The sequence below is a fragment of the Ctenopharyngodon idella genome, chromosome 2, assembly GCF_019924925.1.
Source record: "Ctenopharyngodon idella isolate HZGC_01 chromosome 2, HZGC01, whole genome shotgun sequence".
NCBI lineage: Eukaryota > Metazoa > Chordata > Actinopteri > Cypriniformes > Xenocyprididae > Ctenopharyngodon > Ctenopharyngodon idella.
Window position 1 is genome coordinate 30,923,308 of NC_067221.1, and position 144,179 is coordinate 31,067,486.

A 144,179-nucleotide genomic window follows, 5' to 3' on the forward strand; every position below is an offset into this window, starting at 1 on the left:
TTCATAAAATTCCACAGAAATTTTACAGAAAAACACAACATAAGACACACCTGTATATTTGCGTGTGTGTGTTTGTGTGTGTGCGTGCATTAGGTCTCACCCCTTCATATGTGTTCTGCATTTGTGGCTGGTTTTTTTTTTTGCCAAATTCTATACATTTGCTCTCTGTAGCATTCACACTTGTGTGTGTTTGTGTGCGCATGTGTGTGTGTGTGTGTGTGTGAGTGAGCATGTCTGTTTTTGTGCTCTTGCATTTGTACTCTAGTACCCGGCCTTTATTTCTGTGTGTACATTTTCAGATTTATGCCAGATTTATTGATTTTATATAACAAATTAAAAAAAAAACTTGTATTTTATTGCCAATCCCATTCATTTTCAATGTGGGGTAATTTTGACCTTTTTTTTTTTTACACACCTTTAGAACAATCGAATCAAGCCCAGTTTTTTGTGTGTATAGATAGATAATAATAATCTGAGATGAGGGAAACCATGTTTTTAACAAAGGAAAAGTCGATTGGGGTCACCCTGACCCCAAACACTGCATAAGGGGAAGAAATTTGTAATAAATATTAACATTCACTGTTGAAGTATGTAAAATGAGTGGTTTATTTAAAAGAAAGACTTCCACACAGGCTGCGTCCTCAGGATGAGTCCTCTGTCCTCCGTCCTGGTGCAATTAGAGAATGGAATGGTCCCTTTTCACATTTAAGTGTATAAGAGGGTAAACTTGCATGGGAGACTATAGTGTAATATATCATTTATTTTTCTGTGTATGTAAAATTTTTATTGCATTACTAAAAGAATCACTTCAATTGTGTAAAATTAAATGTAGCCTAAGTATTTGTTTGTGTAATTTAACCTTTTTTTTTTATTCATCCACTGTGTTGCCCCGGGGTCCACTAATGAACAAATGTCCAAGCATAAGTATTCATGAATAACTCACTAAAGCATAAGTATTATAAAAATATTAGTAGTATTATATAAGTAAAAAAAAAAAAAAAACATGAAAAGATTCAGTAGAGCAGCAGAGTGACGCGAGGATAGAACGTTTGAGAAACAGGCTCCGTGACGTCACACTGACTAGCTGCATTCCAGTCCGTTGAAGAGCTCGCGCTGCTCATCTGTATAATCAGAATGACTTGGCTAGCGAAGGGAAGTCAAATGCTGAACGCCTTAAGGTTTTAAGGAGAGTTTTTACCCATTTACTTAACTTTGACTACACAAGTCTTACAAATACAGTTACTGAACATCTCCACCATTATTACATACCGTAGTAGTTCAGTCACACGGATTATGATCACAAAGGTATGGAACTGCTGCTTATTTACTCTGATTTGAGATAAATGCTTGAAATGTGAAATACTATCAAAATATGCACTGCATATATGTATTTAAAATCTCGATACTATCATTAATATTATGTGACTGCATTACATATGTCAAATGAACTTTTGTCCATGCTTGGTTTTTGCTTTGTATGTATTAGCTAACAATACTAGTGAAAAGTATAACAAACAGAAATATGTAAGTTCACGTTTTGGTATAAATTAAACTGTATGGCAATTATAAAAGGCAAAACAACTCAAAACAACAAAGAAATAATATGTAAAACATGCGAAAACTTGTGAAACAAATATTTGTTCTTTTATTTAGTTGACTCTTGCCTGTCATTGTCAAATACATTTACAAAAAATACAATTTTGAACTAGATAACCACTGACAGAGAAAACAAAAGTTGTGTAATTGAACTTTTTGACTTCTTGAATCTGAACAAGATTATTTTGCTTGTTTTAAGGAATTAATTTTGACTTATTTTGACGAATTTTGACTTAGTCTAGAAAATGCTTCTTGATTTAAAATTTTTTAGATATTTGGACTGGAAACAAGTCAAAAAATCTAGGTAAGAAAATAATTTTTTGCTGTGTAATTCTGAGTTATGTTTATCTCTTTAGAAAATGGTGAGTGACGTTCATCAGGCAGATGAGAAAATGGATAAAAAGACCAAAAAAGCGAAGAAGAAAAACAAGAGGGTGAAGTTTGCGCTGTCTTCTCCAGTTGATTTGATGGATTCGTCCACTACAGCTCCTGCTGACAGCGACAAATTGCCCAACTCTTTGAGCAAAAGCAGATTTAGATTTCTGCACCGCATTTTTGGCAAAATACGGTCATTCTGTCTGCCAAGCAAGTATTTGTCTTCTGAGCAGAAGAACAGCGATACCAAGACTGAGGCTTCTTCCTCAGCTGCAGTTGACAGATCATCTGAGGAGCATCGAGAAGCTGATCTGCTGGCTGCAACTCAGGAGACTGAACCCATCACATGTAAGATATAAAGCAGTTCTCCATATTTTCTACTGTATCTTTTCTTAATTCACAATGCTTCATTTGACTTGTTAAAGGCTGTAAAATTAAGATATATTTCTTTACTATGAACATTTTTTTTAAAGCAGGCAAAGAGTGTAAACAATAGATCATTCCTTGTATTATTATTTCTTCCCAGCAGTTGTTGAAAGGATAAAACTGTCTCCCAGCTTCGATGGTTCTTTCACATCCATAGACGCATTTTCTGATGAAGAGACTCAGGAGACAGAACCTTTCGCAGGTGAGAGAATGATAAAATCAGAGCTTATTCAGAGCTCACAATTAGTAAATTCTAATTTATCTTTTCTGCTGTGTTAAATGTTTTAATACCAGATTATATTTAATGAAGCATTTAAAATCCAGACTGGAACTCTAGTCTAAACATTTAAAAACAGCTTACATGCTGTATTGATTTATAATATCACCTATTTTAGAAAGTCTTTCCCGAGGCTTGCAGTTGTGCATGATAAAATGTTTGACTAAAACTGCATTAATTTTCTCTTCACAGATGTAGCTGTCGCTCCGACATTTGCTGCTATTGATCTTGATTGGTGAGTAAAAGGACTGAGTTTTGTGATGCTTCAGTTTATTGAATCCCTAACCTGCACAATATTAGGTAACATATGCATGATGTTTCCTTAGCCTTCAAGAAATTATGGACAGTTTAGGAAGTGAGCCGCTTGGAAATACCCCGACTTCAGCACCGCTGTGGGTCAGTGATTTGTTCGGACAGCAAGCAGCGACTGAACAGGACAGAGAGACGCAGGGTGATGATGCTGACCAAGCTCCTTTGGGGTAAAGACGTTTTTGAATGTTAAAAGTCTGGACATACCTGCCTATGCTTTATGACGGCTATTTTCCAAATTTTATAACAATAGTGAAGTTATCAAATCTGTGCAATAACACAGTCAGACAGAAGTAAACTATTTCCTGTGAATGTGTGAGACTTCCAGTTCATTAGATAAATAACTAGAGGAATAACCAAGTTCTGTGAATGGTAAAAACTTTTTGTGCAACAGTCCAGTGTGTTTATGATTATTATAATAAATTAAAATATGATTACAACTATTAGTTTGCAACATCAAGCAGCATATTGAACTCTTTTTTTTTTTTTACTGCTAAATAACTGGAAGCGAATGACACTGGAAGCCACACACATTCAAGTTAAAATGGTCCCACATGCTCTTACATTAAAAATATGGTGGATAGGAATTATTTAGGAACCACAAAATACACAAATGAAAACTCTTTTTTGTCTAGATACTGATACTGCTCTGCTCATTCTGAGGTGCATGCTGGGATGCTTTTGTCAACACTTGTTGGCTGCTTAATCTGGTCTAAATCATAGACTTAAAATGATTACATTTTGGTTTTGTATAGAAATTCATACTTAATGCTGGGTACACACAAACCGTCAAGTACGTAAGTAGAAGCCTTTAGATCAACATTTCTTAAGGACAGGAGAAGCTTAAATTCAGTCATTAGTAGTATGTCTGATGTTTCTTCTGAAATTTGTGTTTTAAAGCTGTCTACTTACCAAAACTGTCTGATTCTCTCACAGTCTTCCAAATTTAGGGAACACTTGCTATATGAACTCCGTCTTGCAGTGCCTCCTCAGTGTTTCCCCCTTCCGGGAAGATGTGCTTTCCCTGCAGGAAGACTGGAAAAATGAAGCCGTATTGCTTGGGTACCAACACTGATTCAACATTATATCTTAAATCTTCCTATTTAAACTGTTTGCCATAATGTAATTCTCATGAAATTCTAGAGTACAGCAGAGTAATCTTTATATATAAGCTTGGGAATTAACTACACCAATTCTGTACATATAATATTCATGCATTTCTTTCCAGAGCATTATCTGACTTGCATATGAGCAGGCTGGACAGCAGTGACTCAGAACTGAAGAAAAAGCTCTTGGCTAAAGTTAAAGGCTACATTGAAAATGATTATCCAAATTTCGAGGGAAACCAGCAGCAGGTGAGGACGTCTTAAACCAGGCATTTTAAATAGCAAGACTTCTTTGTTTATGCGGTTTCAAGTTTTGGTGAACTGCAGGTTTCTGGTCCACTTGCGTTCATTCAAAATTCATGCAAATTTTTTTTAGCATTGAACAACGGTCTTGTAAACAAAATGTGTTGATTTGTTCACAAGTTGCATTCAACCTTGCAGCTCTTTATCTGTCCTTCTCTTTCTTCTCTCAGGATGCCCATGAGTTCCTCATGGCTTGTCTGTTCTGTCTGAAAGAGGAGAGTGAGATTCTGAAGATATTTTGTCCCACTTACACTTGCCCTGTGGCCAATATGGAGTTCAGGCTCAACCATGAGTGCACATGCGACAGGTAATGACATTGCACATACCTACCTGCACTCAACAGTGATGAAGCAGTAATATTATACTATATACTTCTATTCATATATAAAATTATACATGCTCATTCAAAAAAATTGTGTAAAGAAGTGTTTTTCATTCTGTCGTTTTTAGCTGTGGCTTCCAGAAGAGCTTTCCAGAAGATTTCAACTACCTCTCGCTGGTAATCGGCCCTCAAGCATGTCTAACAGACAGTCTGCAGCAGTGCTTGAACGTGAGTGTCAGTGCTAAAGTGATTTTATTACATGAACAGGAGCATGTTGTTTTTGTCAAGTCATTTCTGATAGACTGATGTCTTTGTGTTCTTCAGGCATCTTCAATTGATTGTGCGTGCAGCCAATGTTCTGGCACCAAGGCCTCTGAGACTCTGAAGTTTCTCAGCCTTCCACAGTAAGACACACAGTTAATCAGTTACTACCTTAGAGAATAACTAAACATGAGTTGGTCCATCACTTCTGATCATTTGAATGTCTCTACAGGGTCCTGGTCTTTATGGTGATGCGCTTTGACATCACCATGTGCAAGCTGAAGGACCAACTGGAGATTCCTGAGGAGCTGACGCTGTCCTGTGTTGAAGGTGCGGCCACTGTTTGTTTTATCCAACTTCTGCAAATAATATTTCAGTGCTCTGTGGTTGTATTCTTTGAAGATTGTAGATAGACATGCTGTAACATCTCAATTACTCTAAAAGACAGGTTCAGAAAGATATTTGCATTTCTTTTTCATGTTTCAATAAGTGTTTTCTTATTTCATCTATGATCTTCAACAGAGAGCAGAAAGCAGCCAGTGTCAGATAAAAGCTCAGCAGGCCGCAGAACATTTTTCCAGAAAATATTGAGGAAAAGGAATAAAGTTACACCGCTAACACCACAGGAAAGGCATAGACAGCAATTTATGATAGACAGACAGACAGACAGATAGATAGATAGATAGATAGATAAATAAATAGATAGATAGATAGATAGATAGATAGACTGACTGATTGATTGATTGATTGATTGCAGTTCAGGAACATTTGAAACAGCTGCATTATCTTATAATCTTCATGTTTCCTAAACAGGAGGAAGTACCAGCTGTCATCAATGCACAGTACAGACTCAGTGGTGTTGTGTCGCATTTGGGAAGCAATTTGTCTTCTGGTAAGAATTTGTTGTACATTTCCAGTTGTCTCATTTGTTTATTCATTGGCCATGTGTAATTCTAGCCAGTCCCAAAGTTATACTAAAGTTTCTCTGTCTTAAAGGACACTACATCAGTCATATTCGTAACCCCAGTGAAGATGGATGGCTGCGGTGCAGTGACAATATTGTCAGAGAAACCAGCTGGTCGGAGGTGTCCATGGACATTGAGACAAATGGCTACTTGTTGTTTTATGTCAAAAGGTATTGAATCCAATAATATTCTGTTTTTAACATTCAGTGCTCACTTGTATTCAGTCACCTGCTTTGGGATAAAATGCTGAACTCTTCCTTACTGTTGTTTTTGTAGCTGAGCAGCGGCTGGTGCATGAAAGTTTTAAAGAAGTTGGAAAGCAACAGATGAGGAAGATCCCACCGCTTAATATGAAACTGCTCAATCCTCCTAGTCAGCGAGAATGGATCTTTAGAAACCCACATGCTCTGGTTTCTCTCACATCACTTGGTCGATTTGTGAGTCAAGAAGTCGAGTTTTGTGTAAAGAAGTGTTTTTCATTCTGTTGTTTCAGCTGTGGCTTCCAGAAGAGCTTTCCAGAGGATTTCAACTACCTCTCTCTGGTCAATGGCCCTCAAGCATGTCTAACAGACAGTCTGCAGCAGTACTTGAACGTGAGTGTAAGTGCTAAAGAGATTTTATTACATGAACAGGAGCATGTTGTTTCCATCAAGTCATTTCTGATAGACTGATGTCTTTGTGTTCTTCAGGCATCTTCAATTAATTGTGCGTGCAGCCATTGAACATTCCACATGGCACCAAGGCCTCTGAGACTCTGAAGTTTCTCAGCGTTCCACAGTAAGACACAGTTAATCAGTTTCTACCTAAGAGAATAACTAAACATGAGTTGGTCCATCACTTATGATCATTTGAATGTCACTACAGGGTCCCGGTCTTTCTGGTGATGTGCTTTGACATCACATCGTCTTCCATGTGCAAGCTGAAGGACCAACTGGAGATTCCTGAGGAGTTTACGCTGTCCTGTGTTGAAGGTACGGCCACTGTTTGTTTTATCCAATGGCTGCAAGTAATATTTCAGTGCTCTGTGGTTGTATTCTTCGAAGATTGTAGATAGAAATGCTGTAACATCTCAATTACTCTAAAAGACAGCTTCAGAAAGATATTTGCCTTTCTTTTTCATGTTTCAAGAAGTGTTTTCTTATTTCATCTATGATCTTCAACAGAGAGCAGAAAACAGCCAGTGTCAGATATTAAAAGCTCAGCAGGCCGCAGAACATTTCTCCAGAAAATATTGAGGAAATGGAATTTAAACCGAAAGTTACACTGCTAACACCACAGGAAAGGCATAGACAGCAATTCATGATAGACAGACAGACTGACTGACTGACTGATTGACTGATTGATTGATTGATTGCAATTCAGAAACATTTGAAACACAGCAGCATTATCTTATAATCTTCATGTTTCCTAAACAGGAGGAAGTACCAGCTTTCACCAACGGACAGTACAGACTCAGTGGTGTTGTGTCACATTTGGGAAGCAATTTGTTTTGTGGTAAGAATTTGTTGTACATTTCCAGTTGTCTCATTTGTTTATTCATTGACCATGTGTAGTTCTAGCCAGTCCCAAAGTTATACTAAAGTTTCTTTGTCTTAAAGGACACTACATCAGTCATTTTCGTAACCCCAGTGAAGATGGATGGCTGCGGTGCAGTGACGATATTGTCAGAAGAACCAGCTGGTCGGAGGTGTCCATGGACATTGAGACAAATGGCTACTTGTTGTTTTATGTCAAAAGGTATTGAATCCAATAATATTCAGTCACCTGTTTGGGATAAAATGCTGAACTCCTCCTCACTGTTGTTTTTGTAGCTGAGCAGTGGCTGGTGCACGAGAGTTTTAAAGAAGTGGAAAGCAACAGATGAGAAAGATCCCACCACTTAATGGGAAACTGCTCAATCCTCCTAGTCAGTGAGAGTGGATCTTGAGAAACCCACATGCTGTGGTTTCTCTCACATCACTTGGTTGATTTCTGAGTCAAACTTGCTCCTGGCGGTTTGATTAAAGGAGCACCCCATTTGCGTTCCCTCTGGCCCGGGACGTCTCATGGCAGCATCTGGGGACTAGGATTTGTTTTTGGACAGTTGGTGGCTGTGTTTTCCCTCACTCGTCCTTTTGGGATTTACATCATCCATTTGAGAGCATCAGAGGTTCATCGAGAGCAGTGAACTTTGCCAGTGCCAGCAGCCATATGACTGTTGCCCAAGACTGGTTGCCCACTGAAGCTTAGCAATGTTGAGCCTGGTTAATACCTGAATGGGAGACCTCCTGGGAAAACTAGGTTGATGTTGGAAGAGGTGTAAGTGAGGCCAGCAGGGGGTGCTCACCCTGTGGTCCGTGGGTCCTAACGCCCCAGTATAGTGACAGGGACACTACACTGTGACAAGCACCGTCTTTCGGATGAGACGTTAAACCGAGGTCCTGACTCTCTGTGGTCATTAAAAATCCCATGGCACTTCTCGTAAGGAGTAGGGGTGTAACCCCCGGTGTCCTGGCCAAACTTTGCCAGTGTCAGCAGCCATATTACCCTCTAGCCCACTGAAGCTAAACAGGGTTGAGCCTGGTTAGTACCTGGATGGGAGACCTCCTGGGAAAACTAGGTTGCTGTAGGAGGAGGTGTTAGTGAGACCAGCAGGGGGTGTTCACCCTGTGGTCTGTGTGGGTCCTAACACCCCAGTATAGTGTCGGGGACACTATACTGTAAGAAGCACTGTCTTTCGGATGAGACGTTAAACCGAGGTCCTGTCCCATGGCACTTCTCGTAAAGAGTAGGGGTGTAACCCCGGTGTCCTGGCCAAATTCCCTCCATCGGCCCTTACCAATAATGGCCTCCTAATAATCCCTATCCATTGAATTGGCTCTGTCACTCTCTCTCCTCTCCACCTATAGCTGGTGTGTGGTGAGTGCACTGGTGCCATTGCACTGTGGCTGCTGTCGCATCCTCCAAGTGGAATTTGCACACTGGTGGTGGGTGAGGAGAGAGCCCTGATATGATTGTAAAGCACTTTGGGTGTACAGTAGTACATATGAAAGCACTATATAAATGCCTCATTCATTCATTCAGTGCTAACATCTCTTAAGGATGAAGAAATTTTTGTGATCCCAACCAACTCAGCTGTTGTATTTTACTAAGATACAGCTGAGATAAGATACACAATCACAACTCTGATGATCAGGAAGGAGAGCGTTCTTGACAGAGAACGCTCTCCTTCCTGATCATCAGACTTATGATTGTACAATCAACAACTATCTTGTTGAGGCAGAGGAGGCAAACATATATTTATACATTTGCCACACTCTCAAAAAAAAAAAAAAAACGCCAGACTGCACCTTTTAAGGTACAAGCGGCCGTCACTGGGTACCGTCACTCGGTACCCCTAATGTACCTAACCTCTATTTAGACCAGATTTGTACAAGGTGCTTAAAAGTGCTTGAAGTACTTAAATTTGACTTTTTGAAATTTAAGTCCTAGAAAACCTTTGAAAACGTTTCTCAATAACAAGTATGCCAACATTATAATATAAAATATTATTTATTGAACAATAATAGCCATTATAAACTTTCTGTTATTAAATATGTTGTAAATTGTATTTTGGATACTTTATATCTGTAATTTGAGTAAAAAAAAAAAAAAAAAATATATATATATATATATATATATATATATATTTTTTTTTTTTTGTGCAAACAAGTCATTAGATTGCAATTTAATTACTATGTAATTATAGTCCTTTGTTTTCTTCTGTTATTACATCTTTTAATAAAAATATTTTATTAAAAGTTTATGCCCTCTTTCTATTTGCTCTTCTATGCACTGACAATTCTAGGGCTTTGGTAATGTTCCTATACTTAAAGTTTGCATGTGCTCAGGATAGGGCTGGATGATTCATCAAAAAGTAATCAAAACCGAAATTCAGAACCTCTAATTGACGTAATTTTCCCATGTCGGTTATTTTGGTTTTTTAATCCTGTTAATACTTCCCACTTAAAAACATACTACCGCGTGTGTAGCCCCGTGACTCCGCCCCGTCCAGTCAACACACAGGTGGATGCAGAGTCAACACACAGAGACGGCGCGCGAGCAGTTAACCTTGTGTCTTCACTAAACTTTGTCAGTTGTATGTGTTTTAACTGGTTTGCCAGTTTAGACATTCAAGCGATTTAGACGATCGGATGTGTATTATTATATCGAGCTACCGTGCTCGTGCAGCTGCATTGTGGCACGAACACTCATACAAACAGTAACGTTAGCTGCACAAAACGTGAAGATCGCGCGCACTGAGGAGCAGAAACTACTTGTCAGCGCTGTCCTGTGATTTATCACTAAAGTAGCTAGAAACTCAAAAGTTATTATAGCATATATTTTTCTACTTTTGAAGTAACTATTTACAACCCACAGCTTCACAATGAATTAATATGACTAATTCACACATGCAATCGCTCTCATTACGTACTGGTCCTGTGCTAATTTATCTTTATCTGATTTACAGCAAGCAGAAATCTGTAAGAAATGTTACGAACCATAGATAAAATAACTGCTGAAAGTGAGCTGTTATGTCAGACCACTCTTTCAATAGGAAAAAATATCCCACCTTTAATAGTCAGCATATTTACAGTACAAACCTTGTCAGTGAACTATGAGGGCAAAAAAAAACAAAAACAAAACAAAATAATCGTTCATTAATTGTAATCGAGGTAAAATATTCAATTAATCAAGGTTTTGATTTTAGGTCATAATCGTCCAGCCCTAGCTCAGGGGCACATTAATGCACGGGCTTACACGGGCTGAAGCCCAAGGGCCTGCAGTGGGTAGGGGGCCTACTGACTGCATAAAAAAAATATATAATAAATAATTTTTTTTAAATATTTTTTTAAAATAAATTTTAAGGTTTGCAGATAGTTGCAATACATTCAGATTTACATAAAATCTACATTTCTTTAATTATTGAGATGTGTAATTTGCCGCCCTTGGCGTTGATTGGTTACTAGACGCATCCCTTCTTTAACCAGTCCAGTGTGGCTGTATGCGATATAGTGTAAACGATGGCGGATTTTAAGAAGCATGAGAGTGGGGCACAAAAAAAAAGAAAAATACACAAACTTAAAACGCAGAACACAACCAACAGCTTTTAAAAAATATCCCAGGATATTTTAAGCCTGCAGCTCCAGATAGTACCTGCTCTGCAACAACTGATGTTAACCAGCCTTTAGAGGATGCTAGCCATTTGCGACGGACTGCATGGATCTAAAACGTGCACTGTAGACGATCAAGACAGCGGCAATAGGGATGGGTACCGAGAACCGGTATTTTTTGGACCGGTACGTAATTGGGTCGATACCGGACTACCGATAAGCTTCGGGACACACGATACTGTTATCGATACTAGCGTTGTTTTATCTCCGTATACTTTGGTGTTAATGGCGATTTAGAAGCTGCTGCATGTCATTTGTCCACAAAGGAGGCAAGAAAAGTAATACTTAAGTATTTACAAACTCAAGCAATGCACTGTATTTACTCAGTCTCCGTCTGTCGTCTCCCAGCTCCAACTGCAACTCCCCTGCTGCCTCAGGCGAAGGTAACATTCATTATAAAATAAGCCTTTAGTTACTAGTTAGTCGAAAATCAGTAGTTACCTCTTATCAATTCCTTTGTGTGCATTTCAATATTACTTTAAACCATTCGGAGGACTCGGGTCGCTGTTTACTGTGCTGCACACACATCTAAACCATGTGTACAGAAAAAAAAAATATTTTAATGCAATTTTAAACCATTCATGAGCACGACATCTCGCGCGCTGTTTTTTTTTTTTTGTGTGTGTGTTGCACTGCACACACATCCGAAACGTGCACACAGAAAAAATAATTTTAATGTGATTTTAAACTAATCAAGCCAAGATGACTAGTGCGCCGTTTTCTTTCAACTTTTGTGATACTGGTGTTTCCATCATGAACTGGGCCTTGAATAATTAATGAGATTGATTTCTTCCAGCTGTATTTACACTGTTTTATCATTGCTTTTGTGGTTATGTTTAGTAACTTGCCATTTTGTGACATTTGGAGTTCATTTTCTACTCAAAATGGCACATACTCTCAAAAACAATCCATTGAATGTTAACATCATTGTGTATTGCGTACCAAGTATTGAGGTCTCTGTGTTCAGGTGCTGCGTTACTTCTCATTTGTAGATATGGTGTTTACACAATATCTATTGTATTATTTACTTAGATGTTTCTAAGTAAAGCATACACTTTAAAAGCATGGGTTTAATTCAGTGTTATGTTATAATAATAATATTATTATTATTAAAATGTATTGCAAAAGAAACTTCAACTAAGTAGAAATTACTCAACCTTTTACTGGCCAAGTTAAAATTACTTATTTTCTTTGTTAATTTTACTTAACTTAGTTAAGTAGAGTTACTTAATTCCATATTTGAAATTTACTTAAAAAAACGTGTGCAAAAACTTGCGAAAGAAAAATTAAGTAAATTTTACTTATTGTTTTTTTTAGGCAAAATTTCTTTGTGTAAGTGTTCTTTAGCCTGTTGATTTTTGTTTATGATATTCAGCTACAATGACATGTTTTGTAATATGACTTTAAATAAATGTGAATGATAAGGTTTTTTTCTTTTATCTTATTGGAATCGAAATTAGGAATCAATATCGATAACCAGAATAAGATTCTTTAAAATTCTGGTAGTGGGATTAGAAAGACACTTTACCTTTTCTCTCACAGCTCTCTACCATCTACCTGTGTGTTCAGGCTTCCTCAACTCTGTGCAAAAGAGTGTTCTCGACAGCTGGGGACACTCTCTGTAAGGAGAGATCGCACCTGCTCCCTGAGAAAGTCAATATGTTGATTTTCTTAAATAAAAATCACTAGAGACTTCTCTATTGCGTTCTGTTGTGCTCCTATGCACATGCTGTTCAAATATGTTGTGCTGTGGTATACTGAGGAAATCTTTAATGACTGTAGTGCACCTGCTAATATGCACATGGACGATGCGTCTACCTCAACTAGCCTGGTTTGTATTCGCCTTTCAAAGGAAAAATGTTGTGCTTTGCATGGAAAATTTTTGAACATAAAACCAACATATTCACAAGTGGTTTCGATGATTGGAAGCATGCAAAAGAGCGCATAGTGGAACATGAATGCTTCGACATGCGCCGTAAAGCCATGCTGACTTGCTTTGCTTTGAAACTGCAGAGAAAGGACAGGTGGACTCAGAGCTGAAGAAACAGTTTGAAACTGAGTGGGTACTGGACTGAAGTGTTAAGAAGGGTGATAGCAGTTAAATTTCTGTCCGAGCGTGGCCTTTCATTTAGGGGTCATAGTGTCATTTTTGGCAATTATAACAACGGGAATTATTTGGGAATCTTAGAATTAATTCACCAGTTTGATCCCTTCTTAAAAGAGCACATTACTGCAGGGAAAGGATACCCTTCTTAACTTTTCTCACATGATCTGTGAAGAATTCATTGAGCTGATGAGGCAGAAGGTTTTTTGTCATATTCTGAATGAGATAGCAAAATATTTTTCCATCAGTGTTGATTCTACCCCTGATGTGGCACACATGGATCAACTCACATTCATTTTGCGATACGTTTCACAAGAGGATTGCATTGAGGAATGTTTCCTTAAGCTTTTGCCCATCACAAGCCATACAGGGGATTCTCTTTGCACATCTGTGCTGACTGCTTTACAGGAGATGGAAATAAACTTTGATAATTGCAGAGGACAATGTTACGATAACGGCAGCAACATGTCCGGCTGTTATAAAGGTTTGCAGTCGTGTATGAAAGAGATTAACCCTTCAGCTGAATGGGTGCCATGTGCAACCCATACACTTAATTTGGTTGGGGTAAACAGTGTGAACTGCTCCCTAAAAACAGAAGACTTTTAATTTTTGCTCGAGATCTCCAGCACAATGGCAGACTATCACCGCCGGCAACCAAATGACAACAGCAGGATAGAGACCCTGAAAACACTATCAGATACAAGATGATCTTTGCACGCACAAGCCACCAAAGCGCTCTGTTTAAATTACACGAACATCCAGGAATCCTTGAGAAAGATCACTGATGACACTAACCAGTAGTTAACCACTCATGATGAAGCCAGCTGACTACACACAAAAAATGGATAAGCTGGAAATTGCTTTCCTGTGTAACATGTGGAACACAACTCTGCAGCGATTTTCCAAGACAAGCACAACCCTCCAGAGTGTTGATTTTGATTTATGTGTTGTGCTGTAGATTTGTTAAGATCGTTGAGGGATTTTGTATCAGAGCTCCGACAAAGTCTGCGGTGTATAAATCTACTGTATCTACTGTAAAGCTATATCCCAGGGGATTACTAATTTGTTCCCTTGATTTACTAAATCATGCGCACATTTTAGTAAATCGTGCGCACGATCAAAGACTATAGAATAACACAAGACACGTCACTCGTATTATTATGAATGGGAGAAAGTGCAATGCGCAATATGGCGGAATAAGTCCCGCCTTCTAAATAAGAGCCAATCGCCGATTGGTAAAGTCATCGTGTCACTGCAGCGGCCGTTAGAAGCTTGTTTTTTTGTCATGATTCGAGCGTTTAGAAACAACATTTATGAGACAGTTGTTGTCAGATTTCATTGGTGATTTCAAATATGAAATTTAATCAAAAGCTTGGCAAAACAGCTTTAGAGAATTTGATGTTTCCCCATTCAAAGAGATAGGAGCTGCACTTGGATGCCCGAGAGCCGTTTCAAAGATGGCCGCCGAGTGAAATGACTTGTCTTAAAGGGACTTTGGCACGATTTAGCCTACTATTTTTTTCCTGCATGTCATGTTCGGGGCTCCGTACTTAACATGTGCCAAAAATTGAAGTTTTTTTGTTGTTATTAAAAAACAAACAAGCAAGCCCAGCCCAGGTGAGAAAAAGTAACACAAAAGTAATGTAACACAATTAGTTACTTTTTTAGGGAGTAACGCAATATTGTAATGCATTACTTTTATAAGTAACTTTCCCCAACACTGCACATGACGATGTTTGTTTTTATTACACTTCACCACTAAATTAGACAACCTCTTAAATATGTTCTATTTTCATTAAACATTTTCATTTAATTTCATGAACATTTTTATTAAACATGGACCTTTATTTTCATTAAAAGGACTTATTTTTGCTATTGTAGGCTCATTTATAAAAGTTATAAAAAAATGCTGTGCACACCATCATGTGAAATGGGATATCACGCAATGGGATACACACAAAAAGTATTCTTGTCGCTTTATAATATTAAGGTTGAACCACTGTACACACATGAACTGTTTAAAATGTTTTTATTACCTTTCTGGGCATTGAAAAAGGAAACGATCAATGCAGGCCTCGCTGAGCCATCGGATTTTATCAAAAATATCTTACATTTCTGTTCTGAAGATGAACGAAGGTCTTACTGGTGTGGAACGACATGAGGGTGAGTAATAAATGACATTTGTACTCAGTCTTGTCTCGGTCTCAGACTAAGAGGACTCTGGATTTTGTTTCAAGACCGGTCAAGACCACAACTATGGGGATATCACCATATTGCAGATGCATTGTTTGATTTATTTATTAACACCATTAATATAATGTAAATTACAGTAATTTACAGTAAATTAGGATCTTCCAGATGAATTTGAGGAGTGCTAGTCTGGTCTTGGTCTTGACTTGGTCTCAACCTCTTAAAGTCTTGGTCTTGACTATACAACACTAGTGAACTACCACATTCAACTGAGCACTATTACTTACTAATTCATTAGTAAGAGTTTCTTGTTAATAGTAGTTACTAGAATGTTAATAGTGTGTTACTCGTTTGTTCCTGTGTAGTTATTCATTAATGACAGAACAGTGTTCTAAAGTGTTACCGATTATTGCCAATGAAAAACTAGCAGTTTAATTCAAAACAGAGATCATGGATCACATCAAAAATTGGTAACGTGAAAGCTGTCATGCAGATCCAGGAGCCCAAACCTGAGACTACCTGTATAGGAGGTGATCTGAGTTTGGTTGCACTCGAACTGTTCATGTGAATGTGAAAGCAACTCGGTCTTGGGTGTACCCTAGTTCAGGAAATAAAGTAACCTGTGCAGTTTTAGCCAATGACGATGTCATTAATTCAACAAAACACATATATGGTATGACAGTGGTGATGATTTACCTTGGATATGAGTGAGAGTAAGCCTGCAGTGTAATCGTGCAGAGTGAGTGCAATCAGAATCACTCGGATTCGGCAGTGTGAAAACCCCCTAAGTGGTGTCCACAGAGTAGGATAGGATTCATAGATAATTGGCTGAGTTTTTGGGTTAGACCTGACAAGCTTAAGTGAGACATCTCCATCCCTCCTGGGAAGATGCTGATCTTCTCTCTAGAAATCTGGCTGATAGTCTTCGTAGTGTTAGTACATACCGGGACCCAGGTCAGGATGCAGACAGACTGGCTTAACTGAACATCTGCTAGCTCCCTTGAGTTGTTACATAGTTCATATAAATTACCACACATAACGACTATCACCTAATTAACATAGAGACTGTGTCTGTTCCACAAACTACCAAATGCAAAACGCTTATTAAACCACCAAGAGCAATCTGATTGTTGTGAACTTGGTTAATGAATACAAAATCAAAGATAAACAATTACTAAAGTCTAAACAATAGATCATTTCTATCAAAATCACTAACTGAAAATGAAATGATTACTGTGCAATCTGCACTCTTTCACTTTGTCCTTTTATATATATTTTTTCTTTGGTTTACTCATCTACTCAAATTTTTACTTAATTGTTTTTCTTTTGTTTGTTCTTAAATGATTGAAAAACTTTAAATGTTCATTTTCTTTCTCACGTCTTCGTAAAGCACTTCATGCACAATTACCATTGAGATGTGCTACATAATTTGCCTTGCTTAATTAATTTCCTACTAATGCTAGTCTCCAAACATGAACAAAAAGCATCCCTTTAAACATTGTGGTATTGCACAGCCAGACAAGTTTATTGGACTAATATTTTGACCTCTTATAAGCTTCCTATATAGAACTTGGATCAAATTACCCTCTTTTGGGAGAAATTACACCTTTTGATCTTAATTCGCACCATTTAACTGAAAATGAGCTTTGTTCTTTATGACTACTTCTGACAGTGCTTCTTTTTATGAGCCAAAAGATAAATTGATGTGCTGAAATTCATCCCACATGAAGAGCAGTTGTATAACTTCTCTCCAGTATGCACCCCTTCTTGTGTTTCTGTTAAAGTTTCTGAAGCAGTGAAAAGCTTTCCACTATGTGAAACCTTTTCCATTTTTTCTCCCGTAAGGATTTGTTGGTGCCGTTTCAAGTAGCTTGCTCTGGTACAGGCATTCACACCACTATGCATTTTCTGGTGCGATTTTAAATTGCCGAGCCATTTAAAACCCTTTCCACACAACGAACAAAAATAGGGTCTCTCAACAGCATGACTTTTTAGATGTATTTCTAAGTGAGATGGCAAAAGGAATTTTTTACTACAGTAATCACAATTAAGCAGCCTTTCTCCAGAGTGAATGCGCAGATGATTTATGAAGTTGATCCTCTCTGCGAATGTCTTTCCACACTCGGAACACTGGAGTTTCTCACCGGAATGAATCTGCAAATGACTTTTTAGGTCTCTTTGATAAGTAAAACTCTTTCCACACTGAAGACACGTGTAAGGTCTCTCTCCGGTATGAAGTCTTATGTGACTCTTAAGATTTCCTTTATGTGTGAAACACTTTCCACACTGAGGGCAAATAAAAGGCCGCTCTCCAGTGTGAAGCCTTACGTGAACCTTAAGATTTCCTTTGTGTGCGTAAGTCTTTCCACAGTGATGGCACATGTAAGGCTTCTCTCCAGTGTGAATTTTCATGTGACTCTTCAGGTTTTTATTTAATCGGAACTTCCTTCCACACTGAGGGCATTTGAAAGGCTTTTCTCCGGTGTGAGTTATCACATGCCTGTTAAGGTGTTTCATGTCTGTGAAACTCATTCCACACTGATGACATATGAAACAGTTCTCCCTTGTGTGAATTCTCATGTGGCCATTAAGGGTTACTTTTTGTGTGAAACTCTTTCCACACTGATGACATGTGAAAGGCTTCTCTCCAGTGTGAATTCTCATATGGTGCCTAACGTTTCCTTTTTGTGCAAAGCTCTTCCCACACAGTTTGCAGGTGAAAGGGCTCTCGCCAGTGTGAATTCTCATGTGGCTTTTAAGGTTTCCTTTTTGAGTGAAACGTTTTCCACACTGTTGGCAGGTGAAAGGGCTCTCGCCAGTGTGAATTCTCATGTGGCTTTTAAGGTTTCCTTTCTGATTGAAACTCTTCCCACACTGTTTGCAGGTGAAAGGGCTCTCTCCAGTATGAATTCTCAAGTGGCTATGAAGGTGTCCTTTACGCGTGAAACTCTTTCCACATTGACGGCAAGTGAAACAACTTTTAGATACTGTTTTCGGAGTTCTTTTTTGTGAGGATCTCTTTTCAGTCTCTGCGCAACTAAAAGATTTGTCTCCACTTGTGAAATCATGGTGTTTCTCCTCCACTTCATTCAATTCTTGACTTTCCTCTTTCAGCAGCATCAGGTCTAAAATTAACATAAGAAATGGTCAAAAATCAATTCAAGAAACAAAGGCGAAACAAGAAATAGAGGTGATCACCTGTTTAATGGCACAAAGTAGCAGACATCAAATAAATCAAGACTACGGGCCAGATTTACTAAGAGCTTACACCAGTGCAAACCCTCTTTTGGTGTTCAAATCTACAGCAAGGATTTACTAAAGACACGCAGTCATAAATTAGCAATGAAAAGACAGACATTTATTTTTGTGGCTGACCAATACATAAACATTGATCAATACACAGAGCACATGGTAAATGGAACCTCAAACATGCACACCGAATTTGCCTTTAACGTGACCACAATCCAGAAAATGTGCTTGAAAGTTGCCTTTTTTTAACCAGGGAACAGAAAGAGCAGAAAAGAGTGGTTAACGAACACACTAGACGCCTGGATGCCCTCGAGCAACAAGTGATGGATCTACAAGACCGCAGCAGACATAGTAATCTCCGGCTGGGGTTACCTGAAGGGGCCGAGAAAGATGACCCAATTGGCTTTCTGAAACGGTCAGTACTGTAATGGTGATAATGCTGGCAGAATAACTTACATAAAAACTGTGGTTGAAAATAGGAAGACAGCTTTTCTCTCAGTTTACACACCATGTAGTTGAGATCTTTTTTCTCTAAATTATCTACCTATCTCACTGATCTAACGGAGATAGTAATGGGAAAAGATATGAACCATGTAATGTCTCATGACCTTGATAGGTGGCAATGGTGGCAATTTTTCTTATTCCCAGACTGTCACTGAGCAACTCAAACAATGCATAGTCTCTTTTTCATTAATAGAAACATGGCAGTTGGACACAAATCAAATTCACGGATTGACTACATTTTCACCTCCTCCACCTTGATCTCAATAATAGTTGAAGTCAACATTTCTCCTCTATCTCTTTCAGACCATAGTAGTAATTTTTTTAAGTTTTCAATTACCCAGCAACCTCCACGATCCCCCAGGTAGCGTTTTAATACTAATTTATTAAAAGATGATTTTTTTTTTGTGATCAATTCAGAACTAAACTATGTGAATTTACTGACATCAATAAAGGCTCGGTAGATGACCCTCAAATACTGTGGGAGGCGGCAAAGGGCTTTATAAGGAATTTTTCGATTTCATATGCTTCTTTTCACCAGAAAATTCATCGTAAGAAAACCGCTGACTTAGAATCCAAACTTTGGTTACTAGAACAGGCAAACCAAAATTTTTTTTTTTTCTGAGTGTACTGCAGCAAAAATTTTAACTGTCAGAGAAGAAGTTAATTTATTATATAGATACAGAGCTGAATTTCTTATTTAAAGATCCAGACAAAACTATTATTTTCATGGTAGCAGACCTACCCATTTATTGGCTTTAAGACTACATAATAGCGAAAAATTTGCTAATATTACAGCAGTGAAATCTCAAGTCTGTGAGGTTCTGACTGACCAGGAGTGTATAAACAACACATTTCGTTCATTCTACTGTGAACTATACAGCTCCAACTCTAAATGTGAACCTAGCTCCTACTTCCTTTTTATTTACTCTTATTCTTCTGCATCTGTCAGAATCAGAATCTGAGTCCTGCCTATTAGAAGGCTTTATGACCAAACTTCTTCATCATGATCAAACAGGGTTTATCAAATCTCGCTCTGCCTGCGAAGACTACTTCACATAATTTACTCAGCAGAACAATTGACTTCTCCCTCTGCAATACTCTCTTTAGATGCAATGAAAGCAATCAACTATTCGGAGTGGAACTATTTGTGGGCAGTGCTAGATCACCTAGGTTTTAGCTCTAACTTCATAAATATGATTAAAATCTTATATGCTAATTCCTCAGCTACCATTCTTAGTGGCCAGGTATTTTCACAATCTTTTCCGACTGGAAGAGGCACTCGTCATGGTTGTCCTCTTTCATCTTTACTGTTTGCCTTATCTTTAGAACCTCTTGCTCAAGCTGTACGTCAATCAGAACTTATACTTCCTATAATGGTTAGGAGCACCTCACATCACATATCTTTATTTGCAGATGATATATTGCTTTTTTTTAGACAATCCAATTCAATCAGTTCGCCTCATTTTAAATTTATTTAATCAATTTACTAATCTATCTGGGTATAAAATTAATTGGACAAAGTCATATCTGCTTACTCTCAATTTCTGTTTTAGATCTGTGACATTTTCTGATTTTATTCCAGTGGTGCATTCCTTCAAATACTTTCCTTCAGATATCTATCCCTCTCTGCAGTCGAGTTGTCAAAAGTACCATCTTCGGTACCTAGTCGGTACTGAAATTTTAGTCATTGTAGCCAATCACAGACATATTCGATGAGCGCGGTCCAGTGCCTCGATGGAGCTTTCAGAGTGGAGGTTTCACCATAACGACCCTATAAAGTGAGAGGAAACCTAACTACGCAACACTAAAAGACCACCTCATCAAGGAGGCTCACAGAGAGCCACACAACATGTACAAATCTCGGTAGAAATCTCGTTCCAGGACCGTGGCCCCTAGGAAAGACCCTTATAGGCCTTCTGGGCCCACTCACTGTACACAGTCCTCCTTCTCAAACTAGATATTTTCTTGCAGAGTTTCACACAGCTCATTTTATGATAGAACAGGGGTGTCCCACCCTGTTCCTGCAGAGTTGCAAGAAAAAAAATAAAAAAATTCTCTGTAAGAAAATATCTAATTAAAAATGCAAAAATGTGGTCAACAAAACGTAATAATATCAGTTTTACATGTGAATATTAATATTTGCACTTTTTTTTAAATTCAAAATACATAAATTGTGAAGGGGGACTGTGTATAGTGGGCCCAGAAGCCTGGAGGGCCTATAAGGGTCATCCCTAAGGGCCCCGATTCGAATCTTTTGTTTCGTATCAGCGGTTCTGAGTGCCAAAGTCACATGATTTCGGCAGTTTGGCAGTTTGACACGCGATCCGAACCGCTGATTCCAAACAAAAGATTTGAAGCTTTTGTTTTGAAATTGGCCATCACTAGATATTGTTGAAAAGTCATTATTTTGTTTTTTTTGGCACACAAAAAGTATTTTTCAAATCACTTTATAACATTAAGGTAGAACCACTGTACTCACATGAACTGTTTTAAATATGTTTTTAGTACCTTTCTGGGCACTGAAAGTGTAAATTAACATGCACTGAGCCATCGGATTTCATCAAAAATATCTTAATTTGTGTTCCGAAGATGAACGAAGGTCTTATGGGTGTAGAACGACATGAGGGTGAGTAATAAATTACAATATTTTTATTTTTGGATGAACTAACCCTTTAATACCAGGTGTAAACAGGACCTTATAATACTGAATTCCTCGTCTAATGTCAGTTTATATGACTGTAAGCAAGGAAAAACTTAGAAATTAAAGTGAAAACCAACCTACTTGGTCCTCAGTATCTTCATTTTTCACTCTGCATGATTCTGAAATTCTTATGTCTTCATTCTCTTCTTTAATACAATCCATGTTTATAACAGTGTGTCACGCAGATCTCAGTTTCAGCTTAAGTGCTTCCTGTTTGCACGCTTTGTCATGTTTAAGATGACGAGAATAATTAACTGAAAAAATAAGTAAATAAATAAATAAACGTAAGTCTTTCTGCAGCTCGTATAGATGCGCTTTAAACATTATGTATGCACTCAGTTTTGCACCATTCACATAAAACATCACAACAGTTCAACATTCTACCTTCATTTTTCGTTACTCTTGCTAAATGGCGTTATTACGCTGTTGCAATACTTCGTAGGAAAAAAACAGCTCTGAATCGTTTTAAACACCTCAAATACGAATGAGCTCAAAGCCATAAACCTCTCCTCAGCTGAATCCCAGCAAACACACTGAGTCTGGTGCAGCATTATGACGCCACGACACAGATCAAAATAAAAGTGTCGTTCGTACGTTGTTTTGTACATTAAAAATTAAATTACATCATACGTCAAGATAATTTTATTTGGTGAACTTAATATTTAAATACATATGTCGTCCAATGAGGTGAAAATACACTCCGCCCCATCCCTACCAAGCGAGGCTCCACACAGAATGCCATTACACTATATTTAAGTAACGTTACAATTAAAAATGCGTTTTAGGGCATTGAACTTAATAATTTGTAAATTAACATTATTATTATTATTGTGCAAATGTGTCACATCTTTTGACGACATATGTCTTTAAATATGCATTTCACCAAATAAAAATATCCTGACGTATTTAAACATGACTTTTATTTTTATCTGTGTTGTGGCGTCATAATGCTGCACCAAGCTATGTGTCTGCTAGGATTCAGCTGAGGAGAGGTTTGTGGCTTTGAACCTTTAAGTGTTTAAGTTCTTTAAAGCGATTCAGAACGGTCAAATGGATTTGAAGTTTTTTTATTTACAGTAATATGAAATGAAGGTACAACATTTGTACCGTTTAACGCTTATGTGAATGTGTAAATGATACGCACGAGTGACAGAAAGACTTACTTTGCATCTGTTCATTCTTTTCAGTTAATTACTCTCATCGTCTTAAACATGACAAAGTGTGCAAACAAGTAGGAAAGGTGAAACAGCAGAGATCTGCGTGACATAGGATTATAGACATGGAGTTTAAGAGTGAAGACATAAGAATTCCAGAACCATGCAAACTGAAAAATGAAGACACTAAGGATCAAATAGGTTGGTTTCCATTTCTTATTACAATGTGTTTCTTCTAAAGGAATGAACAGTAGCTTTGGAAAATGTTTACAGTCATATAAACTGTTGTTTAATAAGGAGTTACTGATTGAAAGTCAGGACTGGAATCTCAGCCTCAGACGTCACGCATACACTCTGTTCACTGAACGTCTGATGCAGGTGTGTCTAAATTCGGTCCTTGAGGGCCACTGTCCTGCAGAGTTTAACACCAAATTGCCTCAACACACCTGTCTGGAAGCCTGCATCTCAATGTGCATACTATCCATCCTAAATAGTATGTGACATTAGTAATATTCAATACTATTTAGGGTGGATAGTATGCACATTGGGATGCAGGGGAAATTTCTAGTACACCTAGTCAGACCTTGATTAGCTGGTTCAGGTGTGTTTAATTGGGGTTGGAGCTAAACTCTGCAGGACAGTGGCCCTCCAGGTTATGGTATGGGTATGGTTTGTATATCTGCAGTCATAGTTTTGCTTTCCATTTTTGAATGCCAAATATAGATGTATCTGCTTAAAAAGACATATCTCATTTACATGTAGGTGCAGAACATGCATGCTAGTTTACAGTCACCTGTAGTTCTTTCGGTGTGTTCAAGCTCAGCTTTTTTGCCCTGACGCAGGCAACAGCATTAGCACTAGTTCTTTGGTGTCGGTTTGGTGTGTCCCTACCCTTATGCTTTAGCCACATTGGAACAGCGGTCTGGAGGATGGATGATTCAGCTGCAGGGGCCATCTTCTGGTGAGATGCGGGAATTCATTCAGCACGACCCTCTCATGTTTTTGTCAAAGAATACAGCTGTGTCCCAATTCAAGAGCTGCATCCTTCGAAGGCCGCATTTGAAGGCCGATTGTGTCACGAAGGCTGTCCTAATTCGAAGGGTCCTTTGAAAGCAGCCTACTGTCCTTCTTTCCCCGGGCCGTGAAGGGTAGAATGAGTGGATCCTTTGCAGCCTTGTCTATCCCGCACCAGTGACGACAGGAATTTTTTTCCGAAGAAAAATGGCGGGTGACAGAGGTATATACTTATAAAAAAGTATTGTTTTACTCAAATAACTAGCGAAACAAATGTTAAAAATGTGAATATAACTCCTGCATTACCACTGCACGGCTTAATTTGTTAGGTGGTCTGAGGCAAAACTTGTTCTAATATTTCGTTTTGATTTAGGGAGCAAGGAGCAGAGAGCTGAGTTTATTAAAATGAAGGCCGAAAATGAGTATTTATTTACTGGGGCCAAAAACTCGGCCAGTGTGGCTTGGAGGTAAGGCACTGACCCATTTGTAATATTTCCACTAGGCCCGCTTGTGTATTATAACAATTAGGCCTCACCCTATACGAAGCCCACAACGATAAGGCAATAGTCTTTTACTTTGTTGTTTTTTGTAGTGCTGTCATGCAAACCATGTCTACAAATATTTTAACCAAATTTGAGTATCCAGAAATGATTTCTGAGGTATTTTGTACTCCTGGCCTCATTTTCTTATCTTTTTAAGATCGCATCCGTCTTAATATTTTTCATAAGTGTTTCCTTTCCGTCTTGTTTTAGGGCAATTCTGGAGAAAATGGGCCTCCTGCAGGTCACTCCCTGGCAGGTAAAAAAAAAAAAAAAAAAAAGTATGCAAATGAATAGACACGTCTTTGCTGAAATGTATTGTTGTTAACAGGCATGGTTTATTTGCTCTGCCTTAGGATTGCAAGCGTCCTGGGACAGGTGAGGGAGCGAGTGAGAAACCCACTGCTGCAACTTTGTCCTCATGGATGAGGTGTTGGGACAGATGCATTCCAACAACGCCGTATCCTAGTTGCCTCCATCCCTGAGGACACACCAGGGCCAAGTTCAGCAGTGGATGACCAAGATGAGGAGGAGCCAGCACCAGCCAAGAGAAAAAGAGACCAAAAGGATGAGCTGGATGAAGTTTCACAGAGAGACAGAGGAGAGGAGATCAAGAGCAGGGAGAGAATGGACAGATTGTTTTCTCTTCTTAAGAGAATGGTAGAGAAATAAAATTTTGGTTATGTAAATTAAAATTTGTAAATGAAAGCAAGAAATTGTTTTATATATTATTTGTTTTGCAAGTTATAATTTGTAAATGAAAAAAATATTCTGTAAATTTTTGTCATGTCAATTAATTTGTAAATGAAACCAAATAAATTGTTCTATACATTTTAACTTGCAGTACTTTTACAACTATTTACAAGATAAGTTACATTCAAGATCAGAAAAACAAAACAAAAGTTTAAATTAACAGTACAAAAACCAGGTTTGAAGAAAACATTTTTATGTGGACATTTATTGAGCTGAGCAGGGAGACCCTGTTGGTGCTGCTGGACCTGGATGGGCTGCCACAATAGAGACCCTAGTAAGGCCTCTGCCAGTGGGACATCATCTGGGATGAATGCATATTTCCACTGTCCATTGTCTACCAACAGGTTTGCAGGGCTGACTCAGTCGACGGCTGCCATGCGGCTAAGATGTTTTCAGAAAGAGGGAAGAATAAATGAAATTAACTCGCATCCTCAAAAATCAAAGCATAAAATACTTCAACATGCAAAATCTTTCTGTGACTGCAGAGCTAAACTCTGCAGGACCGTGGCCATCCAGGACCGACGTTGCCAATCACTTATTTATAAGACCATATTTTTAGTGTTTGTTTTTTATTTATTATATACTGTTCATATTTTTTAAACCATATCTAATATCAAAATCTAATATCCATGTGTAAAAAGTCAGTTTTTCATAAAAAGTACAATATTTGTCTCTGAGATGAAGTGCAGTTGAATAAAAATCTAAAGTACTTCAAATTTATACTTAAATACAGAGTAAATGTATTTCGTTACATTCCACCACTGGTTATTTGGAAAATGAAACTAACAATTGTTGTCACAATATTAACAAATTAAACTGCCTAAAACCAAAACAGGGTTGAAAAATATCAATCTTGAAAACTTCACCTTGGTCCATTCATGTACATAATAAAGAGAAGAACTATATAAAATCGCATGTTGGTAACATATAAGTCAACATTCGAAACTTCATTGTATTTTTTCACTTGTATCATTAGATTATTTGAGTAAATTCAAACCCAATACTTGCATTTAAAAGTTTAATCTGGCAATTTCTCCACCCCCTCCCAAAAAAATTCAGCCTTTATCAGCGCACAATGACTTGTGGGGTTGGCAAGGCCACGAAGGATCCATCTGTTGTATCCTTCATTTCACGGGAAACACCTTCGAGCCTTTGAATTGGGACAGCCTTCGCCACGCCGTGGTGACGCAATCGGCTATACTATCCACTTTAACAAGTCTCAGTGGGTCCTTCAAAGGATGCAGCCCCTGAATTGGGACACAGCTTCCATCCGGATCGGATTTAGAACAATGATCAAAACAAATCAAGTAGATCGAGTCTATCAACACCCTCAAAGCTTGCACAGTCCTGTACCTCTTCGTGAGTTCGACAAAACGGAAAAGTTTTTCCTTTGCATTTTTCGCATACAGACAACAACATTGTCAAAACGATCTCACACGATTATGCGAAAATTTGTAGAAATGCTCTATTATGCATGCCAGGCCAGTTATTTGCCATGTCACTTTGTAAATAAACACTATGTGCTTATAGACTGAACACGTATTATGCATGTGTATAGCGTCACAGTTTTCACAAATTTGTGTTTTTGTAGTGTAGCCTACACGAGGACTATAACAGTATTGTTTTCAAAAACGTGCACTTTGAAACCTGTTTTCGGGGGTCCAGATGATTTGACAGGTGCCAGATCTTCTTATCGTGATAGCTGATCTCTGGCTTATTTGGTTCTTCAAACAAATTTGCGGATTTGATTAAAATATCTGGATTAAGTTGTCTGTTTATGTTGTGTTCATTGGAAAGGGCAGATATATCAATACTTGAAACCATGATTAACAATGCGGTGATTGGCTGGCAGCAACATAATGACATCATATTAAAAAAGAACATCACACACCTGACAAAAAACTTGACAAACTTCTGGACCTTTATAAGGAAACAGCCAAGTGACCAAAATTACAAAAGTTATAACAGACAAATGAAATGTACATTGTTTTATTTCCATTATTTCCCAATTTCTAGTAACCTATTTGTACAAGCTTTACATTTTTATTTCAATGTTGTAATTAGCAATTCAATTTTACCAGTAAATCAGATTTGTTACATGACAGCATTAAATAAAGTTTCATAAACTTTTTCTTAAATTTTTTAATTATTATTAAATTATTATTGTCCCTGGTTCAATAGGGTACACTTGTAAAAAAGCAGCAGTGGCTGGGACAGACTTTAAGTATCACCTCTGCTTAAAAAGATGAAATCTAATCCTGTTTACATTAAATAAGCCTGTTCCTGACAGGTTTGATCTTACAGACCTGTTCCTATGACAGCAACTCCTGAATGATCTTTGACGAACCTAACAATCCTGGATTAGTAAAATCCAGATAACTGAGTAATCCATGTATGAAGAACAGGCCCCAGGCCCCCAAAACGCCAATGTCATGTAAATGAATGGCCAAAACAAATGAAAAATTATTTGATTATTTGAAAAGTAGATGCACCAATACTAAATTTTTCCACCAAATTGCTAAATTGCTCCACCGATAGCAGTAATTCAGAATAATATCTGCCGATACAGATAGTTTGGTTTTGGTGAGTGCTTCGTAATTGGTCTTCACATTAGACAAGCTATTTTATGAGAAGGAATTCATTTGCAAATGAGACAAACCACATATCCAGATCACTCCACAAATGCAAATTCATACACACAGACCACAAAGAATGATACTCGTCTTTTTTTCTTTTAGCCATTTTCATCTTTGAAATGACTAAACTCTGCAAACTTTAATTAATCGAGAGAAGCAGAAATAGTTATCGTGATTAAAATAGAATTAATTGTGCAGCCCTAATAAAATGGACAGAATTTGAAAACTGAGACTTTCTGAGAGTTTCTAATCAGAACAAAGCACAAAGTTTTTGTGATTACTAGATGGGAGGCACTCTACAAATAATGTTTGGTGTAGGGAAAAAACACAAACCTGGCAACCCTGGCTTGAACTATAGGTGATCCATATAGGGTCAAATAGAGCCTGCTTTAACGTCGCTATTTTATTAACTGTTAATGCATTGTTGCACTAACTCGAAAAGCCCTAAGTTCAATACAAGAGACATTTTCTTCACACACAGTATGAGTTGCATTCTGACACGTTTTTCCGCCCCCCTTTGATTGACAGGATATAATCAGCCCCGATCATCGGCATGCCATGTAAACCTTTGATCAACCCCACCTACCTGTAACTTTCTTTTCAATGAATGATATTGAAACAAAGATCAATTCTTCAACCAGATCAATTCTTGTTGATCAATTTGTCATCAAGAAAAAATTGCTCTGCTGACAACTAAAACTGCACTGTGTATGAAATGTTGTATAATTGTTTTTGTTCCTTTTGAATAATTTTTGACAACTACATGTTTATTTCAGAGCTGATGGATGTAAAAATGGAAAGTCAAGAACTTAATGAAGTTGAGAAGAAACATCAGTATTACAGACCTCATAGTTTCAAAACTGGACAAGAATCTTTTAATGGCTCACAGACAGCAAAGAATTTGTCACCAAAAAGAAGATTCAAAAATTCTTTTACCTGCCCTCAATGTGGAAAGAGTTTCACACAAAAAGGTCACCTTAAGGCTCACATAAGAATTCACACTGGAGAGAAGCCGTTTACCTGCCAGCATTGTGGAAAGTGTTTCACACAAAAAGGAAACCTTAAGGATCACATACGAATTCACACTGGAGAGAAGCCATTCACATGCCATCAGTGTGGAATGAACTTCACATATAAAAGAAGCCTTAATGATCACATAGGAATTCACACTGGAGAGAGTCCTTTCACATGCTCTCAGTGTGGAAATAGTTTCACACATAAAGGTGACCTTAAGAGACACAGAAGAATTCACACTGGAGAGAGGCCTTTCAGTTGTCACCTGTGTCAAAAGAGTTTCACTCGTAAAGAACATCTTAAAACTCACACAAGGATTCACACCGAAGAGAACCCTTACATATGCCCACAGTGTGGAAAGAGTTTCAAACATCTAAGTAACATAAGAAGACATATGACAATTCATTCAGAAATTAAATTACACTAATCACAGTCAGAGGTGGGTAGTAACGAAGTACATTTACTTTGTTGCATTTACTTGAGTAAATTTTTTGAAAAATTGTACTTTTAAGAGTAGATATAAATGTTGGTACTTTTACTTTAACTCGACTACATTTCTAAAGAAAAAAAAAGTACTTCGTTACGCCGGGCGACATTCCTCTCGTTACTTTATTTCAGTGCCATACTTATAAATATGTAGTTTATTCCAAGCGCTGTCTCTTTTTTTTCTGAGGCATGAGCGATGCCCCATTCACAAATTAATCATTCTTTTTAGTCGATTCTGTTCAAAAACTTCAGCAGACAAGTTACCACGATACTACTACTACAAAGTATGAAATAACCAGTTTTTTTAATACCTTAATTTATACATTAAATAAGCTACCATTGTTAACAGAGTATGAAATGAACACCCACCAACCCACAATTTGTGGGTATTGCGGTGGACTGGTGTGGTGGAGACCTGTTTGTCTTGAAAAGGAATGCCTTTGCTTAGAAACATTTAACGAGTTTGCACGCGCCTGCAGAAATATACATTTGATTACATTTTGGAGAATAAAGAAGATCCGTCAATGTATATTTGATCGTTGTTTGTGTTCAGATGCTCAGTAGTGGTCATCAGCGCGAGCACATGTGAAGAGTTTTCACTCTTCTCCGTATTCGTGGTTCTCTTTACATGCCTTTGAGCACAAACTCTGCACTCACTTTATTTTGACGTTGTCTAATAATCCAGATGTATCTGTATATGTTATTATAACAAAGCAAAGGATATGCAGGCCTAATGATATTGGGGCTACAAATGAAATGCCAGAAATAATGCTTGTCTCTTCTGTGTTTGTTGCTAAGATATCTAATTATGATAATAATATAATCATTAACATGTAGCTACTTGAGTAGTTTTTTTCATTGGATACTTTTTTACTCTTACTCAAGTAACTATTAAGGTTATGAGTTTTACTTGAATAAATATTTCTATAAGTTTTTGGATACTCAACCCAGCTCTGATCACAGTGTAGTAAAACAACAGACTGTAAAACGTTCCTCACTGCAAAAAGAGCATTATTGTTCTGTTTTTTTTTTTTTTTTGTAAATCCTTTATATTTAAGCACAGAGAACTCATTTGTCACCAGGTATTATTATATGTGGCTAAACTGACGCCATTACAACTTGGGCTACCTTTTCTAGGCTCTATTTTAAAACAATCCAATTTAAACTGTTTGATGCAGTTTGTATATTGTATATTCTTTTATGGTAAATACTAAATAGTGTGTATATTATTTTTAATTTTTATATTGTGCCCAGTATTCTGTGTATTGTGTACACCGATCAGGTGATCTGTTAGTGGGTGGGATATATTAGGCAGCAAGTGAACCTTTTGTCCTCAAAGTTGATGTGTTAGAACAGGAAAAATGGGCAAGTGTAAGGATTTGAGCAAGTTTGTGATGGCTAGACGACTGGGTCAGAGCATCTCCAAAACTGCAGCTCTTGTGGGGTGTTCCCGGTCTGCAGTGGTCACTATCTATCAAAAGTGGTCCAAGGAAGGAACAGTGGTGAACCAACAACAGGGTCATGGGCGGCCAATGCTCATTGATGCACATCTGGAGCGAAGGCTGGCCCGTGTGGTCCGATCCAACAGATGAGCTACTGTAGCTCAAATTGCTCAAGAAGTTTATGCTGGTTCTGATAGTATGGGCCTGCATAGCTGCAGACCAGTCAGGGTGCCCATGCTGACCCCTGTCTACCGCCAAAAGCACCAACAGTGGGCATGTGAGCATCAGAACTGGACCACGGAGCAATGGAAGAAGGTGGCCTGGTCTGATGAATCACGTTTTCTTTTACATCACGTGGATGTCCGGGTGCTTGTGCGTCGCTTACCTAGGGAACACATGGCACCAGGATGCACTATGGGAAGAAGGCAAGCCGGCAGAGGCAGTGTTATGTTTTGGGCAATGTTCTGCTGGGAAACCTTGGGTCCTGCCATCCATGTGGATGTTACTTTGACACATTACCACCTACCTAAGCATTGTTGCAGGCCATGTATACCCTTTCATGGAAACAATATTCCCTGGTGGCTGTGGCCTCTTTCAGCAGGATAATGCACCCTGCCACAAAGCAAAAATGGTTCAGGAATGATTTGAGGAGCACAACGAGTTTGAGGTGTTGACTTGGCCTCCAAATTCCCCAGATCTCCATCCAATCGAGCATCTGTGGGATGTGCTGAAAAAACACGTCCGATCCATGGAGGCCCCAGCTTGCAACTAACAGGACTGCTATCATCTTGGTGCCAGATACCACAGCACACCTTCAGGGGTCTAGTGGAGTCCAAGCCTCGACGGGTCAGGGCTGTTTTTGCAGCAAAAGGGGGACCAACACAGTATTAGGAAGGTGGTCATAATGTTATGCCTAATCGGTGTATATTGTATTCAACATTGCACTGCATGTCACACTCATGATTTTCATTCACCATTGCATTAGTGTATATATATACAATAACTTGATCAGTTTTGACTATAGATCTTTCTGCTGTCTGCTGGTGTAAGAAACATATTTTAAACATACATATTTTGTAATATCCACACTTGCCCCGGTCATACCCTCACTTGCCACATGAAGGAGCATCACCAAATACTGAACTTGTACCTGAACCACATTAGCCCTCATCAGCCACCATATATAAAGACCTGAACCGTCTCTATCCTTGCGAAGTCTTGTATCTTTCAAGTGCATTTCAGAGTGTTACTCTTACCTGTGGATTTACCCATGTACTATCCTGCTGCATTTGTGTTTCCCCTTTATTGCCTTGTGATTTGAATTTATTTGCCTGCTCAGATTGTTCTCTCTGATTTTGAAAGGTTTGTCCCTTCTAATAAACTCTGCACATGGATCCTTGGTCTTCTCTGTCACTATTTTTTATTTTTTTTTTCAATCCATTTTGTTATTTTGACTAGGTAAAAGAATTAAGGGCATCTGTTATGCTTTTGGATAACTGGATTTTTGGATAACAGATTAAGCAGTGAAAAAGAACTCAATTTTGTACTGAGAGGAGGCTTTATGTGCGTGCACTCAATACATGCAATCCTGTGCCGAAATTCAAGTCCTGTAACAACAACAATATTCATCCTGAGCAAATGAAATGAGTGAGTGAGGGGAGGCGGGTTTGTGTGTCAACTCGCTGTCGGAGAGATGAGAGAGTGAGAAAGCACAGCTGGTATCGTTTATCTAGTCTGTGGAAAATTGGTATTGGAAGCGTTTCAGATATTTCAGTATCGATATGTATTGATGTGTTTTTACTACCACAGCTGTCAAGATTAACTAATTTTGAAAAGTGTTGATTATAGCACGGTCTACTCCCGTCACATGAAAGCTTTCATGGATGAGCATTGTAGCCGACGACAGACAGCCTGTCGATCGTGTGACGGCAGTGATCACGTCATTATAGGGCCTAAGCCCTGAAAGGACGAAGGCCCTATTGTTTTCCTTAGGTAATTTTTTTTTCTGAACTTTCGGACACTTTTGGGTCCCTTAACATGCTCAAAAACTCTTGAAACTTTGCACACACGCTGGAATCATCGGCCATCAGGGCCGGGCACAAGTTGTCATGGGGGGGTCGCGGGGGGCTCTGTCACACCCTTTTATATAGTTGTATTTGAGAGGCTCTGTTGCACAAGTGCTTCCATCATTACTAACAGTGCAAACACGGTGTAATACAGATAGAGATTCATAACAGGAGTTTTGGCGAGAGTCCAGAACACAGTTGCTGATCTCGTGCTGTTTGATTGACAGCTTTAACAATTGTAAAGGGAGCGTTCTTTTTGTATAATTTCATCACAATTAAAATAACAGATTATTGTTATGCTACTAAAAGAAACAATGCTAAAAAGAAGATTGTTTAGTCACTGGCTTGAATTACTGATGCATAAACAGCTTTAAACAATTTTGAGACAAAGAAAATCTGACTGAATTTGAATCATTACACATCAGAAATCACTGATCACAGATCAGGTATTAGAATGAGCACTGTTATTGTTGTGGCTGTCAGATACATATCTTGCATTAAAAGACTGTTTGCAAAGCCATGCTTGATTGTGACTGATTTACCAAAAATCCAAGTAATGCTCTGCTGAGACTTTAGTTGAAAATAACCAATTCTTAGCATTTGGATCCTGTGGAAGGTAACGTTATTTTAGTCCAGTCAGTATCCTCACCTCACCCTAATGTGACAGTGGGCGGCACCAAACACGCAACGATGTAGAAGTGCTGATTTTCCTCACAGAGGCGGTCTTTCGCTGCACTATGGCATAAAAAATCAGCACATTCCACAATTAGTCATTCACTGACCTTGGTTTCAATAAAAGCTGTTATTGGACTAACAAGGAAGTTTTCAGTTCTGAAACTTACAGGATATTCTTATAGTATGATGACCTCTTATATGTCAAAAGCTCAAAGAAAATTTAATTTCACAATTCATGACCCCTTTAAAAGACTACAATTGAAAATGTATATTATGTATAAAATTAAACCCTGCTAAAATGGCTAGTAGGAGTGACTGCATTACACGGCACTTCTGAAATCCACCTGCATTTGGCGGCATGAAAAAATACTATAGTAATTTATAGTACATACTATAGTGTTTTTGAACCATACTATAGTAAATTGTAGTATACTGTATATTATAGCATTTACAACACTTTGTTAATGAATGCTACAGCATACTGTAGTATTAACTATAGTGAACTGATAAACTGTAATAAATACTGTAGTATAGGCTACTTTAGTTTTAGTCTGTAGTGTATTTATAATATAGCCTACCCTATAGTTGTAAAAAACTTAGTACAGTATTGGGTAAGTAATTTGTTATTAGCCTACTATAGTTGTTATATTACCACAGCAACTATAGAATTACCACAACAAATTAATTAAAGTATTTTACTATAGTATGGTTCAAAAACACTATAGTATTTACTATAAATTATAGTATTTTTTCAGTATTCCAAGTATTCCAACTCTAGTATTCCAACTCTAAGTGAACACTAAAACGTGCTTTTTCCACCACTGCCATATAATGCAACAAAGATTTAATGCAATAAACATTTTTACAATTTAACTATGGACCAGAGGCTTATTTCAGAAAGCAATTTTTCCCCCTCAAAAACAAGATAATTATTGATTCCCCCTCTACAACAGCCCAGAAGGCGGCGGCATGCACTCGGTAATACGAACCGCCAATAAACCGACGAAGAAGAAGAAGAAGAAGAAGAAGAAGAGCAACAACAGCACGCGCTTCAAAGTTGTTTGTACATCCACCAAAGATGACGAACGTATTTTAAAGTTTAGCTAGCTCAGTATAGGCACTTGAATTAGTGTGCGAGTTTCATTGCGTAGAATCTCCTCATCCTAATGTGGCGAAGATGCGTTTGAAAACAAGCAGGAGTAACTCCATTAAACAACGGAGATCTATGTAGTACATACGTTTGCAATTCAGACATACTGTTATAACGATGGAGTTTATTAAAGAGGAAAGTGAAGACATGAGTTATTCTGAGCCATGCAGAGTGAAAGATGAAGATACTGAGGAACAAAGAGGTTGGTGTCATTCTTGATTGATTGATTGATTCATTCATTAATAACTGCTGAGGAACAATAAGGTAACAAAGTTGGCTGTAGTTATACATACGATAGTACACATTTAAGTTATCATATGGTATCCGGTCCCACTTTATACTACTTGTCTGTAACTACTATGTTCTAACATTTAAATTGATAATTTGATACAGTGCACTTATTCTGTACACATGTTCATTTAAAAAATACCTGCATGTATTTACAGCTGTGATTAATTTCTGTAATTAAATCTATAATTACACTGTTGACTCTTCCCTTACTTAATGCTGTCTTCACGTGCTAGCTGAAGTTTCCTACTTCCCACTTCTTAATTCGTGATTACGACAACAAAGCATTCAAGTGCTTTGTTGTCGGAAAGAACGGGAATCATGGAGGACACAAGGGGCCTGTACCATGAAGCCGGATTAGCAGGCTAGCCAGTTAAGATTCAGATTAGTTTGTGCCAATCCTGGGTTTTAGGTACCATGAAAGTGACTTGGCTTTTAGTGGTGTTCATCACCATAGTAACTTACGCTCCACAGCTAACCTGCTCTAGGGCAGGTTATGTTATGTTATGTTCTGGGTAAGAGATCTCAAACTGAAATTGCACCAATCAGATGTGAGCAAAGTGACACTGACACATCCAACGCAATAAAGTCCCTCCCCCAGTTTCTCTTCCTCCAAATTAAAGGTCACTATATAGTAAAAACAAATATTTAACGATGAAATTGTCTTGCTTTAATGATTTATATAATTATTTTATGATTTATATATGATTTATATAATTATTATATGATCTATATTATTATTAATCCATTTCACACAAGCAATTTTAGTTTAAGTTATTATTAAGCATTTATTTTAAATAAATATTAATATATACAGATCATATGTAAGCTGTAGAATCAACAGATAACTCTTTAAAAATGACTACATAACCTGTTTGAGTCTCTATTGCTATGTATAATCAACTATATAAACACTTGACAATTTTCACTTGCTTTGATAGAGCAAGATAATTTCTTTTATTTGTCCTTTTTCATGGACAAGTTTCTCCTTTAGTGTAAATGCGTTTAAATTCTTCATTGTCTTAAGCAAAAGAGTTTTGAATCGCGTTGACTCTCTCGCGAGAAGTAAATCACAGTTGCTTTCTGTTGCAAGGCATGTGATTGGCTGTTTGCCACTGATGTCACGCATTCATGTGCGCACGCTCCACAAACTCAGGATCAAAGCCTGAGCTGACAGAGAAAGTTGATGATCAGCATCATGGTACCAACAAAGCCGGATTGGAGTGGTTTGGTTTTGTCAACTTGAAACTAATCCTATAACCCTGAGTTTGTTCAACTACCATCATGGTACAGGCCCCAGGTATATTCTTGCCTATTTAACATTATTGGGAAAATCTTTTTAAAACCATAATGTTAAGCGCACATTCATTGACAACCATAAACATTCACACACAGCGCTATCAAGGTAGTCAGCTTGCTGACAATTCTGGAATTTATGTCAAATATACAGGGATATTTTTGCTGTGTATAAATCATACAATACGCTTCAAATGATTATTTATGTAAATATGCACTACTCTAACGACAAGACAGTGCGATGTAGCTCTTGTGGAAAAAACTAATAAAGTCGTCATGACAAGTTGCCAAGTATAGTAAGCCATACTCGGAATTTGTGCTCTGCATTTAACCCATCCAAGTGCACACACACAGCAGTGGGTAGTGAACACACACACGCCGTGAACACACCCAGAGCAGTGGGAAGCCATTTTGCTTCAGCGCCCGGGGAGCAATTGGGGGTTTGGTGCCTTGCTCGAGCACCTCAGTTGTGGAATTGAAGGTGGATGAGAGTGCTGTTCATTTACTCTCCCCTCGAGAATCGAACCGGCGACATTTAGGTTACAAGCCTGACTTTCTAACCATTAGGCCATGACTGCCCCAGATTTCCAGTCACAGCAGCAATCATTCTCCCCTCCACCATGTTTAAAATTTATGGCATGGCCAACTCAAAAACTGTATCAAAATTATTCCTGAGTTTCCCAATAGTAAATACGACTTGATAGGGCATTCATGTCCAGTGTTTACGTAACTAGGAAACTCGTATTTAGATAATACTGATAGCATGTGAAGGCAGCATAAGTCGTCCTGGGCTGCGTTTCCCAAAAGCATCATAAGCCTAAGCATCACTGCCACCAGTTCGTATTTATTCATACACCATGTGAATTACAAACAGACCCCTAACACACACACTCACCCCTTTAGGTCACTAACTACAACAATCTTTCTAACACTGCTGGAGTTGCTTTACACACATAGAATCAACATGACACAAAACCTTATTCAAGCATTCAGAATAATGGTTGCCAATTCAGTTATAATATACAGTTCAGAAAATTGCTTACTTTTAAAACATTTTTATCTGCTTTTGTGGAAAGAGAAGTTTTTGATAATGTCACTGAAAACCAGGGATTGGAGAATGTCACTTTCCAGGTACTATAGTAAAATAAGTAAGATGATTTTGTCTCTCATGCAACATGGTTGAATGAACTGTTCAAAGACTGTTTTTTACGAAAGACAGTTTTGAAGAAGGATGTTCTAGGCATTCGTCACGGGCAAAGTGCAGTTTTTTTCTCTTGAAGCAGGAGCTTTTTTTTTTGTTTGTAAAATCCTTGAATTGGATTTCATCAGGGAAGTCATCTTGCAAATCTGTCTAGTATTTCTCCTGAAGACATATGGCATAAGACTGTAGTTCAATTAAGGTTGAACTGTTTTAAATACGTCTTTAGTAGCTTTCTGGGCATTGAAAGTGTTAATTATCTTGCTGGCAATGCAGGCCTCACTGAGCCATTGGATTTTATCAAAAATATCTTAATTTGTGTTCCGAAGATGAACAAAGGTCTTACGGGTGTGGAACGACATGAGGGAGTGTAATAAATGACAGAATTTTAATTTTTGGGTGAACTAATCCTTTTAGTATTGATTGAGTTATTTTGTTTGCACATGTTGAGGTCGGTGGTAACTTTACCCACTTTTTCACCGTCGGGCCAAACTGTTCTCATTGCTTAACTGTTCCATTAAGTGCTGATCTGGCCCAGCCGATACAGATATGGTTTCATTTTCCATGTGGCTGATAACAGAGCTCTTCGGAATTTAGTACAGATGTGTCAGTCATTGCCTTGTTAATGCAGTAGTTATACCATTCTACCAGCACATTTCAGCACAGCAGAATCATAGCACATCTCACAGAAACACTTACCAGTGCTTCCCACAGGTTTGAAATATACTTGTGGTGGTAACCGGGTGGAAAATCCTCCTATTACCCATGGCACAAAAATGATCTACTACATGTGACAAACAACAAATAATGTGTGACTTTTAAAAATATTTTTATTTATTGAAATTCATTTTGATACAGATTATGCAGTTTTTTTGGGGGATATGCTGTTTTTTTTTTTTTTTTATCCATTTACTGCAAAATTCCTCAACTACACCATTTGCATGCATATGAAATATTACATTTTTTTAAAAAAAAAAAAAAAAAAACACTTTAATGGTAATCAAAATTAAATATGAGTTGTTTCTGGATATTGATCTAGGTTTTAGAAGCAGAATTCTGTCATCTGCTGGTTAGAGAAATCTGTAAGAAATACATTTTTAGTGTAATTACCATATACATCCAGCAGAGGACCCATAGAGATCCATTAAGTTTTCTGGATGTGGCCAACTGCTCTTATTAATGTAATGTGAAATGAACATGATCACGCACACACAAACACACACACGCACGCGCACGTACCAGGTCTTTGTCTGTGAAATATCCACCGCATCTCTGAGGGTCTTTGCAGCACATGTGGGATTGTCAGTGGGAGTAAACAGTTCTCGCGCACACTGAACAAGCAGGTACGAAAAGCGTAGAGCAAGGGGAGACTTTCCAATAGTTAGGGGCCGTTCACATGTCATGCTCAAGTTCGTTATTTTAAATGTAGACACGGGACGAATGCGCTCAAATAGAAATCGAAAGCTCTGCCAAGAAGGATGAACAGCTGATCATACCTGTACAGTGCGGGTTTTTTATTTCTCATCTCCATAAGTAGTAGTATAATCTAGTAGTAGAGCTAATGCAAGGTCTGTAAATCCGTTTATCCTTTGCTGAACCTTCTTCATCTTCATGGAGAACGCGGCTCATGATTGCTTAGCAATGAGCTTATTTGAAAAGAGGAGAAAGTGGCGCGGCTGGCGTTTTCCACGCGTTTTTTTTAGATGCGACGTGAACGGCCTCTAAACCGAACATGGATGGTTTCATTATCTTGGGCGAATAAAAAAGTATAAGAGGATAAAACAATACAAGCAAAAATGTGTCACCAAATATACTTGGGCGGCAGTCCTCGCCCAGGTAAAGTCTATGTGTGGGAAGCACTGATTACTGAATGATTCAGCGTTTTAAACGAATCTGTATAGTCAGAGATTCAGTGACCCTGCATCATAAACAACTGCATCATTCTTGAATGAATCAGCAGTTTGAACAAGGTTCATTATCTAGTTTAGGTGTGTTTGATTAGGGTAGGAGCTAAACTCTATAGGGCAGTGGGCCCCCAGACGCGGGGTTGAAGACCTCTGGTATAAAGTGCTACATAAACATGACCTGACTTGACTGGAGGTCTGAATTGCAGAGCTGGCACATATTTACATTTACATATTCATCTAAACACCACTCTGAGCAGCATTGGTGGCGGCAGGATGTTCGCTAACATTATATCGCTACAAGGTATTTCCAACTTAGTGAAAAATGGAAAAGAACTTTGTTTTGAGAATATCATGGCCTTAAAAGATAACTTGTCCCTATCTTGGAATGAATTTTGACTTTTTGTTTGTTCTCACTTTAGGCTTAATGAAAGTGAAAGAAGAAAGTGAAGAACTGAGTGACCTTGATGACAAGCACCATTACTATCAGAATACTTCTCATTTCAATACTGAAGAAAAACATTTAAATTCCTTACAGACTGACAGGCATTTGAACCAAGAAAAGGCAGAACGAAAAGAAGCCAAAAGGTCATTCACCTGTTCGGAGTGTGGAAGGATTTTCACTCAAAAAAGATTCCTGACGAGGCACTTAAGAGTTCACACTGGAGAGAAGCCTTTCACATGCGTTCAGTGTAGGAAAAGTTTCACACGCAAAGAAAGGCTTCATATGCATATGAGAATTCACAATGGAGAGAAGCCGTTCACATGTCCTCAGTGTGGAAAGTGCTTTAGAGAGAAAAGGATCCTTAAGAATCACATAAGAGTTCACACTGGAGAAAAGCCGTTCACGTGTCTTCAGTGTGGAAAGAGCTTCACACAGAAAGTAAACCTGAACACTCACATGAGAATTCACACTGGAGAGAAGCCGTTTGCATGCCATCATTGTGGAAAGAGTTTCGCTTGCAAAGGAAACCTTACTATGCATGTGCGAATTCACACCGGAGAGAAGCCTTTCAAATGTCAGCAGTGTGGAGTGAGTTTTACAGAGAAGAAAATCCTTAAGAATCACATTAGAATTCACACTGGAGAGAAGCCCTTCACGTGCCTTCAGTGTGGAAAGGCTTGCACGCAGAAAGGTAACCTGAGGATTCATATGAGAGTTCACACTCGAGAGAAGCCTTTCACCTGCCATCAATGTGGAAACAACTTTAAATGTAAAGCAAGTTTTAATTTGCACATGCGAATTCACACTCAGGAGAAACCTTTCACATGCCTTCAGTGTGGAAAAAGGTTTTCGCAGAAATCGCACCTGAAGATTCACATGGTAGTTCACACTGGAGAGAAGCCTTTCACGTGCCAGCAGTGCGGGAAAGGTTTTAAACGTAAAGAAAGTTTTAACGTGCACATGCGGATTCACACTGGAGAGCGGCCTTACGCGTGTGATCAGTGTGGAAAGAGTTTCATACAGGTAGTAAGTCTCAAAACTCATCTGTGCTTTAAATCACCATCAGCCCTGAAAAAAAAACTGAAGGTGAATGCGAATGAGAATCATCAGGAAACGCATAAGAGTGTAAACGCTCATGAGTGCTCAGAGTGTGGTGAAGCCTTCACTAAAGCTCGTGAATTGAGAATGCACCAAAGAAATCACAAAGAACAACCCTACAAGTGCTCAGAATCCCTGAAAACAAATGAGCGAGTGCACACTGCAGAGAAGCCGTACCACTGCCTTTCATGTGGGAAGAGGTTCAGCTCATCCAGAAATCTACAGACTCATAGAAAAATACTCTGCTCACTAGGCAAAGAAGTGGAAACTGGGTAAATGGTATGACATTTGAAATAACCCCCCAAACACTCAAAAATGAGGGGCAGTATGTAGATTATTGGTTCATAAACCTAGGTATGATATTGCAAAATGCTACTGTTTTCTACACTCAAATATTTAGGCACAATTTTAAGATTTATGTATTTGAATTGCATATAGGATTTCCAGCCAATTTGATGGGGGATTTTGATCTAATTGACTTGAGGAATTTTAAAGCTCACATAGGTCAGGGAGACCTGTCTGTAGTCTCTAATAGTAGTCTCTTTGATTCATATTTTACTAAGAATAATAAGAAGAATATTGTTCAAACTTCTAATTGTGCAAAAATCTTTCATTTTTTTTCTACTATTTTGGGAAAAAGACCGTTAGCTTTTACTTGAGGAAGAGTTGTGTGTGTGTGTGTGTGTGTGTTCTGTCTCTTTCTCTGTTCTTTATAGGATTTGGACTGGCGGCAGCAAGGTGAGAGACGAAACAACTGTGTAGGGGTAGAAAAGCTCATATGAGAGGATAGAACTATGAATATGCTATTGCGTGACATTCTGAACTGAAAGACTCTTTTACAAATTGACAATTGATGTACAGACATGAAGGCCATGTTGGAGATTTTCCAAGTTTATCTTTGTGTTAACCAATCAGAATCCTGTGCGCACTTTCCTAAATCACTGATACCTGGCTACTACAAGTATAGAGCAGGGGTGCCCAACCCTGTTCCTGGAGATCTACCTTCCTGCAGAGTTCAGCTAAACACACCTGTCTGTAATTATCAAGTGCTCCTGAAGATCTTAATTAGCTGATTCATGTGTGTTTTATCAGGGTTGGAGCTAAACTATGCAGGTAGATAGATCTCCAGGAACAGGGTTGGGCACCTCTGGTATGGGTATGCACGTAACATCACCGTTGGTTTTGCCCATTGAGTGGCAGCGTTGGTTTTCAGCGTGAATGCCGGCGAAAAACAAACTAAACACATTCAAAAAGGGAAAGAGCTTTGCGTTAGACTGTACAAATAGATTTGACAAGAAATCAGAGGTATATTTTTACAGACTGCCAAAAACTAAAGAAAAGAAAAGAAAAGTAAATTGATCTCTGCAATTCACAGAAACAACTGGACTCTAGGCAGCAAAACATTGATTTGTAGTTATCAGTTTGTTAATATGTTGAATTTTGGGGTAAAATCATACCCTATATATGGTATTGTTATATATTGTAGTGACAACTCATCAATTAAATATTTACCATGTTCTGCACAATTGGGTGTTTTTAAATAAACACTGAAAAAAACTAGGACTGGATGACATATAAAGATGATATAAGTGATCACCCAGATTTAGACCTACCCATATTGTATTTTTTAGAAAGTGTTCACAGGCAAATTTGCTTTTATGTATTTCCCCGGCATCAAAATCAGGCACATAAATGTCTGGAAACACGATTCCTGGCTGCATGTCAATATCCATGGATCTTTTGTAAGTTGTAACAAGAACACTATCAAGTCCAACCTTAATTTTAATCGTTTGTTTTACTCATGTTTTACTCAGGTTTTCGCAGTTTCCCCTATTAAATCCTGTCATGCGGCAGGCTCTTTAGCCACTCAGTCCAACTGAGGGGGCTTGTTCTGGCGAGAAAGTGAAGTCAATGCATACCCTCTATTGCTGTATTCAATTGTAAAGCAGAAGTGGCCTACAAACTCCTTGATGAATGCGAAAACTGACTCCTGCTCTTGAAATAGCAAACAACTTTCTTTTAAGTAAAACATTATTTGATTGATGGAAACCTCGATTTGTGGTCTTCATTTATCTACTGGTCTGCGGGTCTTAACTGTACTAATCCCTACAATATATTATCAACTAATTAATTTCCAAGACAACTGACTGAGCAAAAGGGACTAATAACATTAAGTGGTATGGCATCTTATACACAGAAGCCATTGGCACGTGCTGCTGTGCTTAGTGGCACATCAGGTTTTTATTGGCATGTGCCACTTCAGCTTCATACTCGTTGTAAAGCTTGGATGTGTAAGGGTATTTATTAGTATAACTCCGATTGTGTTCATCAGAAAGAAGAAAATCATATACACACCTAGGATGGCTTGAGGGTTTTTTACATTTTCACATAGGATGGCTTAAATAGGTTTTATTACATCCCAGAGTTGTTTATATACATTGTATAAATTTATATATATATATATATATATATATGTATAAATTATATATATAATTTTTACAATGTATTTAAATACTTATTATAATATAGTTGTTTGATAACCAGCATGTGCCATCTCAAATTGACACATATCAGATATTTCATATAATTGTAAACTAGCACGAGAGAAAATGACACAAACCATTATAAAGTGACTGTCACCAACCATTCAGAAGTGTGCTGGACCTTGGCTCTTCACAATGCACATAGATGCAAACTCCTCACCTTTCAGTGAAAATTTACCTTTTTGAGATCAAAATAAATCAAAGTACTAAGAGAGCAATTTGAAAGCATATGGGCCGTCTGCTCTCTAATCACTCTCAAAAAGCTCACTACAAAAAGGAGCAGGTGTAATAAGCCATTGCTTGTTCCACTTCTCACAATTTCAAAATTCTTTCATTAAATATTTTACAGACATATTAAACATCTCAAGCAACAGAAAATTAAAAAATATATATATATTTCAACTAAATTTAAAGAAAATTGCCTTCCATTAGGCCTAAGCAGACCTAATATAATTTTTGTATATATATATATATATGTATACACACACTTTATATATAGGCTACTTTCGGAGATTCGATGTAAAAAATATATATGTAGCCTATAGCCTATTACAGTGTAGTCTAACGCGTCCAAGTGCATTTATAACCTAATTTAATAAATAAAAATGTCATTTAAAAGTAGCTAGCTAAACGTAGTGATAAATGTCTGTTGCGATGTTTAATATGAAAATAAGCGTAATTTGGTTTAAATACATAGCTAGTAGCCTATAATATAAACAAATTAGGCCTACGTTTATTTTCATGAACTGTGATAAATGCGATAAATGAAGTGTAGGCTACAGGCAAAAATAATAATAATCTCTTTCTGTATTTTCCTCTCTAATAAAAGTCACGCAGACCTTTTTGTGCAAATATTACCTGTAGGCCAGTTTTCCCAATCTTTTTTACGCCAAGGCCCCCCTCCTCTCCGAATCAATACTGCAAGGCCCACCTGCTCACCTGCGAATATATTGAACTGTGTTCATGCAGAATTACGACGTTATAGCGATCAGTGAGTGGAGAGCGCACATGTGCGGTTTGTTTGCGCATAATAACGGGCTCGCGCATGCCTTATGTATGTCACTGTAATCGTCTTTACCTTAATTACAGTCGTCATCCATCAGAACCTTTTTAGCGACACTGGTTTTCTTTTTCCAACTGAGAGAGTTAGTTTGCGTTTTGAGCCACCGTTCAGTCTGTATTTCACAGCAGCCGATGAGAAACGGCCTGGGCTGATTCGAAACAATCGCAGAATACGTACGCCTTATTTTAAATGTATTTTTAATCCATTGAATTTATCTTTTTTTAATGTATCGCATTAATAATTAAATTAATGAATTATATTAATATATTTAAATTAATTTTAAGTTATCTCGCGGCCTCCCTGGAGGATCACTGAGGACCCCTAGTGGGCCGCGGCCCACAGGTTTAAAACCACTGCTGTAGGCTATTTGGAAAACAGTGTGAACGACAATAAGAGAGTTAAAAGCATGGATTATGAAACATGCAATAAACTGATAGGTTTATAAGATAAACGACTTACAATAAAGTAATATTTAATCTATATCGGAGCAATATATGTTTGTATTTTCAGAATGTTTTATATTTTTACAGTAAATGATTGTGTGCACCTTAAAGAGTAAAATCATTATTGCATGACTTTCAAGCAAGTTGTCATGACTATGACGAAACACGTACTATATAAAGCATCATTAACCAAGATTAATAAATGCTGAATGAATGAAATTTGGTAATAATGAAGAAGAAATCACCAAGCTGTTCTAGCATGTGTGAAACCCAAAATAACGCGAGAGATGATTTGAATCACGTGAGTTGGACGATTGATCACATGATCCAGTGACAACAAACGCGCACACTGGGAGGAGTTTACGCCAAAATCACATTAATCTAACGAAAGGCCATAAAAGAGTTTTATTTTACGAGGTTTTCTTTGTGGATCCTTAGTTTGTTTTTTTTTATGCAATGAACATTGTTTTCAATGGCATTGGAATAAATTATCACGTAAAAACTGATGGCCCAGTAACAACTATCGTAAGTAGCTTACGGACCTGCGCTGATGTTACAGCTGATGTTACTGCTACTGACACTATTGAAACAATACTTTCCATATAACCAGCAGAGCTCTGACATTATTCTGAGTAAATCAACGTATGATATCGCTGCTGGAAATGCCAGCAGTAAGTAAATGGGTAATTCAGTAACAATATGTCCGTATCGGCCGAGCTCCAAGGGTCCTAGACTTAATTTTGATATCAATAAACTCACAATATTCAATATACAGTGTTCACAAACTGACCAAGTGCACAGTAACTCTCAAACAAACCAATAACTTAAATTGTATAAAAAGAGCAAGTCACTGAAGAAGATACACGTACGAGTTAAACCAGTAAGTTGTTAACAATATAAAATAAGACTCGGCTCACACAAAATGTCAAAATGACATTGTGATGATTTCAGATGAGATGTTTGAACGTAGAATTTTAAATATGAAACTTGATTTAAGAAATGTTGCTTGAGAAAATGTCTTAATATACCGATTTTGTTTTATTACCAACATTATACTTAATGTTTTTGTTTTGTGTAAATATTTTGTCATTTCATTTTGTGAAGTATGCTATTAACTGTGAGGGAAAAAAAAAAAAAATGTGGAAAATATAAATGTAAATGCATAAAGACTGATAGTCTCTATCGAAATAAAAACAGGTTATGTGAATAACGGTATGCTTGCCTTGTGTAAATTCATTTACTTTTTTGTGTTTTCCTTAGGCCTGGCACCTTTAGTGCAATTCACCGGTAAATTCTGAGTAGATTTATCATCCTACAAGTGAAGAAGTGTGTCCAATCAACCAGGAAAAACTAGGTGTAACAACTGAGATCTTCATAGCATAAGACTGTTAAGTTGCTGTTTATTAAAGAGGAGACTGAAGACATGAGCGACCCAGAACCATCGCAAATAAAAAATGAAGATAACAATGAGGAAGAAAAAGGTTTGTGTCCAATCTTGATTCATTTGTTGGCTGCTGAAGAATGCAGTCACCAGATAAATTATGTAGTGACACGAAAGAAAATCATGCACGTAAAATGAAAATTGCATTAAAACTGATAAACGTTATCATAAGCGAGTTGATCGAATTGCGTTTTGACAATATAATTTATTCATTTTAGCAGAAGAAACAGAGCAAAGTCAAGAACTGAATGAAGTGGCGTGTAACCGTGAATCGGACCATCAGTATCAGAAATCTCAGCATTTCACAGCTGGAGAAAAATCATTCAGTTCATCACAGAACATTGACAAAGAAAGAACTAAGAGAACAGAAGCCAGGCCATTCACATGCCTTCAGTGCGGGAAGACTTTTAAACGGGCCACGGATGTCAAAGGTCACCTGCGGTATCACTCTGGCGAAAGGCCATTTACATGTGATCAGTGCGGTAAGAAATTTATTTTGGCGTCACACTTAAAAACGCACCTGTCAATTCATTCAAACGAGAAGCCTTTCTTGTGTTCTATCTGTGGTAAGAGTTTTTCGCGCCTCTGCACTTTCAAAGATCATGAGAATATACACACCGGTGTGAGAGATCACGTGTGCTCTGAGTGCGGCAGCGCCTTCATTACAGCCAATGCCTTGAAAATGCACCAGCGAGTTCATACCGGAGAAAAACCATACAAATGTTCACATTGCGGAAGGAGTTTCAGTCATTCGGGAGCCCTGAAGAGACATGAGCGAGTACACACTGGAGAGAGGCCGTATCACTGCCCTCTCTGTGGGAGGAAATTCACCCAATCCAGCAATCTGCTGACTCACGTGAAAAGGCATTGTCCAAAGTCACGGTGATCAAGGTGCAAATGAGGACGAACTGTAAATAGAGTGAAATTCAGAAAGAAATACAAGAATCACAGACAGAAAAACTCCAGATATGCCATTAGACATCGAGAATGAACCTACAGTAGCCAATGTGGTCACATTGTTTTTATATTTCTGATTACATGTTCTTGATTATTTCTGATTAAACTCGTGAAGGAATTAATATGAGTATGCCTGATTAATTAAACCTAAAATTTTGATAGATGTTATTGATAGTCAACAGAAACATCGATGGGTCTCTGCATGATCAATGACACTTTTACTAGCATAACATAAAACACATTTTTTTTAATCATTTACAACAGCATGTCACACCACAGGACAGTCAAGTCACCTTAATGTATAGTGCTTTATACAATACGTATTGTTTCAAAGAGGCTGAGAGGCAGTGATAAACAAGAAAATAATGATTCAATAGTTATGTTTCCATCCACCTATTTTTATGCGCATATCACAGAAAAAAAACTGGATACGCATAAATTTTACAAATGTGCATAAGAAACGTATGCGCTCAATTGAGGATGATTTTTTTTTTATCGATATGAATAAACTACGATGGAATTTACTGAATAAATCTCTCGATGCGCAACAAAAATCTCACTTGATTTTGCCTCAACAGAGGATGTGATTGGAAAACTGGACTAACCAGTGGATCATTGCACAGCATCTCAAATGTTAAATTCTGAAATGCCTGAGCCAAAGTCTGTCATCAGAATCATTTGGTATAATGACTTCCCAGAAGTGTCTCACATGATTGCGTTCACAAACACCAGCGTCCAGAGCAAGATAACATGAAAGTGTTTATAGCTTTTCATCTGTGCACTCTGAGACGCAAGCAGAGGTGCATTTACTTGAGTACTGTACTCAAGTACACTTTTTGAGTATCTGTACTTTACTTGAGTTTTATTTTTTCTGGAAACTTGTGACTTTATCTTAACTACATTTGAAAGACAAATATTGTACTTTTCACTCCACTACATTTCTATCAAGATCCTCGAGTCGAATGTCGTTTGTAGCTTTGAGAATCAGTGGATAATCTTTTTTCTTTAAAATGTGACAGCCTATAAATAATCATTCTTGTAGGGTCACATGTTGTGAAGTTCAATAGGCTTGTTTGACTTGAAGCAGCGCTGCACAGTTCAATCGGTGTATGATATCAAAGTACCGCAAGAGTGATCAGAGAGCAGACTGCTCTGTATGCCTTTAAAATCACTCTCGCGATACTTTGACGTCATACACCGTCATTGCAGCGCTGCTTCAAGTCGAACAAGCCTAATGATTTCCCAGCATTTTTTTAAAAAACACTGATGATAAGTTGATGGCAAAATGGAAGAAGATGATTAAATGGAGTTAAATAAGTTAATATCTTGTAACTTTTATAGTTTTTTTTTTTTTTTGTTACCCTGCGTAATTACTAGTTATGTGTAGAGCTGCACAATTAATCATAAAAGATGGCTATCTTGATTCAAACACCCACACAATCTCTTTCCTAAATTATAACAATTCGCCTGTCTATTAAACCTTTGACCAAAATCATACCAGAACATTCATATCTACGTGGGTGCTGCCGCTGAGCCAGAGAGCAGAGATTTGAACATGTAAACTCACATGTAGTCATTTTATAGCTTTATATATTGATTCTAAAACATTTATATTACATATTATCTTTATATATTTATATACATTTAAACTAAATGCATAATAAAACTGTCATTAATTACTTACCCTCATGTCGTTTCACACCCATAAGACCTTCGTTCATCTTCGGAACACAAATTAAAATATTTTTCATAAAATCCGATGGCTCAGTGAGGCCTGCATTGCCAGGAAGACAATTAAAACTTTCAATGCCCAGAAAGCTACTAAAGATGTATTTAAAACCGTTCATGTGCCAAAATCACGCCCCCCAGTGGTGAACCATTGAAATTTCGAAACACTTATGATGTAACAAAGCCTTGTTTACTGAAATCACGTGACTTTGATACACACTCCAAACCACTGATTCAAAACAAAAAATTCGTAAAGCTTTATGAAGCAGTGTTTTGAAATCGCCCATCACTAGATATTGTTGAATAAAGTCGTTATAAAGTATTCTCGTCGCTTCATAACATTAAGGTTGACCCACTGTAGTCACATGAACTGTTTTAAATACGTCTTTAGTAGCTTTCTGGGCATTGAAAATGTTAATTATCTTGCTGGCAATTCAGGCCTCACTGAGCCATTGGATTTTATGAAAAATATCTTAATTTGTGTTTCGAAGATGAATGAAGGTCTTACTGGTGTGGAACGACATGAGGGTAAGTAATTAATAACAGAATTTTCATTTTTGGGTGAACTAACCCTTTAAGGGTATAATAATTACATAAATAATATATAAATAATATAACATAAGTATAATAAATAATCATTGCTGAAAGCCAGACCATTTTGTATTTAAAAATCTTTTACTATGTAGTGACCTTTAACTTGGAGCAAGAGAAACTGGGTTCTACCAAAAAGACTCAAGTATGAATGAATTTTATTTTGTAAAATTGCAGACAAAATAAATAAATAAATAAACCCTCGACAAGCTCTGTCTCAAAATTCTTTGGCGTAGGCCCCGTCCTTCGTCCAGGTCTTGAAGTTAACTGGTAGGTCCTGCCTGATGATGAAGGCAGGGGCGGAGCCTACCCTGGACAAGTGGACAGGAACCAACCTGGTGGTGGTAGATAGGATGCAGGGGAACTTCGCTACGACACCTATGGCAGCAAAATAGGATGGTAAATTCAGTCTTTTTATATTCGATGTTGAGCTGTGATTGGCTACACAAGATTATGAATTAACGACGCGGCATTAGAGTCTTTCTAGTAGAACTTACACATACGCTTTCATGGAGTGACTTTATTGTGTCAGAGATGTGTAACTTTGCTCACAGCTGATTGGTCCAGTTTCGGTTTGAGATCTCTTAACCAGAACAAAACCTTGATGGTATAGGTCCCGGGTCCCCCGACTGAGCCTGGTTTCTCCCAAGGTTTTTATATCCATTTGTCACCTGATAGAGTTTGGGTTTTTTGCCACTGTCACCTCTGCTTAGTTGGGGACACTTAATTTTCAACAATTTTATTGTTCTGACTGCACTGACACTATTCGATGAGAAATGAACTGAGCTGGACGACGTCATCTTTTCTGCAAAGCTGCTTTATAGATGTAATTGAAATCATTCCAACACGCCAGCATTTGGTGGGAGACCAGTTTTACACACACACACACACACACACACACACACACACACACACACACACACACACACACACACACACACACACACACACACACACACACACACACACACACACACACACAAATACACACACAAAAAAGCCTTTGTGCCTGACTGACAGTTCTTCCGGGGAAAAATCTTGAGTGTCCAGTGTCAACGCAAAGCTGCTTCCCTCTTTCTCCTTTGTGCAGGTGACTTGGGCAGAACTCCTTCTGCTGGATCTCCTCAAAGATCTCATGCTGGAGTATCTTCAGCTGCTCCAGACTGCTCCTCACCTCCTGCAGTACATCTGTGTGTCTGTAAAAAGGTGTGATGTCCCGCTGAGAGAAGGCTGGAATCCATGCAGGCTCAACATTTTCAGTGGGTTTTGTATTTCTTCTTAAATAATCTATCTGGTGGTGTTGTTGTAAGGCTTTTAGGTTTGACTGGAGTGCTTAGAGTCACTCAGCTTTATACTTCATGTTCACCAGCACCAGCCAGTTCATGAACTGTCCAGGTAGTTCCAGATTTGTCCACTGGTGGGCAGTGTAGAGACAGGTGATGACTTTCTCATCACATTCTCATTCTGGAACATGCACTGCCTCAACAGGCATTTTAAATTTAAATTATAATTTATTTATATTTATTGATATGTATTTATTTTTATTTAATAATTAGTGTAAGAGCCACAAGTTATTTATTTCTTTATATAGACGGAGATTTAATCACTTTGAATGGAAACAGTATAATATTGAATTATTACTTTGTAATTTAGGCTGAAGTGATATCATTTCCTTCAATGGCCTTTAGTTTTTTTAAATATAAGATTGGAACAATACAGTTTTTTGATGTTTTCTGATGTTTTTTGGTTCATAACAATTTTCCAACCTCAGTATGGCAACCAATTGAATGTTTTGCAAAATTGAATGTTTTGTTCCAAACTAGTTTTGGACTAGTAAAACTCCACTGTTGTGACTGTGAACTCAATTTCCTGTGATTTCAATTCAAATTCCATATTAACATTCCATATGGTAAAATCAATTCAAATTTACAATTATGGATTAGTAAAAGCATATATTCACATACAGTACAATCGTGGTCAGAATTATTGGCACCCTAGGTAAATATGATCAAAGAAGGCTGTGAAAATAAATCTGCATTGTTTATCCTTCTGATATTTCATTAAAAAACACACAAAAATCTAACCTTTCATCGAAGTAAAATTGAATGTGGGGGTGGGGTGGGTGATCACATTATGAAATAAATGTTTTTCTCTAATACACATTGGCCACAATTATTGGCACCCCTACAAATTCTTAGGAATAAAATATCTCTAAGGTATATTCCACTTCATATTTACTTTTTTAGCACACCAGGGTAACTAGGAACATGAAACTATCCAGCCATGACTTCCTGTTTCACAGGAATATAAATTTGAGGAAACACAAAGGCCAAATTCCCTAATTCATCCATCACAATAAGTAAAACCTCAGAATATAGTTCTGATGTGCAGCAAAAGATTGTTGAGCTTGACAAAATAGAAAGTCGCTGTAAGAAAATAGCTAAAGCTTTGAAATTTCCCATTTCCACCATCAGGGCAATAATTAAGAAGTTCCAGTCAACAGGAAATGTTATGAATCTGCCTGGAAGAGGACGTGTGTCTATATTGTCTTAATGCAAGGCAAGGAGGATAGTTGACCCAAAACATCATCAGATGTTCACAAAAGTCCTAAGAGTAGACAACGAGAACCCAATCAAACAAATGAGACAAAAATATACACTTTGTTGTTATTTACTGAGAAAAAATATCCAGTATTACAAATCTGTAAGCGGCAAAAGTATGTGAACTCTTGCTTTCAGAATCTGGTACATTTCTGGTAACTGCTGATCTGTCCTGGACTAGGACTTTTAGGAATTTTAGTCCATTCCTCAGTACAGAACAGCTTTAACTCTGGGATGTTGGTGGGTTTCCTTACATGAACTGCTTGCTTCAAGTCCTTCCACAACATTTCAGTTGGATTGAGGTCTGGACTTTGACTTGGCCATTCCAAAACATTAACTTTGTTCTCTTTAACCATTCTTTGGTAGAATGACTTGTGTGCTTGGGCTTGTTGTCTTGCTGCGTGACCACTTTCTCTTGAGCTTCAGTTCACGGACAGATGTCCTGACATTTTTCTTTAGAATTCACTGGTATAATTCAGAATTCATTGTTCCATCAATGATGGCAATTCATCCTGGCCCAGATGCAGCAAAACAGGCCCAAACCATACCACCACCATGTTTCACAGAGGGGATAAGGTTCTTATGCTGGAATGCAGTGTTTTTCTTTCTCCAAACATAATGCTTCTCACTTAATTTGAAGGTGAACATGTTCTTAAATGTTTTCAATCAATGGGTTGACAATCAGGTGTCAGTTTGTGCTGTTTTATTTAAAGAACAGGGATCTAGAAAAGTCTGAAGTGTCATGGCACAGACAAAGGAGATTTCAGAGTTGTTGTTGCTCATCAGACTGGAAAAGGTTATAAACCATCTCTAGAGTTTGGAATCCACAAATCCACAGTCAGACAGATTGTGTACAAATGGAGGAAATTCATTTGTCGACCAACAAAGATCACTCCAAAAGCAAAACATGAGACAGTCTGTGAGGTCACAAAGGATCCCAGGGTAACGTCTAAGTAACTAAAGGTCTCTTTCACGTTGGCTGATAATGTTCATGAGTCCACCATCAGGAGAACGCTGAACAACCATGGTGTGCATGGCAAAGTTGCATGGAGAAAGCCACTGCTTTCCAAAAAGAACATTGCTGCCTGTCTGCATTTTGCTAAAGATCACGCGGACAAGCAGATGGCTATAGGAAAATGGAAATGTTTTGTTTTATTGGAAATGTTTTGTGGACGGATGAGACAAAAATAGAAATCTTTGGTTTAACTGCTAATCCTAGAGCTTCACATACTTTTGCCACTCACAGATATGTAATAATGGATATTGTTTCTCAATAAATAACTGACAAAGTATATATGTTTGTCTCATTTGTTTTATTGGGTTCTCTGATGATGTTTTGGGTCATATTTTTGCAGAAATATAGAAAATTCTAAAGGGTTCACAACCAGAGCTGTTGAATTGAATACACTAAAACCGTGCTCATTCAGGGACATGAAAGTTGCGTTCATTAATATAATAGTGTTTGTGTGTGTATGTGCACAGCCCCCTCCCCCCAGGACATTGTGTAATTGTCTATATATCAAACAGCACCTACATCACCACATGTTGTTTGGGAGGGTTTGGTGCACACAGGGCTAAAAAGTACCCCATATGTACGATTTAACATATTGCTGGATCTTTGAAATTGTGGCCCTATTTTTATGCTGGAGGTCGTGGACATCTTATTCAGATACATGGCATCACGCATTCTATCAAATACCATTAGATAAAAAATCAAAACCCGACCGCCTCGGCTACAAATCTAGCAATTGGTCATGGTTGGATCTTCCATCAGGACAATGATCCAAAACAAATATAAAAATGAACACAAAAAATGGGTCACTGAGCACAAAATGAAGCTTCTGCCAAGGCCGTCCCAGTCCCCTGACCTGAACCTTATAGAAAACTGAAGAGGAGAGTGTATCAACATGGAGCTGGAGAGATTCTGTATGGAGGAAAGGTCTCTGATCTCCAAACCCATGAGGCATTATAGAGAGAGAAGACTCAGAGCTGTTATCTTGGCAAAAGGAGGTTGCAAAAAGTATTGAATAAAAGGGTGCTATTAATTGTGGCCAACATGCATTATAAAAATATATATATATATCACTGAGTTAGGGTGCTTAGTCTTATACACTGTATATATATATACCCAATTCTGAACTCTAGCTATATTCATATACTGAAGAAGGGCACTTTTCCTATATATAGCAGAACTATAAAGACAATAAACAGAAAATGATTTTGTAATAGAAATAGTTATCTTTTTAATGAAACAGTTTGGAATGATATTTTTTCAAAAACATTTAGATATACAGATGGGTGACAAAAAACAAAACAAAAAAAAATCCAGTGGATCCGGTGGCTGTTATCCTGCGGAGGGCATTTTGCTGGCATGGTTTGTGTGATGACAGACCAATACAAAGCTGATCAGCTTTATCCTATGATGAAGCATTTCTATCCACATGGGAGTGTTATCTTCCAGTAATCGGGGCCCAGTTGCTCAAAAGAAATCTGATTAGATTTCAGCTATCGGATTTGAATCAAATCTTGAAAATGTGTTGTTCACAAGAAAGAAAAAAATTCTGGTAACACTTTACAATAAAGTTCATTTGTTAACATTAATTAATGTATTAACTAACATGAACTAACCATGAGCAATACATTTGTTACTGTATTTGTTAATCTTTGTTAACGTTAGTTAATAAAAATACAGCTGTTCATTGTTTGTTAGTTTACAGTGCATGAACTAATGTTAACTAATACAACTCTTGATTTTACTAACGTATTAGTAAATGTTGAAATTAACATGCTGTAGAAGTTCAGTTCATTATTAGTTCATGTTAACTAATGTTAACTAATGAACCTTACTGTAAAGTGTTACCAAGATTCTGATATCAGATTAGATCACAAAATCCAATCTTGGTTATGATCTGGATCAAATAGTCAGTTTGGGTTGTTCAAAACATTTTAGTAAGATTGGGATACCTCTGATCCAAAAAAATCAGGATTATCCTGATCTCAGCAGAAGGGTGGATTTCAGGAACAAAAATGTCTAAAACTGGTCCAAAAAATACAACATTTGACACATTTTGCTCTTGATTAGTTTACCCTTTAACCATTAAAGGGATAGTTCACCCCCCAAAAAACGTTATTAACTATAATAACTAGGTAAATAACTAGTAAATCTGCTAATCCAGATTTGGTAAACTGAAAGCGTGTATCTGAATCAGGGTGATCCAATCCTATTTTGCTTTGAAAAGCTGCAACAAAAGTAAGATTACCTGATCCTGGATAGCAAAACCTGGGATTTCCAAATCTAGATAATTCTGAAAATCATTTTGGTTACTTCATTACTTCGCATATCGATGCCCATTTTGTGCGTACACAACGTTTATACATCAGATCCCAGATCTCAGGCCGAAGGGAGATTTTGGACTCCCGCAGACAGTGCTCCCCACTACCACCATCAAAAGACCAAGTGACTGAATATCTTTTTGAAGAAAGATGTTTCTTCTGGCAACATGTGGTGACCCAACTCTATACTTCTTGTATGTTGGTTTTTCATTTCATTTGTCACCCATCTTTATACCAGCATTTCATTTTTAACAAATCCCTAAACAGAAAAACCAAAATACAGCATCCTACAATCATAACATGTAATCCTTGAAAAAAAAAAAAAAGGTTGATTCAACTGATCAAGTTCAGAAGAATGTCAGTTACATGGCAGAAAGACATGCTACCATGTGTTTACAGCATTATAAAGAATTGTAATCATTATTCTGTAGCATCCTACATGTGTCCAGTCCAGTAAAAATGAATAGCCTACGCTGTGTAACAGCGATGGATGTTATTCTGTCAAAAATACTGCACAGCCTTGTAATGGTTCATCTTTTGATGAAGTTCGGGAGAGTTCCCCGTTTCACCCCATCCGATCCAACCCTCCAGTAAAGAAAATAATTATGACACAACCCTACAGTGGCGTTTCAGGGGACTGCAGCACAGTCTTGAGACTTATACAGCAGCTGTAGGAGGACGCTGGATTTGATGCAGCCCTCCAGCGCACGGCACAGTTTACCTACGGTGATGCCCAGCAGACCCTCCTTCATCTTCCAGCGCTCCAGCGTCTGGTGCACTTTCTCTGCCAAGCCATCACGGTCATAGTCATGCTCGATGGTATCCACGTCTATGTCGGTCAGCCCCAGTTTACGAGCCACTTGCTTCCAGTTGCCACCGACGTTCTGACGCACAAGCTCCAGGTGACCTTCAGTGACGGTGTGGTCCTCTGTTCATGACAACACAGTCAAATGGAGACATTCATCAGATGTGGCAAAGTTTGAAATCTCTTTTGTTTCCCAAAATCTGTGTTTTCTGTTTTAATTTTTCTGGATTGTTTTTGATGGTTTAATTCAATTTTAATAATCAAAAATAATGTCTAATCATTAAGTCATTTATTAAAACTGTAACAAAAGTCATATAAAGCAGTAGGATTCATGTATGTAATCAGCTAAAGAAAAAAAGTAAATATGACATATTTTTGTTATTAAATTAATAAAGAAATACCTTACTTTTGCAATAATACACTTAAGTACTGCAAATTTGAAAATATTTAATAGTCACAATAACAATAATTTATTATATTATAATACATATATGTTATAGTAAAATATCAATAGAATTAATAGAATTCTAATTCGTTATTAATTATTAATAAAGTCAGTAATATTACTGACTTTATTAATAATAATAAAATATTAATAATATTTACAACAACATCAATAATAATTAGTATTATATTATTGTTTTATTTTTATTTCATTTTATGTTACAGAACAACAGTAAAATTACAATACTAACATGGTTGTCCCATTTTCTTTGCTTTCAGACATTAAACCATTAAGATTTTATTTTGGCGGAAAACTGAAGGGAGACCAGGTGATGATACATGGGGCAACTTTTTGAGCAATGTTGCCAGGCAATGTTGCTGAGTGATGTTGCTTGGGCACTTTCCCATTGACAATGGGCAACAAATTTCTATCTGGATACTTTAGATCGATATTTGTTGGCCATTCTCAATGGGAAAGTGCCCAAGCAACATTGCTCGGCAACATTGCTCAAAAATTTGCCATGAAAACTTGTCCATACACCCCTGCATCCATGTCTGAATGGAGTTGGTGGACCTGACGCAACCTAATTAATTATACAGGACTCCCTCAACACTGACTATGACAATTGGCTGTTTTGAAAACCCTAATAGTACGACATTTGACCAAAAACCATAAAACAAGATAAAGTTACTTGAGAAGCAACACTAGACAATTTTCTTCATTTGTTTATACTTATTAAACAAAAAAATCTACCAGTTTTGGAAAAGTATTTTAAAGTATTTATGTTACTCAATTAATCTAATGAAATATGTTACAGATTACATTTTACAGCATGTATTCTGTAATCTGTAGTGGAATATGTTTTAAAAGTAACCCTTCCAACCCTGAACTTAGCAGCAACTACCTAGGCATGAAAGTGAGAAAGTCTTACCATACTTCAACAGAAGCTCATTATATCTGGTTCTGTTGGCGGATCCAATGGATAATGAGCTGAAGGGGCTGTTATCAGATATTCGCAAATTCATTGTGTTGCAACTCCCGATTTGAATTGCACTAGCATTTGAGATGTTCACAGGCCACCCTAAGGGAAAAGCAAACAAAGCAGGAGAAAAGTTAGAGTATGGTCCCAGTAAGGCGCGTCATTCCAAACAGAAACCAACTCAGCAGTTTCTCATACCTGCAAACTCCGAACCAGCAGAAAAGGTGACGATTTAAACAACTTTACAGTTCAAATAACACAAGTTTTGACAAAAATAAAATGATAAACCTCAGATTTCAGCCTAATAAATAATTATGTAACTGGTCTAAACAAAAATGGCAGACGTGCTGAATGAAAATGCGAATTCACTCTCTGACGGTAGATGGTGCTTATGGAAAAGCAGAAATACAGCGGTTACTCCTGTTAAAAAAAAACAAAAAAAAAACAGCACTGTGCTTATAAACACTACTTTATTAGGCATCATATGGATGTAAGATAAAAAGAAAATGTCACTGAAACTTTTGTGAAGATTTCCTTTTATTAAAATTACTAAAACATTAACTAAAATTAAAGTGAAAACAGAAAATATAAAAATAAAACCCAATCCTAAATATTAACAAAAACTGTAATATTATATCAAAGATACTAAAATAACACTGCCTTTGATTTGCACAAATCTCATGAATTTCAATGTCAGAATGGCGAATTTCATGCAAGCTGATGAGTTTGCAGGTATGAGCTGTTAATTGTTAACTGTACCTGAGTCAGACGGAGGACATATAAGAGGTGAGCTAAAACGCAGGCCAGGGTTTGATTCCGGCATGAGAGACTCTGCTGCAGATGCACTTTCTGGGCAGGACTTGAAACGATCGTATAGTGGATGATGAGGATGATGAAGTCTGTCATACTCAGAATACGGCACTGAGAGCTGACTTGCAAATTCTTGCCTGTGAAAATCATCAATCGAACTTGCAGCGGCAGGTCTCAGATAGAGATTGTCCTGTGGGTTTGGATAAGTGGTGGGTTTAGTCCAAGACTTCACAGAAGACATCTGAGAAGAAACATCTCCGGCCAACCTGCTACTGGCCGGTTGCTGTGGGAGTGGATTATAGATGCTGTGTGACGCCATGTCTGGCTGATCGACTATACGACTACCATATTTGTGATAGTTGTACTCTTGTGCCAGTTTCAGCTCTAGATGGGGAGAGCTGGGAGGCGCTGCGTCAATCTCCAGGAGAGACTCTTCAGACGGTCTGAAGCTGAGGTCTTCAATGCTGGCCTCCACTGGCCCGATCTCTGAGCTCCTCAAGGACGCTGGAGAGTCTCTAGAAGATGGCGGAGGGTCTGCGGACACAAGTATCATTACATTTATGAGCATCTGAATAGAACGAACATTGTTACAAAAAAACAAAAACAATAGAGACTATGAAACAACTTAATCAGATTCAGTCAGTGTTGTTGCTCTTATGGACCATTTACACTGCAGGTCTTGATGCCCAATTCTGATTTGTTGACTATATCTGTTTTTCTTTTCTTTTTTTTACTACCACTTTTAAAAGTGACCCATATCTAATATCTGCATTTACACTGTACACTTGGCAAAACAACCCAAGCTAGATGTACTGAACTGGAAAAGTTGAAAAAAGATGAAAAGGAAGTAAAAATGGCACGATTTGCAATGGACGCAGACTTTGTCCTGGTGTCCACCAGAACTGATGTCATTCGACACCATCACATTGACAGGGAAATATCTGGAATTGTGTCAATTGAACCATGTAATGTAAATGTGGCCTTAGAAATGTGTGGTGTATAAAGACAGTACTAGTTTAGATTAATCAGTCCCGGGCTGGGTGGGCAGGACCGCAAAAATACAGAGCGACACAAGATTAATTAGAAAAAGTTGTTGGGGCTACTGTACCTTTAACATTTTTATTTATTGGTTTAAAGAGTAGAAAATTAGGCATTATTCATTAAATTATTTATATCATTGTAGTATTTGATGAGTGACCGCCAGACTCTCTCTCACACACACACAATTATATACCTAAAATGGTGCCTTTGGAGGGCACTCAAGTGCTTAATCATTATATACTTTATAAAACATATATATTAATAAAAATAACTCTATAAATGAGTTCCAAATGACACTTATTTTTGAGCCCCACACTTTTCAGCACTCCAGAGCTCTAACATTAGATAGTCTGGACAAAACAAATAGAGTTATTTCTGAATTAAATGCAACTCTTGAGTTCTTAAGTTCGTATATCGAACAATTAAGTTAGTGGTACAGTCTTTGTTAGATGTCTTGAATGGATGGTTCATGCAGTTTTAAACAGCGGAGTATGAACAGAGCCCATAGTTTTTTATTAAATAAAATAAACACATGTACATGCAGCTAACATGGCCTATATGCATGTGTGCATTATCACCTCGGTGATGACATTCACTGTCAATAATTCACCTTGACAACGATCTCTTACAGCATCAATGCACTTTAGCTATGTTCGTTATTCGTTCTAATGTGTCAGGGGAATGTTCTTACAACACTAATCAAAGTAATATCATACCTTATGTTCTCTTCTTTTTAAAGAACGTCAAAATATGCGCTTGAACCGTTCTCCTGATCCTTCTGAACAAGCGCGAAAAATGATGAAAGCCTGCTTGAATCAGAGCTCTGGCATGACTGTGCGTGTTACAGTACTGAGTTCTGGTCAATTGCTGTTATTTATAGTTTGTTGATTATCATACAGAGAATTTAAAAATTTCGTTTCGTTGATAAGTTTTACAGGAAGAGGCAGAGAGCCGTGGGAACAGAGCAAGGCTGGTGGCACGAGTGCTAATGAGCTTCACCTACGCGCCACACCGGTCTGAAGTCTCATGGAGGAGCTCCGGAACAATAAAAGGAGGAGTGATGACAGTGAGAGAGGACCAGACGAGAGAGGACCAGGCCTGGATTTTATGTTGCGTTTTGTTACATTTCTGTTATGTTTATGAGATTCACATGAGAAAAGTGAGAAGGTCACATGACAATGACAACATGGTGGATGTAGTACATTGGAATTTCATTCATACTACACTTATTCATACTATATAGATCATACTTTTTTAATGGTTGCGAAGTAAGTTTCAAAACTATGGCCCAGTTTCACAGACAGGGCTTAGACTAAGCCAGGATTAGGCCTTAGTTTAATTAGAGCATTTAAGTAGCTTTAATAAACTTGCCCTAGAAAAAAAAAAAACATTACTGGTGTGCATCTTGAGACAAAACAATGGCACTGACATATTTTAAGATATGTCAGTGCAAGTTGCTTTCAGTTAAAACGGCTACAATATGCATTTTAGTCTAGGACTAGCTTAAGGCTTAAGCCTTGTTTGTGAAACCGGGGGCAAATGTAGTATCTACTACACAGTATGCGATTTCAGACGCAGTGTTAAACTACTGCCTTGTAGGAAATGTGCTATACAAATAAACTCGGGCTCACAAATGTCTCTCATTCAGTGTACCTTATATATATATATATATATATATATATATATATATATGGATGTCTCAATGATAAACAAGAAAAATGGCACTTGATGTCAAATGGTTGCTGATCCCTGGTGTAAGTAAAACAGCAAATTCATTAATGTCATTTTATGAATACATTTGCTTACCTTCAGGAGTGAGTGAGTCTGTTGTGAGGGATTTCAGCTTTTCTACAAGCTCCTCAGGGCCCTCATACAATCTCTGTGAAAAAAACAAAGTAATGAAATAATACTAGCACAACTGTCCTATATTTCACTTGCTTTTATGTTAAAATTAACAGTGGTTTGTGAACATAGACTCTTTATTAACAAATAATGTATCTAGAGCGTTAATGTTGGGATGTATAGGTTGTTGCAAGCGACATGTAACTTGGAACTATTTCATGGAAATCTTGACTGTGTGTTGAATGTGTTACTATAAAGCAGAATGAAGCAAAAACATCAGAAAACAATATCATATGACAGTTTTGTCAGTGCACATGAAAAGGAGTTTTAAATAAATAGACTTTAAATGAACATGTCTTACATCAGAGTATTGTAGGCCTATTTGTGATAAAAATGAGATGGGAGGAAAAATTATATGTTAATGCTTTTGCGTTGAGCAAATGCAAAGTTTCTCGGGGAAACGTAAAAGTTTTTCGAGAAAATGCAAAAGCACTGAAATATGTTTTTTTCTTCCAGCATCTATTTTTCCACCACCATGTCCCTTCAGGGGCCCCGTAGATTTCCTTTAAGGATCATAAAACAAATATTGCACAGGATAGAATATAATAGTATACTATTATACAAATGTCTCAGTATTTTATAATAGTTGTATTTTTAATGTGCAAGAAATCTCTATGAAATAGTGACAGTGAACAGTGAAGTGTAAACAAATAAGAGCAGCAATATATCAAATGTGAAATGTCTATGATGAGCAATGAGGTAAAAGAATCAATGAGTCAGTTTTTGGACTTCCCAACACTGACAAATCCACATGACACACGAGCTGAGAGGAAACAAAAAACTCACCATCAGACTTTCCAAATCCTCTTTTACATTTGGTGCCAACTTATCTTGGTAAAAAGGTAAAAACTTCTCATAGCTATCTGTAAAAAAACAAAAAAGAAAACAAACCAACAAACTGATAATCAGTTAGGTAGCTTACATATTTGGATACAAAATGATTCCAATGTGATCCAGGCGCAAAATGAATGGTAAACAGGTGCCAAATGCAATTAAAAACTGACTTTGACAAGCAAATAAAACAGAACGTAGGCCCTTTACACCAAGAACAATAATTATAATGAGAACTATATTAGCATCCATGGAATGATCTGTCAACGTCAGTGCAGCGCACACTTCTTTTAAGATATATTTTTCAGCCTTTATTTTTCCAGGACAGTTGAAACAGAGAGGAAAGTGGTGCACACGGGTTACTGCACATAATGAGCTGTGATGTTTGTCACTAATATACCGAAACTGTCAATAAATTTAAAATTCAAAATCAAATGAATTACATGCTAGGCTAATTCATCGCAATTAATCCCATATATCAGCATTTGGTAAACAAGCATGAGCGTTCCATAAGAAAGGGAACAAGATGCTGCATCTATTGACACTATGGGGAATGGCATCAGCGTAACTGGTGTGTAAACAAAAGGTAATAATTATTGGCATACCTTGCGTAGCCCCCATGAATATAAAAGGCCCCAGTTACACGCAGGCCTGGACTGGTAATCTGGCTTTGGGGCTGTTTTTTTTTTTTTTTGCCAAGGACTGGCCCAGCAGGGACAGTGGCCCATTGGGTTGTCTTCTGTATTTACAGGCCAAATACAGAAAACAGCTCCCCACATTAGGCGCTGTTTTTCTTTAATTGGAGTGTACGGGAAACTGCAAAAGGCAAATACTCTGAATATGTACAGGTTCTGTGATAAATGTTGTGGAATATAAATGACTTTTATATAAGATGTTTTCGTATTTTCTACATGTGTTTACAATATTTGGTAATGCTTTAGATTACAGCCCGGAAAGTACTGCATAATTGCAATGAATTTACAGTGTAACTTTCGATAATTATAGTGTACCTATAAAGTAAGTACGTGTAAGTATAGGGGAACAATATGTAAAGTCTTGGGAATAAAGGGGTAACAACCAGGAAAATAACTATTTATACTGTATTTTAGAACTAAGGGGTACTTATACTATTATGATAGACAACAAGCTTACGTTTGGGAGCAATTTAGCGAGAAAGTGCACTGATTAAGTTTCAAGGCAAGTAGAAAGAACTATTGCAATCTTCTTTAATACATGGGGAAATATACTTTTGTTCCATGTAGTTACAGGGTAAGTAATAAAAAAAAAAAAAAAAAAAAAAAAAAAAAAAAAAAACGCAAACAATCTGATATCACTGACTCCGATACATTTATTTGAAAAACAGCTTAATTAAAAACAGGTCTACAACACTTATTATTATTATTATTTTTTTTTTTTAAATCATTTTTTCATTTCAAATTCTAAAGTCGTGACAGAAAGTAACACGTTTTGTCCTTTTTTGGTTGTTATTGTTGTTGTTTCTCTTGCTTGGCTTCCTCCTTCTCGTTTCTCAACTGATCCCATTGCTATTCTGTATTAAAAGAAAATACAGTACACCCAGAAGTTTTCTCATGGTTTAGGCTATTCATCTTTTCGCTTCCGAACAACTGTCACCAGCGCCTGCATGAGAGTCGACTTTGCGTTCGACGAAGCATATTGTAATAAGCAACATGAAGCTTTCATGACGTTCTCGCGGGAGATTCATGTGAAACTTGCGCGAGAACTGCCGTCTCTGTTATTCTGTCTTGTTTGTTTCTCATTATCATTATCTGTTATTCTGTGTATTTTGTTGTAAGCATTAATAAAAAAAAACAAAAAAAAAAAAAAACTGACGGCATCCGACATCCCTGTGACTTTTCGCGTGAGTTTCTCGGCACGCTTACGTCACGCTTCAAGTTACGTCAAGCATGAACTCTTAACCCTCTCATCCACGCACAGGTGACAGTTGGTCGAAAGTTTAAAATTGTAAAATATTTGGTATTTTTCTTACAAATACATATCGTTTCACTTCAGAAGACATTAATTCATCCATTGGGGTCGTATGGATTACTGTAGTTATTGCTGTATGTGCTGTTTGATGCTTCGACTTTTAGGAACACATGAGCTTGCATTAGCGTTCCCAGATATTATTTATTTATCTAAAAACCTTTGTTTGTGTTCATCTTAAGAAGGAAAGTTGTATACATCTTAGATGGCATGTGGGTAAAAGATGAGTAAACGGTGAGCACATTTCCGGGTGTACTGTATTTTCTTTTAATACAGAATAGCAAATGACATGGGATTCCCTCTTAAGATTCATCAGTGGAAAGAAAGAAAAAGAAGAAGAGGAACAAGAAGAGGAGGTAGCCAGGCAAGAGAAACAAATAAGAAGTGTTGTAACTTTAAATCTGTTTTGAAATAAGTTGTTTTTCAAATAAAGTTTTCCGAGTGATAACAGATTGTTTGGGTTTTTTTTAAATTACCCTGTAACTACATGAAACAAGAGTGTAACAAGCACCACTTTAATTTACTGCCCACAATGTCATACTTACCCTGTAACTACATGAAACAAAAGTATATTTCCCCATGTATTAAAAAAGATTGCAATAATTCTTTCTACTTGCCTTGAAACAACTTAATCAGTGCACTTTCTCGCAAAATTGCTCCCAAACGTAAGATTGTTGTCTATCATAATAGTATAAGTAGGCTACCCCCTTAGTTCTAAAATACTTGTGTTACGTATCCGGCGCCTGCTGGTTCCTGCTACTCCCCACCAGAGGTCGCCGGTTCACCATTTCATTGCACACACAGTTATACATCACCCTGGACTACATTTCCCACAATCCCTCACCTAGGAACCAATCATGCACTCACACCTGTTTCCCATCAATGACCCTTTATAAGCTGCACTCTCTCACTCACTCTCTCTCTCTCTCACACACACACACACACACACACACACACACACACACACACACACACACACACACACACACACACACACACACACACACACACACACACACACACACACACACACACACACACACACTCTCTCTCTCTCTCTCACTCACTCACTCACTCACTCACTCACACACACACACACACACACACACACTCACTCACTCACTCACTCACTCACTCACCATGGCTGAGTATTGTTTAGCCTAGTATCCAACCTTGTCTCTGTGTTCCTCGTTTCTTGCCTAGCCTTGCCTTTGTTTTGACCCTGGACTGTTTTCCTTGTTTGATGATCGTTTGCTGCCTACCTTGACCATTGCCTGTGTTTGGATTACTCTTTTGCCTTGCCCTCTTGTATCTGTTTGCTGGTGTTTGACCTCTGCCTGTATGACTACGCTCATTTTAATAAAGCCTGCACGTGGATCTACCACTCCATCACCTTCCCCTTCACCTGTCCCATCACCTTCGTTACAACTTACAGTATAAATAATTTGTTATTTTCCTGGTTGTTACCACTTTATTCCCAAGACTTCACATATTGCTCCCCTATACTTACACATACTTACTTTATAGGTACACTATAATTTTCGAAAGTTACGCTGTAATCTAAAGCGTTACCCAATATTTTTATTACAAATTCTATAGTTTATTATTATTGATTTATTTTAGAAACAAGGCCTAACCATGGTAATGAAGAGCATGAATTTACCTGTGACTATACCACGATCTTACAGTTAAATAGAACTACAGTTAAAGAACTATGATGAATTCCATTACGGTAAGTAAAGGATAATTTAACAAAACAGCTGGATCCCATGAATTAAAAGGACAATGCTTTTTTTCTCTTTAAATATGTTTTAAGTTGGGTTGTTGTTTATGTTCAATGTTTAATACTTCTAATGAATTTTAACTGAAGTAAAATGTTAATTCAATGAGTTAATTCAAAGATAGATATCAGTGTCTTACATAATTTAGGTGTTAATTCTTTAAAAATGTTATTGTTTTCAAAGGGATAGTTCAACCCAAAATGTCATTGTCAAAATGTCATGACATCATTTGCTCATCCTAATGTCATTCCGAGCATGAATTACTTTCTTTCTGTGGAACATAAAAGAAAATCATTTGAGTCTTTTTTTTTTTTTTTTTTTTTGGTCAATAGAAATCAAGGGTAGCCTAACCAAAATTATTTGGTTACCAACATTCATCAAAATATTTTTGTATGTGTGTGTGTGTTTCACAGAGGACAGAAAGTCATACAGGTTTGGAATGACATGAGGTGAGTAAATGATGACAGAATTTAATAGCAGTAAATTTACTTGACGGCATCCTAGCTCAAAATCGGTGCTTTACAGTCTAGTGCATTTCTCTGTGACAAAAATGCAATATTAAGTTTGTTAACTGCATTTGCAGTAAATTTATTAATATCTGTCATTATTTGTCCCTGTCCTAGTTTTATTTATTCAATCCAATTTACCCATCCAGCGACGTGAGTGCTTTGTTTGTGCAAAACATAATTTACCACTTTACAAAATAATACTATCCAAAGCGTGTTTACGCAACAGTGTCAGCTCTCAACATGAACACAATGCGAATGCGTTGTGATGCTCTCGTGAATGTGCATTGCAGATCAATATTTTTGTAAGTAAAGTGGTAAATTATGTTTTTTTGCACAAATAAAGCACTCGCGTCGCTTCATAAAATTGAGGTTAAACCACTGGAGTCACATGGAGTACTTTAATGATGTCATTCCTACCTTTCTGGACCTTGAAAGTGGTAGTTGCGTTGGATTAATTACTAGTGTGAGTAATAAATGACAGAATTTTTGGGTGAACTAACCCTTTTTAAAGACTTTTAAAATCATTTAGTTCAAAACTCACTCTCAGACAGCAGCGAGTGTTTGAAATTACTTCTGTTTGTGATCCGATGTGGATTCTAATCACCGTATAAGGCAGAAATATTTATATGCGATGCAAAACACTATGCACACTAACCATTACCATAGTAAACATGGTAAATATGACTGTTTGAAGAATTCAGACAAATCATATAGGCTTTCACAATCGTGTATTTATTTTATCTGTCAGTACGTCTCGTCTCTTACCGGACTGTCTTATATCCTTATTTAGCTTCGCATATGTCTTAAAATAAACCAACTCCGTTTTTCGGGAGCTTCCTCTGTTTCTCAGACTGAAAATATAACTGTATTGTGACTGTCACTGGAGAGAGTGCTAAAGCTCCTCAGGTCGTATTTTTGGTGGAAAATATGTAGAAATGATCATTTTTTCTAAATGTGATGTAAACATACTGTCCTGTGACTACAAATAAACAGAAACAGATGCGAATGAATAAGTATGTGTGTCATCTTTCTTTTGTGAAATAGTGGTAAATACCACTTTATTTCTGTGACTAATGTGCAATCTTCACACAAATTAATTCATTATGATCAATGTATCACTTATTATTGTAAAACTGTGGTAAAACATAAAACTTCCATTTGTTGGTGAAATGATGGGTTTGTATGACGTTGTCCCAGAGAGGCATGTTACGGGCGGGTTTTAGTGAAACGCTGCAAAGCTTCTAGCCCGACAGTGGAAACACAGCATGGTTTTAGGCTCTGTGCTACAGGTCTGAGGCTATTAGCCCATTCGGGCCCGTTGAAAGCCCTGGCTCGCCCTGGCCTGACAGTGGAAAAGCGGCTATTGAATGCATTCAGCTCCCTCGAGAGCCGAATGCGCTCAGTGCAAGCACTAGATTCTCATCTTTCTAGAGAGAATCAAACCATAACAGAGCCTCTTATGGCAAATGCATCGCCATGAGTGCCTTCAGTTTCCTCGACAGCCGTATGAGCTCTGTGCAAACGCTAGATTTTTATCCCTCGGGAGAAAATCAAGGAAGAACAGAGCTTCTTACTGCGAATGCAACGTAATGAGCGCATCCAGCTCCCACAAGAGTCGAACTCTCCAACAGACTCTTATCTTATCTTATATGCGCATTCAAACAAGTTGCTCCTTAAGAAAAAATTCTGTCAGTTACGTCACGTGAGGTGTCGGTCTTTAGTATCGGGGGTATTTTTACGAGTACGAGTACAAGTACATGAACTTGGTATCGGTATCGGTGCATCCCTATAAAGAACCCTTTTCCACCATAGAGAAACTTTTACGCAATTGAAAGATCCCATAAAGGTTCATTGAACCATTGATGTCAATAAAGAACCGTTTTTAAGATTGTAATTGAATGTGCTAAATTGACAGAAATACCGCAAAATATATCTGGTGAGGAAGATTTGAGGTTGGTAAATATTCTCAATTCACTGGCATTGGCACGTGTGACAAAACATTCATTTCAGGAGAAAACTTCAGTGCTTCTACCTTTAAATGTGGGGCGGTACTGACTCTCCTTATTCCAGCATGTCTTCATAAGGTCTATGATCTCTTGAGGTGTGTCACTTGGGATTAGTGCTTCACTGGGCCGTTCTCCCTGACACACACAGTGGCAGATTTGGTCCTCACTTCTGGCATCTGAAGTAACAGAAAAAAACACTTTCTATTTAAATACTGGTCTTAAGTTTGTTATAGCGCAAATGGGGCAAATATTAAAGAGGATTTGCATGCATTTACATAGCCTTAAAAGCACAATGGCAATAAAGGACTATTTAATTGTAGAAAATGGTCGTTAAACTGTATCATGGCTGTTTTGGTGCAAATAAAATTACAAGAGGCTAATAGAATTTTTTATTTTTTTTTCCAGATATGACCCCTTTAATACTAAAAGGTATTATATCAAGGCCCCCTTACGCAATTTATTGTTCCTTTGAGAAAGAGGAACTGTGCTGTTTAAACTAACAGCAATAATGAAAAAACACACAGAAAGCCCTCCTGGCACATTGGCTCAGTGGGTAGCACTGTCGCCACTGTCCTCGGTTCGAGTCCCGGCTGCGCCAGGAGGCCTTTTTGTGTGGAATTTGCATATTCTTCCTGTATCTACGTGGGTTTCCTCCGGGTGCTCCGGTTTCCCCCACAATCCAAAAACAGGTGAATTGGAGACGCTGAGAATGGGTGTATGTGAGTTCCAAGCCATGTAATGGGGAGGGTTGGGGAAAGACTTGGCAACTTACCTGGAAAAATCATTGCCAAGAAAAATTCACTAACAGTCTTTTGTATGGAAAAGATCAGTCTTGCATGGAAAAGAGCAGCGTAAACATTGTCCTTCCACAGAATCAAAATGAAGTGGTTCTGAAATGAGACTCACTTTCATACGGCTCGTGGCCCGTGAGGATGACCCAAACTACAATGGCAAAACTGTAGACGTCAGATTTTTCGGTGGAGCGGGTGTGGATGCTCTCGAGGTGCTCCGGGGCCATATAGCACAGTGTGCCGGCACCGCGCACACAGGACTTCTTGCCGAGGCGACTTTGTCTGCGAGATTCCTCTTTCGTCAGCTTGCTCCACGTCTCAGATGTGGCCAGACCGAGATCTGCTATCTGATGCAAAACAAACAAAACCAGTGCAGAGGATGCATGAAAATTCTTCTGTCTTTGGGTACAGTGAAGGGGTGGATTCTGGAATCCACTGCCGCTTCAGTATATATCTTTTAAGTTATTAACCAACATTTATGTTTCTGTTAAATTATTTGAATGGCTTCTTCAACGTATGTTAAAGCATTTATTTTCCTTTTCAAACACTAGAAAATAATTTTGAATATTGTCTGTACCTCTCACTGAGAGAAAAGAACATGTTATCAGTATGTTTTGGGAAAGTTTCCTGCTCAGAGCAGAGCTCAGATCAACTTCAGCCTTGACGAAGCTGTGAATCAGGTGTATCTGTGTATGTGCGCTAAATTTTCTGTGCAGGACCTTTGTACTGGTGAACAACTGGCACTCTGCTTGAGACCAGCAGACGCCATGTCATGAACCCAAAAGGACATCCAGTACCTAAATCCAGGGTCCCCTCGTCAGCATCGTGACGAATGGAGATATGCTTCTAACTATCTGTCCATGTGTGGAAGATTACCAAATTTGTCTATTTTTCTTAGCCAATCAGAATCATTCAACCTGAAGTAATGATGTAGTTAGTTGACTCTGTTAGAGTATAATTGTTGTGGGAATGTGAATGTACGCAGAGCGGCCTACGAACTCCTTGTGAGACTTGAAGCTGGCTTCTGCTGATGAAACTGCAAACTATTCTTTAGTAAAATTTTCTTCAATTTATTATTATTTTTAAACTGACTCTGGGTCTTTATTCAACATATCTGGTCTTTTGGGTCTTTAACTGTAAAATTCCCCTACAACAGGTTGAGTCAAGACAAATTTATTTAGTGCTATTCACAATACATAGTAGCTATTTTCCATCCAAAGCTTTGAATTAAGCTGAAATATTGCCTAAAATATTTGTGAATAAGTTTCCATCCCATGTGTTCAAGAGAACAAAACCATCACTGTAATAAAAATGGAAGTTGCTGCAATCAGGGAAGAAACTGTGGATCTATTTTCCTACATCATAAATGACATGTGTCTCAGAGCATTACGTTCAAAATGACAAAAAGCTAAAGTTTTAGTTCATAGTTATGAGATACACACTAGCAATTATGATTATGATACAAGTCATAATTTTGTCGTCTCTGGCTGAGTGCCCTAGGGCCACATAAGACCATAATCTAAACTATTAATAATTATTTTCATTTAAGGCAAGACACCACAGGTCAATAGGGTAAAAATATTAACTAATAGTTATCACTGTACTTCCCAAGGTGATTGATTACATTAAGAATTGCAATCAATTTTTGTAATTACAAGTTTTCTGAAATGTTATGTTTAAATATGCAAATAAAACATTATCTAATTAAATATGCACTAATTTGCATCCATTCCCAGAACAGAAATCTGAACATTGGATAAAGCCAGGTTCAAAATTCTTGTTTCATTTTGTTGACACATTATAGTCAAAGGTTTTAGAGAACTTTCAACAGCCAGAAAAAAAATGTTTTTAGGAATAAAATGTATAAAATCAGGCAAATGATAAATGAACAAACTCTGATCGGAATAAAACTGTAAAGTTTGGTAAGTGCTGTTAAAACACTTACACATTATGAAATGCCAAATAGCCCAGAATCTCAAAATTGACCAGTGCATGAAAAAAATATTTTTGCCTGTAGTGTCTTGCCTTAATATGAAACAAGTCCAAATATTTAACTATTGCACAACTTTTAGAAAAGGGTGTTTGGGGAATTAAGAAATACGTTTTTTTTTTTTTTTTTACTTTTATATGGAAATGCTTGTCCACCAGAATGTTCTCAGGTTTTAGATCTTTGTGAATAACTTGGTTCTCCATGAGATAAACCATTCCCTCTAAGATTTCCAGAATGATCCTTCCTTTCACAGATATTGGAACAGTCACCTGGGGGGGGGAAAGAGAAAAGAAAAAAGAGAAAATTATTCAAGTGCCACATTTCAAAACTGAGAAGGAATTTTACTAAAAATGAACTGCATTGACTGATGACTTGTGTTGTCCTAGCACCTAGTTCACTAAAGGAGTTATGCAATTCAAGTAATGAAGCAAACAATATTTGACTTGACTAAAATACGAGGACAGGGGTTTAGAAACAGAAATGTTTAAAGTCACTATGAAGTCAAAATAGGCAATTCTTGTTTTTTTTTATGGAATATTGCAGTATTTATTATAAATTATTTTTCCGTGCACATCATTATTTATTTTTCTTTCTTTATTCATGTGCCTCATAATCTTTAATCAAAATAACCTGCCCTCCGTCTTGTAGTGACTTCTCTGATGATGTGTTTACTGGCTGAGGGCGGGGCAACCTGTCACTCACATGAGATCCACCAGTAGCAAACCACAACCATCCAATCAATTCTCCATGGACAAAATCAAACCCCTCCCTGCATTTGTTCTTGTTCCAGAAGCTGTTTCACTCGGATATACGTCACAATAGGGAAGAAAAGACTAGCGTGTCTTCCGTTTTTAAAGAATTCAACTCAAATAGTGATAATGTTCATTTTGCACATTAAAGGTGGGGTATGTATTTTTTCAACAACACTGTTTGGAAGTTAGTCGGGCCAACACCAACAACAAACGTCTAACCAATCAGCATTAGGGGGGGGTATGGCGGTCGTGGAGACAGAATGAGCAAGAGGGAGATTTAAAAAAAAAAAAAAAAAAAATACAATACAATACAAAACAGCTCAAAAGAATATCACTGGAATGAAGGTTTATGACTGGGCAAGCACTTTAGGACCAGTGTTAATATTAGAAAAGCTTTCCAGTGCTGGAGAGAGCTAAGAGGGAAGGCCTGAAAACAGACGCGGAGGCTGCTTTGATTCCACTTCACATGTGAGTAAAACTGGGTTTGAGTGTCATTGATTGTCTGGAGCTGCTGTGCTGTTGGCGACTAACAATGAACACTTGTTTGTATTTACTCTTGTGTACTGTATGTTCATTTTTTGTGCTTCCTTGTCGTTCGTTCATCATCTGCGCTTTATTTTTCGTGAAGCATTTTGTTGCACGTCAGCTGTGATAAACAGACATCCACTCTCGCATTGCGTGTGTAACAGTGACCAGATAGTGAGAGTTGAGCAGGTAAACCACTACGCACTGACGACCGCTAGAGAATGTGGTGTTTGGCGTCATTCTCAGTGCACTCGCCTTGCCTGCCAGCAGCGGACGGGCCAGGGTTTGAGAGCAACTCGGAGCAGGGTGGTTAGGATTGGAAGGCGAGTTTTGGAGCTGGAGCAATGAAGAGAGGGGTGGGTTTGTTTGGGTTGATTTCAAATATCAACAATGTCCAACAGCGTTGTTGAAAAAATACATACCCCACCTTTAAAGGCACATTATCTGATGCTGCATTTATTTTATATAAAGGTACCAATAACTTTACAAATGTTGAGTGTCCTTGAAATGGATTTCCGTCACTTACCGTCTCCAGCATGGTGAGCAGGTTGCCTTTAGGAATGAGCTCCATTACTAAAGAATAGTCTCCGTCTTCCAGAATAACACCCAGCAACTTGACCACTCGCTCATGGTTTAGTCTGCTCATCAGGCTGCCTTCATCCAGAAGAGACTGCTTCTGGCGGCTGACAGTCAGTCATATTAAATGGAATTTATTAAAGTAAACAAAACATAAAGAATCAAAGACATTAACAGATAAGCCTCTTACTAACCCATTGCGTGGCGGTCCTGTGTAGACCGTCTTTAGCACCACCTGGCCTAGTGTTTTGTGGTAACACAGGTAAACTTCCCCAAACCCTCCATAATCCAAAGGCTCTTTCTTGATCAGATCTGCTGACTTCATGAGACTCAGGCTCGATGCTGTAGTCATAGTTCCTCTATTCTTAAAGAACACTTCCCTAAGAGCAACAGAAATATACAACTTCAAAACTTTATGTGCACAGGTTGGAGACTGCGATTAAGTTAGTTTTATATTTGACATTCGCAAAAATGCCCAAATATCAATTTTATTAGCCCTATAAATCTATTAAAACATTTAACCCTTTCTCATTATGACATCACACCAAATGTGAAATGTTACTAAAATATCTCTTTCATGACACAAGGCTCTGTTTGTGGAATTTACATTCTATCTCTTTTAAAATAAAGTATAGTGTAAACGTATAAAATATTGTATTTCCATTAAACTCAATGATCGTTTATAGAGACATAAAAAAACCTGTAAAACACTCAGAATATTATTCTATAGCACAAGACTTGTTTTTGGGAAGTACACCTTCAGTATTTTTATTGGATATTTGTATTTTATTTTTAACTGGTTAAAAATAAATATATTTTAAAATTGTACTTAAAGATCAAAATTATTGATAGACGTTTGCATCATATTCAGGAATATGTCAGTACAGAGAAACATGAGATCATTGAGTTTAATGGAATTTGAATATTATATACATTTAGGCTACATTAAAATTATTTTAAAAGAAATAGAATGTAAATTCCATAAACAGAGCACTTGTGTCAAAAGGGGTATTCTTAGCAACATTTCACTTCACATTTGGTGTGATGTCATAATGAGAAAGGGTTACATTTTTTATGGATTTATAGGGTTAATAAAATTTTTCAAATTCCGCTTTGTGCAAAAAAAAACCTATTAACGAATTTCCAAGTTGGTTTCGCTTAAGTATGTGATAGAAACAGAGAATGTAATGGAGATTTTAGCGAATATCAAACGAATGTCAAATATAACACTAACTAGTTCATACAGAATTGCGGAAGTGGCGAACATTATGTCTAACAAATCACTATATCCCGACGCTCAAAAGTGAGAAACGAAATGAAAAGCCACAGAAAAAAGTACAGAGAAAAGCATTACATACAAAATAATAATAATAATAAAACGTCAATACGCGAAATGTTGCATTTGGCTGCGTTGTAACGTCTACTCTGGCAAAACTTTTCCATCAATTAGGCTAGTTACAGATAGGCTACAAGTCAGATACGACGCAACTTTATTCTATTCCTTTGTTGACTTTAACAATGAGACTTTACCTACTACTATTGGAAAACAACAACAACACACGTTTAAAACTGACAAGAAACGCAATAGTAAATTAGCATAACATACCGTGTGACATAACGCTTATTCTCTTCTCCTTCCGGGATATTGCTTTACAAAGCGAAAGTAAGTGTTCAGGTAGACAAACATAATCAACAGCAGAAAACCAGATCACGAGGCCACACTTAGTGATGTCAGTTTATTAACTGCTTATGTAGGTAACTAATGTTTACCAATTGAACATTTATTATTGTTTTAATAAGTAGGCTAAATAAACAGCGAAGGAAAACTTTGAAAATGCTGCATCAGTGTCAAAGATAGATTTCATAATTTACCCATTTTGCAGAAAAGGATCACATTGATAACACAAACCTTTAAACCAAATTTAAAAGACAACTAGTCTGTGTGTTTTTAAATGGACTTATTGATTGTAATCTGAAATACAGCTATTTCACTTTAAAACAGTCCTGACTGCATGAAGCACAGCGAGTAAAGTAATTTGAATGCATTAAGTACTTCGTGTCTGTTTTATGTGTACTGTGCCTTTAAGAGAAGCTCGTCCAGGAACTCAAGACTGTGTGTACACGACAAGTTGAATGTGAGCGCTTATAGCGATTAACTGTTGATACAAGCCTCGTTCAAGCGGACCACTGAAATACTAGCCACTGCATACACCGTGGCATGGGAAACGGAATAAATAAGGTAGATGGATATGCTTCCCACTTCATCTTCTGCAGTGCTTAAGTCTGTAAATTTGAGAGGGATTATTGATGTGACACGAATCGATGCTCCTCCAACATAAACACGACGCTGCCTTCCAAGTGTTGGTGTTTATTAGTGGCGTTGGCTAAGGGAAGCATCGCTGTTGCTCATACTTTGGGCTAGTGATTTAAACAAACCACTGAGTATGAAACTTTGTGCCGGTTGTGCTACATGAATGATTCCTGAAACTAATGTGTTTTGTTGAGGAGATGTGCGGTTACTTTTGATTACGATTAAACGAATGAAATAATAATAAAATAATAAAAAAAATAAAAAAATAAAAAAAATCACATAGAAGTTAGATTTGAAGTTGTTTTTACTTGGGCCAGTAAGCAACCACATATAAACCACCAACAACATCACAGCAACCACGCAACAATCTGCCAAGAACCACTTGGAACACCTTAGCAAGTGTATAGAAACGTGCTGACAACCATCCAGGGGTGCGTTTTCCAAAAGCAGCTATGGTCGCAAGTTCTGTCCTTACCAATAGAGTTCAATGGAATGTACGACCATAGTTAGCTAACGATCCTTTTGGGAAACACACCCCAGAGCACCATAGCAACCACATAGCAGTGTGCTAACAACTACTCAAGAACACTTTAGCAACCACATAGAAATGCTCTGGCAATAGCCCACAATCTCAGTAGCTCCTCACTACAGTACACGAGATCCAGGGGGCAAAGTTGAATCCAGATCCAGGGGATGGAGATGGGTATGTTTAGGGATCAGTGTTTGGTGTAGGCAATCAATACTGTGATTGACATGACCAATAAAATCTTAAGAATCGGCTGCAGGGCGGCATTGGCCTGTCTTCTGATGTCACACTTGGATGTGGGCCAGGATGGATGTCCACCGCAGGCTGCAGTGAGATGCTTCTCATATGTAAAGTGGGAGGAGTTGGATCAGGATCCAACCTCACCCCCGGATCTCGTGTTCTGCAGTGAGGACCATCTCTCAATCAAACTCCCGGCGAAGGGTCAAATGGTCATTGGTTGTTTATGGCACATTTTATTTGAGAGTTTGGAAACAATCATGCACAGCTTCCCTGCTGTGACAAAATATCTGAGTGAATGAGGGGAAAAAAAGGGGTGCAGAACTTGATTTTATCCATTGGGATTAGATTGTAGAAATTTTTCCATGGTTTCATGTGAGTGACAAGTTGTAGTGAGGGGGTGGGGCACGTTAATGTTTTCGATTTCTTGGTGACTTTAAAATCAACATGAAATGGAAGTTCAGATAGGCTAGTCTTTTTTCCCACCTATTGTGATGTATATCTGAGTGAAATGTCTTCTGGAACAAGAAAAAAAAAGGTAGGGAGGGGCCTGATTTTGTCCATGGGGAATTGATTGGATGGTTGTGGTTTGCTATTGGTTGATTTCATGTGAGTGACAGGTTGCCCCGCCCTCCCATCACTAAACACATCATCAGAGAAGAGAAGAGCTGCAAGATGGAGGGGAGGTTATTTTGAATAAAGATTACGAGGCATGAATTTAAAAAAATGATGTGCACGGATAATAAATACTGCAATATTTCAAATAAAAAAGCACGAATTGTCCATTTTGATTTCATGGTGACTTTAAACACATTAGTTGTCTGTTTTTGGAGTGCTATAATATGTAGTTTTGTATTATTTTGGTTTGGTTGTGACTGAACAAACCTGCTTGTGTCATCCCAGGTTCTGTCAGACCTGTACTTGGGTAATTTCAAAGGTAAGAGTGGACAACACTATTTTTAATAAGGTGCATGTTTAGGGAAGATAATAAATGTTTATTTATTTTCACAGATGCCAGAGACAGGGAACAATTAGCAAGAAACAACATCACACACATCCTCTCCATCCATGATACCGCCGCTCCCATTTTACAGGTAGTTGGACTCATTATTTCATGTCTTCAAAATATATAGAAGCTTCTTTATACTAATGCACACATACAATCACAGTGTCATGTCAGCAGAATGATGACACGTCTCAGCATATTTCATTCTCAGTATTTTACACTTGCAGCTTGCTTCCCTATTTAGCAGCTGAATGTGTGTTGCAGCCTGTCTGAAGATGCAAGATTTATTTTGAGATTAAATGGGTTTATTCTGTAGTAATGTTGTCAGGATACCAAAATTATGACTTCGATATGATACCCGACTAAATATCTCGATACTGATACTGAATTGATACCACGGTAAAAAAAAAAAAAAAAAAAAAAAAAGTAAAAGTAATTGAATAATATGGCAGAACTTAAAATTCATTGTTTCATAAATGAATTAAAAAAAAAAAAAAAAAAACTAAAGACTCACTTGACCTGCCCTACTTTTTGACAATTTCCTCTCCTTTATTTTAATAAATTAATAATTACATCCCTAAGTGTGAATGTCCTTACAGAGATGTTTGCAACAATCACAGTTAACCTTTCACAGTTCTGAACAGGATGGGTTAGGGGTGGGTGATATGATCAAAATCTTATTTCATGATCATTTAATATTTTTTAAATTAAAATTTATAATCACAATGGAGTTAGCTATGAAAGATCCAAATGAAATAAACAGTGCTTTACATTTTTCAGGTAGGCTGCAGTAGGTCTATTTAACAGTAGCAAGTAAGAAATTAAATAATCAAGTGGAAAAAAAACAGTGGATAGCACTCTTTTTTTCTTTTTTTGATTAACATTCATTCATCACACAGACAGCAGCAGGTTTATTAGGCTGCTGTCCCTTTAAAGGGTTAGTTCACCCAAAAATGGCTTGAGGGTGAGTAAATTATGGGATTATTTTCATTTTTGGGTGAACTAACCCTTTAAAGGGGTCATGAACTGAGAAATCAAAATTACTTTGATCTTTTGACACATAAGAGGTCATTGTACTATAAAACATCCTGTAAGTTTCAGAACTCAAAATTTTCTCGTTGGTCTAAAAAACAGCTTATATTGAAGCCAGTCTGCCAAAACGACAGGTCGTGAAATGTGCCACTTTATTACGTAATAGTGTGGCTGAACACCACCTCCACAGAAGATGATCAGTGCCTGCTTCTACATCACTGCCTGTTACCATGTGGTAGGTAACAGAGAGACGCTAACACTGGGTTTCTAGAGCTAGCAAGTGATAAAAATGGCTTCAGGAATGGCAAGATGTGAATGTCTAAGTTGAGCATTATTTTTTTGTATTCGGTACATTTCACTGTGGATTATTTGGTCAATTTGCAAACAGACTTTTACGATATGGACGTGACAGTAATAGGACAACATGTGAGAAACTGTGTTAATTCTAATGCCTGATCTAGTGATTTCAAATCAGTGACTAAACGGTCAACTTCACATTGTTTCTGTAGGATGAAAATAATCTGTTATTTAAACTGTGCTTAAATTATATATAGAAAGCGTTCAAAGAACGCTCCCTTTACAGTCACTGGAGCTGTATGACTGAGTTCTGGACTCGTGCCAAAACTCCTGTTAAAATCAACAAATCTCTTATTTACATCGTGTTTGCACTGTTAGTTGTGATGAAAGCATTCGTGAGAATGTAGAAATCGAGTTGCAACGATGAGATCGCTGCATTCATGCGCTCAACAACATGTCTGTGATCGGCTACAGTGTTCATCAATGCAACCTTTCATGCCACAGTATTATACTATAGATCTAAATATAATGCTATAATCAACACATTTCACGATTAGTTAACCTTGAGAGCTGTAATAGTAGCTAAAAATTTTCGAGAGAGTTCCACATAGAGAGTAATACTTAGCTATTTCGTATGCAAAGATGTTAGCCAATCACAGCAGTGGGCGTTTACACTGAAGCAGACACTTCAAACAGAGCATTCAAATCAGAGGGCTAAAATCAGGGTAGGAAAAATGCCTTTTATTTCTAAATTATGACCATTTTTAATGTAAAAATTATTCTGACATTATAAGTGCACCCCATGAAACATAAAACAATAAAACAATGCATTTCAGGACTTTTAAGAACTGCATGGATTGGAACACATATTGATTATTGGAACACATCTGATTTCTTTCTATACTGTTTACGTTCACTGAAGAAATACCTGATTGTGTTTACATGAATACTCTCCAGGACATATATTTTTGACAATAATCCGCAAAAGAGAACTGAAGTCGTGATCATCCTGTCGGAAAGGTGGCTTTCTGTGCACGCGCTTCAGGTCTGAGCCCAGCAACGCAAGTAGCACTTAACTCGTTTTAAAATCAAACAAAATGTTTCTTTGTTTCTTTCTTTGTCATGTACTGTCATGTACTGTACGTATATATTTGATTCCCTGCAGGGAGTGGAAGCAGAGCTCTGTACACACGTCCTGGCTCTTGATGTCACACATCGACATTAAGAAACACGGCTCTTATAAAAATAAAAAATCGAATAAAAATTTGTATAATCGTACCGTTTTTTTATAATAGCAGGGTATCGCGATACCTTTCTGGTACCAGTATATCGTGCAACACTATTCTGTAGGGACATATGGTATTTATTTTATTTGTTCAGGTCCTAAAAAGTCTTAAATTCTGCAGATACTAAGTGAGTGGCATCTCTTACAGGAAAATGAGACCTTCTGCACCCATTTACTTGTGCCAAAAGCATTGTACACTGTAAAAAATCCTTTTTGATTTTAGTAAACTAAAATTTACTGCATTTGACAAATTGATTTGTCCAGTGTATTTGAATTAACAAAAATGTTTTAGGTGTAAGTAAAACTCAAAAAGCCCATGCAAAAAAAAAAAAAAAAAAAAATTTGTACATTGTACAGTATTCTTGCATGAAGTTGCAAGTTCTTGCATGAAGTTTTAATCTGGATAGTTGTCAGTCTGAGGCCAGTAAAACGACTTGGGGTAAAACAATAAAATATTCTGCATTTGTGCATGAACTATGAGAGTACTATGTTTTGAATTTATTATTGAAAATAAACACATTGTGGGCATGTGCAACAAAAAAGTCTGTATGTAACATGAAAAGGTTTACTCTCTGTCTTTCATACTTACATTTTGCTCTATCACATGTAATTTTGAGACATATTGAAGCACTTCTCATGTCTTTCCTCCATTTCTTTAGGAGATGACTTATCTTTGTATCCCAGCAGCAGATGCGCCCACACAAAACCTGTGAGTAGGCTTTATGCATTTCTGATGGGCATCTTTGCTAATAGCTAGTCGGCCGCCAGTGGGCAGCGTGAGTAACTGTGGCAACCTAAAAAAGTAAATGTTTTTCATAAGCAAACCGTTTTATAAGTTCTGCATTTACACATGCTGTTCCCTTTCGTCTTTTCCTCAGTCTTCATTACACTAAATCTGTGATGTTGGTTTTACATGTCATATCAATCTAGTTACACCCTAGAGTGCGCATGCATTTACACACACACACACACACACACACACACACACACACACACACACACACAGAGAGACCCGCACATACGCACACTTCCTCTTGTGGCCCTCTTGGTGCAGGAAGGAAGTTATGAGCTGGGTTCTGCAGTGATGCCTTGGTCTCACTACGCCTTTATTTTTATCCCCCTTTACCATCAGCCCTCTTGTCACCCTTACGAGCCTGCGAAACCCGGCCATGCGTAATGTGAAACTGACCCTCTTTAACCAAACTGGACAAACCCAACCCTTTCTCATCCTGGTCCTGTCAAAAGGATGGATGTTCTGGAGGAAACGCTACCGTACCTTACCGTGTTGTTTCTTCTTCGCATGTTTAAAAGAAACCACAGTCAGATTTCTGGATTTCTTAACAGCCGCTATCTGGACAGGTTCAAGCAAAACATGTCTGTATTTTGTTGCTAGTAGGGTATTCAAATAGAAAGGCAATGCTTAAAGGTTTTATTTCTTTGAACAATATGTTCAGTGTATGTATGTATTCTTAAACACATAAGGTTTTAGGAAGAAGACACCCAACATGTCCTCCAAACCCCTCATAGTAGTGCATGTCGTGAAGACTTGACCACCCTGGAATGCCCAGATCATGGAAAACCTGGAATTTTATTATTGAACAAGTCGTGAAAATATCTTCAATCTAATTTTTTAGTTTTGCTCTGCTCTAAATTATCTTTGCAATTATCTTTTTCTTTATTGGGCTCATTTGGTGCGTTTAAAAAACATAATCAACCCTACATATAAATACCAGTGTCTTTTTAAAAAAAGTAATGGAATTTCATTGGTCAAACCGTGTGGGACCAAGAACAAGGAGAGCATAATGGTTGAAGGGTTAGTTAATCAAAAAATGAAAATTCTGCCATCAGTTACTCATTTCATACTTCTTTAAACACAAATGGAGAATTTTTTAATATTCTCTTACTGTTTTTTGCCCATACAACACAATTTTCATGCTTTAATTTTCATGCATCAAACACCAGTAATCATTATAAGTACAAAAAGACGTTGTAAAGGTAATCCATATGAATTGAGCTGTTTAATCCAAGTCTTCTGAAGAGACATGATTGCTTGATATGATGAACAGATTTAATTTAATTTTTTATTCAAAAAACTACAAACTAAGAGTCCACAAAACAAGAGCACAAAAGCATTCAGAAAGTTGCCCTTATCATTCAAAGGCCTTTATCCACAGCAGAGTTTTTTGTATGTCTGTCAGATGTACATGTACTGTAGTAATCATAGACATTTTGTGATGACAAACCTGCCTATGTTGAATGTTTTTTTTTATTTTATTTTTATTTGTGTGCCGATAAGAGTATAAAATAAAGCAATAAGCCTAGTGAAGCTGTGGTTTGCAGTGAATTTAGAACAGCTAAGTGCCGTTGTTAAGCACGATGTGGAGCGGTTAGTTTATAAAAATATTTATTTTAATATTTAAAATATTTATACCGGAACAAATTTTATATTTAAGCCAGTGTTTTAACGCTGTTTCACACACAATACTGACTCAGCCTAAACGCCTCACTGAAATGTTTTGAGCACTTCAATGCATACTCGTTCGAGTATCAGTATCAAGCCTACATAAACTTTTGACTGGAACTGTGAAGGCAGTAAATATTGAAGTTGTAAAAAAAACATGTATTGCCGGCCGCAGTGAGCAATCTGCATCTGGAAAACATCATGTATACAGGATGTCTCGTAATTCTCTGTTTACTGTTACGGTTATGACCTTCCCGCCACTGGAGGAACAGTGCTGTCAGCATCATACTGTGCTCATATTCTGAACGCAAACCTTTACGACATGTAGATGTACTAAAACTGGCAAAAATTTTTTTATTTTTTTATTTTTTCCCTGACAATTAAAGGGATAGTTCACCCCAAAATTAATATTCTGTCATCATTTACTCAACATCATGTCATTCCAAACCTGTTTTTTTTTCCTTCTGTGGAGCACACAAGAAGACATTTTAAAAAATGCATCAGTGTTTTTTCTTTTTTTTTCCAAAAAGCAAAAGTTGTTTTGGACCTCGTTGACTTTCATTGTTTAAAAAAACAAAACAGTTCTTCAAAATATCTTTTGGTGAACTATCCTTTAAGCCACACTTACTGCCTCAATGTATTAGATAACAAAATGTCGAAACAAACCCATGACATTAAGTGTGCATTAAGTGTGTCATTAAAATAGGCTATATTTCACTGCAAAATCCTTCACATTTGTGTCACTTCTGTATAGACCTACATGTGGTAAATTGGTCTCTTTCTCCTCCACAGCATTCAGCATTTTAAGCAGAGCATTATGTTCATGCACGAGTCCCGACTGAAAGGGGAGGGCTGTCTAGTTCACTGGTAAGTGAGGGGTTTGTATGTCCTCCAGCTATTGAAATCTACACTGTAAACTAACTGATGTTATTAGATCCATATGGTTGCATGCAGGGCTTGACACCCGCCAACCCGCCAAATGTGGGTGGATTTTAGCAGTGGTGTGTAACGCAGTCACCCCTACTAGCCACTTTGGCAGGTAATATAGCTATACATTTTTCAATTGAAGTCTTTTAAAAAGGTATCTGAAATAATAAACTAAGTGCAATGTAGTGTTGTCAAAAATATAGATTTTTCAATACATATCAATACTGAAATATCTGAAATGTTACAATATTAATTTTCCTCAGAATAGATACACGATACCAGCTGCAGTTTCTCACTCTCTCATCTCTCCGACAGCGAGTTGACACACAAACCCACCTCACTTCACTCACTCATTTCATTTGCTCTGGATGAATATTGTTGGTGTTACAGGGCTTGAATTTAGGCATGGGATTGTGCGTATTGTGCATAATTTTACTAATTTCCACAGATTTTGTTCTCACACTCAAAGTGCGTGCACATAAAGATGCCTCACAGTACCCTATTGTAACAGTATAATGGATTTGTGCGTCAGGTCTTAAAGTGACAGCAGCCTAAAATACCTGCTGCCAATTTATGAGATAATATTAAAAATAATTAGTTTAAAAAAAAAAAATTTATATCAGTTTTCCCCCATGGTATTGATGTCAAAATTGTGGCCAGTGAAAATGCTGAGTGGCTTAAACTTTAAAAAACCACTACCCACAGTGGCTGGTGAACAAAAAAAAAGTTAATGTCAAGCCCTGGTTGCATGCACCAAGACCCTACCTTATGAGGAAGCAAAATGTGCACACCACCAAGATATCAGCACTAATCAAGCCCAGTGTGACAATGTGAACAGCTGATAACTAGGTGTCAGGGGGGGCTATTTTTGAACTTCCCCAAAACAACAGTACAGTAAACACAAGCCTCTTTTTGATATGACAATACAATACAATACAATACAGTATTGTCAATACAGCATATGGGTAGAGTGCTTTGTTCTGGAAAACATAATGGGGTCTGTAGGATTTCTTCAAAATGTGAACGTTCATCCTCTTGCAACATCAAAGTTGCAAGACGAAGTTGAATGCTTAAGGTTTGGGGCTCGTTCTCATGTCTAACCTAAACAAACACCAGTAATTATTATATCGCATTGCCCTTATGTTAGCATCAACCAAGCTTTTGTGAAAATTTAAGCTGCGTCTCATTTCGGAGGCTGCGTACGTCATCAAGGATGTCTTATTTAGGAAAAGTAACCACAATAAAATTGACTGTTATTCCTCATGAGGTGTAAAATACTGTAATTTCTTTCTTACTTTGCAATCTAACGGTTGCTTTTCTTAAATGAGAATGCCTCGATGACATATGCTGCCTTCAAATGCAACCTCCGGAGGACGCAGCCTTCGAAATGAGACATCAAATTAGTAAAAGAAACTTAGTGAGTGGCTGAATTTTGATTTCATGTAATCCAGTCTTGCTGGCGTGTCACGCAGTGTGACACTGGTGGTGGCGTACATTATGACTGTGACTACTCTGGGATGGCAGGAGGCTCTGGCTGCGGTGAAGGTGGCGAGACCTTGTGCTTCACCCAATGCGGGCTTCCAGACCCAGCTGCAGGTGTTTGAGAGCACTCAACTACAGCAGGTGATTCCTTCACATTTGATGACTGAAATTACATTGTCAGCAGTTAGCACCCAAATGCAATTACATGATATTGACGAAGATGTCAGTTCAACTTAAGCCAGCAGGAGAAATCGAAACAAATGAGTGCAGCACACACAAAGAAAACATGCTGCTGTAAAAATTCAAAATGTGGAGGTTTTTGTGCTGTTTTCCGCATTATTGAAATCACGATTGAACCTCATGAATTCATGTTTCAAAAGGGTTTGTTGTTGTTGTGATTTTTTTTGTCGCAGTATCAAACCTGACGACTTTACCTTTGACTTCGAATTATGTCAATGACCATGTTTAAATGCGCATTAAAGGGCTATTCACACTGCGCTTAACCCCTAGAAATGATGCAGTGTTAGAATGTTAGGTCACACTTTATATTAGGCGTCTTTAACTACTATGTACTTACATCAAAAAATAAGTACAATGTACTTATTGTGTTCATGTTGTGAAACTCTTGTGGTGCTGTTGAGGTGGATACGGGTAAGTTTAGGATACAGGTTTGGTGGTATTGGTTAGGTTTAAGCGTGAGTTAAGGTGTATGGGAAGGGTCAACAGTGTGATTATAGACGGGTTAAATTGGGATTTGTTATGTGTGTGTGTGGCGGGGGGGGCTCTGTGGTTTCAGGCTTTCAACGGGTGCACATGTGTACGCACTCTGCTATGAACACTAAAATGCTGATCAAAATCATTCTAGATGCTGGCAGTGTGCAAAGCTACATCTGATGACAATAAAATCATTCTGCTGTGATCTTTGTTTGGAACTATTTTTGCTGCTGAAATAGAATAAAAACAGAATATATTGCATCTAAAATGTAAGTGACTTTATTAGCTACTTGTTTATTGAACTGTTGTATAAAAGTAGTGTCACATTTTCAATCGTGATTTCACTAACGCGAAAAACAGCAGCATGTATTCTTTGTGTGTGCTGCACTCATTTGTTTCGATTTCTTATCAAGAGGCATGAGCCTCAACAGCGCAACCTTGTTACTGTCAGCACATTATACATTATATATTATTATCCATTATCAATCACCACTTAGACTAAATGTAATCATGCTTGCGTTTTGGTGATTCTCTAGCTGTTTTTGTTATTGATGTTTTAATCAGGCTACTTGTCTGGTCAGACAAGTAAAACTCTCTTTCACTTGTCCCTTCAAAAAAATCAAGCGTTAATGTCGAGCCCTGGTAAGCCTATTTAAAGTGTTAGTTCACCCAAAAATGAAAATTCTGTCATTAATTACTTGCCCTCATATCGTTCCACACCCGTAAGACCTTTGTTCATCTTCGGAACACAAATTAAGATATTTTTGATGAAATCCGAGAGCTGTCTGACTCCTCCGTAGACAGCAATTTAACCACCACTTTCAAGGTCCAGAAAGGTACTAAAGACATTGTTAAAAAAAAGCGTCTGCCATGTGAAGTCGCAAGGTCGGGAGCTCTGCAAACCAATTGTTATATTTACTTTCTACATAAGTTACAATACATTTTAACTCACTCATCATAGCTGTTAAATTGTTTTGTGGGATATTTCTGAACTTCGCGCCTCAATGTCGAAGGCTCCATGACTGATTCGGCGAGCTCTAACGGATCTGCAGAGTCAGCCAAAGATGAAACTAGCATAATTATTGGTGCTACAATAATGGCAGCGATTAAGACTTTGGAAGCTGGAATTCACAAAAAGCCGTGTTCCGAAAAGAAATATCATCCCTGCGAGAAGAGGTGCATAATTCGCTAACGGCGGTAACTTCAGAAGTGAAAGCGCACGAGCAGAGACTAACTAGCCTGGAAAATGTGACATCAGAGTGGATGACTAGTGTGCAGGAACTTGAACCCACTGTGGCCTCCTTATGGAATGATATTGCCGCTCTTTAGTGCACAGATTTGGAATGCCGTTCTCGACAAAGCAGTTTGCGTCTTGTGGGTATTCCCTAGGGTATGGAGGGCACACAGCCCACAAAATTTATTGCAGAAGCACTGCAAGAAATACTCAGCCTCCGTGAACCCCCGCTTCTTGCCCGAGCCCATCATACACTGACTGCGTGACCTGCGAAGAGTCAGTGGCCGCGGGCGTTTGTCATATGCTTTATATATACCGATTTGATGTCAGGGAGGACATTCTGTGGAGGGCCATTCAAGCCAAACAGCTCAAATTCAAAGACAGAACAGTTTCCCTGATTTCCCTCCTGAGATCGCAAAAAATATACTTATTACCTGCTTTGTTATATATAAATATATATCACCTGCTTTGTCTGAGTTAAAGTGAATGAATCTTCTTGGGAGTTCTCGCTGTGGTGCAATAATAATGAATAGTTGAAAATAATGTAGTGCTTTTTACTTTTCCCTCTTTTTTACTCTATTACAATATTTAAAATTCCAGTTTCTTGTTTTATTTGTAACATAATTTGGTGGTTTGCAGAGTCACATTCGAGTTTCTAAGTTAACACAGGGAGGTGTACACTCTGTCAAGGGTAGTGTTAGCTTGGTTCATAGGGTGGGAGTGGGTAAAGGGAGTAGGGGCGGGCAAGGAGGGAAGGGTTGTGTTGCTGTTTCAAAGCTGAGTTCATCTCCAAGTTCATTCATTCTTCATGGTGTTCATTTTAGGAGGTCTTTTACACATTGATGTTTCTGTGTATTTTATGTTTCTGTTTGGGCATCTGTTAGTTTGTTTTCATTCTTTCCCTAAATATGATGTCTCTTTCATTAAACACTTTCACATGGCAAACTCTTTGAGATATGTTAGCTGGAACTGCAAGGCTATCAATAATCCTGTTAAGTGCAACCGAGTCTTAAAGGGCACCTATTATGCCCCTTTTTACAAAATTTAAAATGGGTTTCTGATATCCCCAGAGTGTGTATGTGAAGTTTTAGCTCAGAATACCTCACAGCTAATTTTTTATAGCATGGTAAAATTGCTACTTTTGGGGGGGTGAGCAAAAATGCGCTGTTTTAGTGTGTCCCTTTAAATGCAATGAGCTCCTGGCCTAAAAGGGTGGAGCTTCAAGAGCGGACTAATAATGTCATGTTCAGTCCGAACTGGATTCAGACAATAATGCCTGCAGAGCCAGAGAATATATGCTGCGTGGAGATAGAACAGGTATAGTTTAGTTTAATTATGGTTATAACTTATGCTGTCATCTTGCTTTTATCCATTATTAGTACAAGCCTGTTGTACCGGACACGTCCGAATGATGGCAAAAACTTTACTGAGTTTTATGACGTTTATTGTACTTCACACAAAAAATGAAGCATCAGTTTTCACTCCAGTATATCACTGTAAGGGCTTAATAAAACAAAGTGTGCATTAAAATATTATCCATAAACTCTCTCTCACCTGCATTATTATCAACATACAGAATTACAGAAACACTTGTTACAATTAACAGTAAAAAAATATATACAGACCTTATGCCTTTTCGGGGGGTGCTTAATAAACTGGTAAGCTTTATACCCGTAAATCAACTCTGATAAACTATAATAAAGTGCATGCTCTCCCTTTCATTACTGCCGTATCCAGTATCGCTCTGGAGACTAGAAGCTGGATCACGAACAGTTGTTAGTGATCCATCCTTGAGTAACAACTTTTTTGCAAAACCTGTGTTTTGTATTGTCCCTTTGTATTCGTTCACAAAGCAGTCTGGTGTAAAATGATTTGCGCAGACATAAACAAATTTAGGTATATGGGGGCGCATTCCCTTCAAAAATAAAACTAATCCACTGCGTCTTCAGTGGCTCTGATGTCAGGAGTACATGGAGACTGTTATGTTCACTCTTACATCCAACAACAAAACACCTCAATTACTTATGAGACATTCTTGTTGCTACAGCTGCTCCAGCTTGGAGAAAATGGCGGACTGTGTATAACTTGCTCAGAGTGGGGTCTATGCTAATACGGCAGAGTCTGTCAGCAGTCGTGGACATCTGCAAACGGCTTTTTCAGAGACACTGCTTATGATTTATTTAGAATAAAAAAAGAAGAAGTGGGTGAATTTTTATCATAGGGTGGTTGTGAAACGCATCTCCATTCTGCTGACCACTTTAGATTAAAAGGGGATCGGGTAGGACAGGTTTTCCATTCAATATTTCACTCTAAATCCTAGAGGCTGTGCCATTTTAGTGCATAAATCTGTCCCATTTGTAGCCTCTGAAACTATTGTAGATACATTATTGTATCAGGAACACTTTTCTCGACCCCCTTGGCTCTTGCAAATGTTTATGGACCCAATTATGATGATCCTACTTTTATTTATTCTTTTCTGTCTTGTATTCCTAATATTTATTCACACCGACTTATGGCTGGGGACTTTAATTGCGTTAAGTCTCCCATTCTTGATAAATCTTCCAAAAAGATATAATAGCTCTATCAAAATGTGCCTCAGTTATCCACACATTTATGCAAAAGTATGGTATATGTGATGCATTCCATCACTTGCATCCCTCTGAAAGGAAGTATTCATTTTTTTCTCATGTTCACCTGATGTATTCTCACATTGATTATTTCTTTTTGGACCATAAATTTCTTCCATACTTACAGGACTGTTCTTACCAAAGTATTGTAATTTCTGATCATGTACCAATTACATTAGAGCTTCAAATTCCACATCAGCCACCTAAATACTGTCAGTGGTGTCTTAGGAGGTCTCCTATCCAGCTAAAAAATGTGACGAGCACACGCAGCTTTTGCGTAGTGATCGTCTGCAAGCTATCAATGGTCAGCTAAACAACTGTATTTAAACACACAATACACCATCGCATTATCCATGGATAACTGTTGAATCAGCATAATGAATATAGCGTATAGTGAATGATGAATAATTAATTTATGAATTCACTACGTTCGTGTTGTTTACATTATATGCACTTAGGCGCCTATTGCCAACAAAAGCAGTTTTACTCACCACCTGAGGTTCCGACTCAGGACCGGGATCATTATCGCTGTGACTGCTCCATCTTTCAGTTTCAAATGATCTGTAAATCCAGCGTAGAACTGGGCCTTGTTTATAAAACCATAAGCGCGGTCCTGAGGGCTCGAGCAGCCACGGAAAAACACGAGATATTCTCCATTCATTTTAACCAGTAAAAAAGTGATTGCAACTATCAGTTTCTATGGTTGTTTTAATAACAAATAATTGTAAAAAATTGTAATGCGTGAGCACAAAACTCTCAGCTCCACTGAACACTGGGTTCTTTGGGAAGCAAGGTTATCTTTCCCTCACAACCAAAAACACACTTATTTTGTGACATTGTTGATTTCGTGTTCTAAAAACAAAGTGACAAATCTTTCTCAAGCAAGTCCTGTGCAGGGCTGCCGATGACTTCCATAAACCCGAATGAAGCACGTTTATGGGCGTGCTCTCACTCTGGTCGACGCGTGCGTGCACGCTCTTCCGGGAGAAGTGCCTGTACAAGGAATTCCGACCTTTCTGATGTCACACAGCCACATACTCGAAAAAAAGATCCCGAAATTTAAGAGGATTTGGAAGAGTATTTTTGGCACAGAAATACTCTGTCATACATCCAACTTGTGTTTTGAAACTTTGGCCATGTTTAGCATGAGAATCCAACTCTTTAACAGTGTAAATAAGTAGAATGCATGAAATAGCATTATACCCCCCCTTTAAAGAAATATCTAACCCCATAGTGCTTATTGATAACCTGTATGCCTCGGATCCCTCTCCTGAACTTTTTGAAGAGTGTCATTTCTTACAGGTAGAATATGATATATTATCAACCGATGAGGCTGAAGAATTTTTTCTGCATGGTAGGGTTTATGAGCAAAGTGATAGGACAGTAAAGTTGCTTGCCAGGCAGATTCGTGAGGCTGAAGCATCTCGTATGATTCCCCAACTTAGATTATCAGAAGCCATCACAATAAACTAAAGAAATAAATTCTGAATTCAAACAGTTTTATGTTGACTTATACTCCTCAGAATCCCCACCAGATGCTTTCGCAATGAACGCTTTTCTTGGAAAATGGAATTGAATTTCCCACTATTCTTTAGAGAAAGACATTCAAACTGAGGAAAATAAGGAATCTGAAGCATCTATGAAATCTGGTAAGACCCCAGGGCCTGAAGGATTTCCATCTGAATTTTAAAAAGTCTTTTCTAATTTGTTAATCCCAATTTTATTTTTTGGTTTTCTCAGAAAGTCTTCAGAATGGTTATTTGCCTGGAAGTCTCTAGCAAGCGACTACTTCGCTGCTTCTAAAGAAAGACAAGAATCCACTAGAATGTGGTTCATATCGTCCCATCTCTTTGTTAAATTGTGACTATAAGATTTTAGCCAAATTTTTATCTACCCGTCTTGAAAATTCCTGTGGGTCAAATAATTTCACCTGATCAAACTGGCTTTACTCGAAATAGATATTCTTTTCATAATATTAGGCACATTTTTAATATATAGTTTTCTTGCGGCCCCTAAAGCTTCTTTATGTACTTATAATGTCTTTTCAGAGTATTTCAAACTGCAATGGGGCACAAGACAGGGCTGTCCCCTTTCCCCATTGTTATTTGCCATAGCCATTGAACCCCTTGCAATTGCCCTACAGTCTAGTGCACAGGTTTGTGGTATCACCCGCGCAGGTATAGTGCATAAGGTTTCTTTATATGCAGATGACCTTTTTTCTTTTTCTAAACTAATCCTCTTATTTCAATTCCTGAATTTTTTTCTATTCTAGATACCTTGAGTAGTTTCTTAGGATACAAACTAAATTTCTGTAAAAGTGAACTGTTCCCATTGAACTCATCTTCCCTTCAGATTTCATATTTAGATTTTCAATTCAAGGTTGTCAGAAATCCTTTTAAATACCTGGGATTCAGGTGACCCGTAAATATTCTGACCTGTTCAAAGCCAACTTTAGTCCTCTCCATAATCATGTTAAGTCTCTCTTCATGTCCTGGAAATGTCTCCCTCTATCTTTGATAGGAATGGTGAATGTTATCAAAATGAATATTCTTCCTAAATTTTTATATCTTTTCCAGTGCCTTCCTATATTATACATACAGTTATATATACAGTTTTGCAGCGGAATATTTCTTCTTTAATAAGGAATAAGTCAAAACAAATTAATCAAAGTCATCTTATGAAACCAAAGTGTTTGTGTGGCCTGGCTCTGCAAAATTTTCAAACCTATTATTGGGCAGCAAACATTAGGAATCTGTTATATTGGGTACAGCAGGATTTGCAATTAAAGAAGTCTTAGTGGGTACTGATTGAAGTACTCCAGCAACTTTAACATCCTTACTCAGTGTACCAATTCCCTTTAAGTATACTACTTTAATAAAAAAAATCCTTCATTAAGGATTTGGTCTCAATTTTGTTTAGCATTAGGCCTTAAAGAGCCTTGTACTATAGCGCCTGTTTTTTTGCAATATATCATTTCCACCCTCTTTGATGGATGGGGCTTTTAACATTTGGAGGGAACATGGCCTAGCTACAGTTGGTTATCTATACATAGATAACAATTTTGCATCCTTTACACAACTTAAAGAAAAATTCGACCTTCCCCCATTTATTTAGATACTTTCAGATACGGAACTTTATTCGTAAGCAGTTTTCTAACTTTCCCTTTTTGCCAACTAACAATATATTTGATGATATACAGGTGCTGGTCATATAATTAGAATATCATCAAAAAGTTGATTTATTTCACTAATTCCATTCAAAAAGTGAAACTTGTATATTATATTCATTCATTACACACAGACTGATATATTTCAAATGTTTATTTCTTTTAATTTTGATGATTATAACTGACAACTAAGGAAAATCCCAAATTCAGTATCTCAGAAAATTAGAATATTACTTAAGACCAATACAAAGAAAGGATTTTTAGAAATCTTGGCCAACTGAAAAGTATGAACATGAAAAGTATGAGCATGTACAGCACTCAATACTTAGTTGGGGCTCCTTTTGCCTGAATTACTGCAGCAATGCGGCGTGGCATGGAGTCGATCAGTCTGTGGCACTGCTCGGGTGTTATAAGAGCCCAGGTTGCTCTGACAGTGGCCTTCAGCTCTTCTGCATTGTTGGGTCTGGCATATCGCATCTTCCTCTTCACAATACCCCATAGATTTTCTATGGGGTTAAGTGCAGTCCACTCTTTGTGAATCTCCCCCACATTTTTGAATGGGTTTTTTTTTCACAATCCTCTCCAGGGTGCGGTTATTCTTATTGCTTGTACACTTTTGTCTACCACATCTTTTCCTTCCCTTCGCCTCTCTATTAATGTGCTTGGACACAGAGCTCTGTGAACAGCCAGCCTCTTTTGCAATGACCTTTTGTGTCTTGCCCTCCTTGTGCAAGGTGTCAATGGTCGTCTTTTGGACAACTGTCAAGTCAGCAGTCTTCCCCATGATTGTGTAGCCTACAGAACTAGACTGAGAGACCATTTAAAGGCCTTTGCAGGTGTTTTGAGTTAATTAGCTGATTAGAGTGTGGCACCAGGTGTCTTCAATATTGAACCTTTTCACAATATTCTAATTTTCTGAGATACTGAATTTGGGATTTTCCTTAGTTGTCAGTTATAATCATCAAAATTAAAAGAAATAAACATTTGAAATATATCAGTCTGTGTGTAATGAATGAATATAATATACAAGTTTCACTTTTTGAATGGAATTAGTGAAATAAATCAACTTTTTGATGATATTCTAATTATATGACCAGCACCTGTATTAGACCTTCATACATCTTTGAAAGGGGTTATTTCTAAAATTTTTACTATAATTAACACAAAACAGTCCCCCTCAGTGCATCCACTGAAGGCGCTCTGGGAGGAGGAATTGAATTTGATGCTTGAGGAAAATATCTGGGATCTAATTCTTGCCCGAATACACTCATCATCTATAAATACTGAGAGTCACACAGAGTCCATTGGTCTACAACTAAATTTAACAAAATATTCCCCGATCTCAACCCAACCTGCCATCATTGCAGAACTGAACCAGCCACGTTATTGCATTCTTTTTGGTCTTGTCCGAAACAAACTGTCTGATTTTTGGGGAAAAGTCTTCAGGTGCTTTTCTGTTATTTTTTTCTTTACCAATAGACCCCAACCCCTTAACAGTATTGTTTAGTATTTTGCCAGAATCTGTTAATTTGAACACATTACAGGCTGACAGTGCAGCCTTTGCAACTCTACTGGCTAGGCGACTTATTCTTATGAACTGGAAGACAGCAATTGCCCCTCCTTATCGCCAATGGGTTTTTGAGTTTTTACATGCTCTTAAGATGGAAAAGATTCAGTTCGCAATAAAACAAAAGCCAAAACTTTTTTCTGAAAGTCCGGAGCCCTTTTCTCGTCACTTCATAAAAATAAGGTTGACCCACTGCAGTCACGTCGACTATTTTAACAATGTCTTTAGTACCTTTCTGGACCTTAAAAATGGTGGTTAAATTTCTGTCTATGGACAAGACATGTACCTCTCAGATTTCATCAAAAATATTTTAATTTGTATTCCGAAGATGAATGAAGGTCTTGCGGGTGTGGAATGACATGTGGGAGAGTAAATAATGACAGAATTTTCATTTTTTGTGAACTAACCCTTTAAATGTAAGTACATAGTAGTTAAAGACACCTAATATAAAGTGGGACAGAATCAAAAACCTAAGTTGCTTCAGTCCAGTCAGTGTTCATCTTGAAATATCACTAAAATAGACCCTTTTGCACATTTCCGGGTTTCTTGGAAGTCGTCATAGTTGGGTTAACTTTTATAGTGGTGAATGAAAGACTTCATTAGATATATTTTTTGTTTCCATTTGCACAAATAGCAAATATATAGTGTTTTCACAACTTTCAAAAAGAGGAACAAAATAGAGAGCGATTGATAACGGCAGTCAGAAGAGAGAAAAAAAAAAGATTTTTACAGTCATTCCCATAGCCGCTAGAAACACTTTCACAGCAGCTTTAACTAGTTTTTTGTAAAACGTGTTTTGTTAAAATGTGTCATCACAGTCTGTGAAAACGGTCTATTATAAAAGTTATTCTTATGTTTACTTCATAAAAATCAATAAAGTCTTCACAGCAAAAAGACACTTGAACCTCGAGCTGAAGATGGATGTCTGTACAACGTTAAGATGCGTTTTAGTCGAGTAAATGAAGACTTTTACTTGCTAATACAGTATGAACTATCAATCAGATGAAAGAAGGCATGTTGATTTTGTGCAACAGGGGTTTTACCAAAGATTTCATCATGTTAATAATTTAAAGGCTTTAGAAATTTGCATATCAAATATGATACAGTAGCTTCATAGAGTTAATTTGTGTCATGTAAATGCGTGATCCAGATTACCAAAACTGGTTTTTAGAAATCTGAATACAGCTGGCATATGGTTGTATTAATAAGAATCAGAGTCAATGCCCACTAAACTTTCTGTGCATGTCCGAATGAAGCGCTGGATTATAATTGTTCATATTTGTTCAGTTCAGAGAGTGGCTGAAGGAGGAGTACAAGGAAAACCCCTTTAATGATGAGGAGGAAATCCGCAACCCTGCTCGCACAGGTGACCGGCACCTTGACACCAGAAGAGAACGATCTTCAGGACACCTGAGAGATCGTCACAGGCCATTCCTCAAAGACTTGCGTTGTCAATGACTGTTATCTCTGATTAGAAACATGGGTTGACATCTTAATGCGTCATAGTGATGGTGTTTGTTATGGCATAGCACTGTTTATTAACTTAAGGACTCTTTTTGTACATATGCAAGATTTTAATGTTTACTACTGAAGTGATGTTAATGGCAAATTTTGTTGTTCAGTATTTACAGTTATATTATAAAAATTGATTTATACTATGGTCTCTAACTGACTGTATTTTTCCTATACACTTGCTGGAAATATGAGAAGCTGAATTACTGTTATTCGTGTTACCAAAGCAAGTCATAAAAAGAAAGAGTAGAAATGTTTAGTTTGAAAATTAATAACTGCACATGTTGTTTAATATCACCATAAGGGTATTTTGTAGTGGTAGGGTAACATGGGGCAAGATGATCTAATTTTGTGTGTCTGGAAAATTGTGTGTTTGTCAATGAGGAGAGTAAAAGTTATAGTTTTTATTTTGAATTAAGATGGCATTGTGTTACTTGTGTAATTATTTTTTAATTTAATAATTATTGTAATTAATGGGGTTATCATTTAATCATTATATCATTATTTCCATGAATTAGATGTACATTTCAGACATCTTCGCTTTCATTAAAACCTATAGGTTGAGTGAAAAAATTCAATTTGATTTCATAATGTTGCTATTATGATATATCTTTAATTAAAATATGGGCAATTAAATATGTTAATATTCATATGCCTGTACACAAGTATAGAATAATTTGACCTTACATATGAATCTCTTTTACTGGGATTCTGCTTTGTCTGTCATTGGTTTTCAATTATTCAAATTGTCGAAATAAAATTTTTAAATATAAAACTTTAATATATATATTATATATATTAAAGGGGCAGCTTCTTACCCCTGGTAGGGGCGGCCAACTTACCACTCTTAATATTTGACATTTTGTGATATAACAACTAAATTAGAAAATGTTTCTGTTTATTTCCTGTAATAACACATTGGCAGATGCATCATCATCCAGCACATGCTAAACTTGTATCTAAATATGTTACAGTTTAAAAGTAAATCCACATTGTTCTTAAGGGGGGCATCTTCCCCCATGTTACCCTAATGTTCTAATGATGATAAGGTAGACGGTAACTCAGCTGTTATATCGCGGGCAGACTGCAGATGGCAGCATATTCAACACTTGTAACACTTTGATAGCAGATTTGAAATGATTTGACATGAAATGCTTGATGAGTTTCATATTTAATATATGATTTACTTAAATTATTTTGGGGCTTAAACTGACCCCGACCAGTGTACGTCTCTGTGATATTTCAAAACACTCACAAAAAGACACAATTACTTTGACATAAGCCTCTTTTGATGGGACACTCACACACTCTCAGATAAGTCTTGTTCCGTGACTGCGACGGCTGTGAATTTCCTCAAAGCAAACCTATAAACAAACATCAAACACCAGGATAACTGATGACGAGTGCTGGGAGATTTTCTGGCATATTTTATCGACAGATATTTGTTCCATCGTGTGTGTATGTGTGTCTCGGAGGGATTTCCCGTATGTTGGATGTTTATTCTTGCGGTTCTGTCGTGTTTCTCTGAAGTCTTCAGCTCTTAATGCTGCTGGAGAAAAAGACTCTTCCACGTAACGCCCCTCCCATCTCTCCACCTAGCGCACTTTACATTATTTAAGAATAGAAACACCTTCCTCTGACATGACTTGAGAAGTATCGGCTTTGTAAGTGAGTCAAGCTGTCTGCATTCTCTAAGGTAAGACTTGAGCCTTGATCCGTGTGACAGTCAGCCTCAAGTAGGCTAACTAATGAGCTGAATGTAACTTGATTTAAAAGAAAATAAACTTTGAGCAAGCTGTGTAACCACATGTAGCCTGTGTATTTATGATGCTTATGCTTCATGCTTTATAGGCTATTCTTTTCTTACTAAATATATATATATATATATATATATATATATATATATATATATATTATTAGTTTCTTTGACAATAATGGGCCTATGTATTATTAAACTACATTTATGTAACTTAGCCTATTGACTTGCATGTAAACTTTCAAAGTTGAAACTTAATTCTTTTTATACTCCTAGATGCTTTTTATAGCCTACAACATTTTCTGTTGGTTTCACCTGAACGCCTGCAGTAGACGTTATTATTTTGTTTGTTATTAAGGAATATGCATGCATGAACTCATTTGAAACACTCTTCTGCTCACTGCATGTGCACCTGCTCTCGCATGCCTCCCTGACAGACATGAACTTAGATGGGGACTGCAGCATGTCAGTCAGTTGTGGGAATGGCAAACTTAGACAGTGGCTCATCGATCAGATTGACAGCGGGGAGTATCCCGGCTTGGTTTGGGAAAATGACGAGAAAACCATTTTCAGGATTCCCTGGAAACACGCGGGGAAACAGGACTACAACCGCGATGAGGACGCGGCGCTCTTCAAGGTGATTGTTGAGGACGAGGAGGATGAGGGTGGATGGTGATGAAATGTCAGAGGATGTGCTTTATTCAGTTTTAGACCTTATTTAAAATTGTACAGTTGCCCCCCAAAAATGAGAAAATGTCTAAACGTCGTATTATCAAACCAAGTGTAATTTAGACACACTTTTCAAGCAAGACATTTGACCGACAGAAGTTGGTTAGCTGTTAAATGATACAACAATAGATCTAGTGTTGAAAATGAAGAGAGAAGTGGTTGCAAAACATTAGATAATGCCCATAGTTCACACCTGTGTGAACATGAGGAGAACTGACTTCATACATCCACCAAAAACACCAAAATACCAGCTGATTCAAAGTCAACAAGTAAACATGATGAAGAAAAGTGCAGTTTGTTCTGAGAAAAACGCATTAGTTTGCAGCCACGTGGTTTGATATTTTGTTATCTGATGCGATGCATCAATGCACCTCTAAGTGGCTTCAGTGTCCACATACATTTTGGGGCAACTGTATGATGTATAGGCATTATTATTATAGTAAATACATCAAGGCTCATATTTGACAGTGTGTGTAATAAGTTTTATTTAAGATGTGAAACTTATGGATTATGAGGGCTAATTTCCTGTCAGTTAGAGAAGATCTGTGCAATCGAAGTTGCACTGAGCTGAAAAAAGACCATTGAGTGGCTAGATTGGCACAGTTTTTTTTTTTTCTCTCAAATTTCCAATTCTTGTGTTGTAGAAACACTAGCATTGACAGTTCAACCAATCAAATATAAAGTAAACAGCATTTTAATTAATTACATATTGTTATTTTATTATATTAATAAGAATCATAATGACTATCCATTCTGACATTCATTGTCTCTTATATAAATTATATGCGGGGTTCCTATCTGTTCATAATTGGCTATTTGGCCAATTTCCTTCTGCTTCCCCCTTTTCGTCTAATTCTTTTTCCCATCTCATCTACGTGGTTGTAGGCTTGGGCCCTGTTCAAAGGCAAATACAGGGAAGGCTTGGACAAACCAGACCCTCCAACGTGGAAGACGAGACTCCGCTGTGCCCTGAACAAAAGTAATGACTTCGATGAACTGGTGGAGCGAAGCCAGTTGGACATATCGGATCCTTACAAGGTCTACAGGATAATTCCAGAAGGAGCAAAGAGAGGTAATTTCTATATTTGAATGCTTGGTTTCTCTTGTTTCAAGAATAGCAATGAGTGAAATGTATTTAAATATATCATAGCATGTGTCAATTGAAGGTATTTTATTACCAATGTATTGGTTGCCTTCTAATGCACAAATATACATTTTGGTAATAGGAAGTCTCCTTTTTAAAGTGTGCAGTTTTTGGTCTAAGTTTGATGCATTGGACCTTTCCAGCTCTTGCTGAAAAATAAGCTCACAAAGGAGTTAATTTGAGCAGAGCTAATTTGCCTCACAAAGGTGACTGCATGCTATGCATTCACATTAAATATTGCTACTTGCCCTCAGTATGTGTAGCAGGAAGCTAAGAGGAAGCCACTACATGTGCTAAAATCCCTCAAGCTTTTTATAGAGAGCTTCGGTTACCAAGTGCACAGCACTAAGCAACAAAATCACCCCTTGCATAATACGAGCTTGTGCTTTTGAGATGTTGGGTCAAGATCATGAAGACTTCTGGTATAGGACCCTAAAGTATCCAAGTATTTTGTGCAAGAACAAGAATTTCATAAAAGGTGACAGATTCACATAGATTCACACATTCATGTAGTTGCTATTTGTAGAGCTTGTGAACTACCTGTGAAGTGGAAGCAAGATTTGAACTGTAAGTGAACGTGCATCTTTGAGTATGTGTTTTAGCAGATATACACATTCAAAAAATGTACAAATCTTCTCTTCCAGTGAAACAAAACAAAAATATTGATTGCTTATCTTAGACTGATTTTTGACCAATCAAATGCTCTCAGGAATGAAAATGTCCACCTGCCCCTGACTAGCAAGTAGCAAATCATGACTGTGGTGTAAACCATAGTAGCTGTTAGCTATTTTTTTTTTTAAAATGTCCAGTCCTAGCTTCTGTTTAAAAGAGAAATACATCAACACAGGAAGGAAAGCTGCACTTGTGATAATTCGTAACTATTTACATCTTGGCAAATTGGTGGTGAATTTAAATGAATTGTACATTTGTATGTTTTCGTACAGTCGGCTGTCTAAAAACCAGAAAAATATATTGTTCAAATTCATACAAAATCGCTAACTTGTAAAATAGTTAGATTTTCTCATGAGATCGGGTTGGCTGTTTAAAAGCTTCCCGAAATCTATGCTTGCTTTCTATAAGCAACCAAAGTAAAAGTCAAATTTAAAGTCGGCATGAAATGGAAGTGTTTTCTTCCCTATTGTGACGTATATCCCAGTGAAATGGTTTCTGGAACGAGAACAAATGTAGGGTGGGGCTTGGCTTTGTCCATGGGGAATTGATTGGATGGTTGTGGTTTGCTATTGGTTGATCTCATGTTGCCCCGCCCTCACACCAGTAAACACATCATCAGAGAAATGATGTTGCTGCAAGAGGGAGGGGAAGTTATTTTGATTCAAGATAATGATGAGACATGAATAAAAAAAATAACGATGTGCAGCTAAAGATTCATAAACATTGGTGTGCAGTTATACTCTGCGAAGGGTATGAAGAGATGTTATTTTTGCATTTTAGGCTCTAAGGCCAGTAGTATGGAGGACAACACAACGCATGTGACTCCTATTAGTTATCCCATGCATTCTCCTTATCCACCTCTACAGCCTCAGGTAAGATGCGATGATGTCACAGTTTTCACAAAATATTAATATGCATGGGAGATGTCTCATGTCCTGTTAGCATTGCATCTACATCTACTACATTTACTGCTTTTTTCCCCTAGCAGACGCTTTCAAAGTGAAACTGTTATTTCAGTATCATAAAAAAACAAACATTTTTTTTCTGTTTTAGTTAAAATTGTAGTAATTTTTTGTTTTGTCATTATTATTATTATTATGTTTTTGTCTATAGGCCTATAGTTTTTATTCTTATTTCAGTAGTTTTAGTTAAATTAGTATAAAACAAAAACAAAAATGATTTTTTTTTTTTTTTAATTTCAAGCAGTGAAAGTTTTTATGGTTTTAGTTTTAGTTCTAGTTTTGGTTAACTATAATAAGCCTGAAGTGAAAGTGCGCAATCAACACTGCTGAAAAGACCAGCTGGTCCAGGGCTGCGTTTCTCAAAAGCATTGTGAGCTGATTGTAGTTGATCGTAGAGACCATTGGTGGCAATAGTTACGATTTACTTAGGTTTTCAATGCTTTTTGGAAACGCAGCCCTGGACCAGCATACCCATATGAAGCATGGCTGGTGAAGCTGGTCATCCAAGTCAATCTCATTTGGTTAAGCTAGTTATGAACTCTAATAGCCATTCCTGCATATTGGCATCCCATGCTTTGTATCAGTAACCAAAACAAAACCTACGCTGGTGACCAGCAACGCTGTTGTTTTTCTCAGGGAAGTCAAGTGATAGTGATAAGGCCTCAAAAACCTTCCCATTGTCTCCCTGCAGATGCCGGGATATATGCACCCCCAGGAGAGACGTGATTGGAGAGAATATAGTTCAGACCAGCCTCATGCCCAAACGCCTCATGCGGAGTTACCATACGGCCAGTGTCCGTATCCACCAACGCGCTCTTTACCCTGGCATGCATCGCCCTGTGACAACGGTACCGGCTTCCAGCTTCTTGAATAGTACAAAATGAGTTGACAACTTTAATGGCATTTGCTCACTGGCAAACAACTATTTGTCTTAAGTAACTGAAAGTAATTGTAGACCATATTTGAAGGTTGTGTACCATATTAAGGGTTTTTTTTTTTTTTCATAGAAGCTAGATGCTATTCTTGGATCTAGATGCTCTCATTTGTTTGCTTGTTCCTGTAATAATTGAGAAGAGCGTTTATCAAAGGCGAGCAACATTAGTCGACTTTAAAAAAAGAAAGAGGAAATCCATATATATGATACACTCTGTATTAAAGGTTGTTTATTAATGTCTCTTCTCACTCTGTAAAACGGTGAACTCAAAATGTACCAATGAATTTGTGTCGCAGACCGTACTTTGTGCTTAGCTGACATTTTGCTAAAAGCCCCTTTATTAACTGTAGCTAGAAATAAGTAAATAATAAACATTAAATACATATAGACTTTTGACTGTCAGCAACTCATTTTTTTAATCAGAGTCTTGGTCTTGTGGCCTCTCAAGATGACACAAGCAGTGCCTTGGTCAAACCTCAAAATGTAGAGTCTTTGTCCAGATCTGAGTTTTATCATTGTTTATTTCAGAGATAAATTTTTACTAAAGTTGATAATTACCTCATGGTATTTTCGCCATTAGAGAATTTACAAGAACTGCATGGTCCCGAAAGTCTACTTAACCACCATCTGATTTTAAAATGAAGGTAGCAGAAATAAGTTTGTTAAAAAGGAAAGCATGGTTCTTGGATTGACAAGTCTTGATCTGGGTTTCTGGTTTAGACCTTGTTCTAGTCTTTATCTGGATCTTAGCACGTCCTGTCATGGTCTGGGTCTGGTCTCCATTCCGACTTTGATTGTTGAAGAATTGCAATGAGAGAGCCAAACATTCCCGCTAACAGGGAACATTCTTAGAACTTTAGCTAATGTTTTGGCAAGGATCTTTCAAAGTTATGAACAAACGAAAGTTCTTCCAGTAATGTTAATAGAACGTCCGTTAAGAGTTATCTGGTCTTTAATAATGTTCTCAAAATGTAAGCAAAACACGTTTAGTTCTACCATTTTTTTTTAAATGTTTCAGAATGTTTAGAGAACATTCAAAAGTAACTTTCCCATAATGTTTGCAGAATGATGAAATAGAAAGCTGCCTTAAAGTTTGCATGAACGTTTTGAATGCAGAGAACTTTCAGAAATAACATTGTCATAACTTAATGGGAACTTTAGAAAAATGTTCTTAGAACATATATTTGTTGGCTGGGATATTATTTTATATAGTTAACTTCTTAGACACCTTTTTCATCACATTGCATAATTATTTTTGATGGCGCTTTGAAAATATTAGTGTCAGCTGTGGTAAAAAAATAATCTATTTTAATGCTCGTACACTTTCCAGGATACCAGATATCTGGCTCCTTCTACACCTACTCACCTACAGAAACCCATCCAGTGGCAATGGACCCCAATATGAGATCCGCTGAAGCCATGGCCATTTCAGGTAAATGAACACAACTCACACACAGAGCATTATATGACGTTATTATATGATCAAAAGACTTTTGGGGATTTCAAAGGTCTTTGTTGGGTGGACTCTTTGGTATTGGGCCAATAAGCAACCACCTAGAAACCACCTAAATTGTGGCAGTGAGTTTTGCTTAAAAAATGCAGTCACCATGTCACCATGTCACAGTCACCATGTCTAATCTCTAAAGCGTTTTATGTTCTGTCTTCTGTAGACTGTCGTCTGCACGTCTCCCTGTACTACCGTGAGTCACTTGTTAAGGAAGTCACCACCAACAGCCCTGAAGGCTGTCGAATCTCCTCCTCTCCGTCCCCGGGATCCCCTTCATCCCCTTCTTCTCCTTGCCCAGAGGAAAGGCTCTATGGTGGGGCAGAGCCCGTGCTCTTTCCCTTCCCATACCCCCAGTCCCAGCGGCGTGGGGCTGAGAAGCTGCCCAACATCTTGGAGCGTGGCGTTCTGTTGTGGTTGGCACCGGACGGGCTGTACGCCAAGCGGCTGTGCCAAGGCAGAGTGTATTGGGAAGGTCCGCTGGCACCGTATGCAGACAAGCCAAACAAGCTGGAGAAAGAGCAGACCTGCAAGCTGATGGACACACAGCAGTTCCTCTCAGGTTAGAGGAGATTTCAGTCTTCACTGCAACATTACTTGAGAAGAGCTTGGTTTAGATGTTACAGACCTGCCTCTGACTTGGGTTCATGGTATATTTTGAAGATCTCAGGCCAGTGGTGTTTTGTCTGTAGACTGAAGTCCAGTTTGACTAAAGTCCCTTTAATTAAGATGCAGCTTGATTAGACCTTTTGAATTATGGGCTGTTAGATAAACATAGTGTGATTATTTGGGTTGGCGATGTGGCACACATGCTTCCACACATATCTGATTTATGAAACACGTGCAGGTGTGCAATTCGTTCATAAAACCATTCTTACATAAGCTATCACATTCAGTTTAATGCAACCATTTAAGGAAGAACTACCGTATGAATGATTCGCAATGTAAAAATGAGCAGTCTTTTTGAAGAGTCCATGCTCTTCTTACACTCTTAAAAATAAAGGTTCCAAAAGAGGGTTTTCATGCACCCTTATGGCGTTTTTCCACTGCATGGTACGGTTCGGTACAGCTCACCTTTTGACGCTTTTCCACTTCATGGGACGGCTTGATACGGCACGGTATGGCTCACTTAAATAGTACCACCTCCGTTGAGGTTCCAAGCGAGCCGTACCAATACTAAATGTGACGTGTAAACACTACAGATCACTGATTGGTCAGAGAGAATCGTCACTACCAGCGTCATTGGATTTGAAACACGAGACACCAAACCCGCTAGATTTAGTCAGTAACAACCACCGCAGTATCATTTGTTTGCGCACTTTTTTTAAACGACCTTCGCACGCAACTTAAAAAAAGAAATGGCTGTATCGTGGTCAGTAGATGAGGTGCAGACTTGTTGGTAGCCGAGGAGCAGATCCACGGCAGTAGAGGTGGCGCAACTATATGATCAGTCTATAATTCCACCACTTTGAAGCGGTACTAAACTGCAGTGGAAGAGCAAACTGAAAGTAAGGTTCTATATAATACCTTAAAGAGTTGTTTCAGGTGCTTCATATATAGAACCTTTTATCATGGGATCATTTTGTGGAATTAGTTTTAATTAATTAATTTTGTTTTAAGTAATTTATAATTGTAATTAAATTTTATGAATTAAATAGCTTGTAAACATACTTGATCACTAGATAAAATACTGAAATAACCCATTAAATTTGTAAGTATTATGCAATCATTGAAGCCATTTCTCCTCTTTATTGGCATTTATGGTTCCATGAAGAACCTTTAACATCCACAGAACCTTTCCATTCCACAAGTTCCCAATTTTACCTAAAGTTTCTTTATGGTGAAAAAAGATTCTTCAGATTATTAAACTGTTGACACATTATTTTAAGAACGGTTCACTGAAAGATTCTTTGGGGAATCCAAGATGGTTCTTCTATGGTATCACTGCAACAAAAACGAAAGCTCTTTTAGAACCTTTATAGTGTTGTATAGACCCTTTTTGGCATAAAGAGTTCTTTAAAATTGAGTCAATATCCCTAGGGTTCTATAAAGCCTTTTTTTCTAAGAGTGTAGCAACGCAATAGATCAGGGATGTCCAATCCAATGCTGCTCCTGAAGAGCCACTGTCCTGCAGAGTTCAGCTCCAACCCTAACTAAACATACAGTACAACTGAATCAGCTAGTCAAGATCTTACTAGGCATACTAGAAACTTTCTAGCAGGTATGTTGAAGCAAGTTGGAGCTAAACTCTGCAGGACATCCTTGCAATAGACAAACCATTTTGGGTTCCTCAAAGAGCCTTTTCATAGTATGGAGAACATTCTAATAATATGAAGTAACTTTTTCCACTATAAAGAATCTTTTGTTCAGTGGAAAGCTTCTGTGGATTTTAAAGGTTCTTCATAGAACCATCAATGCCAGTAAAGAACCTTTATTTTTAAGAGTGTAGAGACTTTAGGACGATGGGAAACAGTGTTACATAAATAATCTTAATCGGATGGCACCCCCTTCAAAGCTGTTTGCTTATCTGTTGATGTGTTTTTAACTTTAAGTGAGCATCTTTTCTAGCCCATATTCAGATCTTTTGTCAAATCAGGGGAAAGGCCTGTCATTTAACTTGTGTCAGTGAGCGGTGTGTACGTGAAACCATGTTCATTAACCTATGTGTGGTTTGCCACATGTCATGATTAGGTCTGTCTCTAATGTCACATGTTTCACTTGATGTCTGACACTGTGGGATTTTCCAGTGTGTCCATCACACACATGTATACAGACTCCATTTGCACCTGCTAAAGTTCATTTGCATTTCAGCTTTCTACTAGTCATCAGTTTATGTGAATACGCTTAGAGGGGGTCTTGTGTTCACATTATTGCTCATCAGGAGTTTTTTTTATCTTTGATGGGAAAAGTAATGACTGTAAAGAATGTCTATTGACATTAAAACCCATCAGTAATTTTAAACACTTTTGTACCACTTCATATTTTGTAAGGAATATTTAATGGTTTCTTAAATTAAATTTGAATCATTACAATTTTAATCGATTTAAAATCCATTCAATCTGTCAGTACTGTTATTGAAATCATATTTAACACATTCCACACCCTCAAAATTGTTATTACTGCATTAATAAAATGCAAAAATCTCATTTTCATTACTGCAATTCAGAAAATTATTTAAATTAAGCATTTATACATCATGGTTGTTACACTGCCTTTTATTTATACTGAATTAAATGCAAAAATGTATGCTGAAAAAAAGAATTGATGTAGAAAAAATGTTCACTTTTAATTTCACAATTAACTACAACAAAACACATTGTTTCAGTTCTGAAATCTGAAATAGTATTTTCTTGTGTAACATACTCCAATAATCTTTGTTTTATTTACAAACTTCTACAAATATATATATATATATATATTTTTTTTTTACAGTTTTACAGTTTTATCGTAATATAAAATATAATGATAATTAACTACCATTGATAAATGATTACAAATGGTAAAACATGCACTTTGGTAATGAGAATTTAGGGGGGAAATGTGCTTAATTGTTAAGAAAAAAATGCCTAATGCAAAATGAGAAAAAATCTCAATTATCCAAAATGGGTTCATGTCCTTCGTGCAATTTTTTTCTTTCTTTTAGGGTGAACTTTTTTTTGTGTGAGATTCACCCTTAAATAAAATTTGACTTTATTATCTGTTAAATGATGATGTGATCTGTTGTTCTTCTCAATGCAGAATTGCAGGGTTTCATTCACCATGGCCGCCCCATGCCACGCTCTCAGGTGGTGCTGTGCTTTGGAGACGAGTTCCCAGACCCTCAGCGGCAGAGCAAAATGATCACAGCTCAGGTAAAACCAGCCACCTTCATACTAATCCTAGCCTGTCTGCAGCTTGATGTACCATGATTTATTTTAGATGTATTAGTGTGAACTCAGTAGATGCATATTTCTACAAACACTGTATTGAGATACGTATCACTATGTTCAGTGCAATAATCTAGTTCAGTCATGAAACTCTGGAGGGCGTGAAATGAAAATCTGCAAGCAATCACATCATTACTGCATGGCACAAGCTGATTGGCCCCTGCTGATCCTGCAGCCAATGAGGTTGCTTGCTCAACATTTAAATAGTCTGGTTCATTGTTTGCTGTAAGCCAATCCTGCAGCGCACTATTAGAGTTCCTCTGAAACCCTCCACTTCCCGCAGCTCCACCTGCCAAGATCTGCTACGGGATTTATGCATGTCTATTCATGCTGCAGCAGCATATCTTACATGCTCATATGCTCGTTTTTGGTCATACAGATAAGAGTAAGACATCATTCGAAACTAAAATATCTACTTTTATTCATGCTCTGTGTATCTATTGGCAGTAGCAGGTCCATACTTGCTCTGCAGCAGCAGCAATACTCAACAGCAGCAAAAGCGTAGCAAATCTAGTCTGCCAAGACTAAACGCATTACACTGACATATTTAATAACACGCTAAAACTATTCCGAGAGTTGTCATGATTGAAATAATCAGGGTGCAATTTGCCGGGGGTGATGGGGGGATTTCCCCCTGCTTCCGCTGAATTATTTTTATCCCCAGTGGGGATAAAATGTATCCCCCCCTCAGTAGTAATCATTGCTACTTCACCAATAGACCATATAAAATATATAAAATCAATATACATTATCTTATCTAAGATATGCATGTTTAAAAACAATAAAATCAGAACTGTTAGCGCTTCTGCTCCTGTGATGAGAGATGCAGCGCATTTAAGTTACGATACTGGTTCCAGTGGCCGTAATGCATGCATGGCTTTTCAAAATGTCACAAAGCATTTTGTGATTGTTTTGTATGAAATATTGAAGTTTATAAATAAGTGTTTTGGCACACCAGGCCCAAGTGGCGCTACGCATTGTTCTAAAATCAGGTTTTATTCTGGCAAGTTGAATTAGCGTTCAACAAATGCACCAGTGCATTCACTCATTTTTTTTTCTCATAACAGCGGAAAGAACTTTTATAGAAATATTAGTCGTTTTTGATCATACAGATAAGAGTAAGACATCATTCGAAACTGTAAAAGGTCTTTTATTTATGCACACTCACAATAACAACAAAACGTTGTGCTTTTGAAAAATAAAGAAAACAAACAGAATGCACTTTCTGCTGTCTCGGTCTCTGTGAACTGCGTGTCACAAAAATGAACTGAATCTCTATAGGTTACTTGTCTCAGTCACGATAACAAATAAAAAACAAAATTTCAAAAACATCCCACAATTTTTTCACAAATCGCATCCTGGAATTAATCATAATTCACCAAGAGCGCTTTGAAATTTCAGAGGAACATATGTGATGTTTAGAATGAAATGTCAGCATCATCTTGGTAACTAGAGAACAAAATTACTTCACAATGCATAAGATGTACAAGACATCTCAATTTGCACCCAGATGAGTAATAATATCCGCAATAGAGTGCAACATTAGAGTGCAAGTCATTTTTTTAAATGTTTTTAACAGCAGAATTTGTGGTGAAAAACTACATGACCCATGATGATTGTCAAAAAATTCCATCAATCAGTCGTGCCAAGCAAATTGCGCCAAAAGAGCTCTCATGCTGTTTGCAGTGCTTCATGGGATTGTGATTCAGATTGTAACTCTTTCCCTCACTAAAGACCCATTCATTCCAAGAGCGATAACTATGAAGATAACCATAACGATAACTGTATTTCCACACAAGCGGACGATAACGCTTTGTATATTCCAAGCGAGCATTGCAGTTTTGTCATCTGCTCAAGCTCTTTAAAGCAGAATGGATTCTGATTGGCTGTCAGTGTTTTTATCATTCATCAGCTGGAAAAAAATCATTCTGAATGTGATTCCAACTATATAGTTTCTCAATGCCATTTTGGTGTGAAGTCTGCTATTCTTTTCAGTGTTAGTCCAATCTGATGAACATGTCTTGTTTCACAGGTGGAGCCAATGTTTGCCAGACAGCTCCTGTATTTTGCAGGCCAGACCAATGGTCACTACTTGCGCGGATATGAGCTTCAGAGTCAAGGTGCTTTACCTGTAGAAGAGTATCAGAGAAGCATCCAACACTTGCAAGAGTAACCGTCACATAAAACAGCTCATGTCTCCAGAGCCAACAAAGATTAATGAAACCAAATGGAGGATCATTAACATGGTAATGAAGACTTGAAATCATATTGCGTTTGCCTAACCAAGTGCCCGCTTTCACATCCCAAAAGCTACAATGCGCATCTAAACATGTTTTGAAACAGCTCTTCGGACACAATGACCATACAGTAATTTTCTATGAAATTGTTCTTGATGATCAAAGTTTCTGGTGAATTATGTCTCAATATACTGTGAGGTCGAGAAGTCTGAGAACACATAGAATATCTGAGATTCTTTTCTTAGCTTTAGGATTTTGAAAAGTGTAAAACAAAGTCAGGTTATGACGTTATATATATGGTAGATAATAGTACATATATGTCATGGATCATGTGATTCTTTATACAGACGGTCAGATTTTTATGTTCATAAGATGATCATCAGGTTTTGTTCATGTCAGCTGTCATGAAAGCAAACAAACAAATGCTAAAACAAGTTCAACTTTTCACTCAAATTGTCATGCTGATAATATCATTTGTAATGAAATGTTGTATTAAATTAGAAAAGAATGCAAAGATGAAGCTAGTTTTAGTGGACTCAGACTTTTGGACCCCTCTGGACTTCTAAATATTGCATATGGACATTTCTGAAAGAAGCTAACAACTAAAATTAAAAGTAACAACTACAAATGTAACTATTTTCTCACAAAATATAGTAATAATTGTTTGTTAGTGGGCCAAATATTTTTTGATCAATTGCTTGTATATTTGCATAGATTTTCTTTTTCCAGTCTGTATTCCTCTGCCTTTATAACACAATTCTTTATTTTTATCATTGTTTTTAACTCGGCGACATGTGAGTATTTATATTGCATGCATGTAGGTGTCTATATGCAAAGCCGAATGTACTGTATAGGTGTATAGATATCTTGAATGTAATCAAAAGTAATTATTTCTCTGAATGGCATCTGACAAGAAGTTATATAATGCTAAATACTAAGAAACAGTTTGTGGTTGTGTGTGTGTGTGTGTGTGTGTGTGTGTGTGTGTGTGTGTGTATGATTGTTATCTGCCTATGAGTAAAGATCTAAGTTGCAAATGTTATCATAAAATCTGTTTCTCCCCAGTGTGTGTGTGTGTGTGTGTGTGTGTGTCTCTCACGAGAGCAGGTAACTGCCCACATAACTGTGATGATGTCAGATGTGTGAATGAAAGTGGCATGAAGAGAAAGATCTTTTAAATTTTCTTGTTTCCAGCTGTTTTCATTGTCTCTTTGTTGTTGTTTTGTCTATTTTATTTCAAATCTGGATGTTTTTTTTTAAGTCAAATAAACATATTTTCCTATTATCCTAGTTTTGTTCTGTACATTGTTTGCTTCCTCTTGGCTTAACAAATTGTAAGAATATCAGATAGATTGAAGTGAATCTCTTATTTGTGTCTACAGTATATTGGCTATAATTACAGGATCATGAAAGTGTAGAACTCAGTGAGTTTGCACAAAACATCTTCAGGGCTGCAACTCATTTAAACTCCTCTGATTGGCCATCTTATTGGCATGACTGTAAATAATACAACATTGCCAAAGCTTGGAATACATACATTAAACAATAATAAAAACATCAATATAATAGAAGAAAATATTATCAAATATTATAACACTATCAAATATTATAACATAACTTAAACTTAAATTAACAGTATAACAAATTAGGACATGTCTGAACATTTGATACCACAGTGTTTTAACATATATACACATACACAAATAAGAGATCTTTGTACCAATAAAGCTTATAAAGCTCCAAAAATGGCTCGTTTGGATATTGTGGGATTTGTGACGTCACATGGGCAAATACATTTGCATATGACTGCCTCCAGAGCGAGACATGGACAAATAGTTTTACATCATCGCACAGGCCCCGCCAACTGGCGTTCAGTCACTTAAAGATGCAATAGGTGATTCTCTACAGAAACATTTGTTGTTATACTGGTTGAAAGTCACATCCTGATAGCAATCACTATATGTATTTTTATAAATATATATCTGTGGAAGGCATAGGACTATAAAATGTTCATAAGGTGTATAACTACCGTAATTAAGATATGGCAACCTGTGACGTTCTAACCAGAGCTGTTGAGTCAGACTCGGAATTATGTGTATCCATGTCAACAGTATCAACAATAAAATTAATCTGCAGTGGTCAGGTGTGTTTGTGTGTGTGTGTGTGTGTGTGTGCGTTCATGTGTTTTGGAGGAGCGGTTTGCAGGGAGAGTGGGATTGTATGCTTTCAATGCTAGCAGGCTAACGTTAGCATTTCCCAGATCACCTACTGCACCTTTAACGGCTGACATTTGCCTACACTGGATGTGAGCATCTTGTGGAGTCAAAAGCAAATAGAACCCATTCTAATCATTGATGCTGTCTACACTAGATACAGTATACAGATGTGCGTTCACTTTCTGACATAATTCCTGCACTTCAGTCTGCCGACAACAGGACAAATGGAAGACTAAATGGAAGCATAAGCAGAAATGTATGCTTTGTTGCGTCCTGTTTAAACAGCTCGTGCTCATTTCTGTAGAGACTTCAAAAGAATACCAGCATCAGGAACAAGTTGGATTGATTACACGTCGGAGGATTATATGTTTGTTCTGAGAATTTGTCTGCAGATGGTTTTGTCAGAGAGGCACAGTGTAATGTTCGCAAAAAAGACAAACAAACAAAAAAAAACTGACAGACAGATGAAGCAGCATCTGTATTGGATCTAGGGCTGCATGATATTGGAAAAAATGACATTGCGATATATTGTTTTTCTGCGATATATATTGCAATATGAAAAAAAAAAAAAAAAAAAAATTCACCAGCTGACTTGAATAGCTCTGTTTGGAAAGAATTAATCATTCTAGGATGATTGAGGTGATTTTGTAGGTGAGTGAATATGCATGGAAAATAATGCACAAATTACAAGCATAGATAAATATAATAGAACATATATACAAATGAAATAAACAGTGCTTTATATTTTCCAGGTAAGTCTAACAGCATTCAGGTACAGAAATTGAGTAATCAAATGTAAAATAATACTGTGTAAAATAATACATAGTCTCACCGTATAAATTAAACATAATTACTCTGTGTTAAAACTACATATGCGATTTTTATCTTTGTCTTTTGTTGTCTGATTAACATTCATGACACAGAAAGCAGCAGGGGCTTCTGTCACTTTAAGACCGAATGCGCGGCGCGGATCCAAAATACTGTTACACATCCGTTTTTCTTTCTCAATTGTTTCGTCAACTTAAGCCAATTGTGTTTAGGATGATAGGCGATCTTTTATGTGCATTTAGACAAAATTCTTTTTTGCATGTATGTGTCCGTTCAGGCACAAATAGACGTGGAAGAGAATGGCATATGGTGTTCACGTGCGTCTGCACGGCTGTGTGTGTGTGTGTGTGTGTGTGTGTCTGTGCGCACATAAAACAGCCGCCCGTTTAGAATCGAGCTCTTTTTCGCGTCTTCGTGTGCTCAAATGGTTTTAAATCCCTTGAATATTTAAACTGACAGGACCTAAAACACGTTCAAATGATAAACTTTAATTTATGATGGTCAAACTTTGCAATTAATCAGAGAATCTCCTGCGTTTTGAGCCGTGGTGTCTGGTCCATACGGATTAATGATCCCTATTCTAAACATCGCGCATCCTGCGATGTGACTATCGCGGATGCGCACATCGCGATTTTGATGCTAAAACGATACATCGTGCAGTCATCACAAACCGTAAGTAAATTATTTCATAATGCTTTGTCTGTAAATGATGGTTTTAGATGGATATTTTTTCAAAACACTTACTCGTGTGCAATAGCGAATGGCCATTGTTACTGTTTCCTATGCAATGGCATTAATAACAGTGGCTGTTTACTGACAAGCCTTAAAGGAGCCGCCCCTTAAAAACCGATAATTTCAGGGCCATAATGAAGGTTGAAAATAATGATTTCTCCGCATATATATGTTTTTTTTTTTTTGTGCAAACCTCATAGAGCATATTAAAATAATAAAAAATCCATGTCATGACCCTTTTATGTGTAATTTCTTATGGAAGATTGTTTACAGCATGGAATAATAATAAAAAAAGGTAATTGCAAGTTTATATCTCACAATTCTGACTATGTAACTTGGAATTATGTAACTTGGAAAAGTTACAATTTTTTATTTTTCATTACGAATTTTTCCATTGTGAAAACAAGCTTCCATAGTTTCTGGTCCACCAGTGGCACCAAAAATAATTGCAAAAATAACAGCTGTTTTCAAACCAGTTTCCCAAACACTGTCATTGGTCAGCCCAGCAGATGGTCCCGCCCTCAAACTCAAGCTATTGGCTTATTCATTGTTGTTGTGGTCAGCGTGCTCAAACACACACAATTACGAGAATTACGCACTTACAAAGTATGAGTGGGACTTGCTTAATTTCATGGACGAAATTCAGTTCTTGACACAAATGTGGTTACTTACACTTTTTGTACTGTGTCGGGCAGGATGAGGCCGATCCGTGAGAGCGAGGCGAGGCCGGTGGCGCAAGTTCTAATGAGTGTCGCCTGCGCGCCACACTGGTCTCGAGCGACAACAGTCAAGGACGAGAAAGGACCAGGCCTGGACTTTATGTTACAGTATGTTTTGGTTATGTGTGTGTGGCAGTCGCCCGTGAGGGGCTGCCGATTTTACTTTCGTTTTTTTTATTTTTATTTTGATATATTAGAGTGTGTTAAACGTTCACCGGTTCCCGCCTCCTTAACAACATACAAAAGCTAGTTGTATATTGTGAAAAAAGTCATCACATAATTTTGTGCACAAAATTGTAAACCATAAACTGATGTGTGTAATTAATTAATTTTGTATACATAATGGTGAATAGACAGCAGCACAAAATATTCATTCTGTGAATGTGATATTTATTTTATCCACAAAAGGGGATCATGAAATGCATTTTTTTTTTTTTTTGTAAACTAAACTTTGCAGTTTGTGGTTTAGAATTGATGTGAGGACTTTACATTTCAGTAAACAAAAAGTAACTGGCTTTTGTATTCCTTTGTACAAAACGCATTAAAGCGTAGCAGCATTTTGTCATGAAATACAGAATTTCGTGTCACAAAGTGAATCTTTGTCCACAAAATTAGGCAGGACTGGTCACACTTGGCGCCCCATGCAAAACCAAATTTGTATGGTTGTGTGTTGATATGATTGTAGACATTTAACTGAAGTGCTGCTGTCTGTGTGCTCACACAACAAGTTGGCTTTTTGTTATGCTTGAGCGATAGAAGTCGCAAGCAGAGTGGTTTTAGGGGACAGTATGAGCGCAGAGAGAAAGACACAGGAAGCTTGATTCACAGGTGCACAGGAAGACTAGCCCACAAGAAAAACAATGAGACGAAGAGAAGCGGGTGGGGGGCTGCAGGGTGGAGGGAGGGCAACAGTTCAACCTGAAGGGGACTATTTCCCATTCTCAGATATCTGGATTACTACGTGAACAGACAAATTCATATTTACATTCTTGCTGTGTCCATTCACATGATTTTCTAAAATTTTCAATTAAATTTTTTTTCCTGATATGGGCCATGTACTGTAAAAATGTCAAACCTTTCCAATTTAATTTTTTTTTTTAATCTTTTTTTTTTTTTTTTTTTAAGTTAAAGTGAAACCCAAATTGGAACTATTTACTTCCCTAATGTACTCTTACAATCACAACCTTATTGCGAATGATCAACACAGTCTCACCTCAATTCGCTATTTTGTTTTGGTGCATATTTGTATGAATTTGTACAACCTCATTTGTATGTTTTTGTTTTAGGGATAGAACTCCATACTTACATTTTTTCATACAAATCATACATTTTTATATGAATCATAATGTATGAAATTGTACTGAATTGCACACTAATTAAAACGGCTATGTTTTCTTGTGAGATTGTGTTGAAGCAATTAATCAGTGCACATTATATATTTAAAATTTGCTCGTTTCTGAAACGATTTTCCTTTTCAGCTGACATTATCAATCCCTCTTATCTTTCAAGAGAAACCTTTTTTGAAATCCAATGAATTCTTCATGGATAATTCATGAGTATAATTTAGAGAATTTAGAGATCTTAACAATGATACCCTGGTATAAAGATTATGAAGGTATTATATCATATATATTAACATTCTGTTCGAACTGTAAATGAGTTTAAAGTGTTTTATCTCACACGTCTGAGAAGTTTAAATGCCATTGACTGAGAAAATGTTAAAAAGCAGAAAGGGGAATCCTTATTTTATCTGCCTCTTTCTCTTTGTCAAGGTTGACTAAACTGAATGGTTACACTATAGTGAGACACAGCACTCGTGATCGCTCTTCAAGTCTGCAGCATCAACCCACAGATCAGTAGAAATATTCATCAGGAAATAAAGCATTTCAAAGAAACTTTCTGAGCACTACAAAATAGATGATTTTTTTTTTTTTCTCTCAAAGAAAAATACTCCTTGATCGTTCTCAGAAGAAAGTCTTTCAAATGTGAAATGAGATACAAATATCTAATAAAAATACTTAAAGGCTACACTACCAAAGTATAATGAGTAGATCAAAAATGGCATATTGTTGCATACAATGGAAGGGATTAACTCTATGGTAGCTGTTGCTGCTTTTTTCATGTCAAGTTTTTTTTTCTTTTTTTTCATGTCAAGTCTCTCTAATTACATAATCCTCCAGGGACATCCCCAAATATTGTAAAGACCCGTGCAGGCGTTCTTGATGGTAAGTGTTCCTACTCTCCCAATGTTTAACCTTTTGCATGCATGTCAATTCCAAGAGTCGAACATGCAAATGAGAGGTTGTTTTTCAAAGTTACAACAGGACTTATTTTACACTACAAGTAAAATACTGATATGTCTTAAATTCTTCACTTTCAGATGTTACACATTCAAGCTTTTATTTTGGAGGAAAACTGCTTGAAGACCTTTAAGTCTGTGTTTAGTATAAAAACAAACATATAAAAAACATTGAAACATTTATCAAAATATCTTCTCTTATGTTCCACAGAAGAAAGTAAATGTTGGTCACTAGAAGGAGCTCCTGCTGGATGCTCTAATGTTACTGGCGGGCTGCATAACTAGCTAAAGCTTTTAAAAACCTGATCACAAATGAGATGCATTACAGAGATGGTCTTATAGTGTGGTGCAGGGATAACATATTTTTATAGGCCAACACGGAAGTTAGCATCACCATGGTTCCCTTGACAAAAACCCAATAGGATTTTTCCATTGGCTTTTGGATTATTGCAGAAAATAAGGTCTGTGACCAACAAAAGTTTATGATTCTTATACATTTTGTTCATCGTGACAATCTTAACACAACTTTTTTGAATTTTTTTAAAGTGTAAATACAAGGCAGAAGTCAAATGCTAAACGTAGGCTTTTAATGACCTACACCACGATCGCATGACTTCAGCATCACCATAAGCATCACTGACAACTCTTTCAACCTTTTTCCTGAAAGTTCGAATTATAATAGTTTGCAAAGCACGATTATAACCACAACAAGGCTGTGAAAGTGACTGAGTAGATGAGTTTACCTGTTCAGCTGATGACATGTAATGACAACCTCTGTAGTCACATTTAGCCACATGTTAGCAACTGCCTTTGCTAGACAAGTAAAAGCTTTAAAAAACACAAGAGGGTATTAATAATGTATTTTATATTGTAGAATAAAACATGAAAATTGTGTTCACCATAGACCATATTTCAGACATTTAAAAACCCATTCAAAGAACCCACTGACTTCACGACAATGGAACCGTAAGTGCTAAAATGCTAACTCGTTTCCGGGTTTTGGCATACAAAAATATTTCATCCCTCCAGCACTCTATTACAGTTTTTTTTTAGCTGCTTACACACAAAATCCTTACTTGTCACACAATTTCTGAAACCTGACACTCAACCACCAGAACCACACGCCAAATATGCAAAATACATACACTAATTCTCGGCCTTCGACTCAGTTTTCAATTTCATAAAACACTTTTTGCAAAACACAACACACAATTCTCTATGTAACACACAAAAATCTAACAGGAATCTTGATTTCCTTTTTCAAACACAACCATTGTTTCTGTCCAACTACACATAGTTGATGTATTTCTTTTCTTTTGTACTGTGTAATATGTATTCACAACCACAAATGCTTACAGTAAAAAATAGTTTGGTTTCAATCTTGCTTTCATGTTTACCTTGAATTTTTCAACATCTCTTTTCCAATTACTTTCAGTCTTGTACAGAAATGTACATAGGAGCTCATGAAAGAACTGTGTGTTTATAATATATCCAAAAATAGAATATTATGGCAAAGGTGTTTGCAACGTAAGATAAATGTTTGCTTTTGAGATGTATTTGTGATATTTTGAATACAGTGTTTCATTTTGCAAGAGATGTGAGGCATTTTGCATTTTGTGTGTGCAATTCTTGGATTTGTGTGTAAAGTTTTGAAGAAAAAAAAGAGGCAAAGTTTCGAAAATGTGTGTAAGCAGTTGAAAAAAAAAAAAAAAAAAAATGAATTGTGAGATACAAGGGTCTATGGCTCTACCATTGCAGAAACCATAACCGCTAACTTGCATCAAGTGTGCCTTGATAACCAATCACAGGTGCCTTGACATCCTTGAATTTCTATCGAGTTGTGTGACAGTCAGACAGTCGCTGTTTCCGGATACCATAGAAAAGAATGAGAAGTGTGACTTCTCTCATAAAACAGTTTTTTTTTTTTTTTTGGTGTAAACTCTAAAAATAGATAAATCCAAAATGATTGTTTAATGGCAAACCTGTTGAAGATTAGCCGATGTCGATTCATTTAATTTGATAAGTTGTTTTCCTACAATAGCAGTTTATTCACCGCAGTAAACATCCATTCAAAAAAAAAAAAAGCATCTGGGGGGTATTCCAGAGAGCAAGGTTACCTTACCGTCAAACATACCCTGAACTCTCGGTTGATTAACCCAAACCTTGCTTACTCGAGGTATGCTGGTTCCAAAAACCTGTCTGGGAGTAGGTTCAGTACATCCAGAGTATGTTCATGGTTAACACACAAGACTTTCTCAGCAGTGCAATGAATTGACAAGTCACCATGGAAACGGACGCTAAGAAAAAGCTTACCATACTTCTTTCTTTTTCTTTTGTTTAATGGCTATTTACCATATACATATCACCACCTATTTGGTGGTTGTGCAATTATTTTTCAATCATTTCATTTAATAATCTTTAATCACTGTGAATAAGAACTTATATTGTCATATTGTTTCTCTGATTATCTAATTATATAATAAATAATATAAATCTAATTATATAATAAAAAGAAAGACTGATTAAACTAAATAACAGTCTGTGATTGCAAAGATAACATGGCTGTATAAGTTTATTTTTTATGTTTAGACATTTTCCTTCCACATTGCTTGTGTGGTAATATATATGATATATATAATATTGTGCGCAATCTGTCACACCCACTGGGGCCTCATCAATAGGCAAGCATGCGCTGAACACCTCTGAAGTAAACTGAAGTCCCGCTTTTGCTGCCAAAACAGCCCTGACTCCTTTAGACCCCTGAAGGTATGCTGTGGTCTCTGGCACAAAGATGTTAACAGCAGATCCTTCAAGTCCTGTAAGTTGTGAGGTGGGGCCTCTATGGATTGGACTTGTTTGTTCAGCGCATCCCACAGATGCTCGATTGGATTGAGATTTGAGGAATTTGGAGACCAAGTCAACACCTCAAACTCGTTGTTGTGCTCCTCAAACCATTCCTGAACCTTGCTTGAAAGAGGCCACAGCGACCAGGGAATACCGTTTCCATGAAAGGGTGTACATGGTCTGCAAAAATGCTTAGGGAGGTGGTACGTGTCAAAGTAATATCCACATGGATGGCAGGACCCAAGGTTTCCCAGCAGAACATTGCCCAAATCATCACACTGCCTCCGCCGGCTTGCCTTCTTCCCATAGTGTATCCTGGTGCCATGTGTTCCCCAGGTAAGCGACGCACACGCACCCGGCCATCCATGTGATGTAAAAGAAAACATGATTTATCAGACCAGGCCACATTCTTCCATTGCTCTGTGATCCAGTTCTGATACTCATGAAAGCGGATGTAAACAAAATGGATATTGTCTGTTCTTCAGCGAGAACTGGAGGTGAGATTTAACTGCCAGTTTTAGTATCTGTTACAGTTTTTTTTTCAATTTCTAACATACTTTTGTCCAATCTTTAGTCATTTTCAAAACTCTTTAACACAATTAGCGCGACATATGTCTGTTGTGACCATACCATTAACACAATTCATGTCGTTTTCACATAAAATGCAGTCAATAATTTCTAAAATACTGAAATTTTCTTTTCACACAAGCTTACCCAATACCAAAATCATGAATCTTCCTAGTCTTATTTGCACAGCATTTCAGAAATGAAGACCCAAATGTTACAATCTTTAAATATAGTATAAAGCCTGTCTTTCTACTACAACAGCAGCTCAAATGTACTGAAAAATATATATATATATAATAAAAAAATATTGAAACAATTGATAAGCATTTTTAGGTAACAGATCACACTGATTCCAATCGTAGTCAATTGTTGAAGTTCTTTCCATTACTTTGTCATGTTCCAGTACTTTTGTTCAATGTGGATGCTAAACAACTTAGAGAAGCAGAGAGATAAAAATAATGTCTGGACGAGGGAGAGGAAGAGTTGAAAGAGAAGAGGAGTAGTTGGATCAGGACAAGGGAGAAGAAGAGGTAGGGGAGAGGAGGAAGAATGTGTGCTGAACTGTGAGTGTGCATCTTTATGTTTTCCCCCTTACACATGTGGAACCTTTTAAAGCTTATTTCTGCCATAGAATAGAAAATACAAAAGGTAATTGTGACTTTTTATCTCACAATTCTGACTTTTTTTCTCTAAATCCTTAGTTTATATCTCACAATTCAGAGGAAAAAAAGTCAGAATTGTGAGATGTAAACTGGCAATTGCAAGAAAAAAAGTCACAATTACCTTTATACTTTTTATTCTGTGGTGGAAAAAAGCTTCCATAGTAACTAAAGACCATGTATGTTGGATTTGTTTTTTATCAATGGCAGCAATATCACGTTTTCATTTAAGTAAAAGCTTCATGTAAAGCTTTTACTACAATTCTATATAATTCTATATACATATATGGAACAATATATGCAGAATATGTGGTCTGCATAGGGCACCAACTACCAAGGGGGGACCATCCTACCTTCTATTGGGGCACCGTCAACACCCCACCCCCAGAAAGCAATTTCAATGGAGGGGGCATAGAAGTTGTGGAAGTTCTGCATAGGGGACCCATTTGACCAGTGGCTGCCCTGAGCAATTCTTTTATTTTCTTCTTTTTTTCTACTGTACATTTTATAATGTAATGGCTAATTTACTTTTAGATAGCATGTTGCTATGTTGCCAAGAATGCACACATTCAACACTCAACCAAAAATGTAGAAATGCTTACATGTAAGCATTCTACTTTTACTGCAGTAAAAGGAAATTTATTTATACAAACAATAGATTTCATATTGTCTGCAGGTAGAACTGAAACATGACAAGTAATGCAGTTTTTGTAATGCCATCAACTGTTAGTATTTTGACAGTCATTGCGCTATAATTGACTGTGTGCTCATGTTGGATAGTGTTTTGACAAAATGACTCAATTTTGAATCAGGTTTGATGTGTTTTGATAGAGTTAGTATATGTAGAAAAGGAGCATTTTGAAATATAGAGTTTGTATTTATTTAACAAAGTATGGTTTTGGGCAGAAAATTAACTATTTGGCTAATTGTGTGATATGGGTATGTTGCTGTGTTAAAGGATTAGTTCACTTTCATATAAAATTTTCCTGATAATTTACTCACCCACCATGTCATCCAAGATGTTCATGTCGAAAAGAAATTAAGGTTTTTGATGAAAACATTCCAGGATTATTCTCCTTATAATGGACTTCAATGGCCTCCAAACGGTTGAAGGTCAAAATTATAGTTTCAGTGCAGCTTCAAAGGGCTTTAAACGATACCGAAGGCGTAGGACATACGGCGTAAGCTTTTTGAAGAATACGAAAGTACGGTTTTGGCGGAAGCACTTGGAAGGCGATCATTTGTTTATATAAAGCATATACATTTACATTTTTTTCGAAAATGGCCGATTGTTTCGCTAGATAAGACGCTTATTCCTCGCACCAAGCAAGTTTACCATATCAGTAATACAAAATATATGGAGCTTCTTATGTGATACAAACATCAAAATGTATAAGTTTACAGATCATGCACTATGGTAAGTATTTTGAGGTAATAACGTATTATTGTGCAAGAAACCCTGTGAAAGTAAGTTATTATTATAGTTTTTTACGATCACTAGGACACATTTCTCAATACTTAGGTCAGTTTTTCAAAACTCTTCACACAGTTCTCCTAACCAACTTTCATTTTGGCACAGCAGTTCATTTCAATTTCAAAATGCACTAAATCTACCAAAACACTTCATTCATGTCTCAAATCAATTCATTCTTCCAAAACACTAGCAAAGCTTTTCACCCAGCAAACATACTTTGTCAGTCATAAAACACAGATCTAAAAAAACACATCAGGTAGCATTATACGTTTTCTTCTGTATTTTTTTTTTTAACAAAACAAGAATCACACTCTCTATTGTTTATAATTCACTGCAGTTTGTTACATGAACCATGTTTACATTATAGTACAAAATTATTCCAAAGTTTTCCCCTTTGAATGGATGATAATTAAGTTGAAAGACTGATGCTTGTGTAGGTGTTCAGTTTCATCTAATTGCTTTGGTAGTATTTGATTTTTTAGATTCAGAATATTTCATTACAATATTGTAGCATATTTCTGTCTTATTCGGTTTTGTATTAAGTTATTGTTTTGAACTTAAGTTTAACAGTTTTGAAAACAGTATGTAAGCATGTACAAATTGGCCTGTAGGTACACTGAGTTTTGGCATTTGTTGTGTCGAAGTGAGAAAAGAATTAATGTAATTTGAAAGATGTAGCCATTGAATGCATTTTGTGTCAAAGCAATGATAAATGATCCAGTTTATCCGACATAGATTTTTGTTGTGCTCACTGTGTGAAGAGTTTTGAAAAAGTGACCCAAGTATTGAGAAATGGGTCCTAGCGATTGTAAAAAACTGTAATCAATATTTTGCGACTGTAAACATAATTTGTGTGTAAATGAGTAAAGGTTGTTGGTGTTTTACTGCCCCTAGTAGTTATTTCAGCTGGAAACTGCAGTGAATTGTATATAGATGCTTTTTTTTTAGTTTTGCAAAAATGTTGGTAGAGGCACGTTTTTTTCAGTGAGCCTATGGAGATGGTCATAACAGTATTGTGCAAAGATCCGAGTGAAAGTCTTTACTAATCAATAATCTGCCCCTGTAATCATAATTTATTTGATAAACGAAAAAAAGTTGTGGCGTTTTACTTCAAAGTGTTTATTTGGAAACTGTAGTGAATTATATGTATAGGTATGTTTTGGGGGTTTTGCAGGGTATGTTATTCCAATGAGCCTATGTTGCCTAAACATGGCTTCTTCAGATCAGGATGAAGTAACATAGTCATTTGGAAACCAATATTTTTGTCAGCTGTTTCTTCCTGAGACAGGTAGAACTTTAAAATATCAACCTATAGCCTCATGTCATAATAGATTATGACAACTATATGTCAACTGATAATACCCAATTTAAGGAACATGAGACACCATCTGTACAGTAGAAGGATTTTGTGTGATCTGTAATACTCACTAACGGTAAAGCTTGCAAATGTGAAACTACAAATCCGTGTTTGTACTGGTGAACCTGATTTACCAGGTGTTTCACATCCACTTTCCCACAACCTCTTTCTGAGTCTCCATAGAGACTCAATGCACCACAAACCTTCTACCATTGGATGTCCTGTTGACTCTTGTCATGTTATATGCAGCTTGTAAAAGGTTGAGGTGAGATCCTGTCTCTGAACAACAGAACAATACCTGTGTAGTGAGAGACACTGCCAGATCAACATCACAAAGGTTCAATGCTAGTGATGTATGCATATCACTTGTGGACTGCCTGACAGTGAAACAAAGACATTTCAAAGTTATGAATGTTGTCAAAGGACTAAATACAAGCATCAAAAGAACTCAAAAGACAGGAAAGAATGGCTAGATGTCATGTTTTAAATATGAACACATCATTTTTCACCCCCAAAACAAACAATAAGGTTTTGCATGAAGTAATTGAAGACACATTTTAAGGACCATTTGAAGGTTTTGCAGTGGTATATGACAATTATATCAAGCTCAACTTGTATTGGTCTTGGAAGATTGCTTACATGGTTATTCATTTTTTCTTTGATGTAAATTATAGTTTTGATTTTGTGGTGAAATATGACCTGGACATATTCCTGACAGATTCCTAAATAAATTAAACTGTAAAATGTAGACACGAGTAGAACTGCAGCATAAACCTAGTACAATAAAATGTCCAGTGTCTGGTAAATAGCAGAAATGCCAGTCTCTTGCGGTCCATATTCAGAACTGTTTACTCAAAACACACTTCCCCAGACACAAACAGAAACCTGAAGCACTCATGTGCCATTTTTAGAGCTTCTTACTGATTTACAGATTGTTGTGGGATATGTAATGGCATGTATTCACATTAGTGATTCTACATTTCAGCCGTTTCTAGGTCCTGTTGTTAAGTTGCATCAAGAGGTCATTGGATGATGCCACAAGAGCAATGGATTGAGTTTCATTGTCCTTCATTAAAGTGCCAAACATTTCGAGTTCAAAATAAGATTATGAATGAAATAGTTAATATGGAAAAAATCCAAATGAATCAATTATGTCTACAAACTGTGGTTTGAAAACTCTTTGGATTGTTAAAATTGGCCTTAATAAGGGAGAAGTGACTTTACCAGGTTTCACTTCATTCACTGAAACATTGTTAAGTGTGTTGAGTCTCTCTCTCTCTCTCTCTCTCTCACACACACACACACACACACACACACACACACACACACACACACACACGCTGGGTTTCCATGTTTTATGGGGACTTTCCATAGACATAATGATTTTTATACTGTACAACCTGTATATTCTATCCCCCATCCCTAAACCTACCCATCACAGAAAACTGCATTTTTACATTTTCAAAAAACATAATTCTTTATGATTAAAGATCAGCTATCCAGCTGATTTCCTAATGAGGACCAAAAATGTCCCCACAAGGACAAGGATTTCGGATATTGCCATCTTTATGGGGACATTTTGTCCCCATAACGTAGGGTTTACCAAGATCACATGGAATATTTGGTTTTTGTACAAGATCTGACCATGGATAGTCTATAAAACTTGATGCACATTTTAGAAACAAATAAGTTACATTTATTTATGTTACTGTAATTCTTCATAATTAACCTTGCCAGAACGTTAGCTAAAGTTCTGAGAATATTCCCTGTTAGCTGGGTTACTTTATATTAACATAAAAGGAAATAACTTAAACATGCAACAAAAAAGAAATAACCGACGCCAATGAATACTTTCTGAATGAAGTCTGGAATCAAAGTACGATTTTTTTCTGTCTAGACACAATGAGAGAAGATATCAGGTAAGGCTTTACTGTGACCTGAACTCTACATCTCAGTTTCATTCTTTACCATTTAAAGAAGTTCACAACTAGTGATTTTTTTTTGTGCATCTCTGTCCATAGCATTGTTTAAATGTTTAAACCACAAAACTTTCACTCTGTCCTCCAACAAAACCAAATGCTATGTGTGTGTGTGTGTGTGTGTGTGTGTGTGTGTTTCTACAAGCTCATAGTTCATAGCTCATAGTCAACAACTTACTCACTGTACAGCCTGACTAAAAAACATGGACCTGGTTTACTGTTAAAGTAAAGACTTTGAGTCACCGTCTGAGATGCGTGTGTATACGTTCATGTGTCTCCGTTGATGTGAGGCAAAGAGAGACTGATGAATGAAGGATATTGACAGAGAGAGAGAGAGAGAGAGAGAGAGAGAGAGAAGAAGAGAATATACATGTTGTGTATATACATGTTGACTGGGCTTTATTGACATTTGAGAAGACATGTGCCTCCCCCACCCACATGCCTGATAACCCGGTTAGCTGCCTAACTGTCTGACTAATGAGCTGTCTCTCAAATGCACACATTCACATTTACTGAAAATGATTCATCGTTCACCAATTAGTACCTTTACTTTTCTGTAACAACAGCTACTTATCAACAACAAGAGACCACAAAATAACCTGCTGCATAATTACAAGATAATCCACATCACTAAATCTACATGCCTGAACTTTGTGTAGAAAGCAGATGTTTTATTGACACTGACATACTACACTCATTAGAATAGAATAGAATAGAATATGAAAAGGTATTTTATCAGGTAACATAAATGTGTTTCATGTGGTAACATCTAAATTCTAAAACTCACAAAAACTTACCACGACTAAATCAGCCAGATTACGGGATAATTAAAGGGATAATTCACCCCAAATTGAAAATTCTGTCATTAACTCCTCACCATCATGTTGTTCCAAACCTGTAAGACTTTTGTTCATCTTCAGAGCACAAATGAAGGTATTTTTTAATGAAATCTGAGAGCTTTCTGTCCCTCCTTTGAAAGCCTATGACACTACCACTTTCAAGCCCTAGAAAGGTAGTAAAGACATCATTAAAGTAATCCATGTAACTCTAATTTGGAACGACATGAGGGTGAGTAAATTATGACAGAATTTTCATTTTTGGGTGAACACTTCAATCTTCTCTGTAACTGGTAAAGGGTCATATCTGGTAGAAATAGCAACTGTACATTTTTAGGTTTTACAAGTTTTACTGATTTGCAAAACATCATATGTTGGGATTGATAAACGGAAATTTACCAGTGCTGTTACAGAAAGATCTTTACACTATAATCTTGAAGACAAATTCACCATTTACATTTGTGCTCTTGATAGACTCTTATCCAAAGCGACAATCTGTTATTCCCAGGGCCCGGTTGTTTAAAAAGTTATTCTGGATCAGAATGATCCAATTTATCTAACATTTGTGCTGGTTTTTCAAAGCAATATTGGATCCAGAAACAAACTTTTCCAGATTACCAAATCTGATTAGCAGTGCTTGAAATGACTACTGTACATCAAATTACATAGGTTATGTAAAAACAAGACAGAAAACAGTCTGATAAATAACTGATTGTAACGGTTGCTCTGCTGATGAAGGCATGAAGACAAGGATGACATGTTTGAGTTGAGTTTAGTAATATTCTACAGGGTAATATTACAATAGACAGGCAAAGCAAACACAACCACACATATACATAAGACCATAAGCAAACACAACCACACATAAGAACGAACAATGAACATAAGAAAAGCAGGACCTTAAGTAGTGCATGCAAATGAGGTAATTAATGATACACAATTGATACACATAAACTAATAATGACCGTGACCATGGTAAGTGAGGAGTGGCGGGAAAGTCAAACAAAAGAACACATGAGAATGAATGAAAACAAACTAAAAGTCCAAGAAAACTAAAAAAACAAACGTGTGACTCTGACAAATAACAGAGATAAGATTACATGTATTATTTTAGTAGTACTGAAAGGCAGATAGCGAACTTCTTTACTTTATCTGTAACAGTTAAACAAATCAGGCAAAAAATATAAATGCGTATATATATAGCATAATAGAAAAGTTTTCATATTTGACCAATTTTAAAGTTTTAAAAGATTATGTTCCAGAAATCTACCCTGAATCTACCCTTCTGCTGGGATCAGGATATTCTGATAATCCTGTTTTGAACAACACATAGGCCTACTGAAGATTTGACCCAGATCAAAACCAAGACTGGATTACTTGAGCTAATCCAATTTCAGAATTCCCACCTTTTTTTTTTTGGAACAATCTTTTTTGACGGTTTTATCCAGAGCTATACGGCCTCCCTTCGGCCTGTTCTGTTCAAATATCTTAGGCTGCATTTATTTGATCAAAAATACGGTAATTAAAAAACAGTAATACTGTGAAATAATGTGATTGTTTTATTTTATTATTTATTTATTTATTTATTTATTTTTCAAATTATACAATACAGTATATTGTAATCAATAGATTGTGATCAAAGCTGAATTTTTAGCATTATTACTCCAGTCTTTAGTGTCACATGATCCTTCAGAAATCATTCTAATATGCTGATTTGCTGCTTAAGATCTTATTATTATCAATGTTGAATATAAGGTTCAAAAGAACAGTATTTATTTGAATTAGAACTATTTTGTAACATTATGTCTTACTGTTTCTTTTGATCAGTTTAATGCATTAAAAAATATATAAATTTCATACTGACACTATTCTCTAATTATAATCTATGACTAATCACTACATTTATATTTGTCCTGTGGTTAATGAGTGATCCCATCATTTACAGTGGTTCATTGGTCAATTAAGTCACATTCAGAAGCATGTTATGAATGAAATTATTACATGCTATTTCATGTGTTATACAGATGTAATAACAAAGGCCAAGCAAATGAATGACAGTGAGGTTCAGTCATTCCAGCAGAAGAGTCTTGTGGCTTGATCTGCTTTCCAAAACAGGGTGCACCATTCTGTAATTGACTTGCAATTTCTGATAAGTCTATTTATAGGTCTGAATGAAGATCTATTGTCAGGTTATTCCCCACACGGCCTCCCTGCGGCCTGGAGACAACCTACTGCCGCAGCCAGGCTGGCACATCAGAGAGCAACCGAAGGCCAGAGAACCAACCGCAGATCTGCAGCGCACCGCGTCTCTTGCTTTCATTCAGCAAAGCAGTATACAAAGTCAAAGGGACAAAACAAGCGATTGATAAACAGGGCCGGACCTCTTTGAAATGGTAGGCGAAGACCGTGAGCGGGAAGAGGCGCGCAACCGCCTGCGCGCTGGTGCTTTCCCCCAACAGGAAGCCGAGGTGACGGGTAAAATCTTTCCGTGAGCTTTCTCTCTCGCGCGCACTCACTGTGTCAGCGAGAACGTGTTTTGGGTAGACATGGAGGGAAAGTGTCGTCTGTCTCTGCCAATGTAAACAAACGATGTTATCGTCGCCTTCAAAGAAATGAAACCTTCAAACGCGTGGGCAACGCTGGGATAATGATTTCCACTCCATTATTAATTCTACTTAGTCATTTTCCAGTTTTTCAACCACAAGTGGTGTTATAACAGGATGTAAACATGACTCTAGCACATATATTGGTAACATAGCGCTAAAGGAAAACGAGCGAGGCCTTAGAAGAAATATCCACTGAATCATTTTGTATGAAATATGTTGAGAATTCATTGATGAGTGAAAACCTTTATTTATAGCCTATCTGTGACATAAACTACATTCATTTCACTTCATGTTTTTGTTCATCCTGCATTGTTTCACTATGAAATCCACTGTCAATGTGTGTTCTAGCACTTTTGAGAAATATTTATTAATTTCCCAATTCTTTTAAAAATATCTTTATATTGATATTGTGCCAAAGATCTGATGTATATTTCCCAAACTCGTGATCAGTGCTGTCTGTTTTTGTCAAAATTCAAAAGTATTAGTATGTTCTCATAGTGTTCAGCAACGCCATAAAAAGATTCAGAAAACTCAAAATATGGCGACAAGTTCACACAACTAAAATGTTCAGTTCTATACAAGTTATCGTGTTAAACCCACAATACTAGACGGAAATGAAGCTCTTAAGATGTGTGCTTTAGTAAGTGACTCATTCGGGACAGAACCAAGGGATAAAATCACTCTTAAGGTCATGACCTACAGATGAAATGTATTGAATCATCGAAACAGAGAATGTTTTCTCTCAACTGAACCTGCTCAATTCAATGTAATGACAATGTGACAACTGCTACACACAGGATGCTTCTGCTCACTAACAAGAAATTGTGTAAATTCATTTGAATTTCTGCTCCAAAATAATTTGAAATAACTATTTCCATGTGTAATAGAAATTCATTGACACCATCTGTATGTAAAATGTGTCTAATGGCATGAATTATGTAAAATGTTTATGTGTTTGTAAGTGTATTGTGTATTTAATATTAAGTTGATATTTGTAGTTTTCTGAGTAAGTGATAATATGGTTAACTGATTGTGTAATGATCTAATTATGTTTCACACAATGCATTAAATTTAAATATGCAAGGTGCAAAAAAAGTCTATTTATAAAGGGGGTATACAGTATTTTCTTTTTATTAAAGTCCAGTTTGTTAGCAAAAAGAGCAATAAAGGTAACGTAATTTTTTTTTTTTTTTAAATATAGAAAATCAAACCATAATTTTTCCAATAAATATTATAGCCTATCAAACTTTTATTTTTTTTTTAAATTTTTTATTTAATATAGATTTACAAAACATGGTTAAAATGAACATGACTGAATGTAGTTGACTCTTTTCTGAATGTATACTTGTATTCACTTAGCCAACAGATATTACAAGAATATGTTAAAATTTAAATTTTAGTTTAAAAGACAGAATTTACAAAATGACTGATTTCAAACAAAGTTTGAGTTGAGTTTTCTCTCCTTCAAACAAGCATTTATGCAATTGAACTTTTGACTCAAAAACGTCCAGTTTCTAATAGAAACCTTGTGACAACGAGCCCCAGATTCCCTTAAATAGCCAATATATCAACATATTTACTGTAGGTTAGGTTATTCTCTTTGTTTAAGAGTATGACAGTGCTGCAGTATTGCATTTCTGCAGACTAATAAGTGATGTCAACATTTTTCTGAGCAAAAGACGTGACGGTTCATGATTTCTAATCAAGAATGAACATTTGCAGATATGTTTCTACAAGCCGTTATGGAGCATTACAGTTACCGTTCAAACATACAGTACAAAACTTCTGCTTTTGTTTCAAACGTACGAGCCGCTGACACAGAAGGAGTAAATCACTTCAGCCGAGGGGGGTTATACTGTTCTTTTAAATCATGCACATGTACAGTAAACTGTTGTGTCACAAAGGCAATATACACCCTCACATGCTGTGCTAAAATTATATGACTATAGAGCGCACTGTCTCTGGGAAATCAAGAAGAAAATTCCCCCTGGTTAATATAGACCAGCGCTGGTTTGGTGGTGAGACAGGGGACTGAAATCATGTGTTATTGTGAGTATATTGAGTGTGGGGGTGTTTGAGTAGTGGGCAGATTGGAGAAAGACGAGGTGTGTGTACCGTATGTGCCTTCAAAGAATCTTGAGCCATTTTTATAAAGCCACACTTTACAAACCGGCATCAGAGAAATCATCCAGTGGTATATGTCTAAAGACTCAAAGGGCCAGAATAGAGGCTCATATCCCTCAGTCCTAGTAAACAGGGTAGGGTTGCACCAGCTGTTTGTAAGTTCTTTTTTAAATTGGAACGTAAAGTCCACACTAGAGGCTTAGTAACTACTAGCTAGTTTGTAACTAACTGTGTACTTTATTCGGTTGCACTATTTGTTCTTAAGGCAGAACGTAGATAGTAGTTCGTAAGCTCTCCGTAAAGTAACGCGTAGTCGCATAATATGACGTTTACCTACAGTGATCCAATGGCAGCCTTTAAATAGCCTACATGAGCAGAGGTTGTGTTGAAATGTAGTGAATTTCAGTTTATCCTTCATTCTAACTTCTTTTGCCTCATGTAACTAATGGTAAAAATAAGTTTCCATTAAATACGATACTACTCAATCATGAATAAGTGTTTTTATATGTAAAAAACATTCAGAAACTGTTTGAAATGAAATGAATAAGGATCACTAAATAAATACTGAATCAAAAAAACAAAACAAAAAAAAAAACATAAGAAATGACTTATTAATTCACTGCTGAGTGCGACGTTTAAATGAACGTAAATATGTGCTGCGCACTTTCCTCTCAATAAACACACAATAAAAATGACAGCGGTGAGAAAACAGCAGTTAAGAAGCAGATCTGATCATAGCGATGTGGATATGTTTGCACCAGCTCTGCAATTCAATGAGGTAATTCAAATTACACTGATAGTATATTTGAGACTATAGCTGATAGAACATGTACATCGCGGAGATGTCTAGTCTGTTTTCATCTGGAAGATAGAGTGTTTTAGAGTGTTTGCTCATCTGCAATACATCTCTGAGACATTTCCTGTCAGATGTTCTAGACGTTTTGAAAATGTCTTTAAGATGTTTATGATTTAGAATGTATGTAAAACCACTTTTTAAACGATGTTTATCAGATGTTTGTACACAACAGATGTTTTCCAGATGAAGTGCTCTGTAAAAGACATCTTGGAGACGTACATGTGCTATCTGGCTATGTGAGACTATAGTTTAGTTTGAATTCACCCCTTTTCTTCTGTACAGAATAGGTCTTTCAGAATCCTGAACATTGAATAAGCATTAGTTTCATGTGTTATTGAACAGAAGATAAGCTTGTGATTTTTCACATAAAAATCACAGGCTTTCACAGACAGCATAGGAAGTCTGGTATGGTCTTGTTTTTTAAGCTTCGTTACAAGCTGTTCACACATTGGCAATAAAAAAGGCCTTTTAACACAACCTTGCAAACACCCAGAACATATTAACAACAGCATGTAAACATGCTAAAGCATGCTCTGAATACCTTAGCAACTGAATAATGATGGCCTGGCAACTAACCGAAACACCCCAGCACTGTGGCGATGACTGTTGCCGACACGCTCTTTCTTCAGACAATATAAAAGTCCATTTGTGTTATTTGACTTGATCAACATCTACTTCATGACTTGATTTTACTCTTACATTCTGGAGTTGGGAAAGTGAAAAGTTTTAAAAATAGACTTCACAGAAACTTTGAAGAGATGCAGGTCTACAAGTTGTGCTAAGCTTTGATGACCTGCGAGTGGAGGCGTTTGGACTGATTTCCATCGGGTTTTGTTTCCCATAGAAGAGGGGCCACAAACTGTCCTGCTTCTTATTTTTGGAGGTAAAAATAGCAGGAGGCAGAAGTGTGGACAGGAACCTCCTGAAAGGAGTGTCACTTTCGCTTGGGTTAGAGCTGTGATCACGTCTCACCTGGTAAGCAGAAGTGCTACCTGAGGAGAACGAAGATAGTTTGAAAACTTATTTTACTTTCAGCTGATCAAACATTATGATCAGTCAGATGAGAACTCTGAACTATCAAGATGTACCTTGCAAAATGCAGGGATTCTGTGCCAGAAATGTCCTAAAATAAGGTAAAGATCAATACTATCATTACTTGTTTGCAGAAAACAAGTTTCAGTTTCACTGATAGAACCTGATTTTTACTTCAAATTCACATTTTTTTGTTTGTTTGTTGATAAAATGTGCAGATGGACTTTAAAGCCTGATGGTCAAATTCAGTTCATCATATTTAACATATTTAACCTATATTGTGAACGGAAAAAAAAAAAAAAAATTGGAATCCATTACTCTGAGCTAGTCTTGAATCTGGCCTTCTAAAATAAATAAATAAATAAATAAATAAATAAAAAACGCTATAAGATTCTATATATAGAAGCTTAAAGGATTCTGTCCGGTTCTTTTAGGGGTTCCAATGGTATCATTTTTTGAATTTAGCTTTATTTAGTTTATTTTTAACTTTAAATGTAATTTTATGAATTAAACAGCTCGTTAACATAGGCTTTATCACTAGAAAAAACTGAAACAAACAACCCGTTAAACATTAAATCATCAAGACATTTCTCATTATATAGAACCTTTTTTTTTTTTTAGCATAAAGGGTTCTTTAAAATCGAACCCCAAGGTTGTATAAAGAATCCCACTGAACCTTTTTTCTAAGAGTGTTATTAGTATAGGCCTACTTATTTAAGTACTTAGATCTATAAAAGATGAATTTAGATTCTCAACCATTTTTAACAATATGCACCTCTCAATTTGCATATCGATATCCAGACGGAATATGGACAGAAGTCGTGCGGATGCTCTGATGAATGCGAAGGGAAAGGAAAGAAGAGGTGAGAAGAAGTGTTTTCTGCTGCCCTCCTCTGGTCGCTGTACAAACTGCATCCTTATTACACGACCGCTTGTCTGAGACAGCGTGTCAAATATCCTAAACACAGGCTAATGTGTTTTAAATCTTTAGCAATGTTTTGACAAGAAATAAATATTACAATTCTATTACATTGGTAATGTTGCACTTGAGCGTCATTAATAATGTTCTTAGTGTTTTAAAGTAGGCCTACATTAGCCTATAGGCTAGCTATAACACAATACTGTAAGGATTTATAACACACAAGAGTCAGTTAACAAGTTATCTTTTAAAATGCTTTATTAATCAGTAATTTGACAGCTAGCAGGACAATGATGTTTTAATTTTTACTTTAGGATATCTGAGGCTGGAGTCATTGAAACCCGATTTTCAGATATAGGCCTAAAGAATTACTTTATTTCATTGATAACCCACTAAAATAAACAACAACAACAAAAGTAAATTCAGTGAACAGGACCACACTGTAAAAAAATGGTAACCTGCAATTGTTACTTTAGGGTGCCATTTCTACCTGATTCAACCCATAAAAATTCGTTTTGTTGGTTTAACTTGATGTATATGGTTCAGTGATGTGTTAAATCATATTTTTGACTTGAATAAAACTTGGTTAGGCTAATTTACATGTTACCATTTTCAGGTTACTATTTTATTCAGGGTGTAACATTTAAAAATAATCAGTTGATATGCACTTATTGTGTACATAGGCTAAATGTTCTTACATTGTACTTTAAAAAATTAATACTTTTTTGTACTTTTTTTTTTTTTTTTTAAAGTCCTGCTCCCCATGTACATACCATGTACTTATTATAGTAATTACAATAACTGGGTAATAACTAACCTGAGCCTACCCCTAAACCTAACCTTAACCCATGTAGTTACCTCATATTAACCAGTACTTTCTTAGGTAAGTACACTGTAAGAACTAAATGCAATTACTGTAAAATGAAGTGCAACCAAAAATACTGCATGTAATTACAGCTGTAATTAATTTAATTTAAACCTGTCCTAACCTTACCCGTATCACACTCAATAGCAGCACAAGTGTTTTGCAATACAACATCAACACAGTAATATATTGTTCTTAATAATTATTATGGTTACACTTTATTTTAAGGTGTCTTTGTTACATTGTAATTATACATTTGAGTACTGAGTAATATTACTGTAAGTAACTACATGTACTTACAATAGGTTTGGGATTAGGGTTTGGTTTGGTTTAGGGTTAGTTGGATGTAATTATGCATAATTTATAGTTATTACATGTAACAATGACACAGTAAAATAAAGTGTTACCATTATTATTAATATTATTATTATTATTACTTGTAAATAACATAGTAGTTAAAGACACCTTATAAAATGTGTGACCAATTAAGGTACATTCATCTTATAGAGCAAACATAGACCAAATATATTTCTCTGTCAATAACTCTTTCAAAATAAACACAACTCTTTTCCAGCGTAGAATGAGCCTTTCAAATCAAAATCAAATCAAGATCAAATTTATATATACAGTATATGATTACAAGATTGCTTATACATCTACTTAGTGTCGTAATACTTGAGACTGATCTCGAGACCATTTTTGAAGGTCTTGGTCTTGAGTGCATTTGTACTCGGTCATGTCTCGGTCTCAGACTTAGAGAACTTTGGATTTTATTTCAAGACTGGTAAGGACCACAACTGCGGGGAATCACTGAATTACTGGTGTACTTGTATGATTTATTTTTAAAACATCATTACTGTGATTGGATGTAAAACTGCCTGCTTCAAATGCAATCAATAACTTACTATAATTTGATTTCTTTTGTTACTGTTGTGCTGGGTCAGAAATCAACAAGGGCTTGTGTCAAAAATGAATACAAATGACCACAATATTCAAGATATGATTGCAAAAAATGTACTTGTATGAGATCTTGATTTTTATATTATAACATATGATATATTTAGGCATTATCAAAAGAGCAAGAGAGCTGATTTCACAAACACGAGCACAACTTCAAATGTGATACTGATTTTATACAAACGTTCAATAAACAAAATTTTATTTTTAAAACATTAATCTCAACAATATTTATGCAGTTGTAATTATATGAATTCAGATGCAGCTTCTGTACCACCTCTGCAGTGCAAAGGCGAATTGGTTACACTTTATTTTAAGGTGTCCTTGTTACAGTGTAATTATACATTAAGTACTAAGTAATATTAATTAACTACATGTACTTACTATAGGGTTAGGATTAGAGTTTGGTTTAGGGTTAGTTGCATGTGATTATGCACAATTTACTGTTATTACTACAGTAAGTGCATTTAACAAGTTACAGGACACTGTGAAATAGTGTTATCGATTCATTTTATTGTTAGTGATTTGATTGGTAACAGCTCTATATAGTGTCTTATTATTCTAGTTGTATTTCTTGATTAAACATAAGACATTTCTCAGGCAGTAAATGTGAATCTTAGATTAGAATTTAAGGAGTGCTGGTCTAGTCTTGGTCTTGACACACACTGGTCTTGGTCTCAGTTTAGGTGGTCTTGACTACAACTACGTTTACTAAATAGAAATGTTTTGATCATTTCACTGTAAAAAAAAAAAAAAAAAGTAAGTAAGCCTCCAAGAGTCATTATTTATTTCTTATATTACCATTAAAATTGACCTTCATTGTAGCCAGATATATATATATATATATATATATTTTTTTTTTACAGTAGTTCATTTAGTTACTGACTTGAAACACATATTTAGATTACTCGGAAAATTGATTTTTAAGCTGCATCGAGTGGTTCATGTGGTAACATCTAAATTAATTGATTTTATTCAAATAAAAATGTTACATTCCTGAATCAATCTAAATTACAGCAAGAAACCAAATTCAATGGTAAAATCAGGTAGAAATAGCTCTTTAACTTAACAATTGCAGGTTACTACTTTTTACAATTTCCTGAGACGGTTCGTTTATGTAAATCAATGCATGCAACTAAAATCCAACATAAAACAGGCAAAAACACAATATAGGAATAAAAAAAAAAAAAATGTTTGTTTGTTTTTGGTGCAATCAGTACCTCGCGTTTTGGGTTAAAGTGTGTTTGTGACTGCATGCGTGTGATTTTGTGTGAGTAAGAGAGGTTGGCATTGGCCTTGCTGGGTGGTTTGTGTCTGATTTTCAGATGACAGCTCAATGGGTGGTCCCAGCGGTGCTAAAGCCCCCGGCAAATTAAGGAACATTGTACACTCTCTTCCCTTTTAAAACTCGACAGCTGCCCATGCGTCTCAGATGTTTAACTTTTAGGTTAAGTAAATCAAACACCAAGATCAAGGCGAATGAATACATCATCTATAAAAGTGGTCAGACTCTCAATGAGGGAAAAGCTATTTGCCAAAGAGCGTGAACAGAGATCACATTAGTTCACTGAAATCAGCATTATATTTAAGAAGAAAAAAAATGTCCATGCAGGCTTTCCGAGTGAAAAGATAATGCTTAGAGAAAGACATCCGTTTGTGGGTCAGTGGCTGTAGTGGATGGGGTGGAAGATCTATTTTAAGATGTAGGTGGCAGTTCGCTGTCACTCAGCATGACTGGCAGCGGTCCAGGACATTTTCAGTTTCAGGAACTGGAGGTAAAACAATAAACAAGGCCCCTTCATTCTTGGATCCCTGATGGGAGATAAAAAAGGGAAGGCAGAACATACACAGAACAACTAGAACATGCAACCTCCCGCGTCGCTTTCTCTTCCTCTGCCTATTTCTCTCCTTCTCTCGTTCTCTGGCACACACACACCCACACCCACACTTACACACCCACACCAGTAATTCATGCTCGTAAACACCTTTTGATGAAGTGGATTGAATGCAAAAATCTGGTATTAAGTATTGAAATTCATTTGTGTCCATTCAAACTTCATAAAAGACTTTGTATTGAAAAATATTATTAAATGTGATAATGTTGTATTTTTTTAATAAATAATTTAATATATATTTTTAGCAAGTCTGTTTTAAATATTGGTCACACTTTATATGTGTCTTCATCTACTTTTTACTTACATCAACAAATAAGTACAGTGTACTTATTGTGTTGATGTTGTATTGCAAAACACTTGCTGCTATTGAGAAGGGATACCAGTAAGTTTAGGGACAGATTTGGTGGTATGGGTAGGCTTAAGGGTGGGTATTTAAGGGAAGGCTGCAATTATAGATGTAATTACTGAAATTACAGGTATTTCTTAAATATAAGTAAAAACATGTATGTGCACAATAAGTGCTTTGTATAAAATGATTAATGTAAATGTTAGTACATGGTAGTTAAAGACACTAAATATAAAGTGGGACCAAAATATTTCTAGACCAATTGTTTTAACACAAAAAATTTGCCATGATCAAATGTGCACTGGATTTCCAAGTCACATTATCAGATTTATTTAAAACATTCATTTTAACTGAAAACGATATTTTCAGAGGTTTTCAGAGGAATTCATAATTTGATTTGTCGAGTATAGTAATAAAAACGCCATCTCTGCATTGCTTATACAACATTTCAAATCTCCCATTTCTTGCCATCTCTGAAAAGCCAAGCCAATGTTGATTCTTGTTTTATTACGAGCTCTGTCGCGTTCTCTTTTTTTGCCAGCAGACTCTCCACTGTTTGGTGCTTGTTTACAACACGTGATTCCCCGGAGGTTAAAGATTTAGGTGCTCCATGTTATCCTTCCTTTCTCACACACCATACATTCTCTATTCACGGATATGACGAGGCACACACAGGCGAGTGACGTATACGCAATTTACCACGAAAACCATCCAGACAGGTCTAAATTATAGCCTAAATACTTATAATAGGCTTACCATAGTGAATCAGGGTAAGACAAAAACAAAAAAAGTTACATATTGCACCTTTCATTTTCTGAGATTAACCCCCTAAGCCAGAAGTGAACCCCCCTCCCCCCATTCATAATCATTTGAAAATTCATAATCAAATAAGCAAACACTGAATTGAATAACACAAAATAGGTATCATTTTAAAGCTTTTTAATGCATCTAACCATTTTGATCAAATCTTAATGAGTGCTGAGTACTCCCTCTAAAAAAGGAGCGTACCACCCGCAGGTGCCACCTAGCTACGAAAACAATAAAAACCATATTTTTTAAAACTACTGCCTTGATCAACACAAAATAGGTGTCATTTGAAAGCTTTTTTAAGCCCCGCAAGACCCATATGTATGGATAGGCTACGGCATTTATGTCACAGTTTCGCTAACTTCATGAAGCATGTTCCGATCTTGGAAAATGGCACATTTTTATTTACAGCTAATTCTCAGATTCTCGATCACCAGATATTCCTTGTGTAGTTACATAAAACTCCACAGGCACACAAGTAAAATCAAATATAGCTTTCACGTGTGCCGTTTTTGCTTATAACTTCATGAAACATAGATAGTAGAAAATGGTACATCATAACTTACAGTGATTTGATCCAGATGCAGCTCACATAGAGGAACTTCACCAAAAAGTAATGTCCTCTTACCTTATTGCATGTCAAATAAATGAGTTATTGCATGTCAAATAAAAAAGATATGTAAAATTATCAGCAGTTTCTTAGCATGAGAATGTCCAAATGTAATGACATTCCCCCCCCAAAAAAAAAAAAAAAAAAAAAAAAAAAGTTTTCTATCAAACGATACCTACCTTTTGACTCTCCTTACTATAGTTTTGGAATTATGAGTCTTTACTTTTGTGTATGTCACTTAGAAAAAAAACAACTTTAAAAATGCCTTCAGTGCTTAAAGGGTTAATTTAATAACTATCATATAGCATAACTATCATATAGCTGCCCACAGCCGAAGCACAAATGTATTCAGCACAATGGTAACCACAAAATTCAAAAACATTACATATAACTCTTTTAAATGTCCAACATAACTGAACATTAAACACTAACATGCCTTTCCATAACTGATAAACACCTGGTTCTCTAAATTTACTCTTCTAATGCACTCCCCTTGCAAAGCATGCTGGGAGCTACAGATCCACTGCTCAGTTAGTTATGTCAACAAAAATGATTCATGTAGTCCCAACACAAAAGGATTAATTAAACTTCAGTTTAAATATATTAGGTGGATTGAACAAAATGAAATAAAATTCTGACAAAATGTTCAAAAATGGTGTTGCTTCAACTCATTTTAATTAAGTAAACTGAACAAGAGGCACAAATCATTTTATGAGTGTTGATAGAATGTTTAAAGTCTTATGAAACTTACTTTTAAAAAATAATCTTTCAAAAATGAAAAGGACATTCATGACTCATACATTTCTACTGTGCAACAGAAATAAACCTACTTGAATGCTAATAAAAGCTTCATCTAACACATATAAAACATTAATATATCAATATTATAAACCTTTTCATGCTATAGTTTCATAACACATGAACACATATGAATGGGATTCTGTGGTAGGAAAGGGTTGTGTGATGTAACTGGCACTTTGCATGAACAGGGTCTGAAACTTGTAAAAAAACGAACACTTCTTTCAGTATGTCAAACTAAACAATTTTTGTTGTATTATTTTATACTTATTTGATAAGAGGTTTTCCATTTTTGCAACCTTGTTACTGTTATTTCTGCAATGCAATATTGTCAATTATAAATGGCACATTTAATAAATGTCACTACCAAAAAAAAAATAAAAAAAAAATGCTTTTAGGAAATAATAGTATATCAAAGTGCACTCTATTTGTGGAAATTAACAATTATAATTGTCAAAAAGTGAAATTTTAAATAATCATCATGATTTTAAGGATTGAAATGTTGTCTCTGCTCAATGACGCCTCAAATGCTCTTTCACATTTTCTTCATGAACTGCTTGATTAGGACTGAGAATTTACACACCAGTCCTCTACAGGCCCAAACACACACACACACACACACACGCACACACACACACACGCACACACACACGCACACACACACACACACACACACACACACACACACAGACGACTGGAGAGGTCTGCTTTTCATCAGCGTAGGCCAGCACCAGCTGGAAGCTCTCTCACTGTCTATAATCCATTATCGGAGCAAATGGATGTACTCCCAAAGAGATCCTTCAGAGCTAAACATGGACAAAAGACTCGACCTGAATCCCTCCAACAGTGACTCAGCACCAGAGAAACAAATCTAGCATTGTTTCAAAACCCATTGTGTGGCGGTCAGAAGATTTTGAGATCGTATTTAGGAGCAATTGAAGATTTTTCAGACTGGACAAGTTGAGAGGTCTTTTGGTGAAGATCCTACAAACATCTCTGAAGCTCAAATCACTCTCTGTATGTCGGTGAAGGTTTGTGCTGGACCTCCCCGAAGAGAATCAGGAGATATCATCTGTTTGGTTCAATTTAACTTAGTCCTACAGTGAAGTTTTTGTTCATTAATTAAAGTATTTATCTGTAGCAAAAAGACAGACAGTTTTAATTACTGAGTTTTAAGTTACTGAGTTTCTGGTCAAAATACATCATGCATACATGTTATTTTACTCACTACTTTCATACATGTTAATTGTAATGAATTAAAGTTTAATTTCAAGCAAATTCAAGAAGGAATAGCACTGTTTAAATTTTTTTTTCCAAAAAAAGGTACATCCTTTTCATTAGTTTTACTTTTTAAAATATAGTTACATTGTAACATGAACATATAATGTTACTGTAGCCATAAGTGTGACTTTCTGGTAACTGTATTTTAAGGTTAAGGTGACGTTTATGTACTTGCTATAATAATAAACATAAATGATGCCTAATTACAAGCAACTAACCCTAAACCAAACCCTAATCCTAACCCCTATAGTAAGTACTTGTAATTAATTAATATTACGTGGCGGTAACACTTTCTTTTAATGTCCTTGTTACACATGTAGCATGTAGTTACTGTAGTAATAACTATAAATTATGCATAACTACATGCAACTAACTCTAAACCAAACCACAATCCTAACCTTATAATAATAAATACATGTAGTTAATTATTATTACACAGTACTTAAATAAGTAATAACATTGTAATTACATTGTAACATTGCACACTTTAAAATCAAGTGTGACTTATTTTACTTTAAGTATATTAAGTATATACTATTACTTTATTTTAGGATGATGTTGTTACAGTGTAATTACACAAATAAGTGCAGAGTAATATTAATTAATTACATGTACTTACCATTGGGTTAGGATTTGGTTTAGGGTTAGTTGCTTATACTGTTATTACTATATTACTATTGTTATTATCATAGTAAGCAGCCTACATGTGTAACTAAAAAAAAGTTTTACCATTATTTTTTATTTTACATGCTGACTATTTTCCTGTTCAAACTCTTTAATAAACTTTTACCCTCTTGTCAACACCTCATAGAGAAAAACATATGGGTCGCTGGCCCACCGTGACCTTTGCTTGTCCTTTCGTGACCTCGGTGTTTGTCAGCCTGTTTTGTGAATCGCTCCGAGCGTTTCTAACAGAATGAGACCGTCGGCTGTCTCTCTCTTCCCGTTTTCTGCAGTGACACACGACGATATCCTGTGTTAAAGGAGAGCCGTGGCTTTTCTGTTACTCATTACTTGCATTATTTGACATTATTATTATATTTAATATGATTTTTTTTTGGTTTTAGGTTTTATGTATTCATTTATGCTTTCAAAAGGAGCAGCACTGTATATTCAAAAAGAAGAAACAACTCGGCCTAAATTAATAACAATGGTAATACTAATGATTGCAGCTTAACATTTATGGATAATAATTCTGAGGTTAGTTTTATTTACACTATAATAAGTGGCAACCTGCAATTGTTCCCTTAAAGAGCTTTTACTTGATTTAACCAATAAAAATGTATTTTATTGGTAGCCTATAAACTATGTAGGACTACTTAGGTTGATTAAAAAATATTACATAATATTTTTGAACCAGTTAATTTAGATGTCATCATTTTTAGTTTAACATTTTCTTCAGTGTAGTTTATTTTTTTATTATCGCAGTAGCCTACACATGTCAACAAGTTCTCTCGGATCATCCCAAAATTGCGACTTGAATCAGAACAACAAGACAACCGGTCTGAGATCCGTAAAAAATCAGATCCCATCGGCCAATACAAACGCAGGAAAATCCACGCACATCCCAAGACTTATTGTTCTTTCAGAAACAGCAGTGCAAAATGAAATATTGGCGATAACAGTATTTGTATACTTGTGTTTATTTGAACGATGAAAACAATGAGTCTGCGTCCGTATCAGGAAAGCAATAACTGATGTACGATTGTAATAAAATTGTAAGAATGGCGATTGTAAGCAACTGATTGGCACGGGCTGTCTGGATAAACAGATGAGGAGATAAAGAAATTATTTGGACTACCTGGTAGAGGTGCAAGCCAGTGTGTGTGTGTGTGTGTGTGCGCGTGTGTGTGTTATGTCGTGAATCTGTGAGAACTCAGCAGAGGACGCGTTCTCTCAAAACACTGGACACGCGCCCAAACTCCAGACGGGGAATTGTACAAACTGTCTGCTTACAAAGCAAACTCCTAACCCACTCTGAGTTTTATATGGTTACATCAAACTGCAACCAATAAACTTAATGTACGACTAAGTAGGCTAATGTACGATTTTCATGAAGTCGTTTTTACTTAACCAGGAAATTCTGTAAAATTATTATTCTATTACTGAAATAAAAAAAAATTGTTTTCTGGACACAAATGATTTTTTGTGTGTTTTGTGTCCCTCTAATGTTTCTATATAGGCTATAGGTAGCAGAGAAGCATTCGGTCCAGCTAATGATAACATCTCGAAACAAGAAGCCAATCCAGCCAGTCTGCTGTTTATTTTCATAGCATTTATATCTTAAAGTAAAGCAGTCTCTTGTGATCTTATGGGTTAAAAAGAGATCGAGAGGGGGTAAAATGAAACAAATAGAATTTTGAGCACTCCAACTTTTTTTTCTTCGATCTTTAGAACAGGGAGCTGATTGTCACAGTGCCCCCTCTCTCTCCATATGCTATACATACATACATACATACATATATATATATATATATATATATATATATATATATATATATAACGGCGGGGCATGTTGTCACAATGGTAATTTGCTGTTTATTGAAACTGCCCAGCTAACAAAATATATTCGTTTGCTAAGGTTCCCACTAAGTTATGAAGTTAAGGGAACATTACATTTGATAATTCTCTAAGCATTATGGGAACGTAACTTTTCAATGTTCTCTAAACAAGCTGAAACAGTTTCTTCAGCTGTAATAGAGTCATCTTCAACAGCTGTAACAATTTTCATTTTGGACAATAGAAACTGTAATTATAATCAGTATAAAAGCACCCAGACCTTACAATTAGCTATAGGCCTATACAATTCCCTTTCGGTATATAAATCTACCTTCGTTACAC

At 36.8% G+C, this 144,179-nt stretch overlaps 6 protein-coding genes and 1 long non-coding RNA gene across 19 annotated transcripts; 5 read left to right on the forward strand and 2 right to left on the reverse strand.

The window, feature by feature from the left end:
- The first annotated feature begins 931 nt into the window (after window positions 1-931).
- LOC127502983 (ubiquitin carboxyl-terminal hydrolase 37-like) lies at window positions 932-9,529 on the forward strand. Of its 8 annotated transcripts, none has more exons than XM_051876513.1 (20): window positions 970-1,305; window positions 1,953-2,319; window positions 2,498-2,599; window positions 2,867-2,909; window positions 3,001-3,153; window positions 3,920-4,045; window positions 4,212-4,338; window positions 4,563-4,699; window positions 4,843-4,942; window positions 5,039-5,118; window positions 5,208-5,305; window positions 5,789-5,867; window positions 5,972-6,110; window positions 6,217-6,350; window positions 6,434-6,539; window positions 6,630-6,717; window positions 6,805-6,911; window positions 7,356-7,434; window positions 7,539-7,677; window positions 7,752-9,517. In XM_051876513.1, the coding sequence occupies exons 1-13, from the start codon at window positions 1,294-1,296 to the stop codon at window positions 5,994-5,996; spliced, it is 1,449 nt and encodes a 482-aa protein (XP_051732473.1). In that variant the 5' UTR covers window positions 970-1,293; the 3' UTR covers window positions 5,997-6,110; window positions 6,217-6,350; window positions 6,434-6,539; window positions 6,630-6,717; window positions 6,805-6,911; window positions 7,356-7,434; window positions 7,539-7,677; window positions 7,752-9,517. The 8 variants fall into 8 exon arrangements, with proteins under 8 accessions (XP_051732513.1, XP_051732501.1, XP_051732491.1 ...); XM_051876523.1 differs by having other exon boundaries at window positions 6,434-6,533; XM_051876504.1 differs by having other exon boundaries at window positions 6,217-6,533.
- Window positions 9,530-15,248: 5,719 nt separating this feature from the next.
- On the reverse strand, window positions 15,249-22,427 carry si:ch211-241e1.5 (uncharacterized protein LOC567583 homolog). Of its 3 annotated transcripts, XM_051876436.1 has the most exons (3): window positions 22,265-22,427; window positions 21,958-22,134; window positions 15,249-18,551 (listed from the first exon to the last, which is right to left on the reverse strand). In XM_051876436.1, exons 2-3 carry the CDS (start codon window positions 22,040-22,042, stop codon window positions 17,086-17,088), a joined length of 1,551 nt encoding a protein of 516 aa, XP_051732396.1. In that variant the 5' UTR covers window positions 22,043-22,134; window positions 22,265-22,427; the 3' UTR covers window positions 15,249-17,085. The 3 variants fall into 3 exon arrangements, with proteins under 3 accessions (XP_051732396.1, XP_051732404.1, XP_051732388.1); XM_051876444.1 differs by having other exon boundaries at window positions 21,962-22,427; XM_051876428.1 differs by having other exon boundaries at window positions 21,958-22,427.
- Window positions 22,428-22,784: 357 nt separating this feature from the next.
- On the forward strand, window positions 22,785-25,424 carry LOC127503304 (uncharacterized). 2 transcript variants are annotated; one of them, XR_007927063.1, is made up of 6 exons: window positions 22,786-22,872; window positions 23,068-23,235; window positions 23,877-24,271; window positions 24,422-24,515; window positions 24,801-24,846; window positions 24,944-25,424. It is a non-coding gene; the product is annotated as an uncharacterized LOC127503304 (long non-coding RNA). The 2 variants fall into 2 exon arrangements; XR_007927062.1 differs by having other exon boundaries at window positions 22,785-22,872; window positions 23,068-24,271.
- Window positions 25,425-34,656: 9,232 nt separating this feature from the next.
- Window positions 34,657-47,607, forward strand: LOC127502956 (gastrula zinc finger protein XlCGF57.1-like). Of its 3 annotated transcripts, XM_051876471.1 has the most exons (5): window positions 34,657-35,011; window positions 39,918-45,612; window positions 46,348-46,568; window positions 46,747-47,010; window positions 47,128-47,607. In XM_051876471.1, the coding sequence occupies exons 1-2, from the start codon at window positions 34,927-34,929 to the stop codon at window positions 41,312-41,314; spliced, it is 1,482 nt and encodes a 493-aa protein (XP_051732431.1). In that variant the 5' UTR covers window positions 34,657-34,926; the 3' UTR covers window positions 41,315-45,612; window positions 46,348-46,568; window positions 46,747-47,010; window positions 47,128-47,607. The 3 variants fall into 3 exon arrangements, with proteins under 3 accessions (XP_051732431.1, XP_051732415.1, XP_051732425.1); XM_051876455.1 differs by having other exon boundaries at window positions 46,747-47,607; XM_051876465.1 differs by having other exon boundaries at window positions 46,750-47,607.
- Window positions 47,608-54,622: 7,015 nt separating this feature from the next.
- Window positions 54,623-75,229, reverse strand: ripk1l (receptor (TNFRSF)-interacting serine-threonine kinase 1, like). The gene is made up of 11 exons (XM_051876373.1): window positions 75,091-75,229; window positions 73,679-73,864; window positions 73,435-73,591; window positions 71,763-71,900; window positions 69,757-69,988; window positions 68,877-69,026; window positions 62,506-62,582; window positions 61,624-61,696; window positions 58,726-59,310; window positions 57,919-58,068; window positions 54,623-56,665 (listed from the first exon to the last, which is right to left on the reverse strand). The coding sequence occupies exons 2-11, from the start codon at window positions 73,834-73,836 to the stop codon at window positions 56,367-56,369; spliced, it is 2,019 nt and encodes a 672-aa protein (XP_051732333.1). The 5' UTR covers window positions 73,837-73,864; window positions 75,091-75,229; the 3' UTR covers window positions 54,623-56,366.
- A 330-nt stretch (window positions 75,230-75,559) lies between these two features.
- dusp22b (dual specificity phosphatase 22b) lies at window positions 75,560-96,014 on the forward strand. Its single transcript, XM_051876919.1, is given in 8 exon segments — window positions 75,560-75,723; window positions 77,462-77,495; window positions 77,570-77,652; window positions 80,838-80,887; window positions 83,432-83,506; window positions 85,018-85,189; window positions 95,644-95,709; window positions 95,711-96,014. Coding segments are annotated over 8 exon segments (561 nt in total). The 5' UTR covers window positions 75,560-75,702; the 3' UTR covers window positions 95,771-96,014.
- A 405-nt stretch (window positions 96,015-96,419) lies between these two features.
- irf4a (interferon regulatory factor 4a) lies at window positions 96,420-111,017 on the forward strand. The gene is made up of 9 exons (XM_051876565.1): window positions 96,420-97,564; window positions 98,062-98,261; window positions 99,239-99,425; window positions 100,950-101,041; window positions 101,823-101,979; window positions 103,396-103,497; window positions 103,736-104,131; window positions 107,308-107,420; window positions 109,528-111,017. Exons 2-9 carry the CDS (start codon window positions 98,064-98,066, stop codon window positions 109,666-109,668), a joined length of 1,386 nt encoding a protein of 461 aa, XP_051732525.1. The 5' UTR covers window positions 96,420-97,564; window positions 98,062-98,063; the 3' UTR covers window positions 109,669-111,017.
- The last annotated feature ends 33,162 nt before the right edge of the window (window positions 111,018-144,179 follow it).

Coding starts and splice junctions, on each gene's coding strand:
- LOC127502983 (XM_051876553.1), top strand. Junction 4,046..4,211: donor AATGAAGCCGTATTGCTTGG/GTACCAACACTG, acceptor ATTTCTTTCCAG/AGCATTATCTGACTTGCATA. Junction 5,119..5,207: donor AAGTTTCTCAGCCTTCCACA/GTAAGACACACA, acceptor ATGTCTCTACAG/GGTCCTGGTCTTTATGGTGA.
- si:ch211-241e1.5 (XM_051876436.1), bottom strand. CDS start 22,042: ATGGATTGTATTAAAGAAGAGAATGAAGACATAAGAATTTCAGAATCA. Junction 18,552..21,957: donor AGATACTGAGGACCAAGTAG/GTTGGTTTTCAC, acceptor TGTTAATTTTAG/ACCTGATGCTGCTGAAAGAG.
- LOC127502956 (XM_051876455.1), top strand. CDS start 34,927: ATGGAGTTTATTAAAGAGGAAAGTGAAGACATGAGTTATTCTGAGCCA. Junction 35,012..39,917: donor AGATACTGAGGAACAAAGAG/GTTGGTGTCATT, acceptor TTCTCACTTTAG/GCTTAATGAAAGTGAAAGAA.
- ripk1l (XM_051876373.1), bottom strand. CDS start 73,836: ATGACTACAGCATCGAGCCTGAGTCTCATGAAGTCAGCAGATCTGATC. Junction 73,592..73,678: donor ACAGGACCGCCACGCAATGG/GTTAGTAAGAGG, acceptor ACTGACTGTCAG/CCGCCAGAAGCAGTCTCTTC. Junction 71,901..73,434: donor TGCTCACCATGCTGGAGACG/GTAAGTGACGGA, acceptor TCCCCCCCCCAG/GTGACTGTTCCAATATCTGT.
- irf4a (XM_051876565.1), top strand. CDS start 98,064: ATGAACTTAGATGGGGACTGCAGCATGTCAGTCAGTTGTGGGAATGGC. Junction 98,262..99,238: donor AGGACGCGGCGCTCTTCAAG/GTGATTGTTGAG, acceptor ACGTGGTTGTAG/GCTTGGGCCCTGTTCAAAGG. Junction 101,042..101,822: donor ATCCACCTCTACAGCCTCAG/GTAAGATGCGAT, acceptor GTCTCCCTGCAG/ATGCCGGGATATATGCACCC.